General features: G+C 46.2%; 1 protein-coding gene across 1 annotated transcript; it reads right to left on the minus strand.

Moving 5' to 3' along the window:
* Positions 1-27,327: 27,327 nt before the first annotated feature.
* LOC139575153 (voltage-dependent calcium channel gamma-2 subunit) lies at positions 27,328-97,964 on the minus strand. Its single transcript, XM_071400159.1, has 4 exons — positions 95,924-97,964; positions 47,451-47,534; positions 30,992-31,132; positions 27,328-29,353 (listed from the first exon to the last, which is right to left on the minus strand). The coding sequence occupies exons 1-4, from the start codon at positions 96,147-96,149 to the stop codon at positions 28,821-28,823; spliced, it is 984 nt and encodes a 327-aa protein (XP_071256260.1). The 5' UTR covers positions 96,150-97,964; the 3' UTR covers positions 27,328-28,820.
* Between the last annotated feature and the right edge of the window lie 21,380 nt (positions 97,965-119,344).

Consider the following 119,344-nt stretch of genomic DNA (forward strand, 5'->3'; position numbering starts at 1 on the left):
CCATGCTGGACAGAGAGACAACTATATTACTCCCTCTTCATGAGCCATGCTGGACAGAGATACCACTATATTACTCCCTCTTCATGAGCCATGCTGGATAGAGAGACCACTATATTACTCCCTCTTCATGAGCCATGCTGGATATAGAGACCACTATATTACTCCCTCTTCATGAGCCATGCTGGACAGAGAGACCACTATATTACTCCCTCTTCATGAGCCATGCTGGACAGAGAGACCCCTATATTACTCCCTCTTCATGAGCCATGCTGGACAGAGAGACCACTAAATTACTCCCTCTTCATGAGCCATGCTGGACAGAGACCACTATATTACTCCCTCTTCATGAGCCATGCTGGACAGAGAGACCACTATATTACTCCCTCTTCATGAGCCATGCTGGACAGAGAGACCACTATATTACTCCCTCTTCATGAGCCATGCTGGACAGAGAGACCACTAAATTACTCCCTCTTCATGAGCCATGCTGGACAGAGACCACTATATTACTCCCTCTTCATGAGCCATGCTGGATAGAGAGACCACTATATTACTCCCTCTTCATGAGCCATGCTGGACAGAGAGACCACTATATTACTCCCTCTTCATGAGCCATGCTGGATAGAGACCACTATATTACTCCCTCTTCATGAGCCATGCTGGACAGAGAGACCACTATATTACTCCCTCTTCATGAGCCATGCTGGACAGAGAGACCCCTATATTACTCCCTCTTCATGAGCCATGCTGGACAGAGAGACCACTATATTACTCCCTCTTCATGAGCCATGCTGGATAGAGACCACCACATTACTCCCTCTTCATGAGCCATAATGGATAAGACCACTATATTACTCCCTCTTCATGTGCCATGCTGGACAGAGAGACCACTATATTACTCCCTCTTCATGAGCCATGCTGGATAAGACCACTATATTACTCCCTCTTCATGAGCCATGCTGGACAGAGAGACCACTATATTACTCCATCTTCATGAGCCATGCTGGACAGAGAGACTACTATATTACTCCCTCTTCATGAGCCATGCTGGATAGAGAGACCACTATATTACTCCCTCTTCATGAGCCATGCTGGACAGAGATACCACTATATTACTCCCTCTTCATGAGCCATGCTGGATAGAGAGACCACTATATTACTCCCTCTTCATGAGCCATACTGGACAGAGAGACCACTATATTACTCCCTCTTCATGAGCCATGCTGGATAGAGAGACCACCATATTACTCCCTCTTCATGAGCCATGCTGGACAGAGAGACCACTATATTACTCCCTCTTCATGAGCCACGCTGGACAGAGAGACCACTATATTACTCCCTCTTCATGAGCCATGCTGGATAGAGAGACCACTATATTACTCCCTCTTCATGAACCATGCTGGATAGAAAGACCACTATATTACTCCCTCTTCATGAGCCATGCTGGATAGAGAGACCACTATATTACTCCCTCTTCATGAGCCATGCTGGACAGAGAGACCACTATATTACTCCCTCTTCATGAGCCATGCTGGAGAGAGAGACCACTATATTACTCCCTCTTCATGAGCCATGCTGGACAGAGAGACCACTATATTACTCCCTCTTCATGAGCCATGCTGGACAGAGAGACCACTATATTACTCCCTCTTCATGAGCCATGCTGGACAGAGAGACCACTATATTACTCCCTCTTCATGAGCCATGCTGGACAGAGAGACCACCATATTACTCCCTCTTCATGAGCCATGCTGGACAGAGAGACCACTATATTACTCCCTCTTCATGAGCCATGCTGAATAGAGAGACCACTATATTACTCCCTCTTCATGAGCCATGCTGGACAGAGAGACCACTATATTACTCCCTCTTCATGAGCCATGCTGAACAGAGAGACCACTATATTACTCCCTCTTCATGAGCCATGCTGGACAGAGAGACCACTAAATTACTCCCTCTTCATGAGCCATGCTGGACAGAGACCACTATATTACTCCCTCTTCATGAGCCATGCTGGATAGAGAGACCACTATATTACTCCCTCTTCATGAGCCATGCTGGACAGAGAGACCACTATATTACTCCCTCTTCATGAGCCATGCTGGATAGAGACCACTATATTACTCCCTCTTCATGAGCCATGCTGGACAGAGAGACCACTATATTACTCCCTCTTCATGAGCCATGCTGGACAGAGAGACCCCTATATTACTCCCTCTTCATGAGCCATGCTGGACAGAGAGACCACTATATTACTCCCTCTTCATGAGCCATGCTGGATAGAGACCACCACATTACTCCCTCTTCATGAGCCATAATGGATAAGACCACTATATTACTCCCTCTTCATGAGCCATGCTGGACAGAGAGACCACTATATTACTCCCTCTTCATGAGCCATGCTGGATAAGACCACTATATTACTCCCTCTTCATGAGCCATGCTGGACAGAGAGACCACTATATTACTCCATCTTCATGAGCCATGCTGGACAGAGAGACTACTATATTACTCCCTCTTCATGAGCCATGCTGGATAGAGAGACCACTATATTACTCCCTCTTCCTGAGCCATGCTGGACAGAGATACCACTATATTACTCCCTCTTCATGAGCCATGCTGGATAGAGAGACCACTATATTACTCCCTCTTCATGAGCCATACTGGACAGAGAGACCACTATATTACTCCCTCTTCATGAGCCATGCTGGATAGAGAGACCACCATATTACTCCCTCTTCATGAGCCATGCTGGACAGAGAGACCACTATATTACTCCCTCTTCATGAGCCACGCTGGACAGAGAGACCACTATATTACTCCCTCTTCATGAGCCATGCTGGATAGAGAGACCACTATATTACTCCCTCTTCATGAACCATGCTGGATAGAAAGACCACTATATTACTCCCTCTTCATGAGCCATGCTGGACAGAGAGACCACTATATTACTCCCTCTTCATGAGCCATGCTGGATAGAGAGACCACTATATTACTCCCTCTTCATGAGCCATGCTGGACAGAGAGACCACTATATTACTCCCTCTTCATGAGCCATGCTGGACAGAGAGACCACTATATTACTCCCTCTTCATGAGCCATGCTGGACAGAGAGACCACTATATTACTCCCTCTTCATGAGCCATGCTGGACAGAGAGACCACCATATTACTCCCTCTTCATGAGCCATGCTGGACAGAGAGACCACTATATTACTCCCTCTTCATGAGCCATGCTGAATAGAGAGACCACTATATTACTCCCTCTTCATGAGCCATGCTGGACAGAGAGACCACTATATTACTCCCTCTTCATGAGCCATGCTGGACAGAGAGACCACTAAATTACTCCCTCTTCATGAGCCATGCTGGACAGAGACCACTATATTACTCCCTCTTCATGAGCCATGCTGGATAGAGAGACCACTATATTACTCCCTCTTCATGAGCCATGCTGGACAGAGAGACCACTATATTACTCCCTCTTCATGAGCCATGCTGGATAGAGACCACTATATTACTCCCTCTTCATGAGCCATGCTGGACAGAGAGACCACTATATTACTCCCTCTTCATGAGCCATGCTGGACAGAGAGACCCCTATATTACTCCCTCTTCATGAGCCATGCTGGACAGAGAGACCACTATATTACTCCCTCTTCATGAGCCATGCTGGATAGAGACCACCACATTACTCCCTCTTCATGAGCCATAATGGATAAGACCACTATATTACTCCCTCTTCATGAGCCATGCTGGACAGAGAGACCACTATATTACTCCCTCTTCATGAGCCATGCTGGATAAGACCACTATATTACTCCCTCTTCATGAGCCATACTGGACAGAGAGACCACTATATTACTCCCTCTTCATGAGCCATGCTGGATAGAGAGACCACCATATTACTCCCTCTTCATGAGTCATGCTGGACAGAGAGACCACTATATTACTCCCTCTTCATGAGCCACGCTGGACAGAGAGACCACTATATTACTCCCTCTTCATGAGCCATGCTGGATAGAGAGACCACTATATTACTCCCTCTTCATGAACCATGCTGGATAGAAAGACCACTATATTACTCCCTCTTCATGAGCCATGCTGGATAGAGAGACCACTATATTACTCCCTCTTCATGAGCCATGCTGGACAGAGAGACCACTATATTACTCCCTCTTCATGAGCCATGCTGGATAGAGAGACCACTATATTACTCCCTCTTCATGAGCCATGCTGGACAGAGAGACCACTATATTACTCCCTCTTCATGAGCCATGCTGGACAGAGAGACCACTATATTACTCCCTCTTCATGAGCCATGCTGGACAGAGAGACCACTATATTACTCCCTCTTCATGAGCCATGCTGGACAGAGAGACCACTATATTACTCCCTCTTCATGAGCCATGCTGGACAGAGAGACCACCATATTACTCCCTCTTCATGAGCCATGCTGGACAGAGAGACCACTATATTACTCCCTCTTCATGAGCCATGCTGAATAGAGAGACCACTATATTACTCCCTCTTCATGAGCCATGCTGGACAGAGAGACCACTATATTACTCCCTCTTCATGAGCCATGCTGAACAGAGAGACCACTATATTACTCCCTCTTCATGAGCCATGCTGGACAGAGAGACCACTAAATTACTCCCTCTTCATGAGCCATGCTGGACAGAGACCACTATATTACTCCCTCTTCATGAGCCATGCTGGATAGAGAGACCACTATATTACTCCCTCTTCATGAGCCATGCTGGACAGAGAGACCACTATATTACTCCCTCTTCATGAGCCATGCTGGATAGAGACCACTATATTACTCCCTCTTCATGAGCCATGCTGGACAGAGAGACCACTATATTACTCCCTCTTCATGAGCCATGCTGGACAGAGAGACCCCTATATTACTCCCTCTTCATGAGCCATGCTGGACAGAGAGACCACTATATTACTCCCTCTTCATGAGCCATGCTGGATAGAGACCACCACATTACTCCCTCTTCATGAGCCATAATGGATAAGACCACTATATTACTCCCTCTTCATGAGCCATGCTGGACAGAGAGACCACTATATTACTCCCTCTTCATGAGCCATGCTGGATAAGACCACTATATTACTCCCTCTTCATGAGCCATGCTGGACAGAGAGACCACTATATTACTCCATCTTCATGAGCCATGCTGGACAGAGAGACAACTATATTACTCCCTCTTCATGAGCCATGCTGGACAGAGATACCACTATATTACTCCCTCTTCATGAGCCATGCTGGATAGAGAGACCACTATATTACTCCCTCTTCATGAGCCATGCTGGATAGAGAGACCACTATATTACTCCCTCTTCATGAGCCATGCTGGACAGAGAGACCACTATATTACTCCCTCTTCATGAGCCATGCTGGACAGAGAGACCCCTATATTACTCCCTCTTCATGAGCCATGCTGGACAGAGAGACCACTAAATTACTCCCTCTTCATGAGCCATGCTGGACAGAGACCACTATATTACTCCCTCTTCATGAGCCATGCTGGATAGAGAGACCACTATATTACTCCCTCTTCATGAGCCATGCTGGACAGAGAGACCACTATATTACTCCCTCTTCATGAGCCATGCTGGATAGAGACCACTATATTACTCCCTCTTCATGAGCCATGCTGGACAGAGAGACCCCTATATTACTCCCTCTTCATGAGCCATGCTGGACAGAGAGACCACTATATTACTCCCTCTTCATGAGCCATGCTGGATAGAGACCACCACATTACTCCCTCTTCATGAGCCATAATGGATAAGACCACTATATTACTCCCTCTTCATGAGCCATGCTGGACAGAGAGACCACTATATTACTCCCTCTTCATGAGCCATGCTGGATAAGACCACTATATTACTCCCTCTTCATGAGCCATGCTGGACAGAGAGACCACTATATTACTCCATCTTCATGAGCCATGCTGGACAGAGAGACAACTATATTACTCCCTCTTCATGAGCCATGCTGGACAGAGATACCACTATATTACTCCCTCTTCATGAGCCATGCTGGATAGAGAGACCACTATATTACTCCCTCTTCATGAGCCATGCTGGATATAGAGACCACTATATTACTCCCTCTTCATGAGCCATGCTGGACAGAGAGACCACTATATTACTCCCTCTTCATGAGCCATGCTGGACAGAGAGACCCCTATATTACTCCCTCTTCATGAGCCATGCTGGACAGAGAGACCACTAAATTACTCCCTCTTCATGAGCCATGCTGGACAGAGACCACTATATTACTCCCTCTTCATGAGCCATGCTGGATAGAGAGACCACTATATTACTCCCTCTTCATGAGCCATGCTGGACAGAGAGACCACTATATTACTCCCTCTTCATGAGCCATGCTGGATAGAGACCACTATATTACTCCCTCTTCATGAGCCATGCTGGACAGAGAGACCACTATATTACTCCCTCTTCATGAGCCATGCTGGACAGAGAGACCCCTATATTACTCCCTCTTCATGTGCCATGCTGGACAGAGAGACCACTATATTACTCCCTCTTCATGAGCCATGCTGGATAGAGTCCACCACATTACTCCCTCTTCATGAGCCATAATGGATAAGACCACTATATTACTCCCTCTTCATGAGCCATGCTGGACAGAGAGACCACTATATTACTCCCTCTTCATGAGCCATGCTGGATAAGACCACTATATTACTCCCTCTTCATGAGCCATGCTGGACAGAGAGACCACTATATTACTCCATCTTCATGAGCCATGCTGGACAGAGAGACAACTATATTACTCCCTCTTCATGAGCCATGCTGGACAGAGAGACCACTATATTACTCCCTCTTCATGAGCCATGCTGGATAAGACCACTATATTACTCCCTCTTCATGAGCCATGCTGGACAGAGAGACCACCATATTACTCCCTCTTCATGAGCCATGCTGGACAGAGAGACCACTATATTACTCCCTCTTCATGAGCCATGCTGAATAGAGAGACCACTATATTACTCCCTCTTCATGAGCCATGCTGGACAGAGAGACCACTATATTACTCCCTCTTCATGAGCCATGCTGAACAGAGAGACCACTATATTACTCCCTCTTCATGAGCCATGCTGGACAGAGAGACCACTAAATTACTCCCTCTTCATGAGCCATGCTGGACAGAGACCACTATATTACTCCCTCTTCATGAGCCATGCTGGATAGAGAGACCACTATATTACTCCCTCTTCATGAGCCATGCTGGACAGAGAGACCACTATATTACTCCCTCTTCATGAGCCATGCTGGATAGAGACCACTATATTACTCCCTCTTCATGAGCCATGCTGGACAGAGAGACCACTATATTACTCCCTCTTCATGAGCCATGCTGGACAGAGAGACCCCTATATTACTCCCTCTTCATGAGCCATGCTGGACAGAGAGACCACTATATTACTCCCTCTTCATGAGCCATGCTGGATAGAGTCCACCACATTACTCCCTCTTCATGAGCCATAATGGATAAGACCACTATATTACTCCCTCTTCATGAGCCATGCTGGACAGAGAGACCACTATATTACTCCCTCTTCATGAGCCATGCTGGATAAGACCACTATATTACTCCCTCTTCATGAGCCATGCTGGACAGAGAGACCACTATATTACTCCATCTTCATGAGCCATGCTGGACAGAGAGACAACTATATTACTCCCTCTTCATGAGCCATGCTGGACAGAGAGACCACTATATTACTCCCTCTTCATGAGCCATGCTGGATAAGACCACTATATTACTCCCTCTTCATGAGCCATGCTGGACAGAGAGACCACCATATTACTCCCTCTTCATGAGCCATGCTGGACAGAGAGACCACTATATTACTCCCTCTTCATGAGCCATGCTGAATAGAGAGACCACTATATTACTCCCTCTTCATGAGCCATGCTGGACAGAGAGACCACTATATTACTCCCTCTTCATGAGCCATGCTGAACAGAGAGACCACTATATTACCCCCTCTTCATGAGCCATGCTGGACAGAGAGACCACTAAATTACTCCCTCTTCATGAGCCATGCTGGACAGAGACCACTATATTACTCCCTCTTCATGAGCCATGATGGATAGAGAGACCACTATATTACTCCCTCTTCATGAGCCATGCTGGACAGAGAGACCACTATATTACTCCCTCTTCATGAGCCATGCTGGATAGAGACCACTATATTACTCCCTCTTCATGAGCCATGCTGGACAGAGAGACCACTATATTACTCCCTCTTCATGAGCCATGCTGGACAGAGAGACCCCTATATTACTCCCTCTTCATGAGCCATGCTGGACAGAGAGACCACTATATTACTCCCTCTTCATGAGCCATGCTGGATAGAGACCACCACATTACTCCCTCTTCATGAGCCATAATGGATAAGACCACTATATTACTCCCTCTTCATGAGCCATGCTGGACAGAGAGACCACTATATTACTCCCTCTTCATGAGCCATGCTGGATAAGACCACTATATTACTCCCTCTTCATGAGCCATGCTGGACAGAGAGACCACTATATTACTCCATCTTCATGAGCCATGCTGGACAGAGAGACTACTATATTACTCGCTCTTCATGAGCCATGCTGGATAGAGAGACCACTATATTACTCCCTCTTCATGAGCCATGCTGGACAGAGATACCACTATATTACTCCCTCTTCATGAGCCATGCTGGATAGAGAGACCACTATATTACTCCCTCTTCATGAGCCATACTGGACAGAGAGACCACTATATTACTCCCTCTTCATGAGCCATGCTGGATAGAGAGACCACCATATTACTCCCTCTTCATGAGCCATGCTGGACAGAGAGACCACTATATTACTCCCTCTTCATGAGCCACGCTGGACAGAGAGACCACTATATTACTCCCTCTTCATGAGCCATGCTGGATAGAGAGACCACTATATTACTCCCTCTTCATGAACCATGCTGGACAGAGAGACCACCATATTACTCCCTCTTCATGAGCCATGCTGGACAGAGAGACCACTATATTACTCCCTCTTCATGAGCCATGCTGAATAGAGAGACCACTATATTACTCCCTCTTCATGAGCCATGCTGGTCAGAGAGACCACTATATTACTCCCTCTTCATGAGCCATGCTGAACAGAGAGACCACTATATTACTCCCTCTTCATGAGCCATGCTGGACAGAGAGACCACTAAATTACTCCCTCTTCATGAGCCATGCTGGACAGAGACCACTATATTACTCCCTCTTCATGAGCCATGCTGGATAGAGAGACCACTATATTACTCCCTCTTCATGAGCCATGCTGGACAGAGAGACCACTATATTACTCCCTCTTCATGAGCCATGCTGGACAGAGACCACTATATTACTCCCTCTTCATGAGCCATGCTGGATAGAGAGACCACTATATTACTCCCTCTTCATGAGCCATGCTGGACAGAGAGACCACTATATTACTCCCTCTTCATGAGCCATGCTGGATAGAGACCACTATATTACTCCCTCTTCATGAGCCATGCTGGACAGAGAGACCACTATATTACTCCCTCTTCATGAGCCATGCTGGACAGAGAGACCCCTATATTACTCCCTCTTCATGAGCCATGCTGGACAGAGAGACCACTATATTACTCCCTCTTCATGAGCCATGCTGGATAGAGACCACCACATTACTCCCTCTTCATGAGCCATAATGGATAAGACCACTATATTACTCCCTCTTCATGAGCCATGCTGGACAGAGAGACCACTATATTACTCCCTCTTCATGAGCCATGCTGGATAAGACCACTATATTACTCCCTCTTCATGAGCCATGCTGGACAGAGAGACCACTATATTACTCCATCTTCATGAGCCATGCTGGACAGAGAGACTACTATATTACTCCCTCTTCATGAGCCATGCTGGATAGAGACCACCACATTACTCCCTCTTCATGAGCCATAATGGATAAGACCACTATATTACTCCCTCTTCATGAGCCATGCTGGACAGAGAGACCACTATATTACTCCATCTTCATGAGCCATGCTGGACAGAGAGACTACTATATTACTCCCTCTTCATGAGCCATGCTGGATAGAGAGACCACTATATTACTCCCTCTTCATGAGCCATGCTGGACAGAGATACCACTATATTACTCCCTCTTCATGAGCCATGCTGGATAGAGAGACCACTATATTACTCCCTCTTCATGAGCCATACTGGACAGAGAGACCACTATATTACTCCCTCTTCATGAGCCATGCTGGATAGAGAGACCACCATATTACTCCCTCTTCATGAGCCATGCTGGACAGAGAGACCACTATATTACTCCCTCTTCATGAGCCACGCTGGACAGAGAGACCACTATATTACTCCCTCTTCATGAGCCATGCTGGATAGAGAGACCACTATATTACTCCCTCTTCATGAACCATGCTGGATAGAAAGACCACTATATTACTCCCTCTTCATGAGCCATGCTGAATAGAGAGACCACTATATTACTCCCTCTTCATGAGCCATGCTGGACAGAGAGACCACCATATTACTCCCTCTTCATGAGCCATGCTGGACAGAGAGACCACTATATTACTCCCTCTTCATGAGCCATGCTGAATAGAGAGACCACTATATTACTCCCTCTTCATGAGCCATGCTGGACAGAGAGACCACTATATTACTCCCTCTTCATGAGCCATGCTGAACAGAGAGACCACTATATTACTCCCTCTTCATGAGCCATGCTGAACAGAGACCACTAAATTACTCCCTCTTCATGAGCCATGCTGGACAGAGACCACTATATTACTCCCTCTTCATGAGCCATGCTGGATAGAGAGACCACTATATTACTCCCTCTTCATGAGCCATGCTGGACAGAGAGACCACTATATTACTCCCTCTTCATGAGCCATGCTGGACAGAGAGACCCCTATATTACTCCCTCTTCATGAGCCATGCTGGACAGAGAGACCACTATATTACTCCCTCTTCATGAGCCATGCTGGATAGAGTCCACCACATTACTCCCTCTTCATGAGCCATAATGGATAAGATCACTATATTACTCCCTCTTCATGAGCCATGCTGGACAGAGAGACCACTATATTACTCCCTCTTCATGAGCCATGCTGGATAAGACCACTATATTACTCCCTCTTCATGAGCCATGCTGGACAGAGAGACCACTATATTACTCCATCTTCATGAGCCATGCTGGACAGAGAGACAACTATATTACTCCCTCTTCATGAGCCATGCTGGACAGAGAGACCACTATATTACTCCCTCTTCATGAGCCATGCTGGATAAGACCACTATATTACTCCCTCTTCATGAGCCATGCTGGACAGAGAGACCACCATATTACTCCCTCTTCATGAGCCATGCTGGACAGAGATACCACTATATTACTCCCTCTTCATGAGCCATGCAGAATAGAGAGACCACTATATTACTCCCTCTTCATGAGCCATGCTGGACAGAGAGACCACTATATTACTCCCTCTTCATGAGCCATGCTGAACAGAGAGACCACTATATTACTCCCTCTTCATGAGCCATGCTGGACAGAGAGACCACTAAATTACTCCCTCTTCATGAGCCATGCTGGACAGAGACCACTATATTACTCCCTCTTCATGAGCCATGCTGGATAGAGAGACCACTATATTACTCCCTCTTCATGAGCCATGCTGGACAGAGAGACCACTATATTACTCCCTCTTCATGAGCCATGCTGGATAGAGACCACTATATTACTCCCTCTTCATGAGCCATGCTGGACAGAGAGACCACTATATTACTCCCTCTTCATGAGCCATGCTGGACAGAGAGACCCCTATATTACTCCCTCTTCATGAGCCATGCTGGACAGAGAGACCACTATATTACTCCCTCTTCATGAGCCATGCTGGATAGAGACCACCACATTACTCCCTCTTCATGAGCCATAATGGATAAGACCACTATATTACTCCCTCTTCATGTGCCATGCTGGACAGAGAGACCACTATATTACTCCCTCTTCATGAGCCATGCTGGATAAGACCACTATATTACTCCCTCTTCATGAGCCATGCTGGACAGAGAGACCACTATATTACTCCATCTTCATGAGCCATGCTGGACAGAGAGACTACTATATTACTCCCTCTTCATGAGCCATGCTGGATAGAGAGACCACTATATTACTCCCTCTTCATGAGCCATGCTGGACAGAGATACCACTATATTACTCCCTCTTCATGAGCCATGCTGGATAGAGAGACCACTATATTACTCCCTCTTCATGAGCCATACTGGACAGAGAGACCACTATATTACTCCCTCTTCATGAGCCATGCTGGATAGAGAGACCACCATATTACTCCCTCTTCATGAGCCATGCTGGACAGAGAGACCACTATATTACTCCCTCTTCATGAGCCACGCTGGACAGAGAGACCACTATATTACTCCCTCTTCATGAGCCATGCTGGATAGAGAGACCACTATATTACTCCCTCTTCATGAACCATGCTGGATAGAAAGACCACTATATTACTCCCTCTTCATGAGCCATGCTGGATAGAGAGACCACTATATTACTCCCTCTTCATGAGCCATGCTGGACAGAGAGACCACTATATTACTCCCTCTTCATGAGCCATGCTGGAGAGAGAGACCACTATATTACTCCCTCTTCATGAGCCATGCTGGACAGAGAGACCACTATATTACTCCCTCTTCATGAGCCATGCTGGACAGAGAGACCACTATATTACTCCCTCTTCATGAGCCATGCTGGACAGAGAGACCACTATATTACTCCCTCTTCATGAGCCATGCTGGACAGAGAGACCACCATATTACTCCCTCTTCATGAGCCATGCTGGACAGAGAGACCACTATATTACTCCCTCTTCATGAGCCATGCTGAATAGAGAGACCACTATATTACTCCCTCTTCATGAGCCATGCTGGACAGAGAGACCACTATATTACTCCCTCTTCATGAGCCATGCTGAACAGAGAGACCACTATATTACTCCCTCTTCATGAGCCATGCTGGACAGAGAGACCACTAAATTACTCCCTCTTCATGAGCCATGCTGGACAGAGACCACTATATTACTCCCTCTTCATGAGCCATGCTGGATAGAGAGACCACTATATTACTCCCTCTTCATGAGCCATGCTGGACAGAGAGACCACTATATTACTCCCTCTTCATGAGCCATGCTGGATAGAGACCACTATATTACTCCCTCTTCATGAGCCATGCTGGACAGAGAGACCACTATATTACTCCCTCTTCATGAGCCATGCTGGACAGAGAGACCCCTATATTACTCCCTCTTCATGAGCCATGCTGGACAGAGAGACCACTATATTACTCCCTCTTCATGAGCCATGCTGGATAGAGACCACCACATTACTCCCTCTTCATGAGCCATAATGGATAAGACCACTATATTACTCCCTCTTCATGAGCCATGCTGGACAGAGAGACCACTATATTACTCCCTCTTCATGAGCCATGCTGGATAAGACCACTATATTACTCCCTCTTCATGAGCCATGCTGGACAGAGAGACCACTATATTACTCCATCTTCATGAGCCATGCTGGACAGAGAGACTACTATATTACTCCCTCTTCATGAGCCATGCTGGATAGAGAGACCACTATATTACTCCCTCTTCCTGAGCCATGCTGGACAGAGATACCACTATATTACTCCCTCTTCATGAGCCATGCTGGATAGAGAGACCACTATATTACTCCCTCTTCATGAGCCATACTGGACAGAGAGACCAATATATTACTCCCTCTTCATGAGCCATGCTGGATAGAGAGACCACCATATTACTCCCTCTTCATGAGCCATGCTGGACAGAGAGACCACTATATTACTCCCTCTTCATGAGCCACGCTGGACAGAGAGACCACTATATTACTCCCTCTTCATGAGCCATGCTGGATAGAGAGACCACTATATTACTCCCTCTTCATGAACCATGCTGGATAGAAAGACCACTATATTACTCCCTCTTCATGAGCCATGCTGGACAGAGAGACCACTATATTACTCCCTCTTCATGAGCCATGCTGGATAGAGAGACCACTATATTACTCCCTCTTCATGAGCCATGCTGGACAGAGAGACCACTATATTACTCCCTCTTCATGAGCCATGCTGGATAGAGAGACCACTATATTACTCCCTCTTCATGAGCCATGCTGGACAGAGAGACCACTATATTACTCCCTCTTCATGAGCCATGCTGGACAGAGAGACCACCATATTACTCCCTCTTCATGAGCCATGCTGGACAGAGAGACCACTATATTACTCCCTCTTCATGAGCCATGCTGAATAGAGAGACCACTATATTACTCCCTCTTCATGAGCCATGCTGGACAGAGAGACCACTATATTACTCCCTCTTCATGAGCCATGCTGGACAGAGAGACCACTAAATTACTCCCTCTTCATGAGCCATGCTGGACAGAGACCACTATATTACTCCCTCTTCATGAGCCATGCTGGATAGAGAGACCACTATATTACTCCCTCTTCATGAGCCATGCTGGACAGAGAGACCACTATATTACTCCCTCTTCATGAGCCATGCTGGATAGAGACCACTATATTACTCCCTCTTCATGAGCCATGCTGGACAGAGAGACCACTATATTACTCCCTCTTCATGAGCCATGCTGGACAGAGAGACCCCTATATTACTCCCTCTTCATGAGCCATGCTGGACAGAGAGACCACTATATTACTCCCTCTTCATGAGCCATGCTGGATAGAGACCACCACATTACTCCCTCTTCATGAGCCATAATGGATAAGACCACTATATTACTCCCTATTCATGAGCCATGCTGGACAGAGAGACCACTATATTACTCCCTCTTCATGAGCCATGCTGGATAAGACCACTATATTACTCCCTCTTCATGAGCCATACTGGACAGAGAGACCACTATATTACTCCCTCTTCATGAGCCATGCTGGATAGAGAGACCACCATATTACTCCCTCTTCATGAGCCATGCTGGACAGAGAGACCACTATATTACTCCCTCTTCATGAGCCACGCTGGACAGAGAGACCACTATATTACTCCCTCTTCATGAGCCATGCTGGATAGAGAGACCACTATATTACTCCCTCTTCATGAACCATGCTGGATAGAAAGACCACTATATTACTCCCTCTTCATGAGCCATGCTGGATAGAGAGACCACTATATTACTCCCTCTTCATGAGCCATGCTGGACAGAGAGACCACTATATTACTCCCTCTTCATGAGCCATGCTGGATAGAGAGACCACTATATTACTCCCTCTTCATGAGCCATGCTGGACAGAGAGACCACTATATTACTCCCTCTTCATGAGCCATGCTGGACAGAGAGACCACTATATTACTCCCTCTTCATGAGCCATGCTGGACAGAGAGACCACTATATTACTCCCTCTTCATGAGCCATGCTGGACAGAGAGACCACTATATTACTCCCTCTTCATGAGCCATGCTGGACAGAGAGACCACCATATTACTCCCTCTTCATGAGCCATGCTGGACAGAGAGACCACTATATTACTCCCTCTTCATGAGCCATGCTGAATAGAGAGACCACTATATTACTCCCTCTTCATGAGCCATGCTGGACAGAGAGACCACTATATTACTCCCTCTTCATGAGCCATGCTGAACAGAGAGACCACTATATTACTCCCTCTTCATGAGCCATGCTGGACAGAGAGACCACTAAATTACTCCCTCTTCATGAGCCATGCTGGACAGAGACCACTATATTACTCCCTCTTCATGAGCCATGCTGGATAGAGAGACCACTATATTACTCCCTCTTCATGAGCCATGCTGGACAGAGAGACCACTATATTACTCCCTCTTCATGAGCCATGCTGGATAGAGACCACTATATTACTCCCTCTTCATGAGCCATGCTGGACAGAGAGACCACTATATTACTCCCTCTTCATGAGCCATGCTGGACAGAGAGACCCCTATATTACTCCCTCTTCATGAGCCATGCTGGACAGAGAGACCACTATATTACTCCCTCTTCATGAGCCATGCTGGATAGAGACCACCACATTACTCCCTCTTCATGAGCCATAATGGATAAGACCACTATATTACTCCCTCTTCATGAGCCATGCTGGACAGAGAGACCACTATATTACTCCCTCTTCATGAGCCATGCTGGATAAGACCACTATATTACTCCCTCTTCATGAGCCATGCTGGACAGAGAGACCACTATATTACTCCATCTTCATGAGCCATGCTGGACAGAGAGACAACTATATTACTCCCTCTTCATGAGCCATGCTGGACAGAGATACCACTATATTACTCCCTCTTCATGAGCCATGCTGGATAGAGAGACCACTATATTACTCCCTCTTCATGAGCCATGCTGGATAGAGAGACCACTATATTACTCCCTCTTCATGAGCCATGCTGGACAGAGAGACCACTATATTACTCCCTCTTCATGAGCCATGCTGGACAGAGAGACCCCTATATTACTCCCTCTTCATGAGCCATGCTGGACAGAGAGACCACTAAATTACTCCCTCTTCATGAGCCATGCTGGACAGAGACCACTATATTACTCCCTCTTCATGAGCCATGCTGGATAGAGAGACCACTATATTACTCCCTCTTCATGAGCCATGCTGGACAGAGAGACCACTATATTACTCCCTCTTCATGAGCCATGCTGGATAGAGACCACTATATTACTCCCTCTTCATGAGCCATGCTGGACAGAGAGACCCCTATATTACTCCCTCTTCATGAGCCATGCTGGACAGAGAGACCACTATATTACTCCCTCTTCATGAGCCATGCTGGATAGAGACCACCACATTACTCCCTCTTCATGAGCCATAATGGATAAGACCACTATATTACTCCCTCTTCATGAGCCATGCTGGACAGAGAGACCACTATATTACTCCCTCTTCATGAGCCATGCTGGATAAGACCACTATATTACTCCCTCTTCATGAGCCATGCTGGACAGAGAGACCACTATATTACTCCATCTTCATGAGCCATGCTGGACAGAGAGACAACTATATTACTCCCTCTTCATGAGCCATGCTGGACAGAGATACCACTATATTACTCCCTCTTCATGAGCCATGCTGGATAGAGAGACCACTATATTACTCCCTCTTCATGAGCCATGCTGGATATAGAGACCACTATATTACTCCCTCTTCATGAGCCATGCTGGACAGAGAGACCACTATATTACTCCCTCTTCATGAGCCATGCTGGACAGAGAGACCCCTATATTACTCCCTCTTCATGAGCCATGCTGGACAGAGAGACCACTAAATTACTCCCTCTTCATGAGCCATGCTGGACAGAGACCACTATATTACTCCCTCTTCATGAGCCATGCTGGATAGAGAGACCACTATATTACTCCCTCTTCATGAGCAATGCTGGACAGAGAGACCACTATATTACTCCCTCTTCATGAGCCATGCTGGATAGAGACCACTATATTACTCCCTCTTCATGAGCCATGCTGGACAGAGAGACCACTATATTACTCCCTCTTCATGAGCCATGCTGGACAGAGAGACCCCTATATTACTCCCTCTTCATGTGCCATGCTGGACAGAGAGACCACTATATTACTCCCTCTTCATGAGCCATGCTGGATAGAGTCCACCACATTACTCCCTCTTCATGAGCCATAATGGATAAGACCACTATATTACTCCCTCTTCATGAGCCATGCTGGACAGAGAGACCACTATATTACTCCCTCTTCATGAGCCATGCTGGATAAGACCACTATATTACTCCCTCTTCATGAGCCATGCTGGACAGAGAGACCACTATATTACTCCATCTTCATGAGCCATGCTGGACAGAGAGACAACTATATTACTCCCTCTTCATGAGCCATGCTGGACAGAGAGACCACTATATTACTCCCTCTTCATGAGCCATGCTGGATAAGACCACTATATTACTCCCTCTTCATGAGCCATGCTGGACAGAGAGACCACCATATTACTCCCTCTTCATGAGCCATGCTGGACAGAGAGACCACTATATTACTCCCTCTTCATGAGCCATGCTGAATAGAGAGACCACTATATTACTCCCTCTTCATGAGCCATGCTGGACAGAGAGACCACTATATTACTCCCTCTTCATGAGCCATGCTGAACAGAGAGACCACTATATTACTCCCTCTTCATGAGCCATGCTGGACAGAGAGACCACTAAATTACTCCCTCTTCATGAGCCATGCTGGACAGAGACCACTATATTACTCCCTCTTCATGAGCCATGCTGGATAGAGAGACCACTATATTACTCCCTCTTCATGAGCCATGCTGGACAGAGAGACCACTATATTACTCCCTCTTCATGAGCCATGCTGGATAGAGACCACTATATTACTCCCTCTTCATGAGCCATGCTGGACAGAGAGACCACTATATTACTCCCTCTTCATGAGCCATGCTGGACAGAGAGACCCCTATATTACTCCCTCTTCATGAGCCATGCTGGACAGAGAGACCACTATATTACTCCCTCTTCATGAGCCATGCTGGATAGAGTCCACCACATTACTCCCTCTTCATGAGCCATAATGGATAAGACCACTATATTACTCCCTCTTCATGAGCCATGCTGGACAGAGAGACCACTATATTACTCCCTCTTCATGAGCCATGCTGGATAAGACCACTATATTACTCCCTCTTCATGAGCCATGCTGGACAGAGAGACCACTATATTACTCCATCTTCATGAGCCATGCTGGACAGAGAGACAACTATATTACTCCCTCTTCATGAGCCATGCTGGACAGAGAGACCACTATATTACTCCCTCTTCATGAGCCATGCTGGATAAGACCACTATATTACTCCCTCTTCATGAGCCATGCTGGACAGAGAGACCACCATATTACTCCCTCTTCATGAGCCATGCTGGACAGAGAGACCACTATATTACTCCCTCTTCATGAGCCATGCTGAATAGAGAGACCACTATATTACTCCCTCTTCATGAGCCATGCTGGACAGAGAGACCACTATATTACTCCCTCTTCATGAGCCATGCTGAACAGAGAGACCACTATATTACTCCCTCTTCATGAGCCATGCTGGACAGAGAGACCACTAAATTACTCCCTCTTCATGAGCCATGCTGGACAGAGACCACTATATTACTCCCTCTTCATGAGCCATGATGGATAGAGAGACCACTATATTACTCCCTCTTCATGAGCCATGCTGGACAGAGAGACCACTATATTACTCCCTCTTCATGAGCCATGCTGGATAGAGACCACTATATTACTCCCTCTTCATGAGCCATGCTGGACAGAGAGACCACTATATTACTCCCTCTTCATGAGCCATGCTGGACAGAGAGACCCCTATATTACTCCCTCTTCATGAGCCATGCTGGACAGAGAGACCACTATATTACTCCCTCTTCATGAGCCATGCTGGATAGAGACCACCACATTACTCCCTCTTCATGAGCCATAATGGATAAGACCACTATATTACTCCCTCTTCATGAGCCATGCTGGACAGAGAGACCACTATATTACTCCCTCTTCATGAGCCATGCTGGATAAGACCACTATATTACTCCCTCTTCATGAGCCATGCTGGACAGAGAGACCACTATATTACTCCATCTTCATGAGCCATGCTGGACAGAGAGACTACTATATTACTCGCTCTTCATGAGCCATGCTGGATAGAGAGACCACTATATTACTCCCTCTTCATGAGCCATGCTGGACAGAGATACCACTATATTACTCCCTCTTCATGAGCCATGCTGGATAGAGAGACCACTATATTACTCCCTCTTCATGAGCCATACTGGACAGAGAGACCACTATATTACTCCCTCTTCATGAGCCATGCTGGATAGAGAGACCACCATATTACTCCCTCTTCATGAGCCATGCTGGACAGAGAGACCACTATATTACTCCCTCTTCATGAGCCACGCTGGACAGAGAGACCACTATATTACTCCCTCTTCATGAGCCATGCTGGATAGAGAGACCACTATATTACTCCCTCTTCATGAACCATGCTGGACAGAGAGACCACTATATTACTCCCTCTTCATGAGCCATGCTGGACAGAGAGACCACTATATTACTCCCTCTTCATGAGCCATGCTGAATAGAGAGACCACTATATTACTCCCTCTTCATGAGCCATGCTGGTCAGAGAGACCACTATATTACTCCCTCTTCATGAGCCATGCTGAACAGAGAGACCACTATATTACTCCCTCTTCATGAGCCATGCTGGACAGAGAGACCACTAAATTACTCCCTCTTCATGAGCCATGCTGGACAGAGACCACTATATTACTCCCTCTTCATGAGCCATGCTGGATAGAGAGACCACTATATTACTCCCTCTTCATGAGCCATGCTGGACAGAGAGACCACTATATTACTCCCTCTTCATGAGCCATGCTGGATAGAGACCACTATATTACTCCCTCTTCATGAGCCATGCTGGACAGAGAGACCACTATATTACTCCCTCTTCATGAGCCATGCTGGACAGAGAGACCCCTATATTACTCCCTCTTCATGAGCCATGCTGGACAGAGAGACCACTATATTACTCCCTCTTCATGAGCCATGCTGGATAGAGACCACCACATTACTCCCTCTTCATGAGCCATAATGGATAAGACCACTATATTACTCCCTCTTCATGAGCCATGCTGGACAGAGAGACCACTATATTACTCCCTCTTCATGAGCCATGCTGGATAAGACCACTATATTACTCCCTCTTCATGAGCCATGCTGGACAGAGAGACCACTATATTACTCCATCTTCATGAGCCATGCTGGACAGAGAGACAACTATATTACTCCCTCTTCATGAGCCATGCTGGACAGAGATACCACTATATTACTCCCTCTTCATGAGCCATGCTGGATAGAGAGACCACTATATTACTCCCTCTTCATGAGCCATGCTGGATAGAGAGACCACTATATTACTCCCTCTTCATGAGCCATGCTGGACAGAGAGACCATTATATTACTCCCTCTTCATGAGCCATGCTGGACAGAGAGACCCCTATATTACTCCCTCTTCATGAGCCATGCTGGACAGAGAGACCACTATATTACTCCCTCTTCATGAGCCATGCTGGATAGAGACCACCACATTACTCCCTCTTCATGAGCCATAATGGATAAGACCACTATATTACTCCCTCTTCATGAGCCATGCTGGACAGAGAGACCACTATATTACTCCCTCTTCATGAGCCATGCTGGATAAGACCACTATATTACTCCCTCTTCATGAGCCATGCTGGACAGAGAGACCACTATATTACTCCATCTTCATGAGCCATGCTGGACAGAGAGACAACTATATTACTCCCTCTTCATGAGCCATGCTGGACAGAGATACCACTATATTACTCCCTCTTCATGAGCCATGCTGGATAGAGAGACCACTATATTACTCCCTCTTCATGAGCCATACTGGACAGAGAGACCACTATATTACTCCCTCTTCATGAGCCATGCTGGATAGAGAGACCACCATATTACTCCCTCTTCATGAGCCATGCTGGACAGAGAGACCACTATATTACTCCCTCTTCATGAGCCACGCTGGACAGAGAGACCACTATATTACTCCCTCTTCATGAGCCATGCTGGATAGAGAGACCACTATATTACTCCCTCTTCATGAACCATGCTGGATAGAAAGACCACTATATTACTCCCTCTTCATGAGCCATGCTGGATAGAGAGACCACTATATTACTCCCTCTTCATGAGCCATGCTGGACAGAGAGACCACTATATTACTCCCTCTTCATGAGCCATGCTGGATAGAGAGACCACTATATTACTCCCTCTTCATGAGCCATGCTGGATAGAGAGACCACTATATTACTCCCTCTTCATGAGCCATGCTGGATAGAGAGACCACTATATTACTCCCTCTTCATGAGCCATGCTGGTCAGAGAGACCACTATATTACTCCCTCTTCATGAGCCATGCTGAACAGAGAGACCACTATATTACTCCCTCTTCATGAGCCATGCTGGACAGAGAGACCACTAAATTACTCCCTCTTCATGAGCCATGCTGGACAGAGACCACTATATTACTCCCTCTTCATGAGCCATGCTGGATAGAGAGACCACTATATTACTCCCTCTTCATGAGCCATGCTGGACAGAGAGACCACTATATTACTCCCTCTTCATGAGCCATGCTGGATAGAGACCACTATATTACTCCCTCTTCATGAGCCATGCTGGACAGAGAGACCACTATATTACTCCCTCTTCATGAGCCATGCTGGACAGAGAGACCCCTATATTACTCCCTCTTCATGAGCCATGCTGGACAGAGAGACCACTATATTACTCCCTCTTCATGAGCCATGCTGGATAGAGACCACCACATTACTCCCTCTTCATGAGCCATAATGGATAAGACCACTATATTACTCCCTCTTCATGAGCCATGCTGGACAGAGAGACCACTATATTACTCCCTCTTCATGAGCCATGCTGGATAAGACCACTATATTACTCCCTCTTCATGAGCCATGCTGGACAGAGAGACCACTATATTACTCCATCTTCATGAGCCATGCTGGACAGAGAGACAACTATATTACTCCCTCTTCATGAGCCATGCTGGACAGAGATACCACTATATTACTCCCTCTTCATGAGCCATGCTGGATAGAGAGACCACTATATTACTCCCTCTTCATGAGCCATGCTGGATAGAGAGACCACTATATTACTCCCTCTTCATGAGCCATGCTGGACAGAGAGACCATTATATTACTCCCTCTTCATGAGCCATGCTGGACAGAGAGACCCCTATATTACTCCCTCTTCATGAGCCATGCTGGACAGAGAGACCACTATATTACTCCCTCTTCATGAGCCATGCTGGATAGAGACCACCACATTACTCCCTCTTCATGAGCCATAATGGATAAGACCACTATATTACTCCCTCTTCATGAGCCATGCTGGACAGAGAGACCACTATATTACTCCCTCTTCATGAGCCATGCTGGATAAGACCACTATATTACTCCCTCTTCATGAGCCATGCTGGACAGAGAGACCACTATATTACTCCATCTTCATGAGCCATGCTGGACAGAGAGACAACTATATTACTCCCTCTTCATGAGCCATGCTGGACAGAGATACCACTATATTACTCCCTCTTCATGAGCCATGCTGGATAGAGAGACCACTATATTACTCCCTCTTCATGAGCCATACTGGACAGAGAGACCACTATATTACTCCCTCTTCATGAGCCATGCTGGATAGAGAGACCACCATATTACTCCCTCTTCATGAGCCATGCTGGACAGAGAGACCACTATATTACTCCCTCTTCATGAGCCACGCTGGACAGAGAGACCACTATATTACTCCCTCTTCATGAGCCATGCTGGATAGAGAGACCACTATATTACTCCCTCTTCATGAACCATGCTGGATAGAAAGACCACTATATTACTCCCTCTTCATGAGCCATGCTGGATAGAGAGACCACTATATTACTCCCTCTTCATGAGCCATGCTGGACAGAGAGACCACTATATTACTCCCTCTTCATGAGCCATGCTGGATAGAGAGACCACTATATTACTCCCTCTTCATGAGCCATGCTGGATAGAGAGACCACTATATTACTCCCTCTTCATGAGCCATGCTGGATAGAGAGACCACTATATTACTCCCTCTTCATGAGCCATGCTGGATAGAGAGACCACTATATTACTCCCTCTTCATGAGCCATGCTGGACAGAGAGACCACTATATTACTCCCTCTTCATGAGCCATGCTGGATAGAGAGACCACTATATTACTCCCTCTTCATGAGCCATGCTGGACAGAGAGACCACTATATTACTCCCTCTTCATGAGCCATGCTGGATAGAGAGACCACTATATTACTCCCTCTTCATGAGCCATGCTGGATAGAGAGACCACTCTATTACTCCCTCTTCATGAGCCATGCTGGATAGAGACCACTATATTACTCCCTCTTCATGAGCCATGCTGGACAGAGAGACCACTATATTACTCCCTCTTCATGAGCCATGCTGGATAGAGAGACCACTATATTACTCCCTCTTCATGAGCCATGCTGGATAAGACCACTATATTACTCCCTCTTCATGAGCCATGCTGGACAGAGAGACCACTATATTACTCCCTCTTCATGAGCCATGCTGGACAGAGAGACCACTATATTACTCCCTCTTCATGAGCCATGCTGGACAGAGAGACCACTATATTACTCCCTCTTCATGAGCCATGCTGGACAGAGAGACCACTATATTACTCCCTCTTCATGAGCCATGCTGGACAGAGAGATCACTATATTACTCCCTCTTCATGAGCCATGCTGGACAGAGAGACCACTATATTACTCCCTCTTCATGAGCCATGCTGGATAGAGAGACCACTATATTACTCCCTCTTCATGAGCCATGCTGGATAGAGAGACCACTATATTACTCCCTCTTCATGAGCCATGCTGGACAGAGAGACCACTATATTACTCCCTCTTCATGAGCCATGCTTAATAGAGAGACCACTATATTACTCCCTCTTCATGAGCCATGCTGGACAGAGAGACCACTATATTACTCCCTCTTCATGAGCCATGCTGGATAGAGAGACCACTATATTACTCCCTCTTCATGAGCCATGCTGGATAGAGAGACCACTCTATTACTCCCTCTTCATGAGCCATGCTGGATAGAGACCACTATATTACTCCCTCTTCATGAGCCATGCTGGACAGAGAGACCACTATATTACTCCCTCTTCATGAGCCATGCTGGATAGAGAGACCACTATATTACTCCCTCTTCATGAGCCATGCTGGACAGAGAGACCACTATATTACTCCCTCTTCATGAGCCATGCTGGACAGAGAGACCACTATATTACTCCCTCTTCATGAGCCATGCTGGACAGAGAGACCACTATATTACTCCCTCTTCATGAGCCATGCTGGACAGAGAGACCACTATATTACTCCCTCTTCATGAGCCATGCTGGACAGAGAGACCACTATATTACTCCCTCTTCATGAGCCATGCTGGACAGAGAGATCACTATATTACTCCCTCTTCATGAGCCATGCTGGACAGAGAGACCACCATATTACTCCCTCTTCATGAGCCATGCTGGACAGAGAGACCACTATATTACTCCCTCTTCATGAGCCATGCTGGACAGAGAGACCACTATATTACTCCCTCTTCATGAGCCATGCTGAACAGAGAGACCACTATATTACTCCCTCTTCATGAGCCATGCTGGACAGAGAGACCACTATATTACTCCTTCTTCATGAGCCATGCTGGACAGAGAGACCACTATATTACTCCCTCTTCATGAGCCATGCTGAACAGAGAGACCACTATATTACTCCCTCTTCATGAGCCATGCTGAACAGAGAGACCACTATATTACTCCCTCTTCATGAGCCATGCTGGACAGAGACCACTATATTACTCCCTCTTCATGAGCCATGCTGAACAGAGACCACTATATTACTCCCTCTTCATGAGCCATGCTGGACAGAGACCACTATATTACTCCCTCTTCATGAGCCATGCTGAACAGAGAGACCACTATATTACTCCCTCTTCATGAGCCATGCTGGATAGAGAGACCCCTATATTACTCCCTCTTCATGAGCCATGCTGAACAGAGAGACCACTCTATTGCTTCCTCTTCATGAGCCATGCTGAACAGAGAGACCACTATATTACTCCCTCTTCATGAGCCATGCTGGACAGAGACCACTATATTACTCCCTCTTCATGAGCCATGCTGAACAGAGAGACCACTATATTACTCCCTCTTCATGAGCCATGCTGAACAGAGAGACCACTCTATTGCTTCCTCTTAATAACAAATACACAAACACAGCCAGTGTTGCCACAGCCTCAGACCCTTTGGTTCCACTCAGAGGGCTGCTATTACGTGTCTGCCTCACACACTCACGTGTGCTCGCATAAACACACACACGTGCATGCTTGCCACACACACACACACACACACACACACACACACACACACACACACACACACACTCACCTCATTGCAGAGAAAAACGGGTGCATCAGGTCCTGAAAGGGATGCTTTTAGGGCGGTCGTGTAGAAAGGTGTCGTATATAATTTCTACATGGATAGCTCCAGCTACAGAGTACTGGTTTTATTGCAAACCTGTGTTCCCTTTTCAGGAATGTCATGTCCTAGAAAGACACCACGCGGTGATGTGTCTTATGTGCTGTTTTATCTTTACAATCATGGTTTCTCCCATACTGTAGCCTAAAGACAGAAACATGCATGTTAACACAAGTGTACGTACATGGTAGAGAGACACACAGAGAGACAGTGTGAGAGTGTATCAGACACATAGAACAAGGGTGTTAAGTGTAAGGATACAGTAGGTTAGAGACACACAGAGAGACAGTGTGAGAGTGTATCAGACACATAGAACAAGGGTGTTAAGTGTAAGGATACAGTAGGTTAGAGACACACAGAGAGACAGTGTGAGTGTATCAGACACATAGAACAAGGGTGTTAAGTGTAAGGATACAGTAGGTTAGAGACACACAGAGAGACAGTGTGAGAGTGTATCAGACACATAGAACAAGGGTGTTAAGTGTAAGGATACAGTAGGTTAGAGACACACAGAGAGACAGTGTGAGAGTGTATCAGACACATAGAACAAGGGTGTTAAGTGTAAGGATACAGTAGGTTAGAGACACACAGAGAGACAGTGTGAGAGTGTATCAGACACATAGAACAAGGGTGTTAAGTGTAAGGATACAGTAGGTTAGAGACACACAGAGAGACAGTGTGAGAGTGTATCAGACACATAGAACAAGGGTGTTAAGTGTAAGGATACAGTAGGTTAGAGACACACAGAGAGACAGTGTGAGAGTGTATCAGACACATAGAACAAGGGTGTTAAGTGTAAGGATACAGTAGGTTAGAGACACACAGAGAGACAGTGTGAGAGTGTATCAGACACATAGAACAAGGGTGTTAAGTGTAAGGATACAGTAGGTTAGAGACACACAGAGAGACAGTGTGAGAGTGTATCAGACACATAGAACAAGGGTGTTAAGTGTAAGGATACAGTAGGTTAGAGACACAGTGAAACAGGCTGATTTGTTCTCATAGGATTGGTATTTTATTCATCAGGACTTGATGCATCCAAGTAAAGGATCATTCGGTTTTGGCACCTTTAAAGATTTCATTTTCAATTTGAGCAACACATTGAAAATCAAAAGAAACAAAGAAATGACTAAGGCTGTGTGAATTTGAAAAATAAAAGACATACATATATATATATATATATAAAGAATTAAACCAAACCATTTAAAAAAATCTGTTTTTGTTCAATGTAGATTGTTTGGTTTCTTTCACAAAAGCATAAGATAAAATGAAGTAAATAAAAAAACATAAGAGAAAAAATACTCATGAAACATTACTGGTTTAAACGTTCGCGTCATCACTTTTTTCCCCTTCTAATTATCATTATCCTTTAAAACTTAAGTTTCTCAAGAGCAGATTTGCTGTAATTTTATAGCATGCATTTAATTTCAGAAAATTTGATTCACTTAGCTTCTCTTGTACTATTTCATATTTATCTTGTTGCTTGCCTTTTACGCAAGTATTTATTTTTGTATTTGGCGTCCTCTTCTTTTCCTCCCCCTCTCCTCCTTCCTTTTTCTTCGAGAAGTCGTGTTTGGAGTCTTTTTTTCTTGGTGTGAACTTTGACCCCATTGTTGTTGTTGGTGGTTTCTCTTGAGGGGTTCAACACTCCCATGACGACCCCCCCAAAAAGAAAGCGAACAGGGACTCAGAAAAAGGCGAGAAGGTTCTATTAAAATAATCTCTATTTTTCTACTGTTGACTGTCTGCGTCTGTCTCTCGTCATGTTTCAGCAGCTCTGTCGTGTAGTGTACCTACAGTACTTTCTCTCTGGCTCTGTCATCCTTCCAGCAGATCCTAAAAGAGTCTTTACTTGTGTTACCAACAGCACTTAGTTTAGGTTACATGTTTGTTTTTTTGCTTCAGTAAAGTCTGTATCTCTTGATTATTAACTTAATCATTTATTTATAAAAGTTATACACATATAGTACCTTTGTTAGAGTTTACAGACTGGGCTAATTCTTACTGAATCCCAAGCTGCAAAAATTCACAGTTTTAATGCAGAAAATAAATAAATGAATAAATATGACAACAAATCAGAGGCATATGGCAGGTGGTATGATGGGAAAGTACAGCAGCTTGTTGCACCACCAAAACTGTGGAGTCAAACTGTCGAAACTAAAAGGTTATGAAATCATGAATCGAATTTAAATCATAACCCTCCCTTTCAGTGTCCCACCCTCATCACCCATCCCCACCCATAAAAATGACTCAGTCTCTAAGGACAATCTGCCCCATTCTCCCAGTACTACCATTTACTCCAAAGGAAGTCAACAAACCCCTTTAGACTCTCTCAACAATGGTAGATGGGAAAATCATACAGTTGAATGAAATAAAATCATCAATCTCTATAAACATGGAAACTCATCCTGGCCTATGGTATATTAGAGACCTGGGTGAGGGCCTCCCTGTCTCTGCTCCCCTGGGCTCTGCTCTCAGGGCTCCCTCATACGGGCGTGGTGCGGCGGTTGGCTGTGTTGGTGTTGGCCGAGTCTTTTTCCTTCTGAATACAGTTGTGGACCTGCAGGAAGGTATGGTCCCTCTCCGAGTTGTAGGTGGCGGTCGGCGTGCCCCCGGCCTTCAGGGTGTCCCGGGGCAGCGTGTACATGGAGATCTCTGTAGAGGGCAGCGCGCTGAAGGCCTTGAGGCCCACAGGCGAGGTGTCGCGGGAGTGCGAGGGGTCTGTGGACCGGGAGGAGGAGCGCGAGCGGCGCCGGTAGCGGTAACGGTAGGATGGGATGCGTGTGATGGCCGAGGCCTGGAGGTAGCCGGCAGCCCTGGCCCCTGCCCGGAGCTGCCGATGGCGGTCGATGAACATGTGGGCTGCCAGGACGCCCACCATCTCGGCCATTATGAAGGACAGGGCTCCGAAGTAGAAGGACCAGCCGTAGGAGTAGCTGTTCTTCTTCGAGTCGCTCTTAGAGGGGTCCCCTGCGTTGGCTGATATGTACACGATGATCCCGATGATGTTACTCAGGCCTGAGGGAGGGGGGTGGAGGGTTGGGGAGTTGGAGGGGCGAGATGAGAGAACAGAGGAATTATGCAATCAGTTAAGACAGGACATTTACCTTTTCTAGGCATACCACATATGCAGTAGTCCTCCATGAACCTGTTCTACAACTGAGTGCATCTATCCACCATAGTGAATACGCCATTACCAAGACAAACCTTTTCAGACAAGTACCACGGACTCACCAAAGTATAATGTACATACATACTGTACTTCTCACTGTCAAAAATATGACTGAATACAACCCAGAAATATGACCCAAGTCAGAGCCTCTGCCCTTATAGTGTTTAAGAACAAAGACTGAGATCCTGAGTCAGATCAGTTGGGACAGCACATAACATGATCATACATCTGATTCACATAGGGATCACAACCTATGATAGGGATAATAATCATATACTCATATACAAAACATTAGGAACACCTGTCCATGACATAGACTGACCAGGTGAATCCAGGTGAAAGATATGATCCCTTATTGATGTCACTTGTTAAATCCACTTCAATCAGTGTAGATGGAGAGGAGTCAGTTTAAAGAAGTCTTTTTAAGCCTTGAGACAGTTGAGACATGGATTGTGTATGTGTGCCATTCAGAGGGTCAACGGGCAAGACAAAATATTGAAGTGCCTTTGAATGGGGTACGGGAGTAGGTGCCAGGCGCACCGGTTTGAGTGTTTCAAGAGCTACAACGTTGCTGGGTTTTTCACACTCAACAGTTTCCTGTGTGTATCAAGAATGGTCCACCACCCAAGGGACATCCAGCCAACTTGACAGAACTGTGGGACTCACTGGAGTCAACATGGGCCAGAATTCCTGTAGGACACTTTCGACATCTTGTTGAGTTTGATGAGTCCATGCCCCATCAAATTGAGGCTGTTCTGATGTTGAGGTCTAATGTTTTGTTACTCAGTGTATATACATCTACTTTGACTGTAGCGTTTAGTCACGGAGAGAGAGAAGTGTGTGACACAGTAGAGCTGGGATGATGGATCATTGGGAAAGTATGTCAGGGACACCATATTTTTAGAGTTGAATCCCAATGGGTAGCTTCTAGCCCAGCACCCAGATCAGGAGAAAATACGTGGATAAAGAGGGAAGAATGGAGTGCGTGACTTGTGGCTGCTGCTGAGTGGAGGCTGAGAGCAGTACTGTTGATGACCAGCAGAGAGAGAGAGACTGCTTGTGCACTGCACCTTAGCTGGATTAGTCAACAGTCTCTTCTTTGCTGGACTTACATCCATCTGTACAACTGTTCTATGTAAGTGAACCATAATAACATTGCATGTTAGTGACTAAAAAGTAGTGACTGAAAACATTTGCATTTGTGTACACTTTGTATCAATGAAACCAACTCATTTTAAGCTAGTCTCCCTAATTTAACACCTAATATCCCTCTCCACCATAGTAACTGTTTCTCTCTTTCTTTTTCCCAGTCTTCCTTCCTCTCTTCCTCTACCTGCCCTAGATACACACCCCTTCCTCTCTCTCTTCCCCTCTCTCCTCCTCTCTCTCTCTTCCTCTTTCTCTTCCTCTCTCTCTTCCCCTCTTTCTTCCCCTCTTTCTTCCTCTCTATCTCTTCCTCTCTCTCTCTTCCTCTCTAGACTCACCTGCAGACACAAAGAAGATCCCTGCGCTGAGGATGATGTTGTGGCGTGACTTGTAGAACTCGCTGGCAGCTATACACAGGCCTCCCATGAAGAGCAGGATGACACTGAGGATGGGGAAGATGCTGGAAGCTCGCACCGCACCTGAGAACAGATAGAGGACAGGAGAGGAGGAAAATAAAAGAGAGAGAGGGGGGGGGGGGCATGGGGGGTTATATAGGGATAGAGAAGAAGAGAGAGATGGGATAAATAAAATGGTAAATATAGAGAGAGAGATAGGAGAGGAAGAATAAGAGCAGGGAACAGTGAAAAATGAGGGAGAGAGAAGAGAGAATGTAAATTAGACTCCCAACATCAGCTCCCTATCTGAGCCACATCATAATCAACACTCCATCAGCGCTGTGAAAGTCTTGATCAACACCAGCCAGTGAGTGTATCCCCTCAGTGAGCCTCTGTTACCCAACTTTATGTAATCACGCCACCTGACTACACACAACACAACACTCAGTTAGCACACACAGCTCCCCAGATTGGAGCGTTGCATTACGCCATGGCATGTAGTGCAAATGACAATAACTCCACCAGAGCTCCAGGGGCCTAGCCTGTGGGGTGATGGGGGGCAAAGCTCTTCAAACCAAGCTCACGTCCTTGGCTGATACTGGTACGGATGACAGAGCAAGAACTGAAGGGTTGAGGTACTGATGACAGAGCTAGAACTGAAGGGTTGAGGTACTGATGACAGAGCTAGAACTGAAGGGTTGAGGTACGGATGACAGAGCTAGAACTGAAGGGTTGAGGTACTGATGACAGAGCTAGAACTGAAGGGTTGAGGTACTGATGACAGAGCTAGAACTGAAGGGTTGAGGTACTGATGACAGAGCTAGAACTGAAGGGTTGAGGTACGGATGACAGAGCTAGAACCAAAGGGTTGAGGTACTGATGACAGAGCTAGAACTGAAGGGTTGAGGTACTGAGGAGCATTAAGGTGTTGAGGATGGAACCCACAGGTGAGACTGAATGTCGTGCTGAGGTCTATAGAGCATAGAGGAAATACTTCAACCTCCTCAGGTCACCCTTGCCCATCCTTCCTTCCTTCTTCCTTATGCCTCCCTCCTCTCTCACTCCCCCATCCTCCCTCTCCTCATATTCTCTCTCTCCTGTTTAACATGCACACTTAAACTTTCATCAGGCTGGTTACATTTTTTCCACCACTTTTTCACTACTTCACCTTGCCTCTCCGCGCGGCTGCCACCTCAGCACTTTCCCCAGCTTCTCCCCAAAATGCTGACGCCGTCGCCAGGGCTGGGTGGCTGTCCGCTGAACTCTGCCGCCTGCACCTCCGCAGGGACCCGGGGCTCCTGGCGGCCCAACTGCCTTCCCTGCCTACCTGCTGCCCGCCTCCGTCCCTTCCCCTCTCATCCTTCCTCCATGCCCTAACGCGCCACATCACACATCACACAGCCTAAAATCCCCTCCATGCACGGTAGGGGATAGGAGAGCCACGGTGAGCCCACAGGCACCCTGGGAGATGGCAGTAGCAGCAGCAGGCCGACAGCTGAGGAGGACTGGGCCAAGTGGTGGCCACGGCTGGCTGGGTCACCATCACTCACTCACCCTCCACTGGGCCCATAACAGTAACTACAGTAAGACTGGAGACAGGAGAGACTGAGAAGGCCCTGTAGGGTACTGAGGATGGATGTTCATCAAGACTGTATTGTTACTGTATGTGGTTGTGGAGTTATCTATTACTAGTAGGAAGTGTAATTTGTGTTTTATGCCATTATTATTTGAAGTGCTGTATCTCTTTCTTCATCTCTCTCTCTCTGTCTCTCTGTCTCTCTCTCTCTCTCTCCCTCTCTTACCCTCTCCCGCTCTCTCTCTCCCTTTCCCCTTCTTTCTCTCTCTCCATCCCTTAATCCTCCCTAACACTGTCCTTGGAGCAGAGGGAGTAGTGGGGTGTACAGTTACAGGGTGGCGTGGTGATTAAATATGAAGTTGTCCTGGGAGTTGACCCTGCTCTTTTGTCCCCCTTCTCACACCTCCCCCTCCTCCCTCCATCCCTCCAATCCGACTCACGTGAACCCTGGAGATATTAAAATGGCCAGTCACTCTACATTACCTGGGAGAGGGCAGAGGGGCTCTTTCTCATCCATCAGCTTCATTTGCACCGACAAAAGAGGGATAAAGGGCCAGACAAATTGTATTGATTGTTGACAGAGAGAGTTTGTAATACTGCAGCTCTCAAGGTGACGCCAATGTGAAGGAAACCTCAGAGAGAGAGAGTGAGAGTGAGAGAGAGAGAGAGAAAGAGAGAGAAAGAGAGAGAGAGCGAGAGAGAGAGAGAGAGAGAGAGAGAGAGAGAGAGAGAGAGAGAGAGAGAGAGAGAGAGAGAGAGAGAGAGAGAGAGAGAGAGAAGAGCCAGCTCAGTGGTTGCTAGGTAAGTTTGCCACGTTGCGTAAAAAAAGTTGAATAATTTAGCTCTTTGGTATGTTCAGCTATCATTTGGGCCTTGTTAAAAAACGAATGTCATTCTTTATTAAATGCATTGCTACATTTAATGTGCTTTGAGTCAAAGATTTAAGAATCACTTACTGGACTGAGAAGCAGCTGGACTCCCAGGCAGAACTCCCTAGGTTATGACCGCAGGGGGAAATCTTGAAAGCAACTATAGTATAGACTTTCGATGGGGAGCTTTTCAAGGGCAAGAGAATGGTATCAGTCAGCCCAGAGTGCCTATGTATTCTCTTTATATTACCCACCATGCTTAGCAGCGCACTCCTAAGTGCACTGACCTTCACAGTAACCTCCCAGCATGCTGTGCCTTCCCTCAGTTCAGGATGCCGTTTTCTGCACCAAGTGCCCCTGGGTTTGGCTAAGCACGCTCTACCTCCGAAATGAAGAAAGGCTGGGTTCCCTGCAGATTTCTTACGCCAGAACTCACTCTATTTTACTATAATGTTGAATATGTCGGTGAAGTGTTCGCTTAGTGGATGTATGAAATTCAGACAGCCGTTTTTATGAGGGCTCCTGTTCCTTCGTTCCAGTGAGGGCATGAGTGAGGGCTGGAGATGGAAATTCTCGGAGGGAGACGGAGAGATAACTATGCCTCAAGGCAGTGAGTGCTGCTACCTCCACCCAGTGAAAAATACCTCAGTGTTGCCAAATATAGGAAGTTTCACATCTTCCTTGGTTCTTTTAAGCGTCTGTCAGGGGTTTGGCTCCAGCCTGGAGGGGTGTGTTTTAAAATGGCAGATAACCTGCGGGACGCTGGACAGGCAGACAGTGTTCTCCAGCTGAGTAAAGGATTGATTATCACAGTAAGTGAAGGTTCCTCTCCACAGTCATGCCAGTGTGATGTGTGGCTAACAGTGGGCTTTAGTGAACAGTAGTAAGATTTGTGTGAGTGAGAGTAGATGGATTTCAGATTGAGAAACTGCAGTTGTGTTTGAACAGCTCAATTCAGAGCACTTCTGATAAGCTTTCCCTAAACTTTCAGGTGTAATGAAACACATACAGTACACTCACTGTAACAGCTCAACATAATCTATGAACCAACAACACACCGTATGCAGACTAAGTGTCCTGTGATTAGTTATCCTACTGTGGCAGGTACAGTAATATCCCATTATCTGAGTAGGACATTATTCTGACTTTGGGCTGCTGGGAGGTGGACTATGGACCCTGTCCTGGGAGGTGGCTGTGGGGACTCTCTTGTGTCTCAGAAAGCTGGAAAACAATGACCCTGTCTAAATGAAAGCGTTGACCTCTCTGCTGATAGCCAGAGACAGCGGCGACCTCGGTCGCGTCTTGTGTTTCCGAAGTCCCTCTCGGCGACGCGGCACATGAAAGGCGGAGTGCTAATCGAGAATGCGCTCTGGAGCCCTGTGATTATCAGCCAGGTCACCGTTTTGATTTGGGTCGAGGTCACTATCACAAAGAGCCTCGCCAGGGCCCACTTCTGTCTGTGTGGGTCGCCTGGGACCTATTTGGGGAGAGGCATCTCTGCCTCCTCACCTCGTCCCCTCCCTGTGTTCTCGCTAAGCCCAAAGCGTTACCAGACAGGCTGGTTATTAAAGTAGTGACACACAGCAGCCCTATGCTATCCTGTCCTTTATCAGCTCCACTACCACATACCCTCCATCCTGCCTCATTAGACAGACAGAAAGCAGTCCTGCCTGGGATGGATGTGTCCCTGTCCCTGTCCCTGCCTGTCATTGCTCCTATTAGGATGGGAAAGGCGTAGTGATGACTAATAGTGGCTTGCTGGAGCTGCCCTGCCCCGCCTGTCTGTGAGTGCCAGTGTGCGTGCCAGTGTGCGTGCCAGGCTGCCCGCAGAGATACAGAGCTGGTGTGCGCTGTATTGATTGGCACAACTACAGTTTAGGCTGGCACATGGGCAGCTGCAGTGGCACTCCTGAACACTGACGGACCCCGTTCTTACACACTACTTCACGCAGACTATTGTACACATATGTAACACATCAGTGTCTTTACAGTAACTAACCACCTCTCCACACATGCTGATCACCTCATAATGAAGTAAAAGGGGAGAGTGTGCTGATCACCTCATAATGAAGTAGTAGGGGAGAGTATGCTGATCACCTCATAATGAAGTAGTAGGGGAGAGTATGCTGATCACCTCATAATGAAGTAGTAGGGGAGAGTGTGCTGATCACCTCATAATGAAGTAGTAGGGGAGAGTATGCTGATCACCTCATAATGAAGTAGTAGGGGCGAGTATGCTGATCACCTCATAATGAAGTAGTAGGGGAGAGTATGCTGATCACATCATAATGAAGAAGTAGGGGAGAGTATGCTGATCACCTCATAATGAAGTAGAAGGGGAGAGTATGCTGATCACCTCATAATGAAGTAGTAGGGGAGAGTATGCTCATCACATCATAATGAAGTAGTAGGGGATAGTATGCTGATCACCTCATAATGAAGTAGTAGGGGAGAGTATGCTGATCACCTCATAATGAAGTAGTAGGGGAGAGTATGCTGATAACATCATAATGAAGTAGTAGGGGAGAGTGTGCTGATCACCTCATAATGAAGTAGTAGGGGAGAGTATGCTGATCACATCATAATGAAGTAGTAGGGGAGAGTATGCTGATCACCTCATAATGAAGTAGTAGGGGAGAGTATGCTGATCACCTCATAATGAAGTAGTAGGGGAGAGTATGATGATCACATCGTAATGAAGTAGTAGGGGAGAGTATGCTGATCACATCATAATGAAGTAGGAGGGGAGAGTGTGCTGATCACCTCATAATGAAGTAGTAGGTGAGAGTATGCTGATCACATCATAATGAAGTAGTAGGGGAGAGTGTGCTGATCACCTCATAATGAAGTAGTAGGGGAGAGTGTGCTGATCACCTCATAATGAAGTAGTAGGGGAGAGTATGCTTATTACCTCATAATGAAGTAGTAGGGGAGAGTGTGCTGATCACCTCATAATGAAGTAGTAGGGGAGAGTATGCTGATCACATCATAATGAAGTAGTAGGGGAGAGTGTGCTGATCACCTCATAATGAAGTAGTAGGGGAGAGTATGCTGATCACATCATAATGAAGTAGTAGGGGAGAGTATGCTGATCACCTCATAATGAAGTAGTAGGGGAGAGTATGCTGATCACCTCATAATGAAGTAGTAGGGGAGAGTGTGCTGATCACCTCATAATGAAGTAGTAGGGGAGAGTATGCTGATCACCTCATAATGAAGTAGTAGGGGAGAGTATGCTGATCACCTCATAATGAAGTAGTAGGGGAGAGTATGCTGATCACCTCATAATGAAGTAGTAGGGGAGAGTATGCTGATCACCTCATAATGAAGTAGTAGGGGAGAGTATGCTGATCACCTCATAATGAAGTAGTAGGGGAGAGTATGCTGATCACCTCATAATGAAGTAGTAGGGGAGAGTGTGCTGATCACCTCATAATGAAGTAGTAGGGGAGAGTATGCTGATCACCTCATAATGAAGTAGTAGGGGAGAGTATGCTGATCACCTCATAATGAAGTAGTAGGGGAGAGTGTGCTGATCACCTCATAATGAAGTAGTAGGGGAGAGTATGCTGATCACCTCATAATGAAGTAGTAGGGGAGAGTGTGCTGATCACCTCATAATGAAGTAGTAGGGGAGAGTATGCTGATCACCTCATAATGAAGTAGTAGGGGAGAGTATGCTGATCACCTCATAATGAAGTAGTAGGGGAGAGTATGCTGATCACCTCATAATGAAGTAGTAGGGGAGAGTATGCTGATCACCTCATAATGAAGTAGTAGGGGAGAGTATGCTGATCACCTCATAATGAAGTAGTAGGGGAGAGTATGCTGATCACCTCATAATGAAGTAGTAGGGGAGAGTATGCTGATCACCTCATAATGAAGTAGTAGGGGAGAGTATGCTGATCACCTCATAATGAAGTAGTAGGGGAGAGTATGCTGATCACCTCATAATGAAGTAGTAGGGGAGAGTATGCTGATCACCTCATAATGAAGTAGTAGGGGAGAGTATGCTGATCACCTCATAATGAAGTAGTAGGGGAGAGTGTGCTGATCACCTCATAATGAAGTAGTAGGGGAGAGTATGCTGATCACCTCATAATGAAGTGGTAGGGGAGAGTATGCTGATCACCTCATAATGAAGTAGTAGGGGAGAGTGGGGTAAGGTGAACCTTTCTTACATTCAGCATCTCTCCATCAAGGGAAATATAGTATTCATTCTAAGAAAGATATCTACATATATTTCAGGATGTTGCGTATCCCTAGAAATAATTAGAATTCATGTAAACTTTACAGTTTTGAAAACAAAGCTTGTCCAAAAAACTGGTCTCTTGGCACAACTTACTTCGGGTACGGGGTAAATTTAGCTGCGGAACAGGATAAGTTAAGCCGCCTACAAATGTCTGTACTGAATGAAATATTACCACTACCTTTTTAAAATCATGTCTATCTTTATTTCCCAAACACAATTCAACACAATCACAATCCCTTTTTTGTATTTTAATAATTTTAAGCATCTTTTAAGACAGGCTGAACACCTAACAAACACTTTTAACATAGGCCCTGTTGTTACTTCATATCCAAGCGATAATTCCTTGCATTATGTCTGGAAAGAAAACACTTCAATTTGCTCAACTTACCCCAAGGAAAACATGACTATATTAGCCCACACAGCTACAAACCTCTAACACAATAAATAAATTAGACTTGGTGAAAATCAGTTTTTTGGACTGAACTTGCTTCCCACTTTTTCCATGTGTTTTTTTCCTTCACATACTCCATGAAATGATGACCTCTTCCTAAATATTTGGTCAAATGAGACATTTTGTGTATGGTGTCTTAGAAACAATGGTGGCTCAACTTACCCCACTCTCCCCTACCAACACTACCCAACACAGCTCCAGAGTGACTCACAGTGACTCACAGCCAGGGATCACTCTATTGCATTAACGCCACATAACACATATTCACACTTAACATCATGTCCATTTACCAGTACATTTCCAGTTTATGGCTTCAGCATATAAACCAAATAGTATAGTATGTTGTATACACACAAAAAAATGCACGCATGCATGAACGCACACACACACACACGTACATTTACATTTACATTTAAGTCATTTAGCAGACGCTCTTATCCAGAGCGACTTACAAATTGGTGCATTCACCTTATGACATCCAGTGGAACGGCCACTTTACAATAGTGCATCTAAATCTTTTAAGGGGGGGGGGGGTGAGAAGGATTACTTTATCCTATCCTAGGTATTCCTTAAAGAGGTGGGGTTTCAGGTGTCTCCGGAAGGTGGTGATTGACTCCGCTGTCCTGGCGTCGCGAGGGAGTTTGTTCCACCATTGGGGGGCCAGAGCAGCGAACAGTTTTGACTGGGCTGAGCGGGAACTGTACTTCCTCAGTGGTAGGGAGGCGAGCAGGCCAGAGGTGGATGAACGCAGTGCCCTTGTTTGGGTGTAGGGCCTGATCAGAGCCTGGAGGTACTGAGGTGCCGTTCCCCTCACAGCTCCGTAGGCAAGCACCATGGTCTTGTAGCGGATGCGAGCTTCAACTGGAAGCCAGTGGAGAGAGCGGAGGAGCGGGGTGACGTGAGAGAACTTGGGAAGGTTGAACACCAGACGGGCTGCGGCGTTCTGGATGAGTTGTAGGGGTTTAATGGCACAGGCAGGGAGCCCAGCCAACAGCGAGTTGCAGTAATCCAGACGGGAGATGACAAGTGCCTGGATTAGGACCTGCGCCGCTTCCTGTGTGAGGCAGGGTCGTACTCTGCGGATGTTGTAGAGCATGAACCTACAGGAACGGGCCACCGCCTTGATGTTGGTTGAGAACGACAGGGTGTTGTCCAGGATCACGCCAAGGTTCTTAGCGCTCTGGGAGGAGGACACAATGGAGTTGTCAACCGTGATGGCGAGATCATGGAACGGGCAGTCCTTCCCCGGGAGGAAGAGCAGCTCCGTCTTGCCGAGGTTCAGCTTGAGGTGGTGATCCGTCATCCACACTGATATGTCTGCCAGACATGCAGAGATGCGATTCGCCACCTGGTCATCAGAAGGGGGAAAGGAGAAGATTAGTTGTGTGTCGTCTGCATAGCAATGATAGGAGAGACCATGTGAGGTTATGACAGAGCCAAGTGACTTGGTGTATAGCGAGAATAGGAGAGGGCCTAGAACAGAGCCCTGGGGGACACCAGTGGTGAGAGCACGTGGTGAGGAGACAGATTCTCGCCACGCCACCTGGTAGGAGCGACCTGTCAGGTAGGACGCAATCCAAGCGTGGGCCGCGCCGGAGATGCCCAACTCGGAGAGGGTGGAGAGGAGGATCTGATGGTTCACAGTATCGAAGGCAGCCGATAGGTCTAGAAGGATGAGAGCAGAGGAGAGAGAGTTAGCTTTAGCAGTGCGGAGCGCCTCCGTGATACAGAGAAGAGCAGTCTCAGTTGAATGACTAGTCTTGAAACCTGACTGATTTGGATCAAGAAGGTCATTCTGAGAGAGATAGCGGGAGAGCTGGCCAAGGACGGCACGTTCAAGAGTTTTGGAGAGAAAAGAAAGAAGGGATACTGGTCTGTAGTTGTTGACATCGGAGGGATCGAGTGTAGGTTTTTTCAGAAGGGGTGCAACTCTCGCTCTCTTGAAGACGGAAGGGACGTAGCCAGCGGTCAGGGATGAGTTGATGAGCGAGGTGAGGTAAGGGAGAAGGTCTCCGGAAATGGTCTGGAGAAGAGAGGAGGGGATAGGGTCAAGCGGGCAGGTTGTTGGGCGGCCGGCCGTCACAAGACGCGAGATTTCATCTGGAGAGAGAGGGGAGAAAGAGGTCAGAGCACAGGGTGGGGCAGTGTGAGCAGAACCAGCGGTGTCGTTTGACTTAGCAAACGAGGATCGGATGTCGTCGACCTTCTTTTCAAAATGGTTGACGAAGTCATCTGCAGAGAGGGAGGAGGGGGGGGAGGGGGAGGAGGATTCAGGAGGGAGGAGAAGGTGGCAAAGAGCTTCCTGGGGTTAGAGGCAGATGCTTGGAATTTAGAGTGGTAGAAAGTGGCTTTAGCAGCAGAGACAGAAGAGGAAAATGTAGAGAGGAGGGAGTGAAAGGATGCCAGGTCCGCAGGGAGGCGAGTTTTCCTCCATTTCCGCTCGGCTGCCCGGAGCCCTGTTCTGTGAGCTCGCAATGAGTCGTCGAGCCACGGAGCGGGAGGGGAGGACCGAGCCGGCCTGGAGGATAGGGGACATAGAGAGTCAAAGGATGCAGAAAGGGAGGAGAGGAGGGTTGAGGAGGCAGAATCAGGAGATAGGTTGGAGAAGGTTTGAGCAGAGGGAAGAGATGATAGGATGGAAGAGGAGAGGGTAGCGGGGGAGAGAGAGCGAAGGTTGGGACGGCGCGATACCATCCGAGTAGGGGCAGTGTGGGAAGTGTTGGATGAGAGCGAGAGGGAAAAGGATACAAGGTAGTGGTCGGAGACTTGGAGGGGAGTTGCAGTACATACACCAATAAATATGCAACGAGTTCTCTTGACAAAGGCATCTCTTTGAACCTTCTCTCTCTTCTCTCTTCTCTCTCCCTCTCTCATTGACAGCGTTGTGAGAGGAAATTAGCATTGGCTCTTAATCAGCCTCCCCCAGCACTGAATGTGCTGATGTGCAGGACAGGGTCATGCTAATCAGGTGCCTCAGCTCCCAGGCACATTGATTTAAAACTACAAACACTTATTAATCCAGCCCCGCCCTTCTCCTCCTCCTCCTCAATACTCAGCCTCAACCAAGAAGCCTCCTGCAGGAGGCTGGTGAGGGGAGGATCGCTCATATTAATGCCTAAATGGAATGGTATCAAACACATGGAAACAGCGTGTTTGCTGTGTTTAATACCATTCCATTTACGCCGTTCCAGCCATTACTATCCTCCTGTCCTTTCAAATTACCGTGCCACCAGCCGCCTGTGACACACATATGCACACAAAGTTATCATATGCCCTCAGAGTTTCACACAAGCATGTGTATGCACACTCTCACACTACCCCTATACACGTACACTCTCTATATGCACACAGCCAAAGTTTATTTTTCTAAAAATAAATCTTACACGGAAAAGTACTTTATGACATAGGCCTACAGTGGGCTGCATGCTCTCTGACACTGCAGTCCCCCACTGAATATCGCTCTGTCATACTAACATAACATATCACACAGCAAAATCCCTATCCACACACACCCCTCACACACTCATCCACACACAGACTGGTCACTGGAGCACGGTGGAAAAGAATCTGGGCCGCCCGACACATTGAAGTTCCTTCACATGACAGGACTGCTCAGACAATTAAAGACCACATTTCAATTACTGTAATTACCCTCCACTCCACTGCTGATGTCCCCATAGATCAGGCCTGCCCGTCTGCCTGCCTGCCTGACAGCACTGTGCCATAGCTAGCTGCTCTGGGTTAGCTTAGCACCAACAGCCCAGAATCACTACTCGCTCTGTTATCTTAGCATTGACACAGTAGCCTACAATTATGTAGGCTACTATTATAAGCTAACACTGCTGTCTGTGTTAGCTTATCTTAGCCTTAGCGTTTACACAAACAGCATAGTAGCCCATAGACTAACACAGGGTAGAGGAGGCCCTATTAGTTTGAACAAACTGAACAATAACCCTGCTTAGTCTGTTAGCTAGCTTAGCAGCCAGAAAAGCATGATTAGTAGCCCAGAGCACAGGGCAGAGGAAGCTCAATTTAAAATTAGCCTGGTACAACAGTGAATGGCATGATAGCACAGAGGGATGCTCCAATACATATGGATAAGACTGGTAATACTGTGGTTTATGTCACGATACGCCACTGTTAGCATAGTACCACAGCACGGACTAACATGGGTCAATACAGAGAAACTCTGCATTCAATGTGGATATGTCAATGTGTGTGTGAAGGAAGGCTAACAAGTGTCCATATGCAGTCACAAATAACTGTTGTGTAATCTCTGTGTTACTGTTACTGTCCCTTTGTTTACGAGATACTGTACATTCTCTCACCTCTGAGTTTATAAGAGCAGGCTTCCATATTTCCAGCCTTAATGAGATGTGTAGTTAGAGCGCTGGTACTTGCTCGCTCCACCAGGCCACTAAAATGATCGCCTTTTCATTTATGGGCCTGTATGTGTTTATGTATCTGTCGATGGACTCCATATTTGTCGCCAAGGCCACCACTGTTATCCAGCAACACTGTGACATCTCTCTCTAGCTACCTAACACCACACAGTAAATCCAAGTGGACAGTCATAGTAATAATAGTCTCTAATAGAATCCCTTTAAGGCTGTCACTCATGATTAACACATTATCCTGATGACTATCCTCTACCGAGGCAGTGGAGGTCATGTGGTGTGACCCTCCCTCTGGTCCAATGGCTGTGACCATGGTCCACGGTCCTGGCCTCAGGTGGAACCGGCGTGACCCACCAGGGCTCAGGGCCGAGCGACCGGCTGCCCATCCCCCCTCTGGAGCTGGTGCTGGAACTCTCATGCTGGGCCACAACCAATGATCTCCCCAATGTCGCCTACACCCCCCATCGCCCCAGAGCCCCCACTGTCCCACCCCTGCTGCCCTACATGCAAGCCCCCTGTGTGTGTCCTACCCCAGACCCATTGATTTTATTGGGCCAGATTAGGCCAGAATCCAGCCCCCCTCTCTGTATTAACTATGTAGCTCATCACACCATGCTCTGACCCCTTGTGAACCCTGGCTAGGATCCACAAACATGAGACATCTTTACCACAGACTGCCATCGTTGTCACTACTGACAGAACATCCACTATAGCTACAACAAGACTCACAACGTATTTTCTACTCAATCTGACTCTCTGTCTCTGTCTCTCTCGCTCTCTCTCAGTGTCTTTCTCTCAGTATCTCTCTCTCTCTCTGTATCGCTTTGTCTGTATCGCTCCGTCTGTATCTCTCTCTCTCTCTGCATCTCTCTCTCTCTCTGTATCTCTCTTTGTATATCTCTCTGTATCTTTCTCACTAAGGATCTATCTCTCTATCTCTCTCTCGGTATCTCTCTCTCTCTCTGTATCTCTCTCTCTCTGCATCTCTCTCTCTCTTTCTCTCTGTATCTCTATCTCTTTCTGTATCTCTCTCTCTTTCTGTATATCTCTCTCTCTGTAACTCTCTCTCTCTTTCTCTCTCTCTGTATCCCTCTCTCTCTCTCTTACTTTCTCTCTCTCTGTATCTCTCTTTCTCTCTCTGTATCTCTCTCTCTTTCTCTCTCTGTATCGCTCTCTCTCTTTCTGTATCTTTCTCTGTATCTCTCTCTCTCTGTATCTCTCTCTGTATCTCTCTCTTTCTGTATCTCTCTCTCTCTGTATCTCTCTCTTTCTGTATCTCTCTCTCTGTATCTCTCTCTCTCTTTCTGTATCTCTCGCTCTCTGTATCTCTCTCTCTCTCTTTCTGTATCTCTCTCTGTATCTCTCTCTGTGTGTAAGTGTGGTTATCACAGTAATGTATTTAGGTGTTCTAGTTCCTCCTGCATCAACCGTTTCTTGCATAACTGGGTGTTTTCTTTTACTCCTCTCTTCTCTCTCTCTCTCTCTTTCTCTCTCTGCTGCTTAGCGCCCAGTAGAGTAGTGGATGATGGGAGCTCGGACACGGCATGATCTAAAAACCCACTGGCGCTTTAGTATGCCTCAGCTGGGTTATATAACCGTGTGTGGATGTGTGAACCGCCTGGCTATGAGGAGAGCCGAGGATTCACAGTCACTACAGTCACTACTGCAAAGCAGCTTGCTACTGTGTGTGTGTTTAGGGATGTCTGTGTGTGCTATGTGTGTGTCTGTGTGTGTTTGTGTCTGTGTGTCTATGTCTGTGTCTGTCTGTGTGTGTGTGTTCAAGTATGGGGGAGGGGTGGTGCACGTACGTATTCAAGAACATTCTGTGCCTTTCTTCTGTATATGTCAGATTTGCTCACTTCCAATACTGGTGTAGGCTGGTGTACTGTGAGCTAGCAGGTGCTGAATCACAGGATTACATACATCATAGACGAGTCCCCTCAGTCTGAGTGTGAACTCCCTCTGATGTCACTTCCTGTGGGTTTTTACCTGAGGTGACATAATCTTTATTGCATAACCCTTCCCCTCTCGTTCTACCCTGTAAGTGGCTGGCATACTCTCTCTCTCTTTGGTCTCCCTCCAGATGCTCTGTGCAACCCCTCATTATGGAAATACTAGCTGTGTGTCCTCCACTAAAGTCAAATGGGCTAAGTATATAAACGAATTCCCTTCACAGACCACACCAGCCTGGCTATGATGAAACAGGCAGCGGAGATATTAAAGCTACAGTATGACATCCACCTCTCTCTGAACCTGTCCCAATGTGGCCCACTGTACCCTCATGACCTCACCCTGCCCGACCTTCACAGAAGAGAACACACAAATGTAACACAAACATACAAACGCAGACACACAGACACACTGAGTGGCCTGAATGGGGGCTCACTTTGTCACTAAAGTACAGAGGTACAACTCCAGACTAAAAGACATGCCAGTCACAGACGGGTGTTAGGGGAGAGAGAGGGAGAAAGAGAGAGAGAGTGATAGAGGCCTGACCTATATAGGAAGGAGGCTGAAATATTTATGGATGTGAGTGTCCTAATTGGCAAGCAACTGGGAGCACTGCGGCCCTCTCGTCCAATCACAGAGCAGGAAGCGGTTAAAACACACGCACACACACACACGCACGCACGCACGCACGCACGCACGCACACACGCACACACACACACACACACACACACACACACACACACACACACACACACACACACACACACACACACACACACACACACACACACACACACACACGCACACACGCACGCACACACGCGCGCATGTGTGCATGGTCTGAGGTCCGCAGTGTCACCTCGCCCCTGCGCCCTTGTCAAGGCCAATGACTTCGGGCACCTCGTTAAGGCCCAGCTTCGCTAGGGCTGATCCGGCTTCGTTAAGGCTTCATCATCGTTAGAATCATTACCAGAGCTGTTATCATAACCGTCCTCTCTGGCACATATGGACGAGCACAGTTGCTCAGAGCGTTAAGTCAAACACGGCCTAATTGGCTAGGCTTCATCTCCAGGACTGGCAGTAACACTCACTGCTCCGCTCCCCTCTTCTCTCAGAGTGGGCTTCAATTACTGTCTGTTCTGATGGAGACCAGGAGATGAACACAACCTGAATCCAGTTCAGTTGAGCATCATTGGGTGGGGGAAGGGAGGGGTCAAATGTCTGGAGCATTGTTAAACAGGCGTGGGGCCGAGGCACTGCTCGTAACATGGAAATGTGTGCTAATCAATTGGATCAAAGCATTGATCCACCCAATGGGTTGTTTGTGGTAAAATGACATTTTCCTTTTCCTACATTTTGAGTGAGAACTGTTCAGGGGAAAAATGAGGGGACCTTGCAGCACTTTTTGAATGTACTAGGTCAATATGCAGAGGTAGTGTTAGTTTAACTTATTTGTTTGAATCTCTCAATACTGTGTTGAAACTGTGTATTGTTCTTTGAGCATTGTACCATTCACAGTCTCACAGTCACAGGAACCTTGTGAGATGCGGGAGACATGTTTTGATCCCAGTTAGTCCCAAGAGAAACATGAAATATGGAGTGGAAAGGCTTTCCTTAGAAGGGCTGTGACAGGGCTATTCAACTACAGTATGTTCTTAATGGGGCCAAATTGCAGTTTTTGTGACACTCCCTTCTAACAAGGCCTGCAATCATCATAGAGGGAAACAGAAGGCATGACCATGTTCCAGAGAGTCTTTCAGGAATGGGGTCATAAGAGCTCATAGCCAAAACGGTTCAAATGCTAGAGCCAGATTCATAGGAAAAAAATTAATTCAACATGCCACATTGACTTCAGAAACCGGCAGAAGCTTCTGTTTATCACAGTGAGCGTTTCAATCTATCTGTTCTCCTCTACTTTTCCTGGCTGGCAAAGTGCCAGGATGTTGTCTCTGGTTTTGAATCTGAATTTAGAGAACTGAACTTAAAAACTTAATCTAAACGCATCTGAGAAGTTTAATATATAAAACTTTTATAAACTTGAAATGATAGTTTGTAAACTTGATACACAGACAATGAATGGAATATCTATCATATTGAAACTGAGTATATAAATATTGAATTTGAATATTCAATTAAATGTAAATTCAATTTTAAAACTGAATGCAATATTCACTCAATTCAGTTTCAAATCATGAAATACAAGTTTGTGCGTTACAAATTCAAAAATATTACATTCAAATTCAATATCCTAATACAAATTCAAAATTATGGAATTCAAATACCTTTTCTGTTGGCACTGAAATCATGTAATTTTAGGATTGTTACCGCAGCTTGTTTGACACTCATTTCCATGTCTTGCTAGCAGTGAGGAAAACAGAGCACAAATCAATGTGGGAAGTTTACAGGGTACACAGTGGACTGTAATACTGCACGTTACGTTACATATGGCAGGCAGTAAAAACAGCCAGGAGAAGAGCAGTGGTGCCTGGTAGAGTTCAGACCAGACAGACAGGCACTCACTAAAAGCAGGATACAGTTTAGAGATATCTAAAATAACACACAGGCCCACCAGAACTACTGTGACTGTATTGACTGTCAGAGGCTGGGTGGGGAAAGTGGGCTCAAGTAATAAATATGAACAAGTTGTCAGTTGAGGTAAGAGGACGCGTTGTTGGCTGATTTCTGTCCCCCCTTGTCACCTGATTGAAGGTTACCTCATATTAAATACTACCCTCTCTCAACAAGATTAGAAAGTACACAGTTGTACATTTGTGTAGTATTTGTGTAGTACTATTCACTACAATACAGTATCAAATGCGCAGATGAGATGCCCAGACCACACTCTCCCTTGAGGCTCACTGGTTCCTCTGTACTGTAAAAGTGAAAGCCAAAGAGAGGAGACTCACGTAAGAAGTACTCAGAGGGGTCCGCTTCATAGTCCGTGTCCTCAGGAAAGTGATCTATCTGTTTACACATCCCTTTAAAGTTCCCTGGAGGAGAAACAAGAGAGAAAACACACAGGGTCAGAAAAGCAGTCACAGAGGAAAAATAATAATAGAATCAAGACAAACGCCATGGTAACACAAAGAGTGACATGAGTCAGTTCAAACCCATCTAGGTATGAGTGTACAGGTAACTGCCAAAATAAAGGAAACACCAACATAACAACAACATAAAGAAAGAGCTTGTGATATCCACAGGATGCGTTGAATAGAACAGATTAATTATTTTGGAGCAACACAGCACTTAAGTGAAGGTATTGTACGCCTGCAAGAAGGAAGGGATGGTGAGACACGGGAGGAGGTCCAGTCATGAAGGAAGGGAGGGATGGTGAGACACGGGAGGAGGTCAAGTCATGGAGGGAGGAAGGGATGGTGAGACACGGGAGGAGGTCAAGTCATGAAGGAAGGGAGGGATGGTGAGACACGGGAGGAGGTCAAGTCATGGAGGGAGGAAGGGATGGTGAGACACGGGAGGAGGTCAAGTCATGGAGGAAGGGAGGGAGGGATGGATGCGTGTTTTGTGGATACCTGAGCATGGAGGAATGGAGGAGGATGTGGATCCAGTTCCGGTGTGTGAAACATATGGGCCAGTGATTTGTTTGTGTGGGCAGCAGAGAGATGAATATATAATGAGTGATAGGATCCTGGACATTTAGTCATTACATCCATTCTAGATGGCTGCTGTTTTGCAAGCTCCGACCCAACTTAGCTATTTTGTGATTTTTCTGTATATATATATATATATATATATATATATATATATATTACGTTTACCCCTTTTTCTCCCCAATTTCGTGGTATCCAATTGGTAGTTACAGTCTTGTCTCATCGCTGCAACTCGCGTACGGACTCGGGAGATTAGAAGGTCGAGAGCCATGCGTCCTCCGAAACACGATCCAACCAAGCCGATCCAACCAAGCAAAACTGCTTCTTGACACAATGCCCGCTTAAGCCGGAAGCCAGCCACACCAATGTGTTGGAGGAAACACCGCACACCTGGCGACCGTGTCAACGCATGCCCACCACAGGAGTCGCTAGAGCGCGATGGGACAAGGACATCTCTGCCAGCCAAACCCTCCCCTAACCCGGATGATGCTGGGCCAATTGTGCGCCGCCCCATGGGTCTCCCGGTCGCGGTTTTTATCTGACTGGATAATAATATGTCCCCCTCACTTCTAAAACCAAAGTTGCGCCCCTGCCTGTATGTATGTATGTATGTATGTATGTATGTATGTATGTATGTATGTATGTAAATGTAACACAAAGCGATGTTAGGAAACATGATGATGAAACTCCACAGAGGAGTGGGCGCTCTGCCCTTCTCATAAGCACCAGGGACTGGGTTTCCCTAGCCCAGGCAGCACATTCCCTGGTCTGGCTTTGGTGGTCATGCGAGCCTGAGGTTGCTAGTCAGAATGGAGGCCTCTCCGGCAGCAGGTGCGGCTTGTAAACAAGAGTGGCACAGCTGGTGAGACCTGGAGCGGCTCCAACTGCTGTGCAATGGGAACCTCATCTCCTAATGCTCATTCATTTGGCTGACGCCTCAGTGCCCAGGCTGCCAAGTCACTCGCTCTGTCCTTTCAGAAAGCAGCCTGCCTGGCCTGTCCTTCTTCCCACTTCCCACTTTTCTCTATACTTTCATCCCTCCATTCCTCCATGCTGTGGTACCACAGAAGGTCCATCCGTGATGGGGTCGCTCAGGGTTGCACGGCGAAGGAATCACCCAATCCAGAGGTCATTACTGCACCCCTGCTGCCGAGGAGGAAACAGACGAGGAGGAAGCCGACGCCGGGGCATGTGATTGGGCCAGATTACTGTCTCATTAACTTATTCATCTCCTTCTCCCTCCAGTGTCTGTCTAATTAGGTGAACAGGTGTTTGTTAGCCGGTTGCCAGGTGTTGCCGAGGAGAAGATGGCGGGAAGGCAGGATGGATGCCGCGGGTGCGGCTGGGTGGGGCGCTGGTTTTGTGAATGGACCCCACGTACGGAGAATTGACCCCCGGCAAGAACCGCTCGGATATGAGAGCGACTGGTGTCTGAAGGAAGAGCTATCAAACAGACTTAACACTGCTCTTCCTTCTGTGCACACTGTGTGTGGTAGGGCTCACAGAAGGCTGAGGGGAGACCGTGTTTGATACCACAGAGGTAACTGTCTGTTAACTGTCTGAGGGTAGTTAAGGTTTCATCAGAGGAGAGTTTGTTGTGATTGTTCCAATGTCATTGAGTTTTGACCGAGCGGTTGGCAGAGGCCATGCTAGGCTGGAGTTTGGCCGCAGCAGAGGAGTGTGGGAACCTCCGTGTGAAACACACACTAATCCTTCCTCGGTGGACAGAGTCCAAAGTGCTGACGGTGTGTGTGTGTCCACTTCTCTCTCACCTTCCCCAGCTCTGGCTCATAATCAAAAAGCACTCATTGATTTCCATCAACAAGCTCTGCGGCAATTAACAAGAGACAGGGAGGAATATATGGGAAAGAGGGAGAGACAGAGGAAGGGCAATGAACAGAGAGAAGGTTGAAGTCCAGAAGAGAGGCGGATAGATCTGCTTCCATTGTCACACTTTCATCATTGTTGGATCGAAACTCATGGGCCTAAAAAGCACATCAAACTCAGTGTGCGACTCTTCCCACCACTGACACCACAGTACAGCCACTGAGCCTCCACAATAAATAACACCTATCAAGAAGTGGGTCAAATGCAGTGAAGGAGAAAAATAAGGAATATCCTGAACTCTTTCATTTCAAATCCATTTCAATAAGGATACGACTGTTTATGTAGTTACACAGCACAGTCGCCACGGAGTTGTCGGAACAAAACTTATAACATTGAGAACACAGCATCCACCCACAGTGCACCACGTCTCTTTGTCTTATCAACAGCTGACATCACAGAGTGGGAGTATGGTATAGTTAGCTGGCTGTCCCGTCCACAGTTGTGTCATTTGTTCAAGCAGCTGCAGAGAGTAGCCTATTGGGGGAACCACTTCAATTAGTGCGCTGAAAGATTTATGTGACACTCCAAACTGTCCTTTTCTTGTCAGACATGTAAACTCAGCACGCTGGTAAATGTTTTATACTAACATTTTTATTTTTCAGAAACCTCCCGTACAAAAGTGTGTGACCGTGGGAAGGGTGAAGGGTGGAGGGGGGAGAGGGGGAGAGAAGGGAGGAGGTGGGCGGAGGGGGGAGAAGGGGAGGGGGGTGGAGGGGGGAGAGGGGGAGGAAAGGAGGAGGAGGGCGGAGGGGGGAGAGGGGGAGAGAAGGGGAGAGAAGGGAAGGGAGGTGGGGAGGAAGGGTGGAGGAGGGCGGAGGGGGGAGAGGGGGAGAGAAGGGAAGGGAGGGCGGGAGGAAGGGTGGAGGAGGGCGGAGGGGGGAGAGGGGGAGGAAAGGAGGAGGAGGGCGGAGGGGGGAGAGTAGGGGACAGAGGGGGAGGCCCATCTGGCAGGGGACCCACAACAGGTGTCTGGTGGGTCACGACATCTTCATTCAGCGTTTACAGACAGGCCATAGTATCCACTATGTTACCTCTATCTGAGGGTTGCTCACTATAGCAAGCTGTAGTACTACAATAGCATCATGTCAGTACATACTCAGCCCTGTTGAAAGTGCCTGGTGTTAAAAAGCAATCGAGGCATTGTAAGTATAGCTAGCCTTCTAGCTGGTCTTGTGCTAATCATTTATAAAGCAGTTAGCATTAAGAGCAGAGCCAGGCCATGGGACTCTCCTGCACTGACCGACCCACTGGGTCCCATCAGCTGGCTCCATACTAGGGGTCAGCGCTGGACTTCCTCAATCACCCTAACGACCACTGGCCACCATGACCCCTACTGTGGGGATGAGCTATGGCCTAACACCTAGGTCCTTTCCTGTCCTCCCTGTCCCACACTGCCATAAAGCACTTCAATACTAGAGCAGACCAGGGTGAGACAGATCCATTCAGGAGAGGAGAGGAGGAAGAAGGGAAGAGGGAGGTGGACAAGGTCAAGTGAGTGGGGCTGGTGGGTGGGTGTAGATTTACAATCGCCCATCCCACAGAGGCTCCTGGTCTGCTCAGACCCTGGATTTTCCGGTCGATGTGCCCCCATTTTCTGTTCCCTAGAGATGGCTGTATAGTATGTCTCCAAGGTTGTGTCTTCATGGGGAGATTCCAGTGATGAGGCTGTGATTTGTAAATTGGCCTCTGCTCTGGGGAGTCCGACTCTATTGGCATGACCGTCATGTTGGGATCAACATTCTGAATAAAAATACTCATATTGAAATCAATACATTCCAAGGTCGGGGTTAACTGTTTAAGAATCACACAGAGGTACTTTTTCCAATGCTATTGAAGCCACAAACACAACCCCTGCTGGGCTGCCTTCTGGTTATCTCCTCAAGCTAGAGTGAGAAAAGTTACATTTTTCTCTCTGGCTTTCACTGAGGAGAGGATTCTTGGCCCTGGTGCTTTGGATTTTTTGACTGTTTAAGTCGGCTGTGGCTTTCCTCACTTGGTGGGAAACCATACTCTCTCACTCTTTTTTCTCTCTCTCTCTGTCTCTCTCCTCTCTCTTACTCTCCCCCCCCCTCTCTCTCTTTCTTTTTCGCTCTCTCTCCCAACGTCCGGCTGATAGAAATAAGCACTGGCCCATAAAACCCGGGGAGCCACCAGATACAATGGGCCAAATTACAGCAGAATAAATTGTGATTCTTATTTTAATTGTAATCTTTGACTCCCAACACATTTTCTTTCCACACAATTTCCATTCACAAGAAAAGATTACTGAGGGATTATTCAAGATAATTGGGAGTGTTCAATTACCAACTGACCCAGCTCCCACCTCCCCCCACCTCCCCCCTCAACTTCTTCAACTAATATGACATCTGGAAATGCTCTCCCTACTACATGTGTAATACATTTTGGATGTGACACTTGTGCCCAAACAAAAACCACAATGTCTAGACATGATCTCGACACTGTCAGCTCAGTCCTGGTGAAGAAAGACTAAAACACTCATCCTTGACAATATGAGAGTGAATGTGTGTGTGTGTGGGTGTGGGTGTGTGTGTGTGTGTGTGTGTGTGTGTGTGTGTGTGTGTGTGTGTGTGTGTGTGTGTATGGACGCAGGTGAGAGAGCTAAGCATTCCTCCTCTTCCTTAACCACCCCCTCTACTGCTGCTGCTGCTGATGTCATCCATCAGTGGTGTCTAAGACTCCAGAGATTCCCCTAGGACACAACAAAACAGAACATAGAGAACCGGCCAATCCCCAGACCCCTAGCCACAGACAGACACACAGGAGGGCCTGCCCACACACACTGACCTCCTAACAGTAGTGTCACCACCACAGCTCCCGAAACACAGGCAGTAGTTTGTTGTTCTGGGACATAACCATGGAGGAGGTGCTATGAGGTTCTGTGGATGGATGAAGAAGGGAGGGTCAACAGGCCTGGTTCAAGTAGGAGGCGTTGTTCAAGGTTGAGAGACAGACAGAGAGAAAAAGAGAGAGGAAACGCAGCTTTGGTGCACCGGATTCCAGCCGAGTGCTTACTTCTGTGCCGGTGGGCGGAATTTTGGAAAAGTTTGCAGGCAGCCACCTAGTGCGTCAGCAGCAGCCACCCCCACACATCCCCCCACCCCCTCCCTTCTATCCCTCCTCCCCCCCTGCACTGTCCCCACGGCATCCGTTGCCATGTGGACATCAGAACCAGTCGCTGTGGAAAAAAAAAAGAGATTCCTGGTGTGGGGGTTGCCATGGAGACAGTTATCTGGGGCCCACTTGAAGATGATCACATGGGTGGAGCTGATGTTTGGGCCAATCTAGTGATGTGTTTAACCCCTGGACTGACTCACTGCTCACTTGGCTTTATGCAGTGTTCCTACTCACTAAGCTGCCCTACACCTTTATGTTGCTAACCAAGATTAGTATAACATAGCATTCGGCTACTCCTGCACATCGACCTCTACATGTTAGCAACATTCTATACAGTACCAGTCAAAAGTTTGGACACACCTAATCATTCAAGGGGTCGTCTTTATTTTTACTATTTTCTACATTGTAGAATAATAGTGAAAACATCAAACTATGAAATAACACATATGGAATCATGTAGTAACCAAAAAAGTGTTAAACAAATCTAAATATATTTTATATTTGAGATTCTTCAAAGTTCCACCCGTTACCTTGATGACAGCTTTGCACACTCTTGGCTTTCTCTCAACCAGCTTCATGAGGTAGTCACCTGGAATCACCTGGAATTTCAGAATTTCTTTCTTTCTTAATGCATTTGAGCCAATCAGTTGTGTTGTGACAAGGTAGGGGTGGTATACAGAAGATAGCCTTATTTGGTAAATGACCAAGTCCATATTATGGCAAGAGCACCTCAAATAAGCAAACAATAGTCCATCATTACTTTAAGACATGAAGGTCAGCCAATACAGAAAAGTTCAAGAACTTTGAAAGTTTCTTCAAGTGCAGTCACAAAACCCATCAAGCGCTATGATGAAACTGGCTCCCATGAGGACCGCCACAGGAAAGGAAGACCCAGAGTTACCTCTGCTGCAGAGGATGAGTTCATTAGAGCTACCAGCCAACAGACACATCTCAACATCAAGCCTTCATGGTTGAATTGCTGCAAAGAAACCACGACTAAAGGACACCAATAAGAAGAAGAGACTTGCTTTGTCCAAGAAACACGAGCAATGGACATTAGACTGGTGGAAATCTGTCCTTTGGTCTGATGAGTCTAAATTTGAGCTTTTTGGTTCCAACCGCCGTGTCTTTGTGAGACGCAGAGCAGGTGAACGGATGATCTCCGCATGTGTGGTTCCCGCCGTGAAGCATGGAGGAGGAGGTGTAATGGTGTGGGGGTGCTTTGCTGGTGACACTGCCAGTGATTTATTTAGAATTCAAAGCACACTTAACTAGCATGGCTACCACAGCATTCTTCAGCAATACACCATCCCATCTGGTTTGCGCTTAGTGGGACTATCATTTGTTTTTCAACAGGATAATGACCCAACACACCTCCAGGCTGTGTAAGGGCTATTTGACCACGAAGGAGAGTGATGGAGTGCTGCATCAGATGACCTGGCCTCCACAATCACCCGACCTCAACCCATTTTAGATGGTTTGGGATGAGTTGGACCGCAGTCTGAAGGAAGTCCCTCAGGACTGTTGGAAAAGCATATCATCAAGGAAAAGGGTGGCTACTTTGAAGAATCAAAAGTATAAAATATATTTAGATTTGTTTAACATAATATATAGTACCAGTCAAACGTTTGGACACACCTACTCATTCAAGGGTTTTTCTTTATTTTTACTATTTTCTACATTGTAGAATAAAAGTGAAGACATCAAAACTATGAAATAACACATATGAAATCATGCCTGTAGACTGCTGGAGTACCAAGACAAAACAACCAAAAATGTGTCACTATCCCAATACTTTTGGAGCTCACTGTATTTGTTATTGTAAATTGTAAACAATCAAATATTATTTGATCGTTTACAACTTACAATAACATACACAGTTTGTCTTTCTACTCCAGCACTTTGGACTACATCACGCTTGTGACTCTACAGATCTGTTGGATGCACTTCTACATTAATGTGGATGCTACCATGATTACGGATAATCCTGAATGAATCGTGAATAATGATGACTGAGAAAGTTATAGACTCACAAATATCATTATTCACGATTCATTCAGGATTATCCGTAACCATGGTAGCATCCACATTAATGTAGAAGTGTTTAGACACATATTCTACGCTTATTTACAATAAAAATGACAATACATTATTAACCGTTCATTTCTACTGGGCACAAAATAATCTGGAACACAACCAAAACAAACAGCAAATGCATCCAACTAATTTGTAGAGTCAAAGCTTGATGTATTCATTGCGTGCTATGAATATTGGACCAAATACTAAACTTTTGACAACTTTAATACACATGTAAGTGAATTTGTCCCATTACTTTTAGTCCCCTAAAATGGTGGGAATATGTACAAAAAGTGCTGTAATTTCTAAACAGTTCACCCAATATGGATAAAAATACCCTCAAATTAAAGCTGACAGTCTGCACTTTAACCTATATATATAATAGTCATTATATAATTTCAAATCCAAAGTGCTGGAGTAGAGAGCCAAAACAACAACATAAATTGTCACTGTCCCAATACTTTTGGAACTCACTGTAGTATTATTTAGCAGCAAACATACAAAACAGCTACTAAGGACATGACTAGAGCTCAGCACTCAGGTGAACACAATGAATCTCTCTTGTCCTGCTATCACACTTACAGAGGCATCCCCAAACCGTAGTTTCATTTGATTTAGATTGTATTAGGATCTCTTTTAGCCCAAGGGCTAGTCTTTCAAAAGTCCTTAAAGTGTACGTGATGGATATGTACCCTATGGATGACTGGGTAAGGTGGTTAATGTGTGCGTCTCGTGGTAGGCACGCTTACGTCCCCTCCTTAATGAGGGGTAGGCAGCCCCAGCACCCAGCAGCAAGGACAACAGGCCTAATCACCTTATTCATCCTTATAATCACACTATTCATCTTCATAATGACCCTGATAAGGTGGGAGCCTAGTGCAGCGTCACACAGACGCACACATACGTGCACATACACTCATGCACACACAGGCACTCAGGCGCGCTGTCACGACTTCTGCCACCCCATCCACGGGGGGGATTGTGCGATAGATCTCCTGGTAGACGCTGCATATCCCAGGAGTCACGTGTATCCCCTGTCGCAAGCGGAGACGGTGGCTATGGATACATATATCTCTGAATCCCTGCGTCAGGGGTTCATTCAGCCATCCATTTCACCCGCCTCTTCGAGTTTCTTTGTCTCAATAAAAGATGTCTCAATAAAATCACGGTGAAATATAGTTACCCGTTACCTCTGATAAATACAGTTATTGAGTCAATGCACGGGGCACGCTTCTTCACAAAATTGGACCTCAGGAGTGCGTACCTCAGGAGTGCGTACAATCTGGTGCGTATTCGGAAGGGTGATGAGTGGAAGACGGCATTTAGCACCACCTCAGGTCATTATGAGTACCATGTCATGCCATATGGGTTGATGAATGCTCCATCAGTCTTCCAATCATTTGTAGATGAGATCTTCAGGGACCTGCACGGGCAGGGTGTAGTGGTGTATATCGATGATATTCTGATATACTCCACTACACGCGCCGAGCATGTGTCCCTGGTGCGCAGGGTGCTTGGTCGCCTGTTGGAGCATGATCTATATTTCAAGGCTGAGAAATGCTTGTTCTTCCAACAATCCATCTCCTTCCTAGGGCATCAGATTTCTACTTCAGGAGTGGAAATGGAGAGCGACCGCATTACAGCCATGCGTAATTGGCCGACTCCAACCACGGTAAAGGAGGTGCAGCGTTTTTTAGGGTTTGCCAATTACTACCGGAGGTTTATCCGGGGTTTTGGTCAGGTGGCTGCTCCCATTACCTCACTGCTAAAGGGGGGCCCGGTGCGCTTGCAGTGGTCGGCTGAGGCGAACAGGGCTTTTGGACACCTGAAGACTCTGTTTACCTCGGTGCCTGTGTTGGCTCATCCGGATCCCTCTTTGCCATTCATAGTGGAGGTGGACGCATCCGAAGCTGGGATAGGAGCAGTGCTCTCTCAGCGTTCGGGTGTGCCACTGAAGCTTCGCCCCTGTGCTTTCTTTTCGAAAAAGCTCAGCTCGGCGGAGCGAAACTATGATGTGGGGGACCGGGAGCTGTTAGCTGTCGTACAGGCCTTGAAGGCGTGGAGGCATTGGCTTGAGGGGGCTAAACACCCTTTTCTCATCTGGACTGACCACCGCAATCTGGAGTACATCCGGCAGGCGAAGAGACTGAATCCTCGCCAGGCAAGGTGGGCCATGTTTTTCACTCGTTTTGTGTTTACGCTTACTTACAGACCAGGCTCCCAGAACGTCAAGGCAGACGCATTGTCTCGGCTGTATGACACAGAGGAGCGGTCCATGGATCCCACTCCCATACTCCCAGCTTCGTGTTTGGTGGCGCCAGTAGTGTGGGAGTTGGACGCGGACATTGAGCGGGCGTCACGTGCAGAGCCCTCTCCTCCTGAGTGTCCAGCTGGTCGTCTGTACGTTCCGTCTGCTGTCCGCGACCGATTGATCTATTGGGCTCACACGTCACCCTCCTCTGGTCATCCTGGGATAGGTCGGACGATGCGCTGTCTTGATGGGAGGTACTGGTGGCCCACTTTAGCCAAGGATGTGAGGATTTATGTTTCCTCCTGCTCAGTGTGCGCCCAGTGCAAGGCTCCTAGACACCTGCCCAGAGGTAAGCTTCAACCTTTACCCGTTCCTCAACGGCCGTGGTCGCACCTGTCGGTGGATTTTTTGACTGATCTTCCACCTTCACAGGGTTACACCACGATCCTGGTCGTTGTGGATCGGTTTTCGAAGTCCTGTCGTCTCCTCCCTTTGCCCGGTCTCCCTACGGCCTTACAAACTGCAGAGGCCCTGTTTACACACGTTTTCCGGCACTATGGGGTGCCTGAGGATATAGTGTCTGATTGGGGTCCCCAGTTCACATCAAGGGTCTGGAAGGCGTTCATGGAACGTCTGGGGATCTCGGTTAGTCTTACCTCAGGTTTTCACCCCGAGAGTAATGGGCAGGTGGAGAGAGTTAACCAGGATGTGGGCAGGTTTTTGCGGTCCTATTGCCAGGACCGGCCGGGGGAGTGGGCGAAGTTCGTGCCCTGGGCAGAGATGGCCCAGAACCTGCTACGTCACTCCTCCACTAACCTCACTCCTTTTCAATGTGTATTAGGGTATCAGCCGGTTCTGGCTCCTTGGCATCAGAGCCAGACCGAGGCTCCTGTGGTGGACAATTGGTTTCGGCGCGCTGAGGAAACCTGGGAGGCAGCCCACGTCCACCTTCAGCGCGCCATAAGGCGCCAGAAAATTGGCGCAGACCGTCGCCGCAGTGAGGCCCCGGTGTTCGCACCAGGGGACAGGGTCTGGCTCTCGACCCGAAACCTGCCCCTCCGCCTGCTCTGCCGGAAGCTGGGTCCGCGGTTTGTGGGGCCGTTTAAAGTCCTGAGGAGAGTGAACGAGGTATGTTATAGGTTACAACTGCCCACTAATTACCGTATTAACCCCTCGTTCCATGTGTCTCTCCTCAGGCCGGTGGTGGCTGGCCCGCTCCAGGAGGCTGAAGTGCGTGAAGTTCCTCCGCCTCCTCTTGACATCGAAGGGGTCCAGGCGTACTCTGTTCGATCCATTTTGGATTCGAGACGTCGGGCGAGGGGCCTTCAGTACCTCGTGGACTGGGAGGGGTACGGGCTGGAGGAGAGATGCTGGGTTCCGGTGGAGGACCTTTTAGATCCTTCCATGTTAAAAGAATTCCACCGCCTCCATCCGGATCGCCCTGCACCTCGCCCTCCGGGTCGTCCCTGAGGCCGGTGTCGACTCGCGGCTGGAGCCGCACGTCAGGGGGGGGGGGGTACTGTCACGACTTCTGCCGAAGTCGTTGCCTCTCCTTGTTCGGGCGGTGTTCGGCGGTCGACGTCACCGGTCTTCTAGCCATCATCGATCCATTTTTCATTTTCCATTGGTTTTGTCTTGTCTTCCCACACACCTGTTTTCAATCCCATCCATTACCTTTTGTGTATTTAACCCTCTGTTTCCCCTCATGTCTTTGTCAGAGATTGTTTCTTGTTAGTATTGTTTTTTATGTGTATAGGTGCGCGACGGGTCTTCGTACCCATATTTGTTTATGTTCGTTTCTTATTAGTGTTATGGAGCATGTATTTGGACATTCATTAAAAGACTCCATTTTACACTCCGTTTGACTCTCCTGCGCCTGACTTCCCTGCCACCTATAAACACGACCCTGACACGCGCACACACAAACAAACACAAAACACACACACAGGAAAGGGAGAGACATGGGGATGATAATGATTGTGTTGGATAAAGCATACTGTAAATACATATTTGACTATTGTAGCTGCTAATACAAGCCAGTATGCTGTGGATAAGCTATAGCTCTCTCTACTGTGCTAATACTGCTTGATGTTTGATGGACTGATCAGACTGATTTGACAATCCTGGCAGACTTCTCTTTGCAAAACATCTCCATATCATCCTCTTTGAAGAACGCTGACTATACATTTAGGCAGATCTTTTCCTACAGACTGTCTTTCAGAATCTGGGATTCCTGCACTTAGCTGTGGGATGGGAAGTGTTTCTGATGTACAGACACACTAGTTATACACTATCTGTACAGTAGAAGATGGAGGAACGTGTAGGGACTTGAGGAGGGGTTGTGTCTCAGTGTTTACTTGTGTGATGATGTGTTGATGGAGTTAGTGTAGAGGGGATACAGGGGGGATATAGGGGGATACAAGGGGGATATAGGGGGATGTAGGGGAAGGGGGATATAAGGGGATACAGGGGGGATATAGGGTGATACAGGGGGATATAAGGGGGATATAGGGGGATACAAGGGGGATACGGGGGGATATAGGGGGATACAGGGGGATACAAGGTGGGATACAGAGGGGATACAGGGGTATATATGGGTATATAGGGGGGATACAGGGGTATATAAGGGTATATAGGGGGGATACAGGGGGATATAAGGGTATATAGGGGGGATACAGGGGTATATAGGGGGGATACAGGTGTATATAGGGGTATATAGGGGGGAAACAGGGGTATATAGGGGGATATAGGGGGGATACAGGGGAGGATACAGGGGGGATACAGGGGGATATAGGAGGGATACTTGTATTTATGAGAGGTATTGACATATTGAATGCACCGAGCTGTCTGTCTAAACTACTGGCGCACAGCTCGGACACCCATGCATACCCCACAAGACATGCCACAAGAGGTCTCTTCACAGTCCCCAAGACCAGAACATACTTTGGAAGGCGCACAGTACTAAATAGAGCCATGACTACATAAAACTCTATTCCACATCAAGTAACTCATGCAAACAGTAAAATTAGATTTAAAAAACAGATAAAAAAACACCTTATGGAACAGTGGGGACTGTGAAGCACACACACACACACACACTATAGCATATGCACTATACACACACGTACACATGGATTTTGTACTGTATATATGTGGTAATGGCAGCAGCTAATGGGGATCCATAATAAATACAAATACAAATACAATTATTTATAGTCTCCTCAACCTCTCAAGTTTTTCTCTCCCCTCTTTTTCGACTCTTTTGTGTCTGCCCCTATTTTCTACAAGCCATTTCCACATACTGTATAACCAAAGTGCCAAACACAGAGAAGCACCAACACAAGAACCCTAAACAAGGTTTTAGAGGCACTCTGTGACACAAAGTAATGAGAGGTAAATAAGAGGTGGAATAGATGGAGATAAAGACGGGACAGAGAGGAGAGAGAGAGGGAGAGACGGAGAGAAAGGGAAAGAGGGGAGAGAGGGAGAGAAAGGGGAGAGAGGAAGAGAGAGGGAGAGAAGGGAGATAGGGAGAGAGGGGAGAGAGGGAGAGAGGGGAGATAGGGGAGAAAGGAGAGAGAGAGAGAGAGAGAGAGAGAGAGAGAGAGAGGGGAGAGAGGGAGAGAGAGGGGAGAGAGGGAGAGAGGGGAGAACGGGAGATAGGGGAGAAAGCAGAGTGGGGGAGAGAGGGAGAGAGAGGGAGAGAGAGAGAGGGGAGAGAGTGGAGAGAGAGGAGAAAGGGGAGAGAGAGAGGGGAGAGAAAGGGGAGAGAGGGAGAGAGGGGAGAGAGGGAGAGAGAGGGGAGAGAGGGGAGAGAGGGGGGAGAGGAGGGGAGAGGAGGGGAGAGAGGGGAGAGAAGGGAGAGAGTGGAGTGACGGATTCGTCCTGACTGCCAATAGGACTCCATGATGACTGAGCCCAGCTGAGAATCTTGACACTTTTGGGGGAAGTGAGGTCATGAAGGGGCATGATGGGAGCTGAGAGAGAGTGAGTGATGAGATTTTACAGATCCAGGAACAGTGAGTCAGTGAGTAACGGGTGTCTAAGTGGGGTGCGTCACTGCCTTCCGGTCAGACAAAGTCAGAGCCAGAGACGTCCCTTTCTCAGAAGAAGAGTCCTTCAACGCTGGCTAGCACACAGAGAGAGACAAGGACATTCTCAGAACAAAGATCAGAGTAAACAACAACAACAATATCAACAACAACCCACCTATGCCAATCACAACCATCTCATTATCTCCACATGGGAGACTTGTGTCTATTTTTTATCCATGTGCAAAGTCAATTAATACACTAGATGATCAAAGTACATGGAACATCTCATTCCAAAATCATGGGCATTAATATGGAGTTGGTCCCCCCTTTGCTGCTATAACAGCCTCCACTCTTCTGGGAAGGCTTTCCACTAGATGTTGGAACATTGCTGCAGGGACTTGCTTCTATTCAGCCACAAGAGCCTTACTGAGGTCCGGCACTGATGTTGGGCGATTAGGCCTGGCTCGCAGTCGGCGTTTCAATTGTTCCCAAAGGTGTTCGATGGGGTTGAGATCAAGGCTCTGTGCAGGCCAGTCAAGTTCTTCCACACTGATATCAACAAACCATTTCTGAATGGACCTCGCTTTGTGCACGGGGGCATTTTCATGCTGAAACAGGAAAAGGCCTTCCCCAAACTGTTGCCACAAAGTTGGAAGCACAGAATCGTCTAGAATCTCATTCTATGCTATAGCGTTAAGACTACCCTTCACTTGGACTAAGGGGCCTAGCCCAAACCATGAAAAACAGCCCCAGACCATTATTCCTCCTCCACCAAACTTTAAAGTTGGAATAATGCATTGGGGCAGGTACTGTCCCCCTGGCATCCGCCAAACCCAGATTCGTCTGTCTGACTGCCAGATGGTGAAGTGTGATTAATCACTCCAGAGAACATGTTTCCACTGCTCCAGAGTCCAATGGCAGTGAGCTTTACACCACTCCAGCTGACACTTGGCATTGCACATGGTGATCTTAGGCTTGTGTGCGGCTGCTTGGCCATGGAAACCCATTTCATGAAGCTCCTGGCGAACAGTTATTGGGCTGACGTTGCTTCCAGAGGCAGTTTGGAACTCGGTAGTGAGTGTTGCAACCGAGGACAGACTATTTTTACACACTAAGCGCTTCAGCACTCGGCGGTCCCATTCTGTGAGCTTGTGTGGCCTACCACTTCACGGCTGAGCCGTTATTGCTCCTAGACGTTTCCAATTCACAATAACAGCACTTACAGTTGACCGGGGCAGCTCTAGTGGGGCAGACATTTTACAAACTGACTTGTTGGAAATGTGGCATCCTATGACGGTGCCACGTTGAAAGTCACTAAGCTCTTCTGTAAGGCCATTCTACTGCCAATGTTTGTCTATGGAGATTGCATGGCTGTGTGCTCGATTTTACACACCTGTCAGGAAGAGTTGCGGCTGAAATAGCCGAATCCACTAATTTGAAGGGTTGTCCACATACTTTTGTATATATAGTGTACTCTCTGAGCCAGTATGCATATTAGACTAAATAGGATGTAAGCTCTGCTGTTCTATTAGCCTCTGAGTCAAATGTGCAGACAAAATAGGGCATGTCATATCAACCCGGTTTTTATATGTGGTTTTATCTAGCTTGTTTTAAAGCAGACTCCTCGATCATAGTCTTCTGTAGACAGACACATTCTAAATCCAACAACTACTTGTATTCCAGTTAGGATGGAAACTTTTTTAGGTCGCCCCCGATTCATTTCTCACCTTCAACACAAGAGTACAGAGTTGGGAGGGAACTGTAGAGAGACAGAAAGAGAGGAAGGAAGAGAGAGAGAGGAAAAAAAGGGGATTCCAGGACTGGGAGGAGAGGAGGAGGAGCACACAGTCAACAGGGACTGTAGGGCGTTCTAAAAACAGCTGGTGAGGGAGAGGAGTGAGGGGTCTCTGTCTCTGTCTCTGTCTCTGTCTCTGTCCCTATCCCTGTCTCTGTATCGGTCTCTGTCTCTGTCTCTGTCTCTGTCCCTCTCTGTCTCTGTCTCTGTCTCTGTATCGGTCTCTGTCTCTGTCTCTGTCTCTGTCTCTGTCTCTGTCTCTGTCTCTGTCTCTGTCTCTGTCTCTGTCTCTGTCTCTGTCTCTGTATCGGTCTCTGTCTCTGTCTCTGTCTCTGTCTCTGTCCCTTTCTCTGTCTCTGTCTCTGTCCCTTTCTCTGTCTCTGTCTCTGTATCTGTCTCTCTCTGTCTCTGTCTCTGTCCCTTTCTCTGTCTCTGTCCCTTTCTCTGTCTCTGTATCGGTCTCTGTCTCTGTCTCTGTCTCTGTCCCTTTCTCTGTCTCTGTCTCTGTCTCTGTCTCTGTCTCTGTCTCTGTCCCTTTCTCTGTCTCTGTCTCTGTCTCTGTCTCTGTCTCTGTCTCTGTCCCTTTCTCTGTCTCTGTCCCTTTCTCTGTCTCTGTCTCTGTCTCTGTCCCTTTCTCTGTCTCTGTCTCTGTCTCTGTCTCTGTCCCTTTCTCTGTCTCTGTCTCTGTCTCTGTCTCTGTCCCTTTCTCTGTCTCTGTCTCTGTCTCTGTCTCTGTCCCTTTCTCTGTCTCTGTCTCTGTCTCTGTCTCTGTCCCTTTCTCTGTCTCTGTCCCTTTCCCTGTCTCTGTCTCTGTCTCTGTCTCTGTCCCTTTCTCTGTCTCTGTCTCTGTCTCTGTCTCTGTATCGGTCTCTGTCTCTGTCTCTGTCTCTGTCCCTGTCTCTGTCTCTGTCCCTGTCTCTGTCTCTGTCTCTGTCTCTGTATCGGTCTCTGTCTCTGTCTCTGTCTCTGTCTCTGTCTCTGTCCCTTTCTCTGTCTCTGTCTCTGTCCCTTTCTCTGTCTCTGTCTCTGTATCTGTCTCTCTCTGTCTCTGTCTCTGTCCCTTTCTCTGTCTCTGTCCCTTTCTCTGTCTCTGTATCGGTCTCTGTCTCTGTCTCTGTCTCTGTCTCTGTCTCTGTCTCTGTCCCTTTCTCTGTCTCTGTCTCTGTCTCTGTCTCTGTCCCTTTCTCTGTCTCTGTCTCTGTCTCTGTCTCTGTCTCTGTCTCTGTCCCTTTCTCTGTCTCTGTCCCTTTCTCTGTCTCTGTCCCTTTCTCTGTCTCTGTCTCTGTCTCTGTCTCTGTCCCTTTCTCTGTCTCTGTCTCTGTCTCTGTCCCTTTCTCTGTCTCTGTCTCTGTCTCTGTCTCTGTCTCTGTCCCTTTCTCTGTCTCTGTCTCTGTCTCTGTCTCTGTCCCTTTCTCTGTCTCTGTCCCTTTCCCTGTCTCTGTCTCTGTCTCTGTCCCTTTCTCTGTCTCTGTCTCTGTATCGGTCTCTTTCTCTGTCTCTGTCTCTGTATCGGTCTCTGTATCGGTCTCTGTCTCTGTCCCTTTCTCTGTCTCTGTCTCTGTATCGGTCTCTGTATCGGTCTCTGTCTCTGTCCCTTTCTCTGTCTCTGTCTCTGTATCGGTCTCTGTATCGGTCTCTGTCCCTTTCTCTGTCTCTGTCTCTGTATCTGTCTCTCTCTGTCTCTGTCTCTGTCTCTGTCCCTTTCTCTGTCTCGGTCTCTGTATCGGTCTCTGTATCGGTCTCTGTCCCTTTCTCTGTCTCTGTCTCTGTATCTGTCTCTCTCTGTCTCTGTCTCTGTCTCTGTCCCTTTCTCTGTCTCTGTCTCTGTATCGGTCTCTGTATCGGTCTCTGTCCCTTTCTCTGTCTCTGTCTCTGTCTCTGTATCTGTCTCTCTCTGTCTCTGTCTCTGTCTCTGTCTCTGTATCGGTCTCTGTATCGGTCTCTGTCTCTGTCTCTGTCTCTGTCCCTTTCTCTGTCTCTGTCTCTGTATCTGTCTCTCTCTGTCTCTGTCTCTGTCCCTTTCTCTGTCTCTGTCCCTGTCTCTGTCCCTGTCCCTCTGTCCCTGTCTCTGTCTATTTTCCTGTCTCTGTCTCTGTCTCTGTCTCTGTCCCTATCCCTGTCTCTGTCTCTGTCTCTGTATCGGTCTCTGTCTCTGTCTCTGTCTCTGTCCCTATCCCTGTCTCTGTCTCTGTCTCTGTCTCTGTATCGGTCTCTGTCTCTGTCTCTGTCTCTGTCCCTATCCCTGTCTCTGTATCTGTCTCTCTCTGTCTCTGTCTCTGTCCCTTTCTCTGTCTCTGTCCCTGTCTCTGTCCCTGTCCCTCTGTCCCTGTCTCTGTATCGGTCTCTGTATCGGTCTCTGTCCCTTTCTCTGTCTCTGTCTCTGTATCTGTCTCTCTCTGTCTCTGTCTCTGTCTCTGTCCCTTTCTCTGTCTCTGTCTCTGTATCGGTCTCTGTATCGGTCTCTGTCCCTTTCTCTGTCTCTGTCTCTGTATCTGTCTCTCTCTGTCTCTGTCTCTGTCTCTGTCTCTGTCTCTGTATCGGTCTCTGTATCGGTCTCTGTCTCTGTCTCTGTCTCTGTCTCTGTCCCTTTCTCTGTCTCTGTCTCTGTATCTGTCTCTCTCTGTCTCTGTCTCTGTCCCTTTCTCTGTCTCTGTCCCTGTCTCTGTCCCTGTCCCTCTGTCCCTGTCTCTGTCTATTTTCCTGTCTCTGTATCGGTCTCTGTCTCTGTCTCTGTCTCTGTCCCTATCCCTGTCTCTGTCTCTGTCTCTGTCTCTGTATCGGTCTCTGTCTCTGTCTCTGTCTCTGTCCCTATCCCTGTCTCTGTCTCTGTCTCTGTATCGGTCTCTGTCTCTGTCTCTGTCTCTGTCCCTATCCCTGTCTCTGTATCTGTCTCTCTCTGTCTCTGTCTCTGTCCCTTTCTCTGTCTCTGTCCCTGTCTCTGTCCCTGTCCCTCTGTCCCTGTCTCTGTCTATTTTCCTGTCTCTGTCTCTGTCTCTGTCTCTGTCTCTGTCCCTATCCCTGTCTCTGTATCTGTCTCTCTCTGTCTCTGTCTCAGTCCCTATCCCTGTCCCTGTCTCTGTCTCTGTCTCAGTCCCTATCTCTGTCTCTGTCTCTGTCTCTGTCTCAGTCCCTATCCCTGTCTCTGTCTCTGTCCCTGGCCCTATCTGTCTCTGGGGCTGTTTTTCATGGTTTGGGCTAGGCCCCTTAGTTTCAGTGAAGGGTAGTCTTAACGCTACAGCATACAATGAGGTTCTAGATGATTCTGTGCTTCCAACTTTGTGGCAACAGTTTGGGGAAGGCCTTTTCCTGTTTCAGCATGACAGTGTCTCTGTCTCTGTCTCTGTCTCTGTCTCTGTCTCTGTCTCTGTCTCTGTCCCTGGCCCTATCTGTCCCTGTCTCTGTCTATTTTCCTGTCTCTGTCTCAGTCTCAGTCTCAGTCTCAGTCTCAGTCTCAGTCTCTGTCTCTGTCTCTGTCTCTGTCTCTGTCTCTGTCTCTGTCTCTGTCCCTGGCCCTATCTGTCCCTGTCTCTGTCTATTTTCCTGTCTCTGTATCTGTCTCAGTCTCAGTCTCAGTCTCTGTCTCTGTCTCTGTCTCTGTCTCTGTCTCTGTCCCTGTCCCTGGCCCTATCTGTCTCTGGGGCTGTTTTTCATGGTTTGGGCTAGGCCCCTTAGTTCCAGTGAAGGGTACTCTTAACGCTACAGCATACAATGATATTCTAGATTATTCTGTGCTTCCAACGTTGTGGCAACAGTTTGGGGAAGGCCTTTTCCTGTTTCAGCATGACAATGCCCCTATCCCTGTCTCTGTCCCTATCCCTGTCTCTGTCTTTGTTTCTGTCTCTGTCCCTGGCCCTGTCTGTCTCTGTCTGTCTCTATCTCTGTCCCTGTCTCTGTCTCGGTCCCTTTCTATTTGTCTTTGTCTCTGTCTCTGTCCCTATCCCTGTCTCTGTCCCTGACTTTCTCTGTCCCTGTCTGTCTCTTTCTCTGTCCCTGTCCCTGTCTGTCTCTGTCTCAGTCCCTTTCTCTTTGTCTTTGTCTTTGTCTCTGTCTCTGTCCCTATCCCTGTCTCTGTCTCAGTCCCTATCCCTGTCTCTGTCTCTGTCCCTGTCTTTCTCTGTATCTGTCCCTGTCTCTGTCTGTCTCTTTCTCTGTCCTTGGCCCTGTCTGTCTCTGTCCCTATCCCTGTCCCTGCTGTCTCTGTGTCAACAGGCAGGAGATGGAGCTCTGAGTCTGGGCTGGGCTCTGCCATTAGGCCCTCCTCCGTGCTCCGCCACAGGACCCAAACACTCCCCTCTGCATGAGTAGGCTGAAGCTTGGAGCATGGAGCCAAGCTCAACCATACCCACACAGACTAATCCCTGAGTTAATGGTCCGGAAGTGACTTGGACACCAGTGATACATTCAGCTCCCTCATCTGATACACAGAATGCAAATTATTACACCTACATGCACACAGGGCCTACACCAGGGATGGAAAACTTTGATGGGGGTGGGGGCCACAAAAAATCTGAACTCATCATGAGGGGCCGCAGTGGCTGGCGGTTCTGCGTATCCACATCCATACCCACATATGCAGTCAGAGCCTTTTGGGGGCTCTAAGCGAAAATGTGTTGCATAAGACCAAGTAATATGTTTTAATAAAAGTGTACATTTGGCCCCTATTGAGCATAGTCTGTGAACTCAGATACACACAGCATCGTGGTCAGAGCACACACACACACACACACACACACACACACACACACACACACACACACACACACACACACACACACACACACACACACACACACACACACACACACACACACACACACACACACACACACACATACACACACACACACACACACACACACACACACACACACACACACACACACACACACACACACACACACACACACACACACACACACACACACACACACACACACACACACACACACACACACATGTACACACACAAAGTGACACACACACACACACACACAAAGCGACACACACACTCACACAGACACACACACTCTTCATATGCAATTACACAGGAGCACACAGAGAAGAAATAAACATTCACATAGCCCAAGTCCACATTGAGGACGACTTAATTGGCAAACCACACTCTGACATCAATCTGTATTTGTCCTATTCACATAGTGGTGGCAGGCAGTGTGATCGTAGTGATGTCATCATTGTGGTCAGAGCACAGACACACAAATACGCACACACACACACACACACACACACACACACACACACACACACACACACACACACACACACACACACACACACACACACACACACACACACACACACACACACACACACACACACACACACACACACACACACACACACACACACACACAGAGGGCACCTCTGGGGCTGTGATGTTATCTGGCTATAGCCAGTTATTTGTTAAGCCAACAGGTGAGTGGCTGTGCTGCTCTCATTAGCAGGCTAAGGCCTGGCCAAGTCCCTAGCAGCACTAGGGCTAATTGATTAGCATTATACAGTAGCAGTGCTGCCTTCCCCATTGGACAACCGCTTTATCCCGCGTGATGCCTCTATCCAGCATGGATGTCATATTGTGTAAACACACAATTAAGTGTACACACACATTAAAGTAACACGTGCATGTACGCATGGACGCACACACACACATTTACTCACAACACTGTTAATTTTTTTCAATCAGTTTGGCCCATTTTTCAGGTGTAAGTGGTATATTTTCAAAACTCTTAGTACAAAACTCTTAGTACAAAACTCTAAGTACAAAACTCTTAGTACAAAACTCTTAGTACAAAACTCTTAGTACAAAACTCTTAGTACAAAACTCTTAGTACAAAACTCTTAGTACAAAACTCTTAGTACAAAACTCTTAGTACAAAACTCTAAGTACAAAACTCTTAGTACAAAACTCTAAGTACAAAACTCTTAGTACAAAACTCTAAGTACAAAACTCTTAGTACAAAACTCTAAGTACAAAACTCTTAGTACAAAACTCTAAGTACAAAACTCTTAGTACAAAACTGTAAACGAAACACTTGTAATGCCCCTATTTTATGTTCAGAATCTTGTGCGTTCATTGGGGTTTCACACATCTTTCACCCCTGAGTCATCCATGTAAAATCAAAGTTTTCTGTGAAATACCATGAGAACATTACGTTTAGTCACCAATACATGTAGCACATAGAGTGACTCTTTCCACGTTGTCCTATTCAAGCACACTGGCTGATGGAGAATGATGATGTAGTAGTTGCAGCCACATCCATTTATGATTTGGTTTTATCTTCCAACATACATTTATTTCAAATTGACACATTTCTGAGGTATAAATATAGAAATGTACAGTGTTCAGCAGGTATCAAACTACACTGCTCAAAAAAATAAAGGGAACACTTAAACAACACAATGTAACTCCAAGTCAATCACACTTCTGTGAAATCAAACTGTCCACTTAGGAAGCAACACTGATTGACAATAAATTTCACATGCTGTTGTGCAAATGGAATAGACAAAAGGTGGAAATTATAGGCAATTAGCAAGACACCCCCAATAAAGGAGTGGTTCTGGAGGTGGTGACCACAGACCACTTCTCAGTTCCTATGCTTCCTGGCTGATGTTTTGGTCACTTTTGAATGCTGGCGGTGCTTTCACTCTAGTGGTAGCATGAGACGGAGTCTACAACCCACACAAGTGGCTCAAGTAGTGCAGCTCATCCAGGATGGCACATCAATGCGAGCTGTGGCAAGAAGGTTTGCTGTGTCTGTCAGCGTAGTGTCCAGAGCATGGAGGCGCTACCAGGAGACAGGCCAGTACATCAGGAGACGTGGAGGAGGCCGTAGGAGGGCAACAACCCAGCAGCAGTACCGCTACCTCCGCCTTTGTGCAAGGAGGAGCACTGCCAGAGCCCTGCAAAATGACCTCCAGCAGGCCACAAATGTGCATGTGTCTGCTCAAACGGTCAGAAACAGACTCCATGAGGGTGGTATGAGGGCCCGACGTCCACAGGTGGGGGTTGTGCTTACAGCCCAACACCGTGCAGGACGTTTGGCATTTTCCAGAGAACACCAAGATTGGCAAATTCGCCACTGGCGCCCTGTGCTCTTCACAGATGAAAGCAGGTTCACACTGAGCACATGAGCACATGTGACAGACGTGACAGAGTCTGGAGACGCCGTGGAGAACGTTCTGCTGCCTGCAACATCCTCCAGCATGACCGGTTTGGCGGTGGGTCAGTCATGGTGTGGGGTGGCATTTCTTTGTGGGGCCGCACAGCCCTCCATGTGCTCACCAGAGGTAGCCTGACTGCCATTAGGTACCGAGATGAGATCCTCAGAGCCCTTGTGAGACCATATGCTGACACATGCACATTTGTGGCCTGCTGGAGGTCATTTTGCAGGGCTCTGGCAGTGCTCCTCCTTGCACAAAGGTGGAGGTAGCGGTCCTGCTGCTGGGTTGTTGACCTCCTACGGCCTCCTCCACGTCTCCTGATGTACTGGCCTGTCTCCTGGTAGCGCCTCCATGCTCTGGACACTACGCTGACAGACACAGCAAACCTTCTTGCCACAGCTCGCATTGATGTGCCATCCTGGATGAGCTACACTACCTGAGCCACTTGTGTGGGTTGTAGACTCCGTCTCATGCTACCACTAGAGTGAAAGCACCACCAGCATTCAAAAGTGACCAAAACATCAGCCAGGAAGCATAGGAACTGTGAAGTGGTCTGTGGTCACCACCTGCAGAACCACTCCTTTATTAGGGGTGTCTTGCTAATTGCCTATAATTTCCACCTTTTGTCTATTCCATTTGCACAACAGCATGTGAAATTTATTGTCAATCAGTGTTGCTTCCTAAGTGGACAGTTTGATTTCACAGAAGTGTGATTGACTTGGAGTTACATTGTGTTGTTTAAGTGTTCCCTTTATTTTTTTGAGCAGTGTATATACCCTATATATATAAAAGTATGTGGACACGCCCTCAAATGATTGGATTCTGCTATTTCAGAACCTTTGCTGAAAGGTGTATAAAATCGAGCACACAGCAATGTAATCTCCGTAGACAAACATTGGCAGTAGAATGGCCTTACTGAAGAGCTCAGTGATTTTCAACGTGGCACCGTCATAGGATGCCACCTTTCCATCAAGTCAGTTCGTCAAATTCCTGCCCTGCTAGAGCTGCCCCGGTCAACTGTAAGTGTTGTTAATGTGAAGTGGAAATGTCTCGGAGTAACAACGGCTCAGCCGTGAAGTGATAGGCCACACAAGCTCACAGAACGGGACCGCCGAGTGCTGAAGCGCGTAGCGTGTAAATATCGTCTGTCCTCGGTTGCAACACTCACTACCGAGTTCCAAACTGCCTCTGGAAGCAACGTTGGCACAATAACTGCTTGTCGGGAGCTTCATGAAATGGGTTTCCATGGCCAAGCAGTGGTCTGGGGCTGTTTTTCATGGTTTGGACTAGGCCCCTTAGTTCCAGTGAAGGGTAGTCTTAACGCTACAGCATACAATGACATTCTAGACGATTCTGTGCTTCCAACTTTGTGGCAACAGTTTGGGGAAGGCTTTTTCCTGTTTCAGCATGCCAATGCCCCCGTGCACAAAGCGATGTCCATACAGAAATGGATTGCCGAGATCAGTGTGGAAGAACTTGACTGTTCTGCACAGAGCGCTGACCTCAACCCCATCAAACACCTATGGGATGAATTGGAACACCGACTGCGAGCCAGGCCTAATCACCCAACATCAGTGCCCTACCTCACTAATGCTCTTGTGGCTGAACGGAAGCAAATCCCCGCAGGAATGTTCCAACATCTAGTGGGAAGCCTTCCCAGAAGAGTGGAGGCTGTTATAGCAGCAATGGGGGGAAGAACTCCATATTAATGTCCATGACTTTTGAATGAGATGTTCGACGAGCAGGTGTCCACATACTTTTGGACATGTAGTGTAAATAAGCTAACTAGGCAGCACATCGTTTTCGTTCAGTAGTTATCTGTTTGGAGCAGTGTGATGTGATGGTAAATTTTATTGTTAAGAAATTACAAGAAAATCATATCAAAAGTAAAGTGAATACTTAGATTGAATATGTATCCAAATGGATTAAGTGATTTGTGAGTTTGTTTGTTCTACTCAGTCATGAGCCACGTTGATCTGTTTAGATTTGTGTGCTTAGAGTTGTGAAAATGTAGCACATACAAAGTGATAAAAAGCCTGTAATGTATTTGACTTTTTTCTGCAAGAAAGGCGTTCACAGCCCAGTCATGTTAACACACAAAGGCAATTGAATTGAATGAACAGCTGGTAACAGAACCCAATCTACAAGGCAGATTGTTCGCTGCGCTACAGAGGTGATAAAGCTGTGGCCGAGGCTCATATACTCTCATGAAAACCTAAGCGATTTGACCCCTCTGCCACCCTTTGCTATGATTTACAGTATCGCTGTGGAAGTGAGCTCATGCTATCAGTGTAAAATCTGCACAGTGAGCACAGTGAGGCAGTGGCTGAGCATCATAAATTCACCCTTAAAACAGCTGGCCATTGATCTTAGGACGTGCCGTACTCTTATCTAAATCAACTGGATTTCCAACCAACATTAACAAGTGTGAACACTTCAGGATAGATCTGGGCGGGGGGGTTACTTTTACTAGAGACTATAAAAGATCACAAATCAAAGGCGGTCGATGCAGCTGTTTCACTAGATTATAAAGATGACTGTATGAGCAGTGACCCACAGAGAGAGAAAGCGAAAGAGAGAGAGAGAGGGAGAGGGAGGGAGAATGATTGAGAGCTGGGCGCATGTGAAGATGGGAGAAGTATGGAAGGGACGGTTTACAGAAAGAGAGGGAGGATTAAAGAGAGAGAGAGAGGGAGAGAGTGAAAGAGAGAGGGAGAGAGGGAGGGAGAGAGAAAGGGAGGGAGGGAGGGAGAGAGAGAGAGAGAGGGAGAGGGAGGGAGAATGATTGAGAGCTGGGCGCATGTGAAGATGGGAGAAGTATGGAAGGGACGGTTTAAAGAAAGAGAGGGAGGATTAAAGAGAGAGAGAGAGGGAGAGAGAGAAAGAAAGAGAGAGGGAGAGAGTGAAAGAGAGAGGGAGAGAGGGAGGGAGAGAAAGGGAGGGAGGGAGAGAGTGAAGTGAAGATGGGAGAAGTATGTGAAGATGGAAGAAGTATGGAAGGGACGGGTTAAAGAAAGAGAGGGAGGATTAAAGAGAGAGAGAGAGGGAGAGAGAGAGAGGGAGAGTGAAAGAGAGAGCGAGAGAGGGAGGGAGAGAGAAAGGGAGGGAGGGAGGGAGAGAGAGAGAGAGAGAAAGAGAGAGAGAGAAAGGGAGGGAGACAGAGAGAGAGAGAAGGAGGAAGAGAGAGAGAGAGAGAGAGAGAGAGAGAGAGAGAGAGAGAGAGAGAGAGAGAGAGAGAGAGAGAGAGAGAGAGAGAGAGAGAGAGAGAGAGAGAGAGAGAGAGAGAGAAAGAAAGAAAGAAAGGGAGGGAGGGAGAGATGGGGAGAAACAAGGGGAGAGGGGGAAACGCAGAAATAGAGCGAGAGGGGGTGAAAGAGAGAGAGAGAGCAAGGAGGGGGGAACTGATGATGACATCACTACAATCACACTGCCTGCCACCACTATGTGAGTAGGACAAATACAGATTGATGTCAGAGTGTGGTTTGCCAACTAAGTCGTCCTTAATGTGGACTTGGGCTATGTGAATGTTTTTTTCTTCTCTGTGTGCTCCTGTATAATTGCATAGGATGTTTGTGTATGTGTCCATTAGTGTGTGTGTGTGTGTGTGTGTGTGTGTGTGTGTGTGTGTGTGTGTGTGTGTGTGTGTGTGTGTGTGTGTGTGTGTGTGTGTGTGTGTGTGTGTGTGTGTGTGTGTGTGTGTGTGTGTGTGTGTGTGTGTGTGTGTGTGTGTGTGTGTGTGTGTGTGTGTGTGTGTGTGTGTGTGTGTGTGTGTGTGTGTGTGTGTGTGTGGTTGTGTGTGTCCATGAGCATCTCCATTGACTCAGTGCAGGAGAGGAACACAGCAGTAGAGTGAGTCACTGCGCTGGGACTTCTGGGTTCAGTACACTCTCCTGTTTCACACATTTCAGCACTGCTGTCAGGGATGGATGCTACCCAAATACACCCATACACACATTAATCAACACACACACACACACACACACACACACACACACACACACACACACACACACACACACACACACACACACACACACACACACACACACACACACACACACACACACACACACACACACACACACACACACACACACACACACACACACACACACAGTACCTAACTCAACCTATACACCTACAAAATGATAAAATAACACAAACTATTACCACCATTCACACACAAATACTCTCCCATCCAACTGCAAGGTGCTGCTAGACAGGGTTGAGAACTGAGATCTTGCTCCAGACTCAACTCTCCAGAGCCTACTTGTCTTGTCTGCCAGTATACTCTAGGAAGCCTCCATTCTCCCACTTGCCTCGTCTCCTCAGTCAGGCTTCTGCCAGCAACAGCACCAGTGACATATCCGGTTATCCCCACGCTGCACACAGAGCCAAGCCCGGCCAAGCCAAGCTAAGCCACGCCATCCAGCTGACGGAGCTACTGGTGCTGAACACAGTGTTGATTTGTCGTAGCTGTTGATGTTGTTACAGTAGACCTGTTTAGGTTGGTTGCCAGAAAGATCATTGGGTGACACTGGGACCCACATGGCTGGGAAAGCACATCACTTCATGCGCTGATTCATAGGGGTTAAATGTGGAAGACACATTCTGGTTGAATGCATTCAGTTGCTGAACTGACTAGGTATCCCCTTTCCCTTTCCCTATATAGGCCAATATACTGTATTGTAAAACAGGGCTGAGCTCACATTTAGACTCGCTTTAGAAAGGATAGCGTATGCCATGTTATTTCGCTGGGAGTGATGACAACAGTAATACAGCGTAATACAGTACATTTGTAATACGGTGCATTTTGTAGGAATCAGGAATCTATTCCTGAAACATATCATGTCTGTATAGCAGAACCATCTCCCAATATTCGCTTCAGCACGTTTTATATGAAATGAGAACATGTATCACAAAGGTAACATTCTAGACCGAGTAGGCAGTGAATCCTTCATGTCTGCGAGGGGTGGTGTTTGGTATTCTGTCCTTCACTAATAAGTCATCATCAATTACATCGTATTGAAGAGATCTCATAAAGACATGGATGGCTGCCAACAGCTTGAGAGGGTGAAAGAAAACTGTTAACTGTGTATAATAAAGGCCTGTATGCCATACCTTCAACATGAGCAATTACTCTCTATCCATCATGCATGCATTACACACAAACACACACAAACAGTCATATATGCAAGCACGTATGCTACGGGTGCGAGGAGGCTACATTGTTTTCAGTATAGCACAAAGCTAAATGAATCACTGTTTAGACCTGTTGTCTTTTATACATCACTCATAAGTCTCTCATAAATCATATCTCATATATATACCTCAATCCACATACTGTATGTATATGACTCAAATAGATACATGTTACAAGCATGAGGCATTATAAACAAATAAATCTGTTGGTCTTCCTCACTCGCCTTCTCTCTCCCACTCTTTCTGTCTCCCTTTCCTGCTTTCTCCTCTTTCTGCACAGATATGATATGAATCTTTCCCTCTTTTCAATCTTAAATCCCCTTCCCCCTCTCTCAAATTGCCTCTCTACCTCCCCATTCCCCTCCCCTTCCCCTCTTTCTCCCCCTCTCAGAAGTGTCTGGTAAAAGATCACTCCCACCAACACAGTGAGAGAGAAGCGAAGCATTTCCCCAGGCGAAATAAGTACTTGTCGTTTTGAGTGGAGTGAGAACTGGCAGATGGGGAACACGCTCCCGTTTTGAACGCAGGCTTAAGGTCTAGCTGGGGAAATTTCGTGCAGATTTCTCAAGGCTTATGTCTTGAGAGGTGTTCTCTGTACGTGAGACCCTCTGTCACATCTACACACTGTGGTGGTGGAGACAGTACCACCGCTTCATGCACCAACCCCAAGTCACTAGGCTATATGCAGGGTAAATGTTATGAAAAAAAGATTACGTTGGACCAAAATCCTGTCGGAAAAGCCTGGATCTGGACGTAGCTGAGGGAGATATCCAAATGGTTCTAGGTTACTCCCCTGTCACCCAAGCACTAAATATTGTACATAAATTATGCTTTTATTTTTATTGTACATAATTTTTTTTTTTTAAGCATTAAAGGGGCAATCTGCAGTTTTTACGTCCAGTTTTGGACTGTTAAATTATAGTTTTTCTCAATCACCTACAAGGATTCTTTGGAACTATGTTGTCTGTTTTCAAAACACACTCTGTATCCTTTTGATAAACAGTAAATGCGTTTTCAAAATGTAAATACAGTCATCAAAACTATATTACACCGTCAAAATGCAAATACATTCATCAAATGAACACAACTGCTTGCAAAAAGATTAACCCAACCATAGTTATCTTTTTAAATCCCAGTAGATCAATAGATTTTCTTTGCAGTCACTAAATCATGACGATCAAAATTGGAAATACAACTATCAAAAGGTGCAGAATTATGAGTAATTACTCTACTCTCATGTACTGTATATTACACCAAACAGTGTCATACACATCAAATATGATTCCTGATCAAGAAGAAAATAGAAACTAAGCACGTGTGCAGTATTTATTCACTACTGGTATCATCACAATCCAATTCTATGTGTTCAATACATATTCTTGTAGACTTTCCTTCAGCAAGCAGAAACACAATCCCCATTAGAAATAGTGAATACAGTGGAGGAACACAACTGATATGAATGTATAGGCCTCAGTCCACACCAAAGCAAAGCTCTGTAATGCAAGGTCACAATGTTGGAGAGAGATGATTTAGGAGGAACCCAAAGTTACTTAGAAGTAACTCAACTTCATTCTCTGCATCTCTGCAATGTTGTAAAAATCCTATAAATTAGGCAGTGTCACGGCCATCAACAGAAGTAGACCAAAGCGCAGCGAGCGTACATATTCCTTTATTTATATGACACCAACAATAAACAATCCAAAACAACCGTGAAGCTAAAGGGCTATGTGCCACAAACAAAGTTAACCTCCCACAAAGACAGGTGGGAAAAAGGGCTACCTAAATATGGTTCTCAATCAGAGACAACGATAGACAGCTGCCCCTGATTGGGAACCCTATCCGGCCAAAACATAGAAATACAAATAATAGAACTAAAGAACATAGAATAACCACCCCAAATCACACCCTGACCAAACCAAATAGAGACATAAAAAGGATCTCTAAGGTCAGGGCGTGACAGGCAGCCTCCGTTACCTAGATCTTTTCTATAGTGGACCTGTTTCAGGCATACTACTGTTAAAGACATGTACATTTTCGTGCAGTAGGATTTACTGATTGCCCGGAAACAGTGAACACATTTCCAACCTTTTCTTTTCTGATGAAAACAACGTGTGGATATTGTGTGAACAAAGCACTTTATAGTGAATTTCAGATTCATTGATGAATTCATTGATGACTGTATAGCTTCAGAACACATGTTATGGCTGGATGGTCAGTCTTGCATCCATAGCTCTGTCTATCAGCTTGAGAGTGGTTATATTTCTCAAGCCCCATTCCTCAGTTGTTTACCAAGACAAGTGGCGGGGTGGCGCTTCGTTATTGTTCGAACTTAGGAAAAAGACCAAGTACAGTATTGCACCAGCAGCTGTTTAGATCAGTGTCAAACGATCATGTGTGTGTGTGTTTGTGTGTGTGTAGTTGCATGCACACGCGGTGACATATGCTTACCTGTATGCAGGCAAGTGTATCTGTCTATGCACAGTACATTCGAGTGTGTCTAAGTACATAATACCCTTGCGTCAAAAAATAAAGATTTAAATCGAAGTCTCATTGAATTTAAATAATTCCATCAAAATTCCCTTGCTCCATAAAATTGCATTCCTCAGCAACACTTGTGCAGTTTGGAAGATAAGGTTATTCAGCCTAGATAACAAAGTCTTTGCAGGAGGAAAAATGGAGCACTATAGAGTCATGCTAAAATGAAAATAGCTTTTCTATCAGGCGAATTCAGGTACGTCTCTACATATTTAACTAATGGTGAGTCTTGGTAAAGACGTTCTTTCAGGCAGCTACATAGACATTGAATTGTTAACCAGTTTTCAGCAATGAGCAAGATTATAATCAATACAGTAGCTAATTCAAATAGCAAAAATGTGTGCTACCTCTAATGTTTCTATAACGGCACAGGGCGAGACCCAGATGCAGACACATGAGGCAGATGGTTTGAGTCTCTGATATTTATTAAAATACAAGGGGCAGGCAATAGGCAGGTCGAGGACAGGCAGAAGTTCATTAACCAGGTCAGAGTCCGAAAGGTACAGGGGATGCAGGCAGGCTCGAGGTCAGGGCAGGCTGAATGGTCAGGCAGGTGGGCTCAGTGTCAGGGAAGGCAGAACAGGTCAGAACCGGGAGGGCAAGAAAACAGAGACTAGGAAAACCAGAAGCATGGCAAAACACGCTGGTAGTCTTGACAAGACGAACTGGCAACAGACAAACAGAGAACACATGTATAAATACACTGGGTATAATGGGGAAGATGGGTGACACCTGGAGGGGGGTGGAGACAAGCACAAAGACAGGTGAAACAGATCAGGGTGTGACAGTTACATTGAAATACCTTGTTGTACCTTGTTGTTAACTAAGCCTTGACAAGTCTGGACCCTGATGGTCAAATTCACTGACATAAGGGTGTGTGTGTTTGTTCACATGTGTATGTGTGTGTGGTCCAAAAACCCCTCAATTCTCTATCTCTCTAAACGACACACTCTCTCTCCCTGGCTCATCCCCTCCCCCTATCTCACGGACTGCCTAAGGCACAATGATTAATTTGTGGCTATTGATTTCTCTTTCTGAGCTGAAAGTATGTGAGCGAGAGAGAGAGAGAGAGTGGGAGAGAGTGAGAGAGAGTGAGAGCACATGTGAGAGAGACTGAGAGAAAACGTGTGTGTGTAAGACAGAGAAAGAGTGTGTGTTTGTGTGTGTGAGAGACAGTGAGGGACAGAGAAAGTGTGTGTGAGAGAGAGAATCGGTGTGTCTATATGTGATGGTGGGAGAGAGAGAGAGGGAACAAAGAGGGAGAGAGAGAGAATCGGTGTGTCTATATGTGATGGGGGGAGAGAGAGAGAGAGGGAACAGAGAGGGAGAGAGAGAGAATCGGTGTGTCTATGTGATGGGAGGAGAGAGAGAGAGGGAACAGAGAGGGAGAGAGAGAGAGAGAGAGAGAGAGAAGAATACATCCAGTATTCAGTGTAGTGCTTCTCTGCAGTTCTTTTTTTCTGATCTTTAATGTAGGAAAAGAAGCCAATGGTTGCAGTCTGGATGCGTCAAACAACCTCCTCTCTGCCTCTCTCTCTCTCTCTCTCTCTCTCTCTCTCTCTCTCTCTCTCTCTGTCTTTCTGCCTCTCTCTCTCTCTATCTCTCTCTCTCTCTCTCCTTTCTCCTCTCTCTGGCAATTGGCAATTCACTGAGTGTCCACATGTCATCTTCGGCCCTGCTGCAGCGGAAGGGAGAGCGAGGGATGGGGAGTAGGGAGGGAGGGTTAGGGCGGGCAAGATGGCGGGGTGGGTGGAGAAGGGTATTAATCTATTTCCCTGTTTTATTGCATCTATGTAAATGTCGCTGGATTTGTGTTTGCTTTCTCCCTCCTTGAGTCCCCGAACACATACAAGACAAGCAGCTTCTCAGACACATCAGTGCTCTCTGATATATCACTCCCTGTCTCTGTCTTTCTTGCTGTTGTTCTTTCTCTTTTCTTTTGCCGCTTTGCCTTCAACTGAATCCCCCAAAAGTCAGTATGAATCTTTTACAGGGGAATATAATCTCTTAATTGGCTGTAATACAGTGTTTCATTCCTCCTATCAGTGTCTCTGATGCGCTTTCTTCCCTGACAGTGTTGCTATGAACCCATGACACTGTTTTCTCATCAAAATGTAGCTTGGCAGAGGGAAGCAGGAGCCATATGACCTGTTCTCTTGTTATATTCTCCTCTATGGCAAAATTCCCCTAAAAATACAAAGGTACGAGCCTAGGTGCTTGTGTAAAGCTTCCCAGTCGAAACAGTTTGTGCATATATTATGACGAAATGTTGTGATATTTTTGTTTGTTTTGGTGTTTAGCAGTTTTTCACGCAAACACATTTTTTTCTTGAGGCAAGTCGAAGTTTGGTAACTGAAGTCTACACCGCTTCGTCAATGATTGGTCGACAGTACTACTCATAGGGGATTCTTCAAGGAAGTGTTTGTTGCCATTCATTGAGAGATGACTAGTTTTCATGCAAATGTTTTCAATTGAGAAATACTGCACCAAACATCTTAGTTAGATTGCACGACTAAAGCCTTGCTCACACTGCAGGCCTTAATGCTCAAATCAGTATTTATTTATAAAAAAAAATGTACCCCCTTTTTCTCCCCAATTTCGATCTGTCTCATCGCTGCAACTCCCCAACGCTCACGGGAGGCGAAGGTCGAGTCATGTGTCTTCCGAAACATGACCCGCCAAACCGCGCTTCTTAACACCCACCCGCCTAACCCGGAAGCTATCCACACCAATGTGTCGGAGGAAACACTGTTCAACTGACGACCTAGGTCAGCCTGCAGGCGCCGGGCCCGCCACAAGAAGTCGCTAGAGCACGATGAGCCAAGTAAAGCCCCCCCTGGCAAACCACGCTTCTTAACAACCCCCCGCTTAACCCGACCAATGTGTCGGAGGAAACACTGTTCAACTGACGACCTAGGTCAGCCTGCAGGCGCCGGGCCCGCCACAAGAAGTCGCTAGAGCACGATGAGCCAAGTAAAGCCCCCCCTGGCAAACCACGCTTCTTAACAACCCCCCGCTTAACCCGACCAATGTGTCGGAGGAAACACTGTTCAACTGACAACCGAGGTCAGCCTGCAGGCGCCCGGCCCGCCACAAGGAGTTGCTATAGAGCGCGATGAGCCAAGTAAACAATTAACAAGCTAGTTAGCTACCACACGTTCTTGTAACACTGTCAACAGAGTTGCTAGCAAGCAACAAGATATGCCAAATAACAGTCTAAAAACCACACGAGGGCAAATATATAAGATTTGACCATTCAGACACAAGTTACATGGCTGGGGATCAGATTTGTATCTGACTTTAAACCACCAATGAAGGTGGTTTGAAATGTGGCTTGAAATATTCGATTCCATTAGCTTTTTGGCTGTTCAGACTGCAGGACAAAGAAGGCTTTAGACCTCAGCAAAAATGTCAAAATGAATTAGAGATTTCTTGGTTTATCTTAGATTAATTCTGACTTTTTTGAGGAAGTGTATATGTTGATGCTACAGCGTCTCAAAGGGGACAAACAGTAACATTGCCATTTTTTTCTAGTTTTTGAAGCGAATGTCTTTTAAGGGAGTATGCGAGGCACAGACGTTCACTTCGCCTAGCCGAGTTCTGCTAGGAGCAAACCAAATCTAGTATGCGGGAGCCTTTAGCCTCTAGCTATCCGGATAGCATAGCACTGCAGCATTGCGATCCAATGCAATTATTCTGTACTGTGAACAAAGATGGGCGCCCTGCAGCAAGTCACACAACATGGTGGGCGAAGCTTCTGACTCCAGCTCTAGAGTCTCTGTTTGTTACACACCGCTTATCTTCGAAACACAGAGGGCAAACAGCACTAGCACCAACATTGACCAAAATCAGACAGACATAAGGAAACGAGGTTAGCAAAAGGCTAGAGCTAGCAGTGTGCGGTTAGCATTAGCATTAGAGCAGAAACGTAGGCTAGCGATGGTCAGTCTTTGGCCCGGGGGGCAATGGTAAGGCTGTGTGTGATCTCTACTTAATTCACTTGATTAATGTTTTAATTAGGCCTCTGGGTAACACTTCCTGTGTGTGAAAACCCTTCACATAGTATAAGCACATTTTGTTATAATAGTAATAATAATAATTTGGTGGGTTCTTATATTTTTCTATTTCACACACTTCACATGTGTGAATTAGAAATGTGTTTTTTGCATATCCCAACTCTACCTGAGACACCCTCAGAGAGTGTGGTCACAGCCAGGGTCCGCCATTATCAACGACAACCCTGGAGCAATTAGGGTTAACCCTATAAAGTCTAAGCCCTGTCTAAGGGATCCACTAAGCTACAGTGCATTCGGAAAATATTCAGACCCCTTGACTTTTTCCACATTTTGTTACATTACAACCTTGTTCTAAAATTGATTTAATTTTCTCTCATCAATCTACACACAATACACCATAATGACAAAGCAAAAACAGGTTTTTGAAAATGTTCGCAAATAAAAATTATATAAAAAACAGAAATATCACATTTACATAAGTATTCAGACATTTACTCAGTACTTTGTTTAAGCACCTTTGGCAGCAAGTATAGCCTTGTGTCTTCTTGGCTATGACACTACAAGCTTTGCACACCTGTATTTGGGAAGTTCCTCCCATTCTTCTCTGCAGATCGTCTCAAGCTCTTTCAGATTGGATGGGGAGCATTGCTGCACAGCTATTTTCAGGTCTCTCCAGAGGTGTTGGATCAGGTTCAAGTCCGGGCTCTGGCTGGACCACTTAAGGACATTCAGACACTTGTCCTGATGCCACTCCTGCGTTCTATTGGCTGTGTGCTTAGGGTCGTTGTCCTGTTGGAAGGTGAGCCTCCACCCCAGTCTGAGGTCCTGAGCACTCTACGGCAGGTTTTCATCAAGAATCTCTCTTTCCCTCAATCCTAACTACTCTCCCAGTCCCTGTCGCAGAAAAACATCCCCACAGCATGATGCTGCCACCACTATGCTTCACCGTAGGGATGGCATTCAGGCCAAAGAGTTCAATCTTGGTTTCATCAGACCAGAGAATCTTGTTTCTTGTGATCTGAGAGTCCTCTAGGTGCCTTTTGGCAAACACCAAGCGGGCTGTCATGTGCCTTTTACTGAGGAGTGGCTTCAGTCTGGCCACTCTACCATAAAGGCCTGATTGGTGGAGTGCTGTAGAGATGGTTGTCCTTCTGAAAGGTTCTCCCATCTCCACAGATTAACTCTGGAGCTCTGTCAGACTGACCTTTGGGTTCTTGGTCACATCCCTGACCAAGGCCCTTCACCCCAGATTGCTCAGTTTGGCTGGGCGGCCAGCTCTAGGAAGACTCTTGGTGGTTCCAAACTTCTTCCATTTAAGAATGATGGAGGCCACTGTGGCCACTTCTTGGGGACCTTCAATGCTGCAGAAATGTTTTGGCACCCTTCCCCAGATCTGTGCCTCGACACAATCCTGTCTCGGAGCTCTATGGACAATTCCTTTGACCTCATGGCTATGTTTTTGCTCTGACATGCACTATCAACTGTGGGACCTTATATAGACAGGTGTGTGCCTTTCCAAATCATGTTCAATCATTTGAATTTACCACATGTGGACTCCAATCAAGTTGTAGAAACATCTCAATGATGATCAATGGAATCAGGATGCACCTGAGCTCAATTTCGAGTCTCATAGAAAAGGGTCTGAATACTTATTTAAATCAGGTATTTCTGTTAAATTTGCAAAAATAAATAAATAACTGTTCTCACTTTGTCATTATGGGGTATTGTGTGTAGATTGATGAGGAATTAAAGAAATATATATTTTAGAAAAAGGCTGTAACGTAACAAAATGTGAAAAAAGCCAAGGGATCTGAACACTTTCTGAATGCACTGTATGTGGAATTGTTTTAAGAAAGTCATACCAAGGATCATTTAGCTATTTGATTTTAAGACCCCTTGAAGTATAAAAAATCCATATACAGTATATAAAAATGTATTTGATAAAAAATGTAATTTGGCCTTACTGCTATTAGCCCATACAAATGCATTGAATAACAGATTCACTACATGGAACAACAGATAGTCCCCCCAAAAAATCTAAAGGAAGTTTGTTCTGAAGTGTCTGTCCTGTATATGAGAGATATAAGAAATATAATGACCATAATTTTTTATTATTTTTTACATGTATTTAACCCCTTATTTTTAGCACCAAACAGTCTCCATATACAGTATACTGCTCTTCCATTAATGTTTCCAACTGATACCGGGGGCCTTCAGACAAATCTTGTGAGGCCTGTGGGCGTCCTAGAGCAAAGTCTCACCTTTCCACTGTAGACACATATGACAATGGCTAACTTGGTTACAGGGTTGCCGTACGATGTCATTCCTACACAGATATAGTGAGCCAGTGAGATATTCAGTCAATTGTATAAGTGATACTGACATTGTCATAGCAGACACTGAGGCCGACAGTAATACAGTGTTGTGTTCTGAGCCTTTGTCTGCCATCTGCCGCGGAGCTCTCCAACAGGTGGTATGAGGCGTAGTGAGGGGAAACAAAATATAAAAGCAAGGCTCCTTACAGCCCATCATCGCAACTTCATTTTGATACAATATGTTCATTTTTTACTTGTGCAACCCCATGAGACCAGCAGGTCTGGGGTATGGTGGTTACAGCAACATGAGACCAGCAGGTCTGGGGTATGGTGGTTACAGCACCATGAGACCAGCAGGTCTGGGGTATGGTGGTTACAGCAACATGAGACCAGCAGGTCTGGGGTATGGTGGTTACAGCAACATGAGACCAGCAGGTCTGGGGTATGGTGGTTACAGCACCATGAGACCAGCAGGTCTGGGGTATGGTGGTTACAGCAACATGAGACCAGCAGGTCTGGGGTATGGTGGTTACAGCAACATGAGATCAGCAGGTCTGGGGTATGGTGGTTACAGCAACATGAGACCAGCAGGTCTGGGGTATGGTGGTTACAGCACCATGAGACCAGCAGGTCTGGGGTATGGTGGTTACAGCAACATGAGACCAGCAGGTCTGGGGTATGGTGGTTACAGCAACATGAGACCAGCAGGTCTGGGGTATGGTGGTTACAGCAACATGAGACCAGCAGGTCTGGGGTATGGTGGTTACAGCAACATGAGACCAGCAGGTCTGGGGTATGGTGGTTACAGCACCATGAGACCAGCAGGTCTGGGGTATGGTGGTTACAGCACCATGAGACCAGCAGGTCTGGGGTATGGTGGTTACAGCACCATGAGATCAGCAGGTCTGGGGTATGGTGGTTACAGCAACATGAGACCAGCAGGTCTGGGGTATGGTGGTTACAGCACCATGAGACCAGCAGGTCTGGGGTATGGTGGTTACAGCCCCATGAGACCAGCAGGTCTGGGGTATGGTGGTTACAGCCCCATGAGACCAGCAGGTCTGGGGTATGGTGGTTACAGCACCATGAGACCAGCAGGTCTGGGGTATGGTGGTTACAGCAACATGAGACCAGCAGGTCTGGGGTATGGTGGTTACAGCACCATGAGACCAGCAGGTCTGGGGTATGGTGGTTACAGCAACATGAGACCAGCAGGTCTGGGGTATGGTGGTTACAGCACCATGAGACCAGCAGGTCTGGGGTATGGTGGTTACAGCAACATGAGACCAGCAGGTCTGGGGTATGGTGGTTACAGCACCATGAGATCAGCAGGTCTGGGGTATGGTGGTTACAGCACCATGAGACCAGCAGGTCTGGGGTATGGTGGTTACAGCAACATGAGACCAGCAGGTCTGGGGTATGGTGGTTACAGCACCATGAGACCAGCAGGTCTGGGGTATGGTGGTTACAGCACCATGAGACCAGCAGGTCTGGGGTATGGTGGTTACAGCACCATGAGACCAGCAGGTCTGGGGTATGGTGGTTACAGCACCATGAGACCAGCAGGTCTGGGGTATGGTGGTTACAGCAACATGAGACCAGCAGGTCTGGGGTATGGTGGTTACAGCACCTTTAGGCTGGTTCAAGTACAGGCTGCTGCATTTCTCCCTCTCTGTATGCATGTATTTGTCAGGTATGCGTGTCAGTAAGAGTAGCGGTGCACACTAGCTGTGATAGAGAAGAATTCCTTCCTGACCCTGGTTGTGAATGTGTGTGTGTGTTATGGCACAGGAGCAGTCCATGTGCATGCTGTTGTGAACTCCTGAGAGACTCCTGTCCTGGAAAACGATCTGAGAGAGCAAAGGAAAGCCACGCTGCTCGCCATTAAAAATTCATACTGTTCCTTACTGCACACAGGCAATGAGCATACACACACACACACACACACACACACACACACACACACACACACACACACACACACACACACACACACACACACACACACACACACACACACACACACACACACACACACACACACACACACACACACACACACACACAGAAAGGAGTGGGACAGAAGGGGTTAAACGTGATGGGCTGGACAGGAAGTGTTGCATCATCTTCCTCTGTGATTTAGCAGAGCCTTATCCCCAGCTACATCAGTATGTAGCGCCTTCATTTTGATAAACTCCTTGATTCGACCTGATCTGGAGATTACCGTATTATTGTCTTTCATCTTCAGGAAAATCAGATGCGTTGTCAGCATTGTGGCTAAGACTGTGGCTGAGCTTCAGAGTCAGAACACATACATTATCCCTCTATAGACATGAATAATCGAGTGTCAGCCATACCTGGACACCAGGTTTACATCATTTCCTGTAGAGAACATATTCCATCATCAGCCTTCAGATTAACCCCCAACTCACTCTGTCACTGCTAAAGCTACAGTTCACAGATAAGATACAAGTTGGGACAGATTCATTCTGAAATAACATTGAGTGTAACTTACACAAAGTTTGTGTAGGTTAAAATGGGATGGCTTTAATAATGTTTTTCTGTTTAAAAATAAATATTTGGATTGCATAACTATAAATATATATATATATTTTTTTACCAATAATCAAATGTTCAGCAGTCTCCCTTTGACCTTGTCAACATCATTACTCCCATTCAAGACAGCCGATGACATCACCACCTTCCATTTTTTTTCTTAGCTTGGAGCAGTTTCTGATGGTCTCATTTGACAGATAGAGTCTCATTACAAGTGTTTGTTTTCCCAACAGCACCATTTGCTGTGACAGTGGGGTCTGCCAGCTCTGTCGGCTGCAGTAAAAACTCACTCTGGAGTGCAGTTAACAGGACCATCTGAACAGCCCTACACGCGCACACACACACACACACACACACACACACACACACACACGCACGCACGCACGCACGCACGCACGCACGCACACACACACGCACACACACACACACACACACACACACACACACACACACACACACACACACACACACACACACACACACACACACACACACACACACACACACACACACACACACACACACACAGTATGGCCTCTGCAGGCCCCCATACAGACATGGCCACCGACACCCCCTTAAAGGAGATAAGGCACAGAAGACCTTCAGTCAGTGTGTTGTGACAAAGATTTCCATTTGCCTTTGCAACCTCAAATGTTACTTGTCAATAACGTTGTCAAAATGTGACATTACTCTCTCTGACCCGGGTCGATTGACAATGAAAAAAGAAACGAGGGCTCAGGTGAATACAACAAAATCATTACTCTATCTGTCTGCCCTGCAGTCAGGACTCAACTCTTTAGCTGTGCAGAAATCCAATACCCTCAAAACTCTGCACATCTCATATTACAACTCTGTCTAGCTCCATTGTATTGTTATACCTAAAACACATTGATTGCAGAGTATATGAAACTGGAGTTACGCTATCTACAGTAAATATACCTGGACCAGGCAGGGAGTGGAGCTGTCAGCACCTTTCCCACTAGGTGCTAAGAGGGTTCTACAGAGGTGGGAATATCTCATTCTCCTCTCCCCAACAACACTGAGAGCCTGTTGTGCTAGGGCTGGAGTCGTAACCCCGTGAAGGACCGGGGCCTTGGTCTTACTGGATCCAGGTGCAGGTGCAGGTGCAGGCTCACCTCACACCCCATACAGTATGGCAGGGTGTTGGGGAGCAGACAGAACTCTACCCACTCCCACTCTCCGGGATGATGCAGTGTGTTTTGGCTCCGCGCTGACACAAAGCAAATACGGTGTAATAGATGGCAAATGAACTGCGCTGTGGACACCACCAATTAATCAAAAGGCAGATTGCTGTAGTTTCTCCTCACTATCGCAGGAAAAAGGAGTGGATCTCACCTCCTTAAAATGAATGGATTGTATCTGAGGTTAATTATTATTTACTATTGGGTCTCTTTGTGAGATTTCCACTGCTTAAGGAAATGGCCGCTGATGTGGAACCAAGGTAAGAGACTTCTGTGTTGTTAGGAGCAGTGAACTATTTATTTGTGCCTGTAACCATGCAATATCCTGCCAGGATACATTCATTTCTTTCAGTCTCATCTCACTGTTTCTGGTGTCAGTGCTTCACATGTATTTTCATCAAGTTTGTGTACTATAACAGTCAACTGTAATCGGTACAATAACATCTATTGGCAGCCAGAGTCCAGTGCCCTCTGTCCATTCAATAGTGTAGGGTTTGACTGGCACAGGGTATGACTATCCCAGGGTATGATGACTGTCCCAGGGTATAATGACTGTCCCAGGGTATGACTGTCCCAGGGTATGACTGGCCCAGAGTATGTCCCAGGGTATGACTGTCCAAGGGTATGATGACTGGCCCAGGGTTTGATGACTGTCCCAGGGTATGAATGGCCCAGAGTATGGCCCAGGGTATGACTGTCCAAGGCTATGATGACTGTCCCAGGGTATGATGACTGGCCCAGGGTATGACTGGTCCAGCTGCCCAGCCCATGTGCACTACTGATTTGTTCCCTGGCCATGTGGGATAAAGATAGACTCCCCCTCAACACAACTGACTGCAGCTAAAAATAACATGTGTAAATGAAGGCTAGAGCCACACACATACGCACACACACACACACACACACACACAAGTTTCAGTGACTGGAGAGGACTGATGTAATTATCATGTGGTGACCCGGACGCCATCCCCTCTTTGACACGTGTCCTTTTTTCTAATTTACGACTGGCCCTCTCGTTTAGTGGAGCAGGGGGACTCCTACACGCTGAGTGGGCAGGTGGGCAGGCAGGCGGGCAGGCAGGTGGGCGTGCAGGAGGGTGGCTTTTATGGGACAGGGCTACCAAAGTTTACAGCACGTCTCCCATCGATCAAAGCCATCAGTGACATTAATCATACCCTAAACCAATTCCTATGGCATCTCCCCCTGCATCACACAACACGGGCACATGGAGGAGATGGAGATGAGGATTATGCCGCTTCACACCACTGCCAAGCCAGGAGAGGCCTTCTCTGGCAGGTACAGTTAGCTAAGTGTGGGGGAGGGGAGATTCAGAATAGCATGGAGACTCCTACATACTACACACCTCCACTATACTGGAGCATAGAATGAGAATGAGAAAACCAGATAGGAAAGTGATATAACCTTCACTGTACTAAAGCATGTTATAACTTCAGAAAGGAGGGGCTTAGTGATTGACCTACACATGACCAAAACACTGCAACAGCATATAAGACTGTACTGAACCATAATCACTCCCACTATTCACTCTCTCTCCAATAAGAGGAAACCCCAAGGCAATGAACAGTACATTATAAATGAGTAGAACTACAGTACATGGCCATCTCCACAGTGGGACAATGACAGACAGACTGACACCACAGACACTGTACTACTGTAATGAAGGTGATTGAGTCTCACACAGCCCCATCTAGTAATGACTGTACTGTAATAATCAGGCCTTAGTGGCCAATAGAACGGACCAGGGTACAGACCAATAAAACAGTCCAGACCAGTAGTGTCTGTCTGCAGTCCCAGCAGAGCAGAGCTACTGTAGCCACAGCGGCAGACAGGTCAGAGCTAAATGAATCACATCTATCTATGGGCTCTGGGAGAGGTGACAGTGCAATAGAGCCCAGTCACTTAGATAGCAGCTGAGAGGAGGGATGTGACTGGGGCAGATGTTATTCCACAACCCTCCGAGTGTGGATAGCCAGTCCAATGAAACACTAAGGGAGGGATAGTCCATGAACCCCTATTGCCCCTATCTCAACAAGTGGTTGAAGACCAGACCACTCTGAATTGCCACGGATATAGTACTATGTATTCAACTTGATATGGCCAGTACACTGGTGTGCGTGGCTACGCTTGTGTTCCTTGATGGCGGATATGCGGGCATGTTATCCTGTTCATGCAGCTGGGTGTACAGTGGAGCCGTGTCATAATACAGCCTAATGCCACTTTAGGGTCGGGTCATTAGCCTGGGTGGGCATGTTACAGCCGGTGTAATCCTTATCTGATTGGACTATGAGACTAGTCCTGCTCTGGAGCACTGGCACTGCCCAGCCCAACAATCTCTGCACTATCTCTCATTCTGTGTTTTTCACACACACACACACACACATACACACACACATACACGCCGGATATATACACATGCATGTACGCACACGCACGTGTAAACATTCACACACACACCCACACACACACAGACACACACACAAACACAAACGTGTACACACACACAAACAAGTGCTCAGGCTCAAACACACATACACCAACAAAAACATACACACGGAGAAAGCACTAGTAGATTTCTCCCACCTGTTCAAAACGCTACACCCACATACTCATGTAGAAAACCATAAGATACAGTGCCTGTACACACACACTGGTATAGTCTCAAGATGATTGACAGGAAGGAACCGAGGGAGGCCACACAAACAAGTCCTGGAGTTTGGTCATTCATTTCCTCAACCATCCAAATGCATTCTCTTCAGCACCAGTCCATTTCCACAACTGAGAAACCAGGAAAGGGTACCAAGTGGGTGGATTTCAACTTTTTTTCATGCAGAGGGTAAAGCTGGCCCCCATATATTTTCATTCATATGGCATCACAAAGCATTGGACTACTCTTCCAAACGGCATGGAGGGAGCAAACAAAGCACATGTATTCCCTCTATTGCTGATAGTCCTTCATGGGAAACGGCTCTGCCAGTGAACCCCGAGGCAGGGGGTGAATTATTGGTCTTACTGAAGAAAACCACTCATACAACAGGTGATAGGAGGAAAGGGGGGGAAACACAGCCACCAAAGTAGCCCTCTTTTGTCAAAGGATTTTCCCATCTTCTTTTGCACCTCCTGCCCGCCCCCCCTCCTCCTCCCTTCCTTCGTTTCTCATCCTATACCCGAGGCAGAGGGGGGCGCTGTAATGAAGATGAATGGGGCAGATTAGCGTGGAGCGAGGCGTGGCGGTGTGCTATACCTGGCTGTGAAGAGCGGAGGCCGTGCCGAGCAACGTGGATGCTCCGGTAGGCAGTCACCCAGCCCAGACAGGATGGAGCAGTGTTCCACCCCTCCCACTGGGGCTCAATCCATTAGCACCACACATGTTTGCCGTATGCTTAACACACACAGAACATAGCCCCAGACAAATCCCCCTACCTCATCCCCTTTGTATGGCTCTGCCTCAGTATGACAATAATACACAGACTAGTTTGCACAGGCTTCCAAAGCATAGGCCAGTATATATGCTAGTATAACTGCTTGTATAACTGCCAGTATAACTGCTAATATAACTGCCAGTATAACTGCTAGTATAACTGCTAGTATAACTGCCAGTATAACTGCCAGTATACCTGCTAGTATAACTGCTAGTATAACTGCCAGTATAACAGCTAGTATAACTGCCAGCATAACAGCCAGTATAACTGTTAGTATAACTGCTAGTATAACTGGCAGTATAACTGCTACTATAACAGCTAGTATAACTGCCAGTATAACTCCTAGTATAACTGCTAGTATAACTGCCAGTATAACAGCTAGTATAACTGCTAGTATAACTGCTATTATAACTGCCAGTATAACTGCTAGTATAACTGCTAGTACAACTGCCAGTATAACTGCCAGCATAACTGCCAGTATAACTGCTATTATAACTGCCAGTATAACTGCCAGTATAACAGCTAGTATAACTGCCAGTATAACTGCTAGTATAACAGCTAGTATAACTGCCAGTATAACTGCTAGTATACCTGCTAGTATAACTGCCAGTATAACTGCTAGTATAACTACTAGTATAATTGATAGTATAACTGCCAGTATAACAGCTAGTATAACTGCTAGTATAACTGCCAGTATAACTGCTAGTATAACTGCCAGTATAACTGCCAGTATAACAGCTAGTATAACTGCTAGTATAACTGCTAGTATAACTGCCAGTATACCTGCTAGTAAAACTGATAGTATAACAGCTAGGATATATGCTAGTATAACTGCCAGTATAACTGCTAGTATAACTGCCAGTATAACTGCTAGTATAACTGCCAGTATAACTGCTAGTATAACTGCCAGTATAACTGGCAGTATAACTGGGTGCTAGTGTATTAGGGTGACTATGACAATATAGGCTCCAAAGGATTTTATTCTGCGTTTAAAATGTAGTCTTGGATATTTATTTCTCACTATAGAAGAGGCATTTAGTATTTAGTATTGTATTGGGATCCCTAAGTACTCTTCCTCGGGTCCAAACAGGAAACAAAACAACAAATAAAATACCTAAAATTCATAATATAATATACATAATCCTCCTGTTGGTAGAGCATGATTTGTGGGTTTGATGCCCTTAGGGACCAGTATGAAAAAGTATGAACATGTATGTACTGTAAGTCACTGTGGATAAGAGCATCTGCTAAATGACTGACATGTAAATGTGAATAATATACATAACACTACATAATACTACATAACCTCCTGCCTCTACCTCACGCTTCAGAAACAGGAGACGACTCCTGCCCTATGAGCCGTTCTGGCTCTCACAAGGCCACCCACCTACATAATACAATATACTGTATAATACAGTGCAAATTGCAATACAAAACATATTAAAATGACTGCGTCTCATTTGATGTGAATGAGTGGAGCAAGCATAGAACTGTGATGTATGCTGAACTCTAATCTTTGACCTTCCTTGTAATGGACTGTGTTGCTCCTGTTAGATGTTGTTTGCCCAAATAGTAAGCCAGGGGCACATTGTTGCCAAATCTTGTGGAGGGCTCTTTGCTGATAGCACACATCGTTTGGTTTCTCTGATGTCAGGACAATTGAATCAAATACTGCAACAGATCAAGGGACTCGGCATTCATATGAACCAGCTCCAAGGGCAATGTAAGATTTCACAAATGAATCGCATGCTTTGGCGATGACATATGCTATTGCATTTTCAGTATGACTGATAGCACAGGCGACTAGTGAAAACAAGTGTAAATCTACAAAATCTATATAAGCCATATTTTATGGAACCATCGAAGTGCTCCACTCTCTTTCCAGTGCTGCAGCCTGTATGGTTACTTTCTCATGGGCGAGGCTAGGTATGGTATTACAGGTCCTGGAGTGAGCAGTAGAGTGGTAGATGGTTGTGTGGACATTCCCCTCTGTGATCAGGGACTCTCCTCTCCAGGAGCTGATTAAACAAACACAACCCCTCGCCCACCTGGGCACACAACATGAGCTGTATGAGTGGGCCAGAGCTGGGCTACAGCAAATCACTGTCTGCATTGTCAGTTGTGATACAGACAGGATGCATCATCATCCATCGCAACAAGGTAGCTACCGATATATGAGACACAAGGTGTAGGATGGTGATTTTCCATACAAAGTACCCACTTGATTTCAGCATTGGCATGAACCTCTTCATGCTGTAGTTACAGTATCCACCTGAGATGGCAGACATAGCAGCACCACACCTGGTCTGTAGCAGGAGCTTCTTGTGGCTGAGCTGCTGCTTATACTCCACTGCAGCTGGATCCGGCTCTGCAGTTTACTTCCTATTTTTCAATATCACAGATTTCGGTATAAATTGTGCTAATTACCCATGAATAAATTTACCCGATTGCGTTTTTTTAAGCCCAATTTCCACAGCAGGAAGTCGTTTGGATTGGTATTCAAATGAATCTGACCTCGATGTGTAAATGCGATGGTGCCGTTCTCCGCTTCCTCCCCTCATCAAGGCCTGAGACCATTCAGGAATCGCAAATTACAAATCAGTGTTCATTTCCTGCTATTTGGATCAACAATTCAAAGGAGGGTGGCTGTTATCTTGCCACAAAAGAGAAGCTGTGGCATATGGGCTTTGTAATTGTAATTCACCTAGTGCCAAGTATAGGAGATTTTGGTCAGGTCTGGACTATGAACAATTGTCTGTTAATTACATAACAGCCTGACTAAGGCAAAGGCCAGTCATATCTCACCACTGATTTTCACCACCTTCACAGATAAGTGTGAATTTTCAACAGAGGTTAAAAATCTCTAGTCTTTGAAAACCTCTCCACAGCTGTAGTTAACCTGTCATGGGTCACGTTGAGACCTAAAATGGCTCTCCCACTGTATGTCCTGGCTAGCACAGGAGAACAGATGCAGAGAGCTCCTGGAAAGGGTAGCTGCAGGGTGTCAGACAGACCTTGAACAAACCTTAAGCAGATGCTTAAGCCGCCCTGACAGATATGGCCAACGTCAGCCATCCTACCATGGTCAAAATCACCCAGTAATGTCGATTAAGAAATTAACATACAACAGTACTTTCATTGCCCAGGAAACTCTCTAAATAAAAATACATCCCTGTAATTTCCATTTTTTTAATACATTTTTGCCAATGTGAATTTAACATGCCAAAAAACACATAACTTTATTCTGTGCAAACATACACATTTTGAAGAGTTCAAATCATCAGATCTTTACAGTTGAGTGGCACTGACATTATTTTCATAAACCACTTCCTGGGGCTGACTTCACCTCAGGCTGTTAGAGCAGAGATCTGACCTGAGACTGACTGCTTACTGCTTATCAAATGACAGAGGAGTGTGCAGAGAGACAGGAGGCCTGTGTGAATCTCTCTGCTAAGAAGATGTAACGCTGCGTGACCTCACAAGGTTACGCTCAAAGTCAGCATCTGACGCCTCCGCCAGAGCATGACAGAAAACAAGACCCCGCTGTGTGTCAAGTCAAGACGTGGGAGGTGGTCTTGAACCTGCGCTTGAGAGGTGACTGTGTTTGACAACTCAGAAAATACTAAGCACTGCCAGGTCAAAGGGTAAATGACAAGCACTGTTAAGGCACCCCATCATCCAGAGGTCAAAGGTGGGGTCTGGATGGAAATTTGACAGGAATGGCTGACTCTCTGTTGCTCTTGTGCACTGGTCATTATCATATGTTATCACAATTAGAAATGTTTGAAGAATGGCATGGTCACTTGGTGCTGTTTTGAACAATACAATCGACTGGTGGCAAAGAATGTAGAAAAGTCATGTTTTGAAGGTGTCACTTGAGGATTGTCTATAGGTCTAAGAGGTGTGAAATGGAGGGTTCTTACAGTAGTTCATTGGCCCAATTCTGTGTTTGATACACTGTATGGGGCTTAAGATAAACCTGATCCACATGGCATATGTCAGTAGAAAAGCAAAGGAAGGGATAAAAGTTATAACGTCAACGAGTGGGATAGGTTTTACTACATGTAGGTAAAGGTTCAAATGTAATCACTATGGTATACTGACATGGAGAAAATAAAGTGACTGCAAAACGCATGTGGCTCAATTACCTTCTAAGCAACACGTCCTCCACAATCCCGAATGGGTCATCACCTCTTCGTTCTTCTTGCTGGTCTCGTTATCGCTGACCGACTTTGACTTGCACGTGCCGCGCGAGTACAGCCAGTAGTCCGTGCCAACCGCGATGGTCATGAGACTGAAGGCGGCAAATGCGCCGACCGTGGTCAATAGCATCTGAACTCCGCGGTCAAACAGACCCATATTTCCGCATTCCATGAAAGGGGGACCCCCTTTCCTCTTGATATATAGGAAATAAATATTTGAAAATTTACGGGACCAAACCAAACTAAAAAAATGGGATATATTTGAGCGAAAGGAGGGGGAAGGAGGTGGATGCGGTAGGAACCTTATGGTTGCGTTTGGGTGAGGACTGACTAAGAGAAATTGGGTTTCCTTTTAGGGTAGTTTCGGGAGGAGGACGCAGTGTCTCTCTCCCCAGATGGGTTTACTAAATGTTACCCCAAATATAAGAATTATGGACAAAGTAATGGCCTCTAAAATGGACTAAAGCGTCAACTGTTATCCCTATGACTACAACTAGCCTACACTGGCAGTTGCAGCATAAACCTACTAATGTAAAGATAATATTATGTATAATATACAATCACAGTAAGTGATAGGTAGAGAGAGACTGTAATATAAATGGAAAAGGGGATAGCCTCAATCAAAATTCAGTAGGCTATTACGCTTTGAGACTAGCTTTTGTCTCATGCTTTACAATGTAGCATTCAACACGCTGGCAATGTGTTTCTTGATATGCAATGTTTGCAGATAAGTACTATTCTATGGATAGCACTGAATGAATATGAGCTCAAATGTATGAAGAGAAGAGGGTGGGGGTGGTGTTAGAGTAATGGTAGGTTTACAACAATTCTGCCTGGCAAGTCAATACGTCTCTTAGATGCGAAATTAATTAAAATTATTGTTGGCATATAATGCTGAATTTGTATATATTTTATGTTTAATTATGTTTGAATAACCCTATGTCAGGGCTATTATAGTCAAGATGGAAAAGCAAGGAGAGAAACAGGGACGGGAAATGAAGGACAGGGAAAATAAGAAAAGCAATTGTAAATAAATGGACGATTCAAGTCCAGTGGAAACAAATGAAAATAATCCTGGGGTCTATATTATATAAGAAAGTAAAATACTATAGGGCTGGCATCAATTTGACAAATCAACCAACAATGGAATGAAGAAATCAAGCCCAATGAATAAATTAATTAATTAGTAAAGAAACAGATAAATCAGGTCGAAAACAAATTGAACAAGAGCTAGATTTCCTTTTTCCTAAAATTCTGATCCCCAGTTTCCATATGTAGCCCTTAGCTCTTTGAAGGTTTCCGCCGAAAATGGGGATTTGCGGTTGGAAAGGGTGCAGTCGACGATCCGGAGAGAGCGGGGTGCATCCAGCAAGGCAAGCCGACCATTACTCGACATAGAGCCGGGAAGAGGAGAAAGAGGAGTTGGGGATGCCGCCGGAACTGATCCGTTTTAGTACCACTGTTAATACTGTTGTTACTTAGATATCCAAATTCACGGTTGTATCACACCCAGAACCGGAACCAGAACCTTCCCACTTGCATAGCCCTTGCGCCATGTAAATCGAAAATAATCTGATAGAAAACTCAGTTGCAAATCAAAGCAAAAAACGACAGTATATGTTCCAATCCTTGTTCCTTCCCTTGTTCGTTCAGATGACAGCGGAGTTTTTCTTCTGAGGGTGTAGGAGTGTGTAGCTGGGCTAGAAAAATATTACACAACCGGAGGAAGAGACCGACAGCACGCCACGCCGACCCAACAGCACAGATCCACAGAGCCGTTGAGAGGGGGGCAAATTGGAGTCCGTATATTCTGGATGTCAGTGTCAGCGCTATGCATTTAATTGAGGGTTTCTCCTCTAAAACGATGGTTTATGTCAGTGTTTGAATGCTGATTGTAGTGCTGAAGATTATGAGTATATTTTCTTCCCACATTGACTGATGCTATACTCTGGCTTTAGTAGGCTACAGTGCTCGTCCACCGATGCTGGAACGATAGCCTATTAAAGATTTTAATTCCATTTCTGGAGTGGAGGGAGGGGTGAGTAGGGGGTGCGGGGGTTGCGGGCTGGTTTGTGTGTGTATGGGTATATGTGTATGTGTGTGTGTGTGTGTGTGTGTGTGTGAAAAGAGGGGGGTGGGGTTAGTTAGAACTGGTGGAAGGATTATGGAGAACTGTATTTTATATTTATACATTAGCATTATAAATCCTGACGTGCTTTGGGTTATTGCCACCACAGGTTTTTATGATAGCCTATTCATTGTGGTCATAATGTTCCTAAAATAATCCCCCAAAATGATTTATTGGATTGAGTCTGAATTGCGTGACTCTACTATTTTTCCTGCTCGCTTGGATTGGACTTTGGGTGCCAGTTTCTCAGATTTTGGTTTCTGTCCCTCTATCATAATTTGTTTAATTACCAAATAACATTTCCATATTTTGACGCAGGACAGCCTTATGAGATGGACTCGCTTTTGGGCTGTTTTCAGACTTGGCCATTGTGATCCAAACAATCACAGTGTAATTTATAATTGCAAAGCAATCAGATTTATTAGCTCCTGCCACTGCCAGCAAAATCTTTTCTCGGTCCTATACATGTAATTACTCCATGCACCTTCACTGCAATAACTCTGAATGGGGAAATAAGCAGTAGGAAGCCAGAGAAACGCGCGCTGGTTGTCCGCCACTGCTCTTGAATGTGTGGTCCAGTCTCAGTGTTGAAAGGACAGCTCCCTCCGCGCGCCGTAAGCGTCGTTCAGTGTTCAGGAGCTTGTCTCCCCCTAGTTTTCATGCGCCGCAACTGCAATTGAGCGTTTCATTCCAACAGCTATAGAAAGACCTACGGAAGTCCAGAGAGGACATATGAATAAAACAATTATTCCCTCCTATTGTGGAGATATTTTCTTGTGATCATGACATAACAACAATTGTTAAGTCGAGATCACAAGGTCATTTTCTAGTGATCATTACATAACAAACGTTGTTTTGTCGAGTTCACGAGATGAACTCTATACATAGGAGTGGATGTATTGATGATAGCTTGACAATATGGCTAAGGCAGAGCCAAGGGTGGATCAATGCATCCATTTTTATTTTGATAAGGAATTAACCCAGGCAGAAATAGCATTTTGTCTGGCAGTTATATATTGCTTCCAGTTTTGTCTCCAGTACAATCACATTTTAAAGACATGTAAAAGTGATGTTGCACTACTATTTTAAATTGAATGTTGAATGTTTATGGCAAGAAAAGTTAACATTGAGGTTTGTGGTTGCAGACTACCAATGAAAGTTTATTTGAATTTCTTGAATAGTTTTAACAGGGAGGTTGGCCTGTCAATAGCAGCCAAACACAGTCACAAACAACAATTAAAAACTAGTACAGAAAAATCAAACTAGTTAAACAGGTGAAGTGAATCACATGTTGAGGTTTCTAAATACTCAAACATTTCATGAAGGTTACAGTCTATTTGTCTATTTCAGCCATAAATGGTGGGCAAAATGTTGTGTTACTGAAGGACAGCACCGCCATTCATCCAGTTATAAAAATCATCTCACTGACACATTTCTGGCGGCAGGTAGCCGACCGGTTAAGAGCGTTGGGGCAGTAACTGAAAGGTCACTGGTTTGAATCCCGAGCTGGCAAGGTGGAAAACAACTGCTGTTCTGCACTTGAGCAAAGCAGTTTACCTCCCAAAACCACTGTGTAGATGACATTGATCAAGGCAGCCCCCGGCACCCAGGGTTGGGTTAAATTCGGAAGACACATTTCGGTTGAATGCATTCAGTTGTCCGACTAACTTGTAATTCCTCCGTTTTTCTTATATTGCTGGAGGTTTGATAAGAAGACCCAGGCCTATAGGATACTGACAACAGTTGTGCTCTAATCAAAGATCTTAGATCTTTGTAGAGTCCTACCGCCTTTGGTCCACTATGACAGTGCTGTCAATCTATCATCAATACATCCACTCATATTTATAGAGTTTATCTTGTGATCTCGACAAAACAACTTTTGTTATGTCGTGATCAGAAGATAAATAAGTTGTGATCTCGACATAACAATGCAATAATTGTTGTATTAATATGTGCTCTCTGGACTTCCTTAGAGAACCAACCATAGGCCTACCATACATTTGTGCAATTAACTCATGCAATGTATGGCTATAGTTTGCGTATGGATATTTTTCTGTCATTCCATTAGGGCGGAGTCCTGTCGACTCTTGCTCCTCGAAATAAGGCCCATTAATTTGATCTTCCTGGTGATTCTTCAGTCCAACTCTTCAACTATGGCAGGCTTCTCCCTCCATCACTCATCTCTAATGTTTACCCAACCCAGCCATGTACACAGATCTGGGGGCCCATTAGCCCGTGTCCCAGTGGCTTTACAGAGCAATTAGCAAACAAATAGCACTGCTAGTTTTGGCCAGGGACTCTGTGATCTCAACAAACCGATGGAGCAAATAAACTGATGCATGAACAATGGATTGGGACTGGGAGCTGGGTTTGGGTCCACAGTGACTGTTGCATAGGGTTGGAGTGAGATGTCAACACAAGATCGACATGATCTGGAAAAACTCTGGGCCTAGTTTTAGGTACAACCTAACTGGGCCAGGATATTTTCCTGGGCAAGTCATATGATCAGGAAAACCTGCTGGCCATAGTCATCCGTCCTAATTTGAGTGTTTTTATAATGCAGGCCATTTTGAACCTGGTTACTAACTGTATTGGCAGTCCCTAGCGCCCCACTCATTAATAAGCCTGATGTATTAGACCCATGGGACCCACCTCTGATCTACACAGCCCTTCCATTGGATATCAAATAAACACTTGAGCCTATAAGGTGAGCAGAAACCTGGCCCTGGCACACATACCACTGGCTCTGTCATCTGGTCTGTGAGCTTCATCATAAAAGAAAAGTCATCATCATTTTCTTCCCAAGCATTAGGTTATGAGCTGTGGCCAATGTCTCCGTGACACGTTTGGACAAGGTGATGTGTGTTTCTCTTACTTTTTTTCTCTTACTATTTATCAGTTCTGAACAGAGAAACTCTCCCTCACACTGTAGGTCTTTAATGTGCGACTGAGATTAAACATTTTCATCGGTGTCTTGCTCTGAATGGAAACCTCACATACTTTTTTCTCAGCTCACTGTGTCCTCTCTCTCTACTTATTTCTTCCTCCATTCCTCTCATCTGGGTCAAGATGAACAATGCTTAGTCTCTGTAATCCCTAGTCCTGTGGTAAATGCAATTTTTCCTATGTCAATAAACAGCACCTTCATTTCACCCTCATATTTGTGTGTATTTTTGTCATCTGTCTTTCTGTGTGTCTTCGTTTGCTTGTCCTTCCCCTCTTTTCATCCAATCTGGATCCCTCACTCACACTACCACTACCACCAGCTGGGAGGGGGGCCTTGTGCTCTGACTAAAGACCTCTCTGATTCACCGTCGCGGCCAGGATTTGGGACACCCTCGCCTTTATTAAACAATTACCCCTGACAGGCGAGCCTGCACCAATCAGAGGGAGCCCAGTTCCGCACCCACACAACTCCCAAATGGACTCTTTATGTCAATCTGTAGGTCCAGCCTAATCAGGGCCTTGTTAAAGCACCCCTGGAGCATTGGCTTAAGGAATTTTAAAGTAAATTGTGCTCTGGAGTAAAAAAGATGGAGGAGAGGGAGGAGTAGGAAGAAAAGTGTTGGCCCACTTTGAAGGAGGCAGCAGCCCTTTGAACGCTAGTCTAGATCCCTGTTAATTGAAGGTGATCCCCATTAAGTGGTAGTCTCTGGGTGAGGTTCTACCCTGGAGCCGTTTGGTCTCTGGGGTCGATCTCTCTAGTCTCTACAGCTCTGAGGCAGGGAGGAAGGGATCCCAGAGACAGGGCTGCACTGCTGCCATAGGGGCTAACAGTACAGTGCATCATGTGCTTCTGTAGTCTATATTAACAGGGTACACAATGGATATGGTTGTGTTGGACAAACTGCATGAATCCACCAAGCTCATCCCATTGCTGACCTCACTCAAATGTCATCCCTTGCTTTCATTTTCCAGTCTGTTTCACAGGACAGTGTAAAAATACAACTATTTCCTCCCCTCTAAATGGATAGCATAATGTTTTCATTGTGGCCGTTGACAGTTATTTTAGATAAAGGTGATGACTGGCAGCTGGCTGCCAGAATAACTAGACTCATTCACCAAGGGGTGCTAGTCTTCTCTTCACCAGGTGGATGTAGGGGGCATGGACCTACTTATTGTTTCTCATCGTTACCAACTGATAGACCACAGTCTCCACAGCAGTCCCATTCTCAGACTGAGAGTAGCCTATGAACCAGGCTGCCAGTGGAAACATGTCCCCATGCCACAAAATTGTTTGCATTCCAGTTCCATCCAACTACATTCAGACAGTCAAAAGACAACGTACCAAACATCTTCCCTGCCACCATCCCCATCTTCCTCCCCTCTCTCCACTAGATTGATTATCTGTGTAATGAATTGAATCACTCTCATGACAGGTGCCACAATTCCTCCCTACCCCGCTATCTACTCTTCCCTTATCCCTCTGTTCCTCTATTCTTCTGTTTCTCTATTCCTCTGTTCCTCTGTTCCTGTATTCTTCTATTCCTCTGCTCCTCTGTGCCTCTATTATTCTATTCCTCTGTTCCTCTATTCCTCTGTTCCTCTATTCCTCTGTTCCTGTATTCCTCTATTCCTCTGTTCCTGTATTCCTCTATTCCTCTATTCCTCTGTTCCTCTACTCCTCTGTTCCTGTATTCCTCTGTTCCTCTATTCCTTGGTTCCTTGGTTCCTCTCTGTCCTGTTCCACTGTGTTCTGTGGTGTTGGCCTGTGTGTTAGCCTGTGTTCTTCTCCACTGTTCTGATGTGATCCCCAGTCTTCTGTGTCTTTGTTTAGCTGTGTTCTCCAGTGTTCTGCGGCTGTGTTGCATGTTGAGGACACTGCCCCGTCAGCAGCGGTTCCTCTCTGATCCCCGGGTGCCTGCTTTGAGCTGAGCTGAGTGAGCGTTCTGACATGTCTCTCTCTGCTGCAGCGCCTCAGCTTCTTCACCTGACTGGTATTCTGCGGCTGTGATCCACACGGGCCGCCTGGATGGCATCCAATCAGGGTTCAATACTGGGTCATTGTCTTGGTTACCCAATGTTCCATAAAAGGTATGGGGATTGTGCACAAAATTGTGAATGCCCGCTGGAGCATTGTATCTTGTGCACATGTTGGTGAATGTATGCAGATGTGTAATGCTTGATATGCTTTGTTCATGGCTCTCTATCTGGCATAACCTTATGTGATTTCCCTATGTACAACGTCAGTGCTATCAGAAACACAGCCTACATGGTGCATCAATGTAATTGTGCAACTAAAAACATGAGGGCTATGCATGCTTTCTGGCGTGACCAGTCTACATGACCCTCAATGTCTCAGAATTGGAGCAGTATGTGTTCAGTGCCTGGTGCTGTTGAAGGCACTAATTGTTACTGCTGTGCTATGGAGAGACAGTGCTGTGCTGAGTGAGGATGCTATTGTAGTGCCCAGGGGCAGACACACAGGTATGTGTGCGACTCAAACTGACAGCTACTCACTTCAAACTTACCATCTGTCTTTTCCCATTTAATTTCTGCTTGTGTTCCGTTTCTAACAGACATACAGGCTCAGCAAGGGCCTGATTGTACCCTCAACACACACACACACACACACACACACACACACACACACACACACACACACACACACACACACACACACACACACACACACACACACACACACACACACACACACACACACACACACACACACACACACACACACACACACACACACACACACACACACACACACAGACACAGACACACACACACACCTCTCTCGCTATCCACTGTTTTCCTCCCTCCAACTCTCACCCTGTTCCCATAATCAATCAGGTGTGTGTAATGGATAAAGGGGAGGGGTTTGTCCAAATTTAATGGGGGTATGGCTGGAGGTAATGAATGACCATTCTTTCTCTCGCTCTCTGCTTCTATTTCCCGGTGTGCCACTTCAATGCTTGATCATTCTCTCGCTCTGGCCTTTCTTCATTAATCAATCTTTTTCTATGGTGTGAATGGGCCTAAAGCAAATACAGTGCATTTGGAAAGTATTCAGACCAATTGACTTTTTCCAAATTTTGTTACATTACAGCCATATTCTAAAATGTATTACATAGTTGTTTTTCCTCATCAATCTAGACACAATACCTCATAATGACAAAACAAAACCAGGTTTTTAGAATTTTCTAAAAATGTAAACTGAAATATCACATTTACCTCAGTATTCAGACCCTTTACTCAGTACTTTGTTGAAGCACCTTTGGCAGTGATTACAGCCTCGAGTCTTCTTGGGTATGAGGCTACAAGCTTGGCACACCTGTATTTGGGGAGTTTCTCTCATTCTTCTCTGCAGATCCTCTCAAGCTCTGTGTCACGCCCTGACCATAGTAAGCTGTTTATTCTCTGTGTTGGTTGGGGCGTGATAGTGACTTGGGTGGGTCATCTAGGTGAATTTGTATGTCTATGGTGGCCTGATATGGTTCCCAATCAGAGGCAGCTGTTTATTGTTGTCTCTGATTGGGGATTATATTTAGGTAGCCATTTCCCCATGGTTATTCGTGGGATCTTGTCTACATTTAGTTGCCTGAGTGCACAACAGTAGCTTCACGTTTCGTTTGTTCGTTTTGTTGTTTTTGTTCGGTATTCATTTATTAAAGAATAATGTACGCCTACCACGCTGCACCTTGGGCCATTCCTTACGAAGATCGTGACAGAAGATCTCACCAAAAACGGACCAAGCAGCGTGGCCAGGAGGAATGGACCCTGGAGGAAATCCTGGAGGGAGCAGGATCCTGGACAAGGGCCGGGGAGTATCGCCATCCGAAGGAGGAGATGGAGGCAGCGAAAGCGGAACGGCGACGATACGAGGAGATAGCTCAACGAAGCAAGCACAAGAGGCACACGGGGAGATTGGCGGAGTCAGGGTTCAGACCTGAGCCAACTCCCCGTGCTTACCTTGGGGAGCGAGTGACCGGTCAAGCACCGTGTTATCCGGTTCTGCGCACCATGCCTTCAGTGCGCATCCACAGCCCGGTGCGCTCTGTGCAAGCTCCCCGCAGTTGCCGTGCTAGAGTAGGCATTCAGCCAGGACGGATTGTGCCGGCTCAGCACTCCTGGTCTCCAGTACGTCTCCTCGGTCCAGGATATTCTGCGCCGGTTCTATGCACTGTGTCGCCAGTGCGCCTTCACAGCCCAGTGCGTCCTGTGCTAGCTTCCCGCACTTGCCGGGCTGGAGTGAGCATCCAGTCAGGAAGGGTTGTGCCAGCTCTGCGCTCTAGACCTCCAGTGCGCCTCCACAGTCCAGTGCGTCCTGTGCCTCCTCCCCGCACTCGCCCTGAGGTGCGTGTCATCAGCCCGGTGCCACCTGTACCGGTCCCACGCATCAGGTCTCCAGTGCGCCTCCACAGTCCAGTACGTCCTGTGCCTCTTTCCCGCACTCGCCCTGAGGTGCGTGTCATCAGCCCGGTGCCACCTGTACCGGTCCCACGCATCAGGCCTCCAGTGCGCCTCCACAGTCCAGAGCTTCCGGCGACAGTTCCCAGTCCAGAGCTTCCGGCGACAGTTCCCAGTCCAGAGCTTCCGGCGACAGTTCCCAGTCCAGAGCTTCCGGCGACAGTTCCCAGTCCAGAGCTTCCGGCGACATTTCACAGTCCGGAACCTCCTCCGACGGGCCACAGTCCGGAACCTCCTCCGACGGTCCACAGTCCGGAATCTCCTACGACGGTTTACAGTCCGGAACCTCCTACGACGGTTTACAGTCCGGAACCTCCTGAGACGGTCTACTGTCCGGAACCTCCTGAGACGGTCTACGGTCCGGAACCTCCTGAGACGGTCTACGGTACGGAACCTCCTGAGACGTTCTATGGTCCGGAACCTCTTACGACGGTCTACGGTCCGGAACCTCTTACGACGGTCTACGGTCCGGAACCTCCTGAGATGGTCTACGGTCCGGAACCTCCTGAGACGGTCTACGGTCCGGAACCTCCTGAGACGGTCTACGGTCCGGAACCTCCTGAGATGATCTGCGGTCCGGAACCTCCAGCGACAGTCTGCGGTCCGGAGCCTCCAGCGACTTCCGGCGACAGTTCCCAGTCCAGAACAAAAACAACAAAAGAACAAACGAAACGTGAAGCAACTGTTGTGCACTCAGGCAACTAAATGTAGACAAGATCCCACGAATAACCATGGGGAAATGGCTACCTAAATATAATCCCCAATCAGAGACAACAATAAACAGCTGCCTCTGATTGGGAACCATATCAGGCCACCATAGACATACAAATTCACCTAGATGACCCACCGAAGTCACTATCACGCCCCAACCAACACAGAGAATAAACAGCTTACTATGGTCAGGGCGTGACAGTACCCCCCCCCCCCCCCCCCCCCCCAAAGGTGCGGACTCCGACCGCAAAACCTGACTCAATAGGGTAGGGTCCAGGTGGGCATCTATGATGGATGACACATGGCGTCGGGTGCGGCTCCGGTGCGGGGCGCATGGAGGCTCCGGACCGCCGACCGTCGCTGGAGGCTCCGGACCACAGACCGTCACTACTTTTTTGGGATATAAAGAAGGACTTTATCGAACAAAAGGACCATTTGTTATGTAACAGGGACCCTTGTGATTGCAACCAGATGAAGATATTCAAAGGTAAGGGATTATTTTATTGCTATTTCTGACTTTCGCAATGCATCTGCTTGGTTGAAAAATGTTTTTAATGCTTTTCTATGCGGGGCGCTGTCCTCAGATAATCGCATGGTGTGCTTTCGCCGTAAAGCCTTTTTGAAATCTGACAACGCGGCTGGATTAACAAGAAGTTTATCTTTTAAATGATGTATGACATTTGTATTTTCATGAAAGTTTAATATTACGATTTCTGTCATTTGAATTTGGCGCTCTGAGGCACACCTAGCCCAAAGAGGTTTTAACTGACTTCCCTAGTTAAATGAAGGTTACATAATATAAAAAAAAGATTGATGGAGGCCACTGTGTTCTTGGGGACCTTCAATGCTGCAGAACTGTTTTGGTATCCTTCCCCAGATCTGTGCCTCGACACAATCCTGTCTCAGAGCTCTACGGACAATTTCTTCGACCTCATGGCTTGGTTTTTTCTCTGACATGCACTGTCATCTGTGGGACCTTATATAAACAGGTGTCTGCCTTTCCAAATCATGTCCAATCAATTGAATTTACCACAGGTGGACTCCAATCAAGTTGTAGAAACATCTCAAGGATGATCAATGGAAACAGGATGCACCTGAGCTCAATTTCGAGTCTCATAGCAAACGGTCTGAAAACTTATGTAAGTAAGGTATCTGTTTTCTTTTTTTATAAATTTGCTAAAATTTCTAAAAACCCATTTTCGCTTTTTCCATTACGGAGTATTGTGTGTAGATTGATGAGGAAGATATTTTATTTGATCAATTTTAGAATAAGGCTGTAACGTAACAAATTGTGGAAAAAGTCAAGGGGTGTGAATACTTTCCGAATGCACTATAAGTTGGAAGACTTATGAGACCACTATATGCTAATGTTCCCATGTTCATTTCAAGGAAATACTTCATCTGTGAGGCTCAACCCCCCCCTTTTCCCTGTAGTCCACCATTCTCTCTCTCTCTCTCTCTCTCTCTCTCTCTCTCTCTCTCTCTCTCTCTCTCTCTCTCTCTCTCTCTCTCTCTCTCTCTCTCTCTCTCTCTCTCTCTCTCTCTCTCTCTCTCTCTCTCTCTCTCTCTCTCTCTCTCCCTTTGCTGGTTCCACACTCTGGAGAGCAGAGCACAGGGAATCAATATGTTTTCAATTTACAGCAGTGACTCGCTCCCTCGCATTCTAATTAGTGCTTCTGGCCTCCCTTACTCCCAGCCACAGAGACACAGAGAGAGGGCGGGGACAGACACACAGACACAGAGATGGACAGAAAGAGAGATGGACGAGAGTGAGAGTGAGGATTTTAGAGTTTGGTTTTTGTACAAAATGCTGGGTTTGGGAGATGGATCAGAGTGTAGTTTCTGCAGTCCTCATATTCCAACATCCCGTTCCAACTGCCTCTGCTCTGCATTGATGCTCTGCAATGGCTGCTTGGGATAGTACTGTAATCTGATCTGAGACCTGTTTGTACTAGAGAGCTGTGGTGTGGTGTGAGCCGAGATCGTACTGAGTTCGGTGGTAAAGAAGCAGCAGGGGGAACCCGGCAGATCCAGCTGTGACAGCGGCAGAAATACAGATGTGCTGACTGCTCTGTTTCCATGGAAACAGCACCAAGCCTGCCCTCCACCCCACCCGCATATTCAGCTTGCACACGCTACGCTACATACAGCCTGGTTCACACTTACCTATAGATGTGTCATAAAACATGTCTGTGAATTGCTGGGTCAATGTCCATGTATATTCCATGCTTTATTATTTGTGTTTATGAATTTTTGAGTTGGTCTATGCGTGCAACTGTGTAAGTGTGCTTGGGAGATTGAGAGATTGCTTTAGATAGCAACATAGTAGATGAGAGACTCTGCAGGAAATGAAAAACAGGGACAGTGAAGAGATAAAAACATACATACATATATTGACCTTATTTAATCCATGAATGGCGATAGCTATAAATAGTTTCCCCGGTTTCAGCACTGGCCCACTGGACATTTCCCGACTGCTGCCGCTTCTGAGCAGAGACTTTGTGTGTGCGCTTTAAAGAGCCTGCATGCACAATATGTTCAGGGGGTGTATGTTGTATACGTCATGATCATCTGAACGTTGATTTGTGCACATTGGTGAGGGTGTGTGTACATTTGAATGTATGTGAATGGGCACTCTCTCTCTCTCTCTCTCTCTCTCTCTCTCTCTCTCTCTCTCTCTCTCTCTAGCTCTGCAGTATGCTGTGGCTCTGTATGCAGGACCATCTCTGCCTCTGTCTCGGCATTACGTCACAAAGAATGGTCTGAGACAAGAGTTAAAGCTTTATTTTGATTAAGACACAGTTAAATGCAGCACAATTATTTCATTCTGTTTTTTCCCTTTTTATTCCTAAGGGTATGTCATATATGACCCTAATTCGCTTGTTATAACAGATCACAGTTTATGAAACCAATCAATTATAGTATTGTTCTAATTTCATCCACCAGTTTTCACTTTCTTATTCCATATCTACAGTATATGTTCGCGTTGGTACACAGCTTTAACTATATGGTATTAGTAGGAAGAGAGTAGGGGGATGGGGAAGGGTCTGCCAGCCCAGCACCAAGTTAAAGCAGGCGAGCTGAATCAGATTGTGCTTGCTTCAGTGGTATTGGAAGACTTGACCTTCCCAGTCACAGCACTTTTACAATCCAATCTATTTAGTTTAGCAATGTGTCACCACCAAAGCAGTGTGGTGCGAACATGCTGGGGAATCCCAATGTGAAATCAGGGCCCATATTTAATCTCCCTGAACCCAGTGCCTTCGGGAGGAAAGATGAAGCACAGAGACACATGACTTAGAGACACAGGGAAATATTCAGTATTTACAGGGGAATATTGAACCATTGAACCACTCTCTAGGCTTTTCTTTGAGTACAATGCCTCCACTTCTGTCTCAACCAAATCCTTTCCCCAACATACTCTTCTTCTGTCCTTTATTTCATAGAAAGATGCTATGGTGATATCTTATTCTCTTCCTTCCCTCGTCACTCTGTCCCTCACACACCAGAGCTGCTTGTGAGTCATGGTGGCAAATCACCTCATCTCTCTCTGCTCCACTCTGTATGCTAGAAGTGCACTGCACCTGCACCTGCACCATCCCTAACCTTGACTGAGGGACAGAGGCAGTCCCATTATGATTGAGGTAGGATAAATGCAAATGCAAATAAAATAAAATAATACATTTGCAGGTTGCAGGTATAATAATAAAAACATCCAACATGCATATAAATGAATCCATCAGTGAGTAAATGGATGAATGGATAAAACAGTGAACAAATTTCACTTTGAGTAACACATAACACATGGAACAAGAAAGACATTGGAACTATCCTTTGACACTCATCATCAGATTCATCTGATTCTCTCTTGACAATTATATGCATATTAATGATAGGCTATGTGTTCATCACAAACAAGTACAGAGATACAGTACCAGTCAAATGTTTGGACACACTTACTCATTCAAGGGTTTTTCTTTATTTTTACTATTTTCTACATTGTAGAATAATAGTGAAACGATCAAAACTAGGAAATAACACATATGGAATCATGTAGTAACCAAACAAATGTTCAACAAATCAAAATATATTTTAGATTCTTCAAAGTAGCCACCCTTTGCGTTGATGACAGCTGTCATCAAGGCAAAGGGTGCCTACTTTGAAGAATCTCAAATATAAAATATATTTTGATTTGTTTAACACTTTTTGGTTACTACATGATTCCATATATGTTATTTCATAGTTTTGATGTCTTCACTATTATTCTACAATGTAGAAAAACCTGGAATGAGTAGCTGTGTCCAAACTTTTGACTGGTACTGTATGTTTCGCAGCAGCTGGCTTGCAGTTCTCCCCTGAGAGCGAGCTAGTTGTCGCGAGACGCACCACGATTCATCTCTCACAGGACGCAGCCATCTTGCTTAGACTCTTGTGTGTTCCACGGTGAACGAGCTATGCAAAGTAGCTTAACGAGAGGTGACCATTGCAGGACTAAGGACGGTTATAAACACACTATCCCTTAAGACCTGCCAACCAGCACCTCCATGTATATAGGAAGAGATAAGCTATAAATGTGCCATTAGTTACAGCCGACCCACATGTATAAAGCAATAAATAAGCTATAAACGTGTGTGAGGTAAAATACTCTGCCCCTTCATGGTCAGGCAGTTTACACTGTTGGCTTGATTATTTTTCCACAAAGAAAAGGTACACCCATTCACGTCTCCTCTCCTTCAGATAGTCTATGAGACAAAGGCTGATACTGTAGTTCCCATTCTATACTATTGTACAGTATTGCACAGTGTATATTTTAGACAGTAATATTACACTGTTGGCTTCATTTCCCAGTATTTGGCTGAGTTTGCGTCACACAGTTGTGATAGTTTTCGTTACACTATTTTACAGTACGGACAGTAACTATCATAGTATCCCTTGGAAACTGACATCACAGCTCTATTACACTGAGTGTTTCAGTGTGTAGCTGCGTTTACTACAGTTCTGTTGCACTACTTTACAGTACAGACAGTAACTATCCCTTAATTGGAAACTGACAGCTCTATTACAATACTGTTTTTACACACAGTGTGTAGCTGGGTTTACTGTAGTTTTTCTGTTGCACTACTTACAGTAGATTACATACAGTAACTATCCTAGTTTCCCTCGGAAACTCACTTTTCAGCTATTACACTGCAGGTGTTACTAGTTTTCTGTTGTACTTACAGTTAAGACAGTAACTATCCTAGTTTCCCCTGGAAACTCACATCTCAGATCTATTACACTGAGGGTTTCAATATATAGCTGGGTTTGCTATATTTTTGTTACATTAGTTTACAGTACAGACAGTAACTATCCTAGTTTCCCCTAGAAACTCCCATAACAGCTAGATTACACTGCTAGTCTTACACAGTGTATAGATGGGGTTGCCATATTATTTTGTTATACTGCAGGGTATACACTATCCATCTCTTCTTCCCACAGAGAGAAACTACCATGTCCAGCATGGCTTTTCGCCATGAGAAATGCGGGGTGTCCCTGCCCACAGGCAGCGGACTGCATCTAAGAAGATTGGCACTCTGCTGTCACCCTGAGGTGCTTGCCGCTGGCATTGGCAGCTTCTCACAGGTCCAAAGGCCAAAGTGAGAGAGGCAAGTGGAATCCCCATGGGCACTGAATACAGTGATGTAAGGCTGCGAACTCCAATTCCGATGCTGGCCACCACTATAATTCTGGCGCCTTTAATGTCTCAGGGTCTTCTAATGCTGAAGCCCTGGTTGACTGAATGTTTCCGAATGAGTTCAGATGAAGGAGGCAACCTACACCCAAACCCCTCATTCTGGCCAAGGGTTCTGTTTGACAGACACGTTAACCGGCCATTACAGTAGTCCGCACTCTCCTCTCGCTGTTGCGGGTGAACTAGGGGCTTCCCCCAGTGTGTTGTGCAATGAAGGGCAATGAACACTTTTCACAGACGCAGGCAATATGAAAGCTTTATCAGTTTTTGTTAATTATGGTGAGAGAGTTTTGGGCCAGTGCCTATCCGACCGAACTCTCACATTGCATGGGGGACACTGTTACTGCAGCATTTCGGCTGGTCCGCCAGCCTTTGTCTTTTGCTGTGGTGGCACATTCTACTGGAGAAGTAACTGCCTTACCTGAACGATTGGATAGTCTGCCCCATCCAGGGAACAGGCCACAACAGACACGAGGACCCTCTTGAACCACATTAGAGTTCTGGGCATCACCCTAAACGAGGAGAAGAGTCAACTGCCCCCCCCCAACGGAAAGTGATCTACCTCGGGATGCCCATAGACTTGACTCTCATGAGGTCACGTCTCCCTCAGGTGAGAGTAACAAAATCCTCTCCTACCTCGACCGTTTCCGGCTCGGACGAGCCATGTCGGTGGCTTCACTGTTGGTTCCGCTTGGCCTTCTATATCAGGCCACTCCAGCGATGGTTCAACTCCCACGGCCTGCACCCAAAATAACAGAGACACCGTCAACTGTTGGTGATGAGTGCACAGGACCTGTGCTACAGCTTTGGGACAGGTTTGGGAGAGCACAGGTGGACCTGTTTGCATTTCAAGAGAACACTTATTGCCCCAGCTAGTTCTCGATGCCCTCTCTCACGATTGACTGGCAATGCCGCTTTACACTTTCCCACCATTTCCCCTGATCACAGCTACACTAGACAGGGTCATCTTGATTGGCCACCAGCTGCTCTTGATAGCTCCATGCTGGCCGAGACCACCATGGTTCAGTCTTCTGTTGTCTCTCCACTTAGGACCACATGGCAGCTACCCCTGAGGCCTGACCTTTTCTTCAGGCTGGGGGGACACTGTGGCATCCGGACCCACACTGCCTCCAGCTTCGGGTTTGGCCTCTGAGAGGTGTTAGTGGACCAGTCTAGGCCTTCAAGACAATGTGGTGAACACATTGCGGGGCGTCATGGTTTCTTCCACCAATGCATCATATCAAATGTGGTGGGGCATATTCTGTACCTGGTTTGAAAGCCATATGTGCAAACGGTTTTACGGTTTTCACAGTCACTGCCCGATGCGGGCTGAGCGCCATCCACATTGAGAGTGTATTTAGCCGCTGTCTCGGCATGCCATGACGCATGCCAAGAGGGACCCATGGCTGGCTACCCATTGCTTTCCAAATTTATGAAGGGAGTTCGATGTCTGTGTCCAGCAGTGGCCAGCTCGGTGCCAAACTGGAACGTTGGCGTGGTGCTGTCAGCGCTGGCTAAGCCACTCTCGAACCCCAAGAGTTCAAATGAAATCAAATCAAATTTTATTTGTCACATACACATGGTTAGCAGATGTTAATGAGAGTGTAGCGAAATGCTTGTGCTTCTAGTTCCGACAATGCAGTAATTACCAACGGGTAATCTAACCTAACAATTCCACAACAACTACCTTATACACACAGTGTAAAGGAATGAAAGAATATGTACATAAAAATATATGAATGAGTGATGGTACAGAACGGCATAGGCAAGATGCAGTAGATGGTATCGAGTACAGTATATGAGATGAGTAATGTAGGGTATGTAAACATATAAAAGTGGCATTGTTTAAAGTGGCTAGTGATACATTTATTACATAAAGATGGCAAGATGCAGTAGATGGTATAGAGTACAGTATACACATATGAGATGAGTAATGTAGGGTATGTAAACATTATATGAAGTGGCATTGTTTAAAGTGGCTAGTGATACATTTTTTACATCAATTTTTACATTATTAAAGTGGCTGGAGTTGATTTCTTTACTTCACCTATTCGTGAAGGTGGCATTCCTGTTGGCTATTACCTCCACTAAGAGGGTGAATGAACTTCATGCCTTTTCAGTGAGCACTGAATGTTTTTCAGAATGCGTCCAGACAGAGGAGTGTCACCCTACGTCTTAACCCCTCATTCTTGCTGAAGGTCCTGTTTGACAGACATGTGAACCGGCCCTTACAATCATCAAGTTTGAACTCGGCATCGCTCATCCATATATTTATATGTACATATTCTTATTCCATCCCTTTAGATTTGTGTGTATTAGGTAGTTGTTGGGGAATTGTTAGATTACTTGTTAGATATTATTGCACTGTCGGAACTAGAAGCACAAGCATTTTGCTACACTCGCATTAACATCTGCTAACCATGTATATGTGACCAATAAAATGTGATTTAATTTGACATTTGCTCGCATATGCTCCTCCCGCGGTTGCGGGTGAGCTGGGTGTTTTTCTCCAAATGTGCTCTACCCAGGTCAGGGCCTTGGACACTTACACAGACACAGGCAATACGACAGTCTGATTGGCTATTCATTTGTTATGGTGAGAGAGTTCAGAGCCTATCGATACAAAGACTCTCACATTGGATTGTGGACACTATTACTACAGCATATCGGCTGGCCAGCCATCCTCTGCCGTCTGCTGTAGTGGCGCATTCTACTAGAGGAGTAGCTACATCGTCTAGTACCTTTATCTAGGCACTATCGACTCATTGTTGCCCCCGCCAATGAGGTCGGAACGGCTGTTGCCTCCGCTTCCCTGAGAGGGGACAGAGGGACATAGCAACTATGACTGCCCTGAGCTCAGTCCTACAGGACTTTGCTCTATGTCTGGCCCTTACCTAGTTCACCGATTCATTTGGTATTGTGATACCATATCCTCTTTGTCGGTGATCAACGGCGCCTCGAAAAGGACACAACGTGGAAGTAGTGCGGCGGCAGCTATTTAAGGGGGTCAGCTGCAGCTGACACGGGACTTATCTGAAATTCTGACTCTGAACTTATGCGGAAGAATACCATATTGAAGTGATCCAATAGCACACACAACCGTGGCTACATACGTAACCTTCGTTTCCCATCTCCTCCAAAAGTATCTGTGTACACTATTTTATCACAGTTTCTAAACCTAGAGGCGCAACATTGAGAGACTTCCAGGAACGCTTGCGAAACAGACCAAGCAGACCAGGCCGGGGTTTGGGGTTTGAGAAGTCAATGAGAGAAGTGAAAAATTCTTCCTTAGTTGTTCTCTAAATCTAAAGGCACAATCTAGATTTGAGCCAACTTGTTATTACTCCAACCTTGTGAAAGTGACAAACTGACACATTTTAATTTTAGCCAAAAACAACTTTATATCGAAAGAGTGCCTTTGATTTGACGGCCTGCACGTGCTCAGTTCGGAACGAGACAACAGTTGGACCCGGTGATGTATTTCTGCGCATGAGTTTAGATAGCCAACGTAACCTTGACATCACCTACAAGTGTGATCAGGGTTTTCTATTGGAGAAGCAGTTTCTGCCTGTACTATCTTTGATTTTATTCTCTTGCACGTCTCTGCCTTGTTTGGGTGTGTCGTCACTTCCTTGTTTGGGTGTGTCGTCACTTCCTTGTTTGGCCGTAGATGGCTATTATCCAGCTCATCGTCCTCCACTGTCCCGGGGTAATATTGCCGGTTTACCCCTTTTTTCATTTTTCAAGCAAACATCTAAAGGAATTTGCGAGCACACTAGTTTGCAGGGTTGCCATGTCTACAGTTTTCGGACAATTGGGCTACTATGAAAACAATGTCCAGGGTGAAAATGTATTGGTCACGGGTTGTGGGTTTTTGGGCTGCTTCTAAATTGCACTGCGGCCGCCACGGCATTTCTCTTAAAAAACTATATATACAGTATATTTTACTGTGACCTGCTGCTACTGACTATCAGGCAGTAAGCAAGCCAGCTGTTGCTGACTGAGGTAGTGGTGTGGAGGGGAGGGCCGGAGGCGTGTGTGTGGAGGGGAGGGCCGGAGGCGTGTGTGTGGAGGGGAGGGCCGGGGGCGTGTGTGTGGAGGGGAGGGCCGGAGGCGTGTGTGTGGAGGGGAGGGCCGGAGGCGTGTGTGTGGAGGGGAGGGCCGGGGGCGTGTGTGTGGAGGGGAGGGCCGGAGGCGTGTGTGTGTGTTCAGAGAACTGGCTGAGAGAGCGCTGCAGCACGAGCACCTTGTGACAACTTGTAGGTAAGATAATTGTAGGTAGGATAATTGTAGGTAGGATCATTAGATTGGTCAGTATGGAGATACCTATTTCCAACCCTTTTCCATAATTTACATAATCTACTGTAGCCTACCATTTGTTACAATATGAAATGACAATATTACTGGAGTCATTGTAAGTAAATTTGTGCAACTTGTGTAGCCTACCTGGAGCTGGCAAACGGATTTGTCACGATCGTCGTATTAATAATTGGACCAAGGCTCAGCGTGAGTAGAGTTCCACATTTTAATGGTAGTGAAACTTCCAACGCAACAAAGATATAACGATCGTGAAATACGTAGCGCACATAGGCACTCATACAAAACAATATCCCCCATAGCAGGTGGGAAAAAGGACACACTAAGTATGATCCCCAATTAGAGGCAACGATTATCAGCTGCCTCCAATTGGGAACCATACACACACCAACATAGAAATATAATACCTAGAAACCCCCCTAGTCACGCCCTGACCTATTACACCATAGAGACCATAGAGAACCCAGAGGGCTCTCTATGGTCAGGGCATGACAGGATTTAATAAATAGTCTATTACTTCAGCCATGTTTAGTTAATTTAATTGGAAATTTAATTGTGTTCATGGTCACAGCTCTATCGCAAATGTATCATTCTCCACATTTAATGTCAGTTTCATTGTGGACTTTTCCCTGAAATGAGATGTTGGCCTATCAGGGGCTAGTCTACCTGCAACTAGCTCAACAAACCATGGCAAAGTTGAATTGCAATTATAAACCCAGATTTTAGTCGGTAGCCTATGCCTATTGACTTAACAAGTCAATCTCGTAAATAGGCCATATATACTTGTTTGCAGTGGTAATCTGTCATTCAGGGCAGTGGGGTCAAAGCCCCACCTGTTTTGAGCCCCACATTTTTTGCCAGAAAATTATAATACAAAAATATATTTTGGAGGGGCTTGCCTGTTTTGCATGTTATTTTGGCATTAATATGTGTCACATATCAGTTTGCAAACAATGTAAAAAAATTCAATGATCTAAAACAAAAAAACATATTTTTTGTTTTCTTGAGTAAGGCAACTCCAAAATGCAGGTGCTTTCTTTGGTTTCTTTGGTGGTGGGGCAAGCCAGCAGGAAATACGGAGTGTTGCGCCGTGATTGGCTCAGTGTTCTGTCACTCGTGGGGACACTATGTCACCGCCAAGTCTAAGGGTAGATCTCGAAAATTCTAGCCCCTTGGGTGCTGCCATTGAGTTACATTAGAAGTGTCCATCCAAGAAGGCTCAAGGTCATTGGCCACAGATAAAATGACATCAAATCATGTTATATCTACAGTAGCTTTGATTGGACTTTCAAAATCTTAGCTAGCAGTAATCATCATGAATCAAGTCGACAATCTACTGGCAAATCCTTTTTAATCCTTGTCATATGGGGTGGCAGGTAGCCTAGTGGTTAGAGCGTTGGGCCAGTAACCGAAAGGTTGCTAGATTGAATCCCCGAGCTGACAAGGTAAAAATCTGTCGTTCTGCCCCTGAACAAGGCCGTTAACTCACTGTTCCTAGGCCGTCATTGTAAATGAGAATTTGTTCTTAACTGACTTGCCTGACTTAACTGACTTAGTTAAATAAAGGTTAAAAAAATATGAAGAGAAATATAGATAAAATGTAGCAGTGCTCATTGGCCATTGGACATAAACATTACACAACAAGTTGGAAATTGCAAATTCAACAATGAGTGGTTTGGAAGGAATCAGTGGCTAACTGCAAGCATGCAAAGCAATCATTAGCCTGCTATTTAGTGGAATGGCTGTAGCTGTGTGGTCTAAGAATAAGGGACTCTTTTCCTAGTTTTAAATTATAAACATTCAACGTTGGTGGCAGGTGGTGGCAGTGGTTAGAGAGTTTGGCCAGTAACTGAAATGTTGCTAGATCAAATCTCTGAGCTGACAAGGTAAAATTATTTCATTCTGCCCCTGAACAAGGCAGTTAACCAAGGGTTCCTAGGCTGTCATTGTAAATAAGAATTTGTTCTTAACTGACTTGCCTAGTTAAATAAAAAATTGTCCATGATGTCAATGATGCATAATTTGTGCCGCTCTCAAAACAACTGTTAACTCGGAACTGCATAATCTGACTTTAGTGAGTTTAAGACAACTGGGAACTCTGGAAAAATTAGCTACGACTGGGAAAATAGGTTTTGAACTTTCATCCAACTCGGAATTGTAAATCGGGAACTTGGGCCTCTTTCTAGAGCTACGACCTGAAGATCACTGACATCATCGTGATTCAACTTTTTTCTTCTTCTTCGAGTTCCCAGTTGTCTTGAAAGCACCATGAATCCAGAGAATTCCAGACTTTGATGACAAAGTTTAATAAAAAAATATTGGCCACGAAGGTGCGTCCAAAAATGTTTTGTATGCTGCTGCATAAATGATATAATATGCCAGGGAGATATGTATACTGTAACTAAGAAAGTAATACTTACACCTTGCCCAAACCGGCTGCGCGCGTGCGCCATCGTGCGCTATCGTGCATAAATGTATTTTGCCCCCCCACACCAAACGCGATCACGACACGCAGGTTAAAATATCAAAACAAACTCTGAACCAATGACATTCATTTGGGGACAGGTCGAAAAGCATTAAACATGTATGGTATTTTAGCTAGTTAGCTTGCACTTGCTAGCTAACGTTAATTTGTCCTGTTTAGCTAGCTTGCTGTTGCTAGCTAATTTGTCCTGGGATATAAACCTTGAGTTGTTATTTTACCTGAAATGGACAAGGATCTCTACTCCGACAATTAATCCACATATAAAACGGCCAACCGAATCGTTTCTAGTCATCTCTCCTCCTTCCAGGCTTTTTCATCGTTTAAATTATATGGTGATCGCATCTAAACTTTCATTGTATTACCACGACTACCGGCAAAACAGTTTTCGTCTTTCTATCACCCACGTGGGTATAACCACTGAGGAGATGGCACGTGGGTACCTGCTTCTATAAACCAATGAGGAGATGGCACGTGGATACCTGCTTCTATAAACCAATGAGGAGATGGGAGAGGCAGGACTTGCAGCGCGATCTGCGTCAGAAATAGGAACGACATCTATTTTAGCCCTTGGTGTCG

The sequence above is a fragment of the Salvelinus alpinus genome, chromosome 1 (genome assembly GCF_045679555.1).
Source record: "Salvelinus alpinus chromosome 1, SLU_Salpinus.1, whole genome shotgun sequence".
NCBI classification, from domain to species: domain Eukaryota; kingdom Metazoa; phylum Chordata; class Actinopteri; order Salmoniformes; family Salmonidae; genus Salvelinus; species Salvelinus alpinus.

Coding starts and splice junctions, on each gene's coding strand:
- LOC139575153 (XM_071400159.1), bottom strand. CDS start 96,149: ATGGAATGCGGAAATATGGGTCTGTTTGACCGCGGAGTTCAGATGCTA. Junction 47,535..95,923: donor GAGGACGTGTTGCTTAGAAG/GTAATTGAGCCA, acceptor TTTCTCCTCCAG/GGAACTTTAAAGGGATGTGT. Junction 31,133..47,450: donor CCCCTCTGAGTACTTCTTAC/GTGAGTCTCCTC, acceptor ATCTGTTCTCAG/GTGCGGTGCGAGCTTCCAGC.